Below are 144,179 nucleotides of genomic sequence, written 5' to 3' on the forward strand. Positions count from 1 at the left end.
TTTTTTAGCTCTTTGTCAGTAACGAAGGCTACAAATCCCACACAAGCCTTAGCGAAAGAAAAAATATTCTTATGATTCCGAAAAGTAAGCTGTCGAAAGCGCTTTTCTCTGGCCGCGGAAACAAAATCGAAACCACAAGCTGGCCGGCCAACCGAAGTACTCAAATTCAAAGGGTAAACCAGCCAAAGCACGTGGCAGAAAGATGCATTTGCAGATGCTCCGTCTCTGTTGCTTTGCTCCCACTACCAACGCTTCAATGAAAAAAAAAAGAAAGCCTCCGTAGCTGCGATCGCACTCACGAGAGAGCAGTCGAGCGCCGTAACCAGAGCTACGGCCACGGGAAACAAACTAAAAAGCACTGCAGAATCTGCATTGGAGTAATGCGAAAGCACGGATGCTGCTGTTCGTTCCTTCTAGTTGCTTAATTCCCTTCTTGTTTACCCATTTTAGTTTTTGGTACTTGCATATTGCGCGCCAATCCCGTCCTATGTCCTTTTTCGAGTCTACTTCCGCTTGCGTGACGTCACATCTTCTACGTCCCATTATTCGCTTCTTGTTTACCCATTTTAGATTTTCATCATCATCAGCCTCACTATACCCACTGCAGAGCGAAGGCCTCTCCCATGTTTCTCCAATTAACCCGGTTCTGTGCTAGCTACATCCATTGACCCCTACGAACTTCTTAACCTCATCCGCTCACCTAACTTTCTGCCGCCCCCTGCTACGCTTTCCTTCCCTTGGAATCCAGTTTGTTACCCTAAGCGACCATCGGTTATCCTCTCTTCACACTACATGTCCTGCCATGCCCATTTCTCCTTTTTAATTTCCACTAGAATGTCAGTAACTTGAGTTATTTCTCTGACCCACTCTGCACGCTTCCTATCTCTTAATGTTACCTCCACCATTTTTCGTTCCATAGCCCTCTGAGTTGTCCTCAACTTATGTAGAGCCCTCTTGGTTAGCCTGCACCTTTCAGCCCCATAGGTGAGTACAGGTAAGATGCAACTGTTGTACACTTTCCTCTTGAGCGAGACCGGTAAGCTGCCAGTCATAATCTGCGAGTGCTTGCCAAATGCGCTCCATCCCAATCTTATTCTTTTTGTTATTTCTTTTTCATGATGCGGATTTAGATTTTAGTACTTTCAAATTCGGCGCCAATTCCTTTCTCTGCCCTTTTTCGGCTGTACTTCCGGTTGCGTGACGTCACATTAATTCACTTCTTGTTTACCCATTTTAGTCTTTGGTACTTTCAAATTGCGCGCCAATCCCTTCCTATGCCCTTTTTCGGCTCTACTTCCGGTTGCGTGACGTCACATCCTTGACGTCACCCTAATTAACTGATTTAATTAACTATTTTAGTATTTCATACATTCAAGTGTGACGCAGAGCCATTCGCTAATGAGATCATTTTCGCCTTTACTGTTTCTTTTTTGCCTGTAATTATTTACGTAATTAATTTATTGGCCGGATTACTTTTTCGTACACATTACGTCACCCTCTATCGATTGACACCACGTATTAACCTCTACGACTTCTCAATTACTCACAACTGCTACGGACACAATTTTGCGTGTTTTGTATCTAATTAATTAGGTAATGACATTATCTTGCCTAATTTATATTTCGCACACAACATTACGTCACCCTCTATCGATTGACACCACTCATTAACTTCTACCTCTTCTCAATAACTCGCAACTGCTGCTGACACGATTTTGTGGACGCGGTCTGCGGACAGAAATCTGTGAACATAGCGAAGTAACGCTTTCGCGTTAAAAATACCAGCGTTGAGGAAATGAATGCGCGTATAGCTTCATCGCTACCTTTGTGCACGCATCCATGTGACCCGGCAGTGCGCAAAGCCGGCGTGCGTGTTCAGTTACACGCCGCTGTGGCACTGTAACTTTGATCCGACGTATACACCGGACTACCGTGCCGAGAACCGATTGATTCTGCAGAAAGGGGCAGTTTTCCCTCTCTCACCGTCCGCGCGACGCAGTGTACCCTCGCACTTTCTTTTATGTTCGCGGTGAGCTCAGATTTCTTGCCTGCTGAAGTCAAACTACTATAGCCTCAGGCCTGAACGATAGACGCAGAAAAGTCCCTCCCTCCTCCTCTTTCCCCGCAACTTACTCGTACTGCCTCCCTCGCTCAAAGCCGAGCATGCGCAGAGAGAAGCGAGCAGGAGCGTTGAAAACTACTGCCACAAACTAGAAGTCAGTGCCACCACAGCGTGGAGGACAGTTAGTCGTTCGACACAACTGTGGTCAAGCTGGCGCTCAGCCACACCTCGGGCAGCATGGCTACTGTTGTCCCTGGCGATGTCATCGCGTCCATGAACGTGCGCGAAACCATTATGAATTCGAAAGGCAAGTCCGCCCTCTTTCGCGAGCCTCGAGAGATCGGCAGCTTCTCGCTGAGAGGAGAGCAGCGCGAAAACGTCGACGGTCCCGAACAACTGAAGTACCTGCGGATGCCGAGCCGCAGGCTGGGACTTATGTGGGACCTCAACGACGGATACGAGGCGGCACTCCGCCGGGACTTCTCGGTACCGGAGAAGATAGACATGCTACTCCGCTGGATCCTTCGCAACCAAGAAAAGTTGACTGTGGACTCGGAGGCGCAATCGTCGGGCGATCCTCCGCGCACCAAACCTCAAAGGTAAGCGCTCGCTTGTGCGCAGCAGTTCAATGCGGCGGCATCACTCGAGTATTATTCCATTGGCTTAACTTGTTCGAGCAGGTCTGTGCGCAGTAGTACAGTAGTGGTGTACCAATTCCTGTGGTTCATATTCCGAGAGCTGGTGCAGTTTTATTTCATAGTATTTTTACGTGGCTCATCTCGCCCTTCGTACGCTGAGGTTGTTACTAACTTATGAGGCTGCTGTCGGTCACTTCATCCCAACGCAATTTAAAATCACAGGGATTGTTTCGTACCCTTTCAAGGCCACCGAGAGAACCTTAGGACGTCTTCGGCCACAAACGTCACTTCAACCTATCAGCCGAGGTAGGTGAGGATTACGTAAAAGGAAAACAGTGAAAGGGAGAGCGAAGCTCAAATGACCTATGCGTAGCCGCGTCATAACAGGCCCGATTAAATCGCGCGGTTTTGTCTTACGCTGTAAATTCCTTCTACTGATGTGACGGTAGCACCAAGCTTATCCGAAAATATCTGTTTTAAGTGCTTTGTTATTGTACTATCTCTTTTCATTAACACCACGTATATGCCGAACACGAGAACTATGTTCTGTCTTTATCTGTGTCAAGTTTCATCTATGTTATTATTTTCTGTGTACTGTGAGCTGCAGGTGATGAACAGTACTTTCAAAACTTCACAACTAGATGCTTTCTTCGGCAAATGCTTCATATTTTGTTTCGGTGGCAGTCCACCTATCTTCTATCTGAGCCTGTTTTTCCGAGATGGTTGGTTTATGTGGTTTAAAGTCCCCAATTTACTCCGACTATGGTAAACGACGCCGTAGTAGAGGGTTCGGGAAATTTCGTCCGCCTGGGGTTCTTTAACGTGCACTGACATCGCACAGCACACGACCGCCTTGCTTTTCGCCCCGATTGAAAAGCCGCCGCGGCCGGCATGCGATCCCGCTTCCTTGGGCACCGTAGTCGAGCGCTAACCACGGCGGGGCTGTTACAGAACGAGTTGTAGTAGTTCTGTAGCTTGACCAGGATTGGATTGTTCTTTACGGCATCACAGCACATTTAAGAGTCCCATACATGGGAGCGTCAGCATAGTTTTAAATTAAATTTCGGTCGATGATTGCAGTAACACACCTGTGAGGCAAGCAAAGCATTTTTAAGCGACATTGTCGTTGCGGTGTTGCTCCCTCGGCGTGCACCTTGCTGCTATTGCCGCCACAGAGTTGTTTAATTCTTGTGTGTATGAAAGTCAGCCCAGAAGAGAATGGTTGATTTATGGGGTTGGCCTCCCCAAAGCGAAAGAGCTACGATAGACTCCTCAATAAAGAGGTAATCTCAGAGCAACCTGTCTTTTCGCTCGTTGCCTTCGGATTATCTTCACCACTTTGCAATAGGGAACCGACATTGTCACTGTGGTGCAGCACGTCCACTCGTTATTTGTTCAAGATGAGCAGCTGCGTAGGGGTGTCGGGACTGATTGACTGCAGGGGCCCTGCCCTGGTTCAAGTACACGTAACGTGTGCATGCAGCATGACAGTGTCAGGTTACGTAAGCACACAGTCAAGTTGCACATTCCGACGAAAAAGGATAAAAAGAAGTGCCATCGTCTGTTACTAAATATTGCCGGAAAACATTCAAACTGTATTTGTTCCTTTTTTCGACAGCCGCCGGCATGCGGCTTTATCACTCTGATTCTGGCACGCGTATCAATTCTGTGTTCTTTATTTGGTCATGCTCGTTGTCTAGAGGCGCAGCTTTATCAGTTTCTTTGTCGCGCAAGATGCTCCGAGATTTTTCTCGAAGATTCAGGCCACTCGCGTATATTTCTGCATTGTTCTATAGTTGCGCTAGTCACCATTTCCGGTTTTATCTCGATCTTTCTTTGCAGCCTTTAAATCAAGGAATGATGCGTGAAACCGGCATTGTTTGTTCTACGACCGCTGAGCACGATTGTTACTATTGCCGCCGCCGAGTTGTTCAGTTCTTTTGCGGGCGCAAGTCAACCGAATAAAGAGTTTCTTAAATGAACTCCCAGGCTCTTCATTTGTTGTCATCGGTCTTGTCACCACCACCTGAAATCTGGTGGATGTGCTGAATCCTGACACCGTGACGTACCCCGAAGACGGCACCCTTGGGTTTCGTCCAATGCCCCCCTACTGCCAAGGAACACCGGACGAGGATGCAGAAGACTGGCTCGACCTGTTGGAATGCGTGGCAACGTTCAACGCCTGGAACAACGAAGCTCGGCTAAGGCAAGTCTACTTTGCTCTTGATGGATCTTCTCTATATAGTTCGAAAATCACGAGGTAGCTTTGAAGGATTGGGAGATTTTCAAGAAAGAGTTTTGACTGCCTTTGTATGTGTTGCTCGGAAAGAATTAGCCAGGCCTTCCCTCAATCAAGACTTCAACTCCCAAACAGCCTGTCCTGGTCTACGTTGAGGTGATGAGGCGCCTCTTTCGCCGCTCCGACCCTAACATGACCGAATCTGAGAGAGGGGAATTTTTAATGTGAGGCGTTAAAGAGTCTCTTTTTGCAGGGCTTGTCCGAAATCCGCTCGAAAACTGTGGACGAATTTGAAATTGAAGCGTTGACTATCGAGAAGACGATGGACACAAGAATGTGCCACCACGATCGACCACTCAAACCGGACTACGCAAGCCCCTACAGCAGCACATCTGCGAGCGGAGAGAGCCTTTGTGACCTAGGAGCTTCACCGGGTGCTGACATCTTTCCAGCAATCTCAGGTGGCGACGTTCGCGGACGTCATCCGTGGAGAAGTTCAGTAGGTACTGGGCGTCCAATGCCTCTGACGGCTCTGACGCAAGAGTCGTCTGCGATGAACTACGCTGCCGCATTAAACCGTCCTGAGCCATGACGAGACCCCCAAGCCTCCGTCGACGCGAACAAGCTGCTTTTGAACGCCGCGCCATGGCCCCCGCCCGCCAAGCCGACCAACGGCCTCCAAGCCCCAGGAAATGTGACGCCTGGAGGACGTCTAACAACCGATCATTCTGCTTCCACTGCGCTGAGGCCGGCCACATTCTTCGCAATAACCCATACAGGCGCATTGGATCGCGCGGCTTCGCCATCGACGCCCCACAGCTCCGTACTTGCGAATGACCAGAAGAAATCGAACACTAGTTGCGCAGGGCAGAGTCACCAATACGTCGATGCCACTCACCATCGCCGTACAGCGCCCGATTTGTGTCACCGAGCCGCAATTACGTCGAAGGAAAGTCTCATAGCTCCCGTAAGGGAAACTAAAGGCAGCAACCTTTGGAGGTGAATTTTCTACACGGCGAAATAGCAAATATCCTCCGCCGCCGGCGACGACTAACGACAACGCCGCTACTACGCCGACACTCCTTATGAAGACGCCCTCGACGTTCACGCGCCTAGGCTTTCAGTGACACCTCCACTGCGTACGACAAAATCGACGACAACATGATCAGAGCGCAAGCCGGCAGCACCGCCCGGCGAAGTTGCAACAGTGTGCCCCAGCCGTGACCCCAATAAACGACGAAGCCGAGATCGGAGACCAAGGCCCACGTGCAATGCGAGTACGCGAACAAGCGATATTGAAGTTGCTGTCGACGGTCGCACAAGTAACCGCCCTAGTAGACACTGAAGCTGACTTTTCAGTCACCAGTAGACCGTTCGCCTACCAGCTCAGGAAAGTAACGACCGCTTGAGATGGCCCGCTGCGCACCGTTGGATTACTTATTATGCCGCCAGGGAGATGCACCGCAAGAGTAACAGTAAATGGCCGAACGTATCCTACCAGCTTTGTGGTCTTGCAGCAGTGTTCCCGCGACGTGATTCTGAACATGGATTTTCTGAACGAGCATCGGGCAATAATCGACCTTCTCTCAAAACTGAAGCTCTCGACGCACAACGCCGTACCTTCCGTGGCGCCGTCGACGCGATATAAACGCCCTCGACGAAGATTTGACCGTGCCGACCCAATCAAGCGTCGTCGCCGACGTGGGCAACGCAGATATCGAAATCGCCGAAGGCGTCGGCGAAGAAAGCACCCAGTTGGTTTTGGAAAGAGGTCTTGGCATATCAAGAGGTGTCACTCATATCAGAGGAGGACAGACTCAGGTGTTGGTGACGAACTTCACCAAAGAATTCCGGCGTCTTAACAAGGGCACGACCATCGCTTTCCTCGAGGAGATAGCGGACAGCCGAGATGTATTCGCCCTTCCCGGCCAACCCGAAGACGGTACGCTATACATATCAAGGAGCTCACGTTCGACATCAACACAGCGCTACCTCAAGACAGGCAACGCCGGATTTGCGGTCTTCTTCAAAGCTAAGCGAGGGCTTTTCTTCAGCATCAATGGTGCGACAGACTCCGTTGTTAAAACACTGCATTATTACAGACGAACACGCTCCGCCTCTTCGTCAAAGCCCCTACCGTGTATCGCCACGCGAACGCCTCGCCATCCGAAATCACGTTGAGAAAAGGCTTCGTGGACACGTAATTCAGCCATCGAACAGCCCCTGGGCGACACCAGTCGTCCTGGTGAAGAAAGACGGCACACTTCGCTTCTCCGTTGATTACCGCCGTTTGAACTGACACAATGTCAGCTCACAAGATCATATCGTATCATTAGAGCGTATCCTCAAGACGTGCTGTCCGAGGACTTATTTTGTTTTGTGAAAACTAAGCAAATGTGAGCCTCCATGCATACTTGAACAAAGATTTATATGAAACATCTCGCATGTGGCAAGCAAACATGTGCCATGAACATGTTACGTGCATATATTACTTTATTAAAATAAGAGGTATCTGTACTTTTGCTTGCTTTTTTCATCGTGGGAAGGCCTTTAATGTCATCAACATTTAAGTGAATGCATAGTGCTAGCGAAAACCAGGCGGCTACCCTTCGCGTACTACGCAAGTGTAAACCAACCTGAGATGCAACAAAATTTTGACTCAGACACTCAGACAGCCTGACCACCCTGCTTTCTACAAAAGCATCTTGATTGAGTTGTTGTATGGAAACACTTGTGCGCCTACAATAGGACCAGGCAGCTCCTTTCAATTCGTGATCAAGTGCAGCGCAACATGCATCTTCGTAATAACGCAAGGTTTATTGCCGGGCTGTCAGGAAAGGTAACACCGGCAACAGAAAAATGCATTCACCTCCTGTTATGAAGTGTGGAAAAGAAGCAAGATAGAGGTAGAATGATGGTGGGAGGCGATGCATGCTGCAGTGAGGAAATTGCTGGGAGACAAAACACATGCTTTATTTGCATAACGCAGGTAGATGTCTGTTTTTTTAATTACGCCCGCTCATCAACTAACGCATGTAACACAGTGCTTGAAGTCAAGAGTTTCGGATGGTCGTGTACATGCAGTTTTCAGATACGGCTGAGCGGTACTAATAACGAGCTCAATGAGACCAAAAGCAGCTAAACTTAAGGGCACTACAAATAATAAAAAGGTTATTCCATTTATTTACTTCCATTCTCTAAAAGAATTTTGCAAAAAGATATGGGGGAATAGCAAAACTCGCCAGCTGCTTCGTTGAATTTAATGTAGTTAGACTAGCGTTGGAGGCAGAAACGTGATGGGAAAAGCACAAGCAAGAACAAATATATATTTAGAAAGAAAAAAAAGACAAGATATTTAAGGCTGACGTGGCCCACAGCACAATATTCGCGAGGCAGTAATGAGGACAGCAGTAGTCACCTGGAAAAGGTATTACCGGGACAGACGTCTTGGCAAACAGGCAACTCTAGTGCCACACTCTGGTTACTCACGCAACTGACGATGAGTTCAGAGAGAGCGTATATTGAAATGCTAGCATTTAAACAAATGGCAGCCAAAAGTGCACAGTGAACACGCCGTTAAGCACTGTGAATGTTTGTCAAGGTGGTGGTGACAAACTTTGTTCATGAAAGTGAGCCTTAGCTGTAACATCCTAGTGGTGGGATTGCTCTTGGATGCGTGTCGTGGCCGGAAGGTGATGCTTCTCTGCGACTTCCAAAGCCCAGTTCACCAGCTACCGTTGAGCAACCGGGTCAGAACTGGGTACCGCAGGTCCGCGAGTTGCCAAGCGGCGGGTGGTAGGAGCTCGCAGCAAGAATAAATGTACGCAAAATCCGGTTTGGGAGCGTCACAGAGAGTGCATTTCCGTCGTGAACAGTCCCGGGTGAACTAGGATTAAGTCCACCAAGCAGGCAGGGGCGAGGTAAGGGATCGCAGCTCGTGTCACCTCTTCTGTTTAAATTCAGTGAGAGATTTTCGTAGAAGGGGATACGTAAGAGGCTGCTCACAGTAGCGCACAGTGATATCGTGGTAAGCGACCATACGATCTCGAGCGTCTTGACGAAACCACCAGCTAAAAATGAGCCGCTTTGTTACCTGGGTGGCCTGCTTGGGCCGGGACCCACAGACGCTCAATAGATCGGGCAGGGGCGGGAGACTGGCTGAGAAGCCGGAACTCTGGTTGTTCGTATATGCAGCCTCTTGCGGATTCATGCGGAAATCTACAACAAGGACAAAGGAGGAAGAAGAGGTTTGGGACAGCGCGCGAGAGAGACTAGGCGCCATTATCTGAGAGCACAACAACAACAACAATGTTGTGTTATTGACGGTAGTGGGAACAGGCGGGAAATAAACGTAGTCAGAGGCGGCCTAGTGTCCGCCCTGCTTCTTGTATACGGCCCTCAGCAAAGTTTCTGACCGTTGTCTTCGAGTCGGTGAAAATGTTGGTCGCCGATGTAGTAGCGATGAATTAGGCTAGTAGGATATTGCCACCTCCTCCTCTTCCGCGGAGGTGGAGGCGAGGATAGTGCCTGCTGTGAGAGAGATGGAGGAGTCGGACGCTACTGCCAGGGCAAGGCGGAATGGCAGGTGTGAGAGTCAGCGTCGACATAGACGGTCTCCATTTGTGTGCCAGTCTCGTGTGTGGTGTGGAAGGAGATGGTGCGGTTGTAATATCCAGGGGGTTGTAAAGCAATAACGTCAAGAATGTAATTCAGTGTTTAAAACGCTAGGGTCGAGTAACCGAGCGTCTTAAACTCTGAACCACAGCGGGGGTGCTCTCGCTTGTTTGTTCTAATATTTGGTTTGCAGGGAAGGAAAAGGCGCAGTATTTCTCATACCGTTTTTCGTAACACCTGGACGAGTAATTTCGTTCTCTCAACGTTAGGGTCCCGGAACTTCTTCCTCCTCACTTCTTTTATGTCAGCGGGGTGAAGGTGATTCTGGCACAAAAGTTTCTCGTGGTGGTGGTGGTGGTAGAAACATCTTATTGCCTTTTGGAGCAAATATTGGGGGCGAAGCCCCCTGCATGGCACTTGGGTGCACCCTTACTACAGGGGAGACACCCTTATAAGGCAAAAGAAAGTGCTTGAAGAGCAATCTTCCTCATAGCACTGGAAATATCTTCCGTTGGTCTTGACTTGAAGTGCTCTTCATGAGAGACTCCCAGTAGGACTCTGCTAAGTTCGGTGATGGAGGATAAGGAAAGGTGGGGCATGTAAGAAGGATGTGTAGGAAGTGTCGTGGTTCGCCACAGAGTCTGCATGATGAGGAAAACTGGTCTGAGTATCGGGCATGTAGGGTATGGAGCAGTCCGAGTCTTCAAGTTTCGCCAGTGTACGGCCTGCGCTATGGTGAGAGAGGGGGCTGGGGGTGTATATTCCCTTCGTTTGTCCCGGTAGTACAAGAGACTATCGCGGAAGCAGAGCAGGCGCTCCTAGGCCTGTAGAGGGGGCTCTATTCCTCTAGCCCGGAACGTAAGACCACGGGCTAGAGAATTAACCTCCTCGTTGCCGGGGAGGTCAGCATGTGCTGGCGTCCATATGAGGGTTATGGTGTGCCGGGGCTGCCAGAAGCTTAATATGCGAGCAGCGGTGCGGGGTGTATAGCCGTTGGCATAATTTAGAATCGCAGATTTGGAGTCGGAGATAATTTTTGTGGCAGATGTAGAGATGAGAGCAAGCGCAATGGCTGCCTCCTCTGCCTCTGTGGTGGAATTGGTGATTATAGAGCTGGAAATAAGCAGCTTTGCTTGATTGTCGGCTACAGCCAGGACCATATGGGAGCCTGACGTATATTCCGCTGCGTCCACGTAGACCGCCTCTTGGTCGTCGCCATATTGTCTGTGAAGGGCGAAAGCCCTGGCTATTCTGCGGCCCTGGTCTCGCTCAGGGTGCATGGTTTTAGGGATGTGAGGTATGATGAGGTTAGAGCGGAGGTTAGGAGAAAGGGGGACACCGTCAATGGGTTGTGTAACTGGACTAAGGTTTACGTGGGATAATTAAGTGCGACCAGCCGCCGAGATCCATAAGCGGGATATTTGTGCCGTTAATGTAGCCTCTCTAAGTTCCTCGAAAGTGTTGTGCACACCGAGTTTAAGGAGTCGGGCATTAGATATGCTGGGGGGAAGTCGCAGAGCCGTTTTCGTGCAACCTCTAGGAGCGCGTTCACCCGGTCTCTTTCCTTTTGTTTGAGGGGGAGGTATGGGAAGTCATATGTGGCGCGGCTTATAACGTAAGCCTAGGTGAGGCGAATTGTGTTTTGCTCGCGTAAGCCCGCCCGGCGGTTGGCTATGCGGCGAATCAGTCGGGTTGTCTGTTGACACTGTGTATGGAGAGTCTTTATGACTTCTCCGTGTGCACCCTCGGAGTGAAGAACTATGCCCAGTACACAGATTTGGGATACTAGAGATTGAATGGGTCTCTAGCTTGAGGGAAATAGGCGGACTGCCTGAATCGTATTGCTTCGGGCGGTAGAAAAAGAGTTCTGATTTTAAAGGGGAACAAGTTAGGCCACGTTCCTTTATATAGGTGTCGATCGTGTTTAGTGCCAATTGTAGGTGTTCCTCTATTTCGGCATCACTGCTGCGGCTAGCCCAGACAGTGATGTCGTCGGCGTAGAGGCTGAAATGAATGTTGACGATTTGTGCTAATTTTTCGGGTAGGTGAAGAAGTGCTATGTTGAATAGTATAGGGGAGAGGACGGCGCCATGGGGCGTACCTCGTGCACCTAGCGTGAGCTCCAGAAGGCAGTGGTCGCCAAAGGTAAGTGTGGCTGTGCGCTGGCTGAGGAAGTCTCGGACGTAATTATACAACCTGGCGCCGACTCGCAGGGTTGTAAGGTTCTGAAGGATTGCTGAATGTGTAACATTATCAAATGTTTTGGTCACATTCACGCCCAGGGTGGCTTTGGTGTCATAGGTTTGACTGTCGAGAATGTGATGTTTCAGCTGTAAGAAGACATCCTGTGTAGAAAGGCCAGGACGAACTCCAAACAAGCAGGTGGACATGAGATATTTGCCTTCTAGATATTGACAAATTCTGGTCTGGATTACATGCTCCATTAGTTTCCAGACAGAAGAGGTGAGAGAAAGGGTCCTAAGGTTTGAAATTAGCAGAGGTTTCCCAGTTTTCGGTATAAACACAACTTTGTCCTCTTTTTTATTGCGGCGGGAGGGTTTCTCGTTGCCAGCACTCGTTAAAGTTTTCGGTAAGGACGGCAATAGATTGGGAATTGAGATTCCGGAGTGCCTTATGCACTCCGTCTGGACCGGGGGCTGAAGATGTGTTTAGCCTCTGAAGCTCAGCCTGCACCTCTGATACCGTGACAAGTTGGTCGAGGAAGTCGTTAGGTGGCCCTGAATAGACGGGGTGTGTTATAGAAGGGTACGTGTGGAAGTAGTGATCTCGTAGTTCTTGGAGACGTTCCGCGGGAGGTGTATCGTAAATATGTATTAGTCTAGTGAGGTTGTCTCGTTGGGTAGTCTTAGTATTACTAGAGTCTAACTTGTTGCATAGCGATTCCCAATTCTGTCGTGAAAGAGTCGCTGCGTGCGCTCTCTCTCTCTGTTAAGACGGGCTTGGCGGCGTCTAAGTGTCCGGTTCCAACGCTGCCGTTTCCAGCGTCATTCTAGGCCGCCTTTAGCCTCCCATAAATGTAGGAGGCGGGAGTCAACCGTGTCGCTTGGGTAGTCATCTGGTAGGGGACAAGATACTGATTTAACATCAATTTGTACTTGTTTGGTCCATTCGGTGATGTCATTATTGGGGGTGTAGGCGTGGGCTGCTCTACACGTTCGGAAAGAATCCCACTTAGTGAACGTCGAACCTCTGGGAGGCCTACAGGGCAGCAGAATGCTTAGAATTTCTATGATGAAATGAACACTTCCTAGAGGCGTGAGGAAGGCGATGTGCAAAAGTAAGGTCTGGTGAAGTGTCTACAGACACTGGTTCCCATGCGGGTAGGAAAGGTAGGGTCAGTGAGAAGGGAGAGACCGGTTTGTTGCGCGGCTAACCACACGCAACGTCCCTTCGATGTGTCATGCACGTAACCCCAGGCTGTATGTGGAGCGTTAAAATCTCTAACAACAAGTAATGGGCACTTATTAGCTACGCGGTTCGCAAGCGTAAATAGCCGTTCATAGTTGTTTTTATGGCACATAGGATGACTGTATACATTTAAAGCAAACAAAAGGTAACACCCACTGAAGGCGGGAGATATTTATTGAAATAATTACGGAATTATAGGTGATGGTTTGTCGGGTTTAACGTCCCAAAGCGACTCAGGCTATGAGAGACGCAGGAATTAGTGTAAGCGTGACATACCAAAGCATTTGATGTTGCCTCCTGGCTCGTACACGGCTGCTTTTACGGCTGTTTGTAATTAAAAACATCACGCAATGCAACCCAACAGGCAACATACCTCATGAAATATGTTAATACATTTTAATTATGAATGAAGGAAAACATAGAAAAATTGTCACAAGAAGGGGTTCGAACCTGTGTTTTGGCGTTCGAAAACGCAGCTTCAATCCATGCGACCGCTTGGGGCTCTATAACGTTCACTGAAATCGCACAGCACACGGACGCCTCTTTGTTTCGGCTCCATCGAAGCGCAGCTGTCGGTGGTCGGGTTTCATCCCGGGTACTCCTGAGCAGTAGTTGGACGTCATAACCACTGTGCTTTTTTTATTGAACTCAGAATGGGTGCAATTTTACACAGCAACCGTCAGCCGTATTTAACTCGACGTACCAGGGTTAGAATTCTCTTAAAGATTTCAAAACTTCAAAGTGCAGAAGCCAGTCAGGTGCTGGATCCACAAGTTTTACAGCTTCACAATACCTTGCAACACTTTACTTAAAGTATTCTCTAACAGGTCGTGCTTCAAGATCTGCATGATGCACTGCCATCCTGCTTCTCTATATACTGTGCAGGCCCAGCACCATTACAAGGTCATATGGAATACCGCCCTCGTTTTGAATAGGAAGATATCTTATTCCGTAAGGTTCAAGCGGAAAATCCTTTTTAAATCCTTTGTAGGACGTCCCAGGAGAAAACAGCGTCCTAGCAGTCCAAGAAAACATGCTCTATGATTTCATTCATTTTACATAACAAACAGCAGACTCCCCATTGGACAAAAATTCCTGTCTCTTGTAACCACGCTTTAACCGACAAAGGCACGCTATGTAGTAGAAAAAGTTTTGGCTGCAGGAGTAATGTCCATTTTTTATATCTTTTAAGGACATCTTGTCCAGGGCCTGCACTGTACATGGCCCTATACAATGGTGGAGGGAACAGTTAGTCACATGTATTGCTGAGTTTCTTCCGTTTCACATGACTAAGATAATCCGATGAAAATCGTGTATAAAGAAAATGACAAGCTTGAAGATCATTTTTTAAATACCCCGAATACTTCCTTGAATGCAGGGAGATGCAACGACAATTTCAGGCAAACCTCTGCCCAGTTTCAATTGAATAACAACACGTAAAGATGGCTCCTTAGTATCCCTAAAGAAAATAACACGGTTAACTAACAGTCGCACAAATAATTACATAAACTAAGGCCTCCAGCGTGTACTTTCCGAAACAGGTTGATTGGACTGGTTCTTTCCCAAGTGAAACCCCACGCAAACACTGCAAACACATGCAACTTTTGTACATTTAGACGGGAACAGTGCAGCACGTGCATCACGTACCACAGCTTGCTAACCAAGAAAAGATTGAAAACTGTGGCGCATCCAATCATCAAGAGGTTCAATTCACCAAATCCTGTTGTTTTTTCTTCTAATTCTGCAATCTTACTTCACAAATAAGGCTCACTGCCACCGTAAAATTCAAGAGGAACACCTAAGTACTTAGGTGGAGGTTTTGTCCACGTTACATGGGCAAATATCGCCGAAGTCCGAGGCCATTCACCAGGCCAAAGTCCCAAGCACTTTCCCCAATAGACTGCAACCACTACGGCGGGGCTCTATTCATTTGTTGTAGCCTAAGGAGAGATTAAACCGACGCCATTGGATGTGGTGGCTCCCAGATGGCGCCACATGTACATCTGAAACTGCAGCTTTCAGTGCTTTCCTACTATATTCAGTTTAACGGAGATAACCCCTGCCATTTTGTTTGTTTGTTTTTCTGCCTCAACCCGTAGGAATTTTCTGCATGAATATGTCCGAAATAATGATTTCATTTCAATGTTTTCGATTTTTTTTTTCTGTTTGTAACGATTAGCAGTTAAAATTTCTAAGCCACGTAGGCTGTACCCCCGACCGATGTGCAGCCGGAAAGCTTTGGGCCAGGTCAACCGTATCTTCTAGCGCGTCACTACACGTTGCGTTCCGATCTTCGAATTATCCTAGGCGGAGCGTGCCGCCGCGACCTTGTGCAGAAGAATGCGAAATATTTTATTTTGTTTACGGGAACAATGGTCCGTAAGCTAGTTGCGTGAAAAATATTCCTCCATTCGAGAAAGTGCTCCTGGAACTCCTGGTTGTATTGGTGGCCTTCGATTAAGAATTGTTCAAAGCGTGCCTCCACTAGCGAGGCCGCTATGGGAACACGCAGACCATCGCGCCTTGTATTGTCTGTTCTGGTTCAGTGTGCTTTGGTTTTAACAAACGAATCTCTTGCAGCCGGCACGCGGATTTCGTCTGCGGCCGAAACGTACTGGTGCGGCTGATGTGCACACCGTACGACACACGGGATGCCTGGTTAGTGGCCGCCTGCCGATTCCGAGGCAGCATCTACCTGTACGATTTCGGGACGGAGGCCCAGCGCAAGCAGAACCTAGATGACGCGGCAGACCCCCGGCGCGAGCTCATGCACTTTTGGGGGCACAGATTTGAGCAGTACATGGTCAGCAGTGAGTAATATACCATGGCACCCCTTTTTTGTCCTTATTTTCTGTTTCCTTGCAGTTCAGATGCCTTTGGTGAGGCATGGCAACCCAACCTGGCATCTGAGGTTACGCCGAGTGTGATCTCGATCGGTTATTTTCATTTTGTCGTGTAAAAATATAGGGAGGGCTCATAAAGGTGCTGCAGCTGCCAGAGAATAATGCGCGCAGTGTAAGAGCACTAATACTATATCCTGCATTTGTCAAAGAGCAACCCCTCAGAATTTTTTTGCGGATTTTATGCAGCTACTTCATTTAAAGCAAAATTAGCCTCTCGAGACTGGTATGTCTTTTTTTCTGTACAGAGCTTGGAATTCGGCCAAGCACCAAAATTTAAAAAACATGGAAAACGTTGATTCCTCCTAAAAACATCGCCTACGCTTTTTATTGAAATCTCTCATAACAATCCTCATTGCCCCACATTATTACGGTCTAAAAATGTTGCATTGCGGGGACTAAATTACGAGAAGAAAAAAATATAACTGAGCGCATATCCTGGAAAAAGTCAATTTTCAGCCCTACATTTTTACACGATACAATGAGGTAATGCCACTGAAACTGTTTTCAGTGTATTATGCACACCCTGTTCTTTATGTAAGGTAAATTATTTAGCTCAGCCCTAGTCATTGAAGTCCTTTCTCCTCATCGTTTCAGATTGGGCCAAAATTCAAGAACATAAAAAAATGAACAGCTTCTAATCGAATGGAAAAATAAACACCTTATCTCCTACTTTTGTTAAACCGTCCCGCAATACAATCCTCAGAACTGTTCACTAAAAATGTCTTGCACTATAATGCTTAAAAATATTTAAATAAATACTAAACTTAGCGAATGTTTTTCGTTGTGGGATTCCTTAGGGCTTCATAGTGGAGGGAAATCCCGTAGTAGTTTTATTCAGTACCTGACTTCACGTGAATGCTTTCTGCATGGAACAGTAATCAAGGTCATGTGTGCAACATTCAAGTTTGTTTTAGGATATAATGTGTCACGAATAGCTTAATTGTTTAACGGCTGACAGGAGCAAAACCGTGGGAGCACAGGAACTTCTTTACTGTACCATCTGAATTGCGATTCAGCGTTGGACAATTTATTTTGTTAAGACCTGTTAGTATGATCGATTAACCCGGCGCGGTGGTACAGTAGCTGGGACGCTCGACAGCAGTGCCCAAGGATGCGGGATCGAATCTCGGCCTCGGCGGCCACTTTTTGAGGGAGGCTAAAAGCTAGGCGCTCATGGGCTGTGCGATGTCAGTGTACGTTAAAGAATTCCAGATGGTAGAAATTTCTGGAGCCCTCCGCTACTGAGTCTCTCAGCCCGAGTCGCTTTGGGACGTTAGATACTAAAAAGCGAAGTAAACCAGTATCCGAAGAGTTCGAGTGTTCATTGCGTTGGCCAGCGAGCAGGAACTCGAAGGAAAATGTCTACACAAAATAACATAATGCGTACGTTATGCAACAAGAGTTCAAAACCGGAAGGACAGCAAGGAGGAATAAGCTGGACAGAAAGTAAGCTTACCCAGCGAGGTAAATACACAATTAAAGCATACTTTACATTACAAGCATTGTAGCGTTGTTAAAGTTACCAAAACGGTGACTAAATATTCGTTACGCTAAAAAAGAACGCGTTACCGCCCTACGTTAGGTACAAAAAGGTAAAGCGTTAGCATCACCGTAAAAAGTAGCGCACGTAACTTGGTCGCTACTCCATGGCTATAAATTTTTATCAGTGCTTGCGTCTTCGCTGCAAGAACTCGCGACATCATATTTATAATGCTCATATATCATATAGAAAAGGTTTTCCCCGAAATCCTGCTTTAACGAGAATATTTTGCGGAAATGTGCAGGAGCTTAGGAATGTTATAGTGGCGAAGCGTCTCGTGTGGAGTTACATGTGATGGCTTCTCTGTGCCACATGGTGAAGCCATTAAAGACAAAATGACACTTCAGCATCAATTCTAATTTCCCAAAGAAAACATCTGTTAGCTGTGAGCAATTTATGAATAATATGTCATCTTCCAAAATGCTCGGCGAGCTTCTGTTTAGAAAATAAACGGGCACATTGTGTAGCAATAAAGAAGTCCTTATTGATGCTGTTCAAGAAAAGTTAATTTGCGCAGACAAGCATTTTTTTTTTACTTGGAGCTGTATAGATAAAAACTTTCCAATTAAAAGAATTTTGCAGCAAACTGTCTGCCGCGACTGAGTTGATGTAATGAGGCGAAAGAGGCAATGTGCATGGGAAGTTCTTTGGTTTGGGATAGTTCTTTGGCAGCCATGTTTGAAAAAGAAAAACGGCGCGAATGGGAAAAGGAAATAAAGAATGTAAACCAACAGGACTGGCGCCAACTATCAACTCCGGTTTATTGCACCACACCCTGCATTTATACGCAGCACTCAGACTTATCACGGAAGTCAAATACAAGGAAAGCACTCAACAAAAAACTAACAACAATCAGCATACGATTACAGGCAACCGGCCGGATTGATTGAGTGATTGATTGATTGATTGATTGATTGATTCATTCATTCATTCATTCATTCATTCATTCAAAACTTTACTGCCACCAATATAGGAGGTTCCCCTACTCCCCCATTTAGGTACGCAGACACGAATAGGGGGCTTGGACTCCGCGACAAGAGGCGCGCAATACACTGATTTTTCGCGGACGACTTCTTTTTGAATCTCGAGGTTTTCGCTTTGAAGAAGGGGCTCCCAAGCTTTCGAATCTTGAATGTTGGTCACTGCCCCAGGCGAAAAGGGGCGTTGCCAGATTATATGGTCGTGTGTACCTCTTTGTCCGCAGTGTTTACAGTTTTTGTGTTGTGTGTCCTGTATTTTTTAGTGGTGCAGCCATACTGGGTTGGGGTAATTCCTGGCTTGTAGTCTGCTAAGACTTTTGGCCTCTTCGTTGTTTAGCTCTTTATGTTGAGTGGATAATGTTTATCTGTTGCGTTTGTAGTGTTCAAAGATCTCGTGGTGGGTGTTTAACCCCTCCTCGTGTTCTGTGTTGTCGACCTGATCGACATTCGTTCGGTAGTAGATATCTCGGGCGAACGCGTGAGCGGCTTCGTTTCCAGACCCGATTAGTGGCCTGGAGTCCATTTTATTGTGATCTTCCGTGAGATCTCCCTGGATTCGAGAATTATCTTAGCCGCTGCTGATACTCTTCCTTTTGTCAAGTTCCAGATGGCTGTTTTGCTATCACTTATAGTCAGTTTAGCCTTTGTGACGACGCAGGCTAGAGCGATTGGCACCTCTTCAGCGATGACCGCATTTCTTGTTTTTTATCGATTCTGTGATTAGAGCGGCTCAGGCTCCGTCCACCACTGCCGCAACTGCAGCTCCCGATTTCCCGGTGGCTGCGTCAGTGTACGCCACGGAGTTTGGGTCAAGCTTGCTCATCTCCTTTTCGATGGCTTTGGCTGTGTCTCCTCTTCTCTTTTTGTTGTGAATGGGGCTCATGTTGCTTGGCATGGGTGGGATGCACTGGTTGGTTCTACAATTTCGGCTCAGGCTGATTTGGGGTCCGTCCCTCAATCGTGCTGGAGCCCGATCCATTCTAGAATTTGCCTTCCCGTCTCGGACTGACCGAGTCTCTCTATTTGCGCTATTTTGAGGCTTTCATTATTTCCTCCCATTTGTTGTGTATCCCCATTCCCAGCAGTCTGGCCGTGGAGGTGCCGCTGAGAAAGCTGAGTGCGATCTTGATGCTCTTCCTTATTATGACGTCTATTTGTTCTCTTTCCATTGCTGTCAGGTTTAGATAGGGTGTTGCATATTTTACCCTACTGATAAGCCTGTACTAATCTCAGCAGGCTCTTTTCTCTTGAGTCTCCTGTTATTGAGAGCTACCCTTCTTATGATACACGTTACTTGCGCAACGGTCTGTAGTTTGACTATTATGTACCCGTTTTTGTCGTCTGCCTAGATGACGAGTCCAAGGATCCTAATCTGATTAACCTCGGGCACTTTTTGACAATGTACTGTTATTTCGAAGCTTGACTTCTCCTTTTCGTTCGTGTAGATTAGTAGCTACTCTGTGACCGTTCTAGCCTCGCGTTGGAGCTTCTCTTGTATTTCTGCTTCCGAGCCTGTGTTTAGCAAGATGTTGATATCGTCTGCGTAGACACTAAACTTGACACCTGGTATTGTTTTGAGCCGGGGCGGGAGGTTAATCATTGTTATGTTGAAGAGCAATGGGGAAAGCACCGAACCTTGTGGTGCGCCCCTGCCTGTTGTCCTGATGATTGGGGAGACTGGCCGGAAAAACACAATTAACAGAGTACAATTAACACATCAATAAAAAAATAAAAAAGCACCTAACGTGAAAGCTCCCTCACGAAGCAGAAGCGCACGTGTCGGAAGAAAACACGGCACACAATTTCTTTGTACTTTCTAAGCTTTCCTGAGTAAACAAATAAATTGACAATGGAAGCCTAAAAATTAAAACAAAAATGGCCAACAAGAAAGTGTGCCCCACCGTGGTAGTACAGTGGTTAAGATGCCAGACTACTGTGCGGAGTACCAGGGTTCTATCCTTACCGCAGGCGGCTGCGTTTCGATGGATGCGAAACGAAGTGGCGTCCGTGTGCTGTGCGATGTCAGTGCACGTTAAAGACCCCTAGTCTGAATTACTCCGGGGACCTCCAGTACGGCACCGCTTTCTCTCTTCCAGCTTTCTCTCCTACCTTTCTTCGTTCCCTTACGACGCGGTTTAGGTGTCCACAGAGCCGCGTGGCAGATACTGCTCCTTTCCTTTCCTGTAGACCAATTATTATTAACAAGAACGTGTGACAAGGTTGCCTTTTCTGCACCTTCAAAAAATTTCGAAAGTTTGGCCCCTGGACATGTGAAAGACAATTAGCGGAATTAAACATAGTACGAAGTTCGCATATTTATTTAGCTGCGGACTAGCCTATATAGGGTAAACTGGCCAGTGTTTCAACGAACGTGGCACTGGACACTTGCGGAATCTACGCAGCAAAGATTGAAGTTTCCCGCATAAACTCTGGTACAGCAGCTGCGAAAATGTTGTGCGCCTTCATTGTGGTCGTTCCTTGTGTATGATGCAGGGGAGCCTGGTGGTGAACCAGACGTGGACGCCGTGGTGAACTTGCGCGAAGGGTACTACGTGGTGGTGAGCAGTACGCTGCAATCGCATTCGCTCGTCTTTGACGCGGATGTGGACGCCGCTGACCCCGATGTCTACCACGGGTGCGGTCATGAGCCTCAGCAAGCCGGCTCTATGGCCGGCTACGTCGAGCTCAAGATCTCCCGAGTCTGCAGCTCCGAACGGCAGTACTACAACTTCCGCCGGTCTGTGCTAGCTGCATGCTCTTTTTCGCTTCACTCATTTCCCAATCAGCTGCTTGCTTACAGCTTGTTTCTGTAACGCGGTAGCGCACGACCTTCGTATCACAAATACCAAAAAATCATTTGGCGTCGTTCTTGACCAAATAATAGAAGAACGTTTAAAAAAGAGAACAGCTTAAAACTCCGGTGACAAAATTACTCCACAACCCTCCACTGCAGCACCTTTCTATCGCCGCTTCACCCCACCGTCACCCCTTCCCTTATAGAGCGGTCAGTTGTTCACAGAACAAATGCGACAGATACTGCGCCTTTACTTTCCTCTGAACCAGTTATTAAGATTCATGTAGCAGGTACAAACCAGAGGTAAATAGGGCGAGTTTAGGAGGTAGCACCTTGACTTTATGGTTGGGAGACAAACGCGCAACACTTAGGAGATGGAATCTAAGGTGTGTTAGAAGGGTTTGTGGCCCTTGACCTAATAATCCCATTATAATCCCCTTGTTTGTCCCCAGTCTATTAATGTGCAAGCATTAAGAGGCTATAATTTGGTGAGGAGGCCAAAATGTGAACGCCAAAAGTTGGCGCAAAAAATGAAAACCACAACGTTTCAGGTGTTTATAGAAAAAGTGCGACAGATACTGCGCCTTCCTTTCCTGTAAATCAATGACTATTGAATTAGTAGGCTACGTAAAAAAAAAAAAAACAAAAAAATCTGGTAACTATTCCGTGGGCTGCTTGATGTCAGCGCATGTTAAAAGGCCACTCCCGCAATGTTTCCATGCTAATAGATAGCAACGAAGTTTATGTGGGAAGTTTTCTCAACGTCACGATCATCTATGCCAAACAGCGCAGTTGAAGGACGATTAATTTTCTCGCAAAGTGATTTTAAAGATAGTCTCCCGGGACTCGCGGCTCGCGCTGCCAAACAGGGACTTTTTACAGCCAGCACTGAAATTGATGACGTCACAGTTGTGCTGGAGCGTCGAGCAGATGTCGAGCAGAATACAGCAGCCCTACTGGGTGCGGGCCGCGCGGCTTGCTCCGTGTGGGGTCGCCTTTATAGCCTTTTGTTGGTCGCATATCTTGACGTGCAGGGTCTACAGCGGTGCTTCTAGCACGGGGCAAGGGTCGGTGGCGCCACTCGTAAACAGCCAGGCATACCGCAGTTACGATCGTCAGTTAGCTTGCAACAGCATCGATCATGTAATCGCCGAATTGTTGTTTAGCTTCCACTTAATTCATGGTTGGTTTGTGGGGTTTAACGTCCCAAAGCGACCCAGGCTATGGAGACGCCGTAGTGGAGGACCGGAAATTTCGACCACCTGGGGTTCTTTAACGTACACTGACATCGCACAGTACACGGGCACCTTGCTTTTCGCCTCCATCGAGAAGCGGCCGGCGAGGCCGGGATTCGATCCCGCGTCCTTGGGAACAGTAGTCGAGCGCCGTAACCACTGCGCCACCCCGGCGGGGTCCCACTTAATGCGTTCGTTGCAGTAATGTGTGGTAGCTAGCGTTGGTGCTGTTTGATGCACGAATTAGTCAACGAAAATCAGCTCAACGATTCTCCACCTATTTCCCGAAGACAAGGCGCTGGGCGACAATTTAATCTTGCAATGCAGTGCCCCAGCTGGTTCCCGAATCTAAACGCATCTGTGCTAATACCATATCATACGGTACTAGCTGCTACCAACACAAGATGCTTGCGATGGAAGAGTTTGGCCTGGTATCAGGCGATGGTAGAAATCGGATGCGGTGCCGACGATCTCCCGCCCGCAACACGAGCTAAGCCACCTCCTTCCGCACTCTGTCTGTGCCGACGCGGCGGGTTCTTGGCGCCACTGTCAGAAAGGTATGATAAAATCTCTTTAAGTCTTAAATAATACGAGCTTGGATAAAGCAATGTCGAGAAATAACCCTTACTGACGATCGCAGATCTGTAACAAGTTTGTGGTAGGAGTGTTAACTGCGAATCAAGCAAATCTCTTCTGGAGTAGCCGGTGTGGCGCAGCTCATCCGATCTCGTACCAGCTCTGCTGCTAATTGTCGCCGAAATTGCACGTTTATTGTACTGTGAGACAGTTGGGTTCAGAGAGCTAGTTACACAATATACTTTTATTATAGCTCTGGTGAATCCCAAAGCGCAGTAGGTCCACTGCGGTTTCAATGTGAAACAGCTTAGGCTTAGCGACGACTAGGGCGTAGCGCGCGGCCAGAGCGCCGTCGTCCGCCGCCCTCGTGGGCAGCACCGTTGCGGTAAGCTCGCAGCATCCTGTGCGGCAAACGTTGTAAATTCACCGCACAATTTTTAATGCGGCTTGGGTCGGGCATTTTTTTGACTTATCACTTAAAATTACGCCCAGCAAACAATCCTGCGAAGACGGGACGGGCATAGCATAGCTTCCTCGTCTGGTGATACTATAAGAGTGTATAAAAACGCCGTCGGACGGCACACTGGACACTGCTTGGTACATGTTGCTCTTGAAAATTGTTTTAGCGTCAAAGGTGTAAGTACTGAAAATGACCAGTAATCGTCCCCTTTTTGCAACTATGCGCGGACGCGCACCTTCGTTCCCTTTCATAAACAAACGTTGACACTGCAGCTGGACTTCATCGTAATGGGTAGCCGTGATCAACAGGTTGGTTACAAGTGCCATTCAGTGGAAAATACATTAAATTTTCGTGTGTTAAAGATATTGCGGCTGTGGAACAATATTCATCACTTGCGGCGAGGCGGGCTTTTTGGGTCGGTATCGAGGCGAGAACGGATCAGCAGTACATAACCAGCGTACGTAATAATCAGTCGCCATCATATATATGCCGTCCACTTCCATCACGTTGTGTAGTGCATAAATGGCGAGTGCATAAATGGCGAGTGCATAAATGGCAGTAATTTAGCCGGGGTGGCGCAGTGGTTACGGCGCTCGACTACTGTTCCCAAGGTTGCGGGATCTAATCCCGGCCTCGGCAGCAGGTTTTCGATAGAGGTGAAAAGGAAGGCGCCCGTGTGCTGTGGGATGTCAGTGCGCGTTAAAGAACCCCAGGTGGTCGAAATTTCCGAAGTCCTCCACTACGGCGTCTATCATAGCCTGAGTTGCTTTGGGACGTTAAAAACCCCACAAACAAACAAAAGCATTTAAAATCGCACGCTCGTTCTGTCCTCATCGGGCGTGCATTCCGGCTATTGCATTTTTTTTTTCAATTGCGACTGTCCGACTAGTCCTCGCTTTCACTGCCCGATGTTATTGAGGAGAACTCAACAACAAATGGTATGTTTCATATGGTGTCATGACAACGATTGCCATCGGCCAGCCTCAAGCAAACTACTGTATATTGTTCTATAGTGTATATATTTCTTTTTATTTTTACCTACCCTTTCCTTTCTCCCTATCGCTCACTTCTTTAATTTCCTCTACTCCTTCCTCGCTGTCCCTCTATTTCCGCCGCCCCAGTTAAGGTACGTGCTTCAGATATCAGATAGCAGATACCGGGGCTGGCAAACATCTTTTCCTTCCTTTTATATATATAATAAATAACCACTACAACAACAACGATTGGCATTTGCACACCTCTACAGGACGGCAGCGCTTTTGTGCAATTCGGCTGCATGCCGTCATCATTTGACGTCACGCAAAGCTGTGCTCTACGGGACCCGTGCGGCAGTTTGAATTTCGATTAAAGTTTTTTGCTTATTTAAAACTACTGCTTGCGCGTTGTAAAAAAATTAAATCGCGCATGGGATGCCCAAGTGAACTCTTCTGCAACATAAATCAACCATCAACTCAGTATGATGAGAAAAAAATTCTAGAGGGCACTTTGGACCACTAAAGTGCGATGAGGCGAAAGCCATTACAGCGCGGTGGATCGTAGCCCTCCACTACGGCACCTCTATCTCCCTCTCTTCTTTCACTCCCACCTTCCTCCCTTCCTTTACGGCGTGGTACTTGTGTCCGCGAAGAATTGTGACAGATACTTTCTATCCTGTAAATCAATTTCAAACACCGCTGATGCCTGCAGTACTAACGCCTCCTATACATCTGCGTCTGCTTCTGTTTACTGCGTGGTGCGGCGTTCGAGGAAGCGGCAAATGAATGGCGCCGCACGGACATCCGGACAGGACGCCCAGCGGGGTCAGCTTCGTATATCCATGGTTAGATCGATGAATAACAACTTTTATTGTCCACCTTAAATGGATGGTTGGTTGGTATGTGGCGTTTAACGTCCCAAAGCGACTCAGGCTATGAGAGACGCCGTAGTGGAGGACTTCGGAAATTTCGACCACCTGGGGTTCTTTATTGTGCACTGACATCGCACAGCATACGGACGACACTCCGTTTCGCCTCCACCGAAACGCAGCCACCGAGGCCGGAATTCGATCCCGCTTCCTTGCCCCTTACTCTCCACCCATGGCACGCAGCTTGCGTTGAAACAATGGCGCAATTTGCGATTAAAGTTGCTGCGGCTGTCAGGCTTCTCCGCACTGCACTGCGACGGTGGGGGCCGCATGATGACGTCATTTACGATGCCGGTACGTTTCCTGCATAGACACATTTGGTTTCAAGAAGTAAAAACAAAACCGCTGAAAGCAAAGCCCTAGAAATGTTGGTTATCACTATCAGAAAATGCACAGCAGGTGGACGAAGGCAACTATTATAAGAAATATTACTATCATCACCGAGCTTAACCGCAAAACTGCAGTGCTTGAGAGGTGAAGCTCCAGATTTAATTGTCGATTACGGCATCAGCAAGCGCAAGCGCAAGAAAAATGCGCTTGAATGCAAGCGCAAGAAAAAAAAAAAAACAACTTGCGTGCATTAGATAGCCTGGTTTGTGGAGTACCGCTCGTCTTTGTGCCTATGATGCAGCTGCTCTTTAAGTAAACAGCCATGAAACAGCGCAGAAATCTGCACCTAAAAATTTGTGTCGGAGCATGTAGTTGACCTGGAAGACTAGCCGATGACAACAACACCGACACTTAGCTTTTTATTTAATTTTAGCAGCCCTGTTTCCGGTAAGCATTACCCCATTCTTTTTTTTTTTTTTTCAGGAACTGGAACCTTCGTCTATGGAGCGCAATATAAACATGCCTTGAATGTCGTTCTCATGAACACGTCATAATTAATTCGGAAACTTCAACTATGTCGTCCATTGTAGAGCATGTGCCGTTTTGGGGCGATATACTCGCCGTTCACAATATGCGCAGGTTCAAGCTGCTCAAGTGGTGGGCGCAGTCATTCGTGGCCGGCATCCCTCGGGTGATTTGCGGTTTTCGCGATGAAGAGGGTCTAGTACGAAGACTCGAAGAATTCCATGTGAGCAGGATGGAGGAGACAGCAGAGGTGAGGTTGGTTCGTGGAGTACCACTCGTCTTTGTGCCGCATTCTGCGCATGCTGTCAGCAGAAAAATTGTCGAGTGCACTCATTTAGTGTAGCTGCCAACATTTCGCTCCAGTTCCTAGAAATCTTCATGTGCATTCTCGCACAACATAGCGAGCCAAGTGAACCCCATGATTAGAAGGATCTTGCTTGCAAGCTATATCAAACATGATCGCTAAACTACGCTATGACTGAGAAAATTCGTGCAGGTTGGTGCATTTCTATCCCCACGAGGGCGTCCAAATTCTTCCTCCCTGTCTCCTTTCTGTCGTGGCCTTCTTCTGCAGTCTTCTCTTTCGACCACTTGAACTAACTTAAAGCGCTGTCAAAACATTTAAAAGCCATCAACTACACTATACTCAGGGAAAGCTTCCAATAATTGTGAAACACGTCAAAGTGGGATACATAAGGCTAGAACACATGTGAGACAGGCTTTGTTTTTTTTTTTTTGTTTTTTTCGCCGGGTATACAGTACTGTAAGCGAACTTTCCAGCAATCGCTCAATGGGCGCAGCCCTTTTACTTGCTGGAGAGATGTTGCGTGACCTGGTTTCACTGGTTTCCACTAGCCTGGACAGGAATTAAGGCTGTACATAGGGCAGACGGCTGTAAGTTTGGAAAGCAAATGCGAGCACTGCATGTTGGCACTGAACTACGCGAAGGAGTTAATAAAATTTCTTGCTGAAGTACGAGGTACTTGTTACGTTCTGAATCAATAACATATAGTTCCATGATATATGGATATAGGGAAACTATGCTTCCCAGGGGCCCCTTTAATTAGGACACGCAGCGCCACATAATTTTATAATGTGTAATCGTATAGTAGGACGAAGCAGAGGAGGCGGCGAGGCGGGACTGCTCCGGCCGGCGGATTGTTAGCTTTCTCTCTCGTGGGTATATTTTAGATCTATTTTCGTATCCTTAATCACTGTATTTTGTTTTATTAGGCTGTCCACTACCTATTCAGTTCTGTAAGTGAGGTGACAGTGCTTTAATTTTCATTGATCTGGGCGTGCGTTTACGGCACTCTTAGGCTGCCTCGAGTGGCTCTGTGAGTGAGTGAATGTATTGAGAATGTTGAGGCTGCCAGCTGGAAAAATCAGATAGTCTACATCACAAACTGCTGTAGGGCTGAAAAGCTATAATGAATTTTATGTGAAAATAACAGTTTATTTGTCGACGTTAAACTCCAGCTAGTGATAAAAATGCTGATGAGAGGAAAGACGCAGTAACCGTCCCTCTTCCGCTGCACACCTCAGCCGCGCCTGCACGAAAGAAATCAGTAGAGAGCCGGTGCAGAGAAGGAGGAGAAACATTTATTTACATTCAAATGAATTGGGGAGCGAGGTGTGTATAGTTGTGTAGCTGAGTGGGAGACTCTATTCCGGAACGGCATTGACCGCCGCCGCTGCCCGAGCTCTCTGGACCAGGGCACTCTGCGCCTCCAAGTCCGAACTGGACAGGGCCGCCTCCCACCCATCCCTAGTTGGCTGTTTCATAACTTTTATTTTTGTATTTTGCTGGCAGGCCCACACCATGTGGTAAAAGTCAGTATACTGCCCGCAGAATTTTCACCTCCCCGTGAATGTCGGGTCCACGTGTTTTACTACGGCGGGATTTAGGAAACACCCGGTTTGGAGCCGTCTAAGGTGGCACTCCTCATATCTGTCGTGACCTTTGGCGGGTCTCGAGAGTGCCCTGTTGCAGAGGCGTAAACAATTTGTAATGTCCGCATAAGTTATAAGCGGATCGCCGTGGGGACCACCATGTGTTCTCTAACGCGTGCAAACATCATGGAACAAATGACAGTGTTTGCATTTCTCATTCAAAAATTTTTTTATGGCTGACACGGAACCAGGCGACCCCGTGCGCTGCTATCAAGTTTCATGGTCCCATTGCTGGCCTCGGCCATTTCTGAAACCATGTGCCTCCAGTTTGCTTGAAATGAGATTAATTTAAATGTGGTTGGTTTCGAAGTTAAACCGCGATTGTGAGAAATTGGAAGCATTAGATAAATGAACTATCGGAAATGAATTTGGCATTAAGCTGCTCCTAATTTTTGAAGAATCAGTTCGCACTTTTCCTTATACTGACAGATAACGTAACTCTCGTGTCCTGACGATGGCAGTATTAGGTCAGTGATATCGGTGTTTTTATTGACACTGAAATTGCCTACTGCAGCGTTACAAACGCTGGTATCCAGCCCTCCCGTACACCTGCCCTAATTGTCGCAATGAACTGCACTTATTAAGGCACGACGTTAAGCACGATGTGATCCTTGTCTTTGTTGTATCGCGGTTGCGGCTCGGAATTTTCATTTTATTTACCTGTCCTACGCGGGTCATACTGCCAGCGTCCTTAAAGGACTAAGACACCGAATTGGGGGGGCATTTTCTAACGGTAATGATGCGTAAGTCATTCCTGTATACCGAGCTGCACTCAAGTTTCGCCTATGACCGCTAAATAATGTATAATCGAATTTTATTTTCTCGTTAGTTTCGGTTTCGACAGCCGAGAGATGGCTGCGACGTCACAATCATGTTTTGATGCATGGCATGAATAAACAGCGATATAATCGCTCATTCTTCACTTGTAGCGATTCCTGTTCTTGAGGTAGGCGGTCTTTATTATTGTAGTGAATTCAAATAACACAGCAATGATTATATAGCTGTATTGGCATCCCTCGCATGCCCTAGATTTGACTGTGACGTCACAGCCATCGCTCAGCTGTTGAAACCGAAACAGGTGGGAAAAGAAATTTGATTATAAATTATTCAGTCGTAGGCAAATGTGACGTGGTGATCCGTGTACAATAATGTTGTAGACATCATTATAAATGATAAAACACGAACCCAGAAATTAGGTGTAATAGCCATTTAATTTTACTGTGGCTTCTTCAGTAGTTTTACATTACGCCGTGCTCGTGTGGGCCGGGTGCGCGTTTTTTGCGAGGTGGAAATGTGTGAACGTGGACAGGTCTGTAATAGCCTCGATATATAAGAGGACATTTGTCTTCGCTCATTCAGAAGCGTGCACGCTCCGCTAAAATTATTTATTACTTACATCGAGCAGTCAACTATCAAAAATTCTGTTTAACAAATGAAAGTACCTTTATGCCACAGAGTGCATATTCTTTATCAATCCATCCGACATTATTGAGCATACCATTATTTAGGGCATTTTCACTAAAACAACTGGAATTGCAAACTGCAATTTTCTTTCTGCTCCCATGCAGGGCCTGTGGTCTGAAGCAGTTTGCATGACGTTCTGCGACCAGGTGCTTTCGTTCATCAAGCGACACGTCGAAGAGGACGACCCAGGGTTAGTTTTGTCTCACTGTTTTCTTCGTTCTTGCTCGCGCCTGGTCCCTGTGCAGCCTGTGTGTACAATATCTCAATACACGCATTCCTCAGATACAGGCGTTGCTCACAAGCCAGCGGCTCATGTCAGGTAGCTAATTGTGTGTAGTTAGGCCCCGAGTCGTTGGGCCAAAAAAAAAGCTAAGCTAGTTTTTCACATTTTTCATAAAATAAGATGGCGTGTATAATACATTGGAATTGTAGAGGACTACTAAATAATTACAGCGACATAAAGGACATCCTGGCTACATTCTCCCCATTGGCTTTGTGTCTCCAGGAAACCAACTTAGGTCCTCAGAACAAAAATTTCCTTAAAAATTATAAAATCATCCGCCGGGACCGAGAGCTGTCCAGCAGACTCTCGGGTGGTGTAGCCATCGTCGTGAAAACTGGAATCGCTGCTCAGGAGCTGACTCTTAATACCAGACTTGAAGCGGTAGCAGCCACATTATTAACACATAAAACCATCACAGTATGTTCAGTATACCTCCAACCACACATCAAGATAACACTAGATGATTTAGAAGACCTTTTACAACAGCTTCCCGAGCCATATCTTTTAGTTGGTGATTTTAATGCTCATTCGTGTTTTTGGGGCAGCGAGCAAACAGATACTCGTGGTCAGCTTATAGAAGATTTTATTTTATGCAGCAACGTGTGTCTCCTAAACTCTGGCAATCCAACATACTACTCCCCAGCCACAGGCAAAGCGAGTTTTTTAGATCTGTCTTTTAGTTCACCTTCTATTTTTACCGATTTTAAATGGGAAGTTTTAAATAATCCGTACGGAAGCGACCATCTTCCTGTCATGATCAGCTTATCATCCTCACCATCAGTCATCCCGACAAAACCCAGGCGGTGGAAACTGCATTTAGCTGACTGGTCTTTGTTCAGGCAAGAAGCCAGTCTAAATGAAATATATTCAGAGAAAATTGATATAGACAAAATGAATGAAATATTTACAGCATGCATTCTTGCGGCAGCACGTCTATCTATTCCCCAATCCACAGGAGTAGTGCACCAAAACCACAAAGTCTGGTGGACACAGGACTGTAAAGAAGCCAAAAAAGAACAAAATAAAGCCTGGGGTATTTTTCGGAGGTACCCAACATATGAAAATCTGACAGTTTTTAAAAAAGCAAGAGTCAAAGCTCGATATATTCGTCGTAATGCCGAAAAAAAATCATGGCAGAAGTATGTTACATCTATAAACAGCTCCACAACATCAAAAAAAAAAATGTGGGAACAAATTCATAAACTAAATGGCAGCTTCTCCCCATTCACAATTCCAATCCTCACAGCTCCTAATACACAGACAAGCATCGAAGAACAAGCTAATATATTAGGTGTGCATTTCCACGAAATTTCGAGTTCTGCACACTATACAAAAACATTCTTAAAGTACAAGGACAGGATTGAAAAATATAGGCTTCCTACGAGGGGCAGCACGAACACACCTTACAATAGGTTGATTACGCTGCAAGAACTGAAAGATGTTCTCGCTTGCGGTAAAAAAACTGCACCTGGTCCTGATGAGATTCATTATGAGATGCTCGCCCATCTATCAGAAGCATCTGTAGAAGCGCTTCTAAAGTTTTTTAACAAAATCTGGGTACTAGCTAAAATACCGGAGACTTGGAAAAGAGCCATAATTGTGCCGCTCCTAAAACCCGGCAAGCCACCGACCTGTCCTGGGAGTTACAGGCCTATAGCCCTAACTAGTTGTTTAGCAAAATCTTTTGAAAGTATTTTAAACACTAGATTAACCTTTATTTTAGAATCAAGTAAACTTCTTAATATTCATCAGTGCGGTTTTAAGAAAGGATGCTCAACTACGGACCACCTAGTACGCCTCGAAAACACTGTCCGCGAGGCGTTTATACATAGACAGCATTGTCTCGCTGTTTTCTTCGATCTAGAAAAGGCATACGATACAACTTGGAGATTCGGCATCCTACGTGATCTAGCAGCTTTGGGCATCCGGGGTCGAATGCTCAGTGTTTTAAAAGACTTTCTTTCACATCGTTCATTCCAAGTGCGCCTCGGTACCACCTTGTCAAGAAGCTTCATTCAGGAGAATGGAGTACCTCAGGGGTGCATTCTAAGCACAACGCTTTTTGTTGTAAAAATCAATTCCATTACCAATGAAATCCCAAATTCCATTATGTGTTCACTCTACGTAGATGACCTCCAGATAGCCTACACCTCTTCCAATATATCAACGTGTGAGAGACAAATACAAATAACAATAAATAAACTAGTGGCATGGGCCGACAAAAATGGGTTTCAGTTTTCCCCCCAAAAGACGGTGGCAGTTATGTTTTCACTCAAACGGGGTATTTAGAACAACCCTGTCTTGCACTTAAATAGAACCGAATTACCATTAAAAGAAGAGCACAAATTCCTAGGCATTACTTTCGATAAAAAACTCACATTTCTACCTCACATAAACACACTAAAAAAGAAAGCCTCAAAATCTCTTAACATACTGAAAGTTCTTTCGCGGAAACATTGGGGTTCCGACAGGGCATGTCTTTTACATGTATACCGTTCTGTTGTACGCTCCCGCGTGGACTATGGGAGTATAGTGTACGGTTCAGCTAGGCCTTCATATCTAAAAAAACTGGACCATGTACATAACTTAGGTCTGCGCCTTGCATGCGGTGCATACAGAACATCCCCTATAAGCAGCCTGTATGTAGAAACAAATGAGCCTTCACTGGAAGACAGGCGAATAGCCATCACATGTGCTTACATTCTAAGAATAAGGTCACAGGAAAAACACCTCTGCTATCCAGTTGTCACAACTTGCCCCTCTCGATTAATTTTCACAAATAAACACAAAGCAACAAGACCACTGATCATGCGATTCGAAGGCATGTGCAGTGAGCTGCAGATCCTGGACACCTTGCCTGATGTCGCACAAAACAACAGCCCTCTACCTCCATGGTACAGTCCTCCTGAAATCTGTGACCTCACTCTCACACAGTTTCCAAAAACCAAAACCCCACAAGAGCACATTATTCAGGAATTCCTAAACTTGCAGGAAAAGTACAAAAACTTCACAGACTTTTATACCGATGGATCTAAAACTGCTGTGTACACTGGAAGTGCAGTTGTGCAGGGAGATTCTGTGGATATCATAAGACTTCCACACTGCGCGTCTATTTTCACTGCTGAATCCTATGCCATTTCTGTTGCCGTAGAGAAAATATTAAAAGAGAATGTCATAAACAGCATTATATTTACAGACTCTCTAAGTGTTCTCACAGCTCTAAATTTCAGAAATGCAGCTGCTCCTTTACTCGGAAACATAATACACAATATAACAACAGCCATAGCTCGAGGATACAACGTAAAATTCTGCTGGGTCCCGAGTCACGTGGGCATTAAAGGCAATGACAGAGCAGACACATGTGCTGCTGAAGCCCGCGACAAGCAAATAAAGAGTATAAGCATACCTTACAAAGACTGTACGAAACTTGTACATCTCAAATTAAAAGAAAAATGGCAGTCTGCCTGGGACAGTGAAGTGGTAAATAAACTACACTTAGTAAAGCCCATTTTGGGAGAGTGGATGTCGTGCCGGCATAAGGAGCGTTTTAAAGAAGTGATCCTATGCATTGGATCCTATGCATTGGATCTCCGCGGAGAGGAACTAACTATTAACCACATTTTATTCACATGCGCAAGTCTTGAAAGAAATAAGAAAAAATTTTTTTGCAAAATTTTACAAAGAATACATTCCTTTTCACCCTAAACTGATGTTAGATGATGATGGACTTGTTGATTTATCTTGTGTTTTTAGTTTCATAAGGGAAGCAAATGTTTTACACAAACTGTAGGAAAAAATGAAACATACGTCACTAAGAGAAACTGAAACCTTGTGCTAGGCACATCATGGTGTTGGCAGCTTAAGCGCCATTGGATCTAAAACAACCCAAGTTTTTAAAAGGAGATTTTTTAAACAAATTAGTTTTTAACACACTCATTTTCCCATTTCTTGCAAAAAAAAACTTTCACCTTGCTCGTGGCGCATGATAGCCTTAGTTGCTTATGCGCCAAAAAATCCAACACAACACAACACAATTGTGTGTAGTTAGCAAACTTGTGGGAAGCAAGCACATCCACGAACACAGTGAAGGAGTAGTAGTTAACGTCATTGCTACATAACCAAATTACTAGAAAGAATCCATATACGAAGGAGCATGGACAGGAGGGATGAATGTTCACTTGAAGATTTTTACTTTATACAATTGTGTATGCTGTTTTTATTAGGATTTTTGGTATTTTACGGGAAATATCACTTGCCCTTTGTGAATTACGCTTTAGTATCCATTGCTTATTCGCAAAATGTTTTACAACACAGCGCAAAGTGAGGTTCCTTGTATTTACCCCTACTGCTTTTGTATGTAATAAATTATCATTTTTGTCTTGGATGATTGCATTACCATTTCAGTCAGTTTTGTTTCCCCCATATTAGATGTCACAAGGGCCATTTCAGGTCCTAAAAAAATAAATTTTAAAATACCAGACGCCTCATTTAGGAATAATGTGATTATAACAATAAACAAGTTTCCTGCAGTATACGAGACCTGGATGGCAAACCACGTGAAAGGAACTTGAAAATAGGCCAGTACACATACTATAATAGGGGCGAAACTGAGATTTGCTTCACACCTGTATGTGCAGCAGTGCTACTATAATGTGTAGCAGCCAATGTGTCTAACTATAATTTATTTCTCAGCGATCATGCTGCATCTCTACGAGCTCAAACGTTGACCATGGTTTGATACATTCATTGCAGTAGGCAGGTTCTGCAGCTACGCTAGTACTTTGTGTGGCCCTGCCGGTATAATGCAATATTATTCACATTGTGCACTCAGTGTTCATGGTGATGTGCTTGGAAATTACAAAATTGACATGACTTTTCGATACCTGTATACACTATTACATTTTCTTTGCTGTCACTGATCAGGTTAGCGTCCAGTAACAGTTTAACTGGCAAAAATAACCAAAATCTGCAAAACTGCATCTTGGCAATTGCTCCATATTCATTATAGACTGGTCTATGAATAAAGTGTGCTGGCACTTTATGGGGAGTGGACAATCAAGAGAGTTGTGTGGAAGTAATTCAGAGTTTTCCTAAGGTCATTTGCTTGCGAAGAGCAATGGGTTTTCGATATGTCTGAAGAGTGTTTTGCGGCCGGGCAACTCAGAAAAACATGATTACAGGCACGATGGCAACCTAGGAACTTTTGAAAGCATGCTGTTTCCAGTATTTAAAGAATCATGGGCTTTCTGAAACATACTCCCTGCCTTCTTGCTTTGATTATAAATAAGGTCCCACTTTCAAGTTATTTTGACTCCTTGGTAATTTGGCCATTCAGAAAAATCAGCCTTTTCCTTCACTATTGTTACACCTAAGAGCGATAATATTTTACAGCATTGAAAATATGAGTTCGTGCAGAACAGCCACTCTGTTAAACATAAGACTTTGTTGCAATATGTCTTTATTAGATGTAAAAGGTGTAGGTGTAAAAGATAAACTTTATACAAAAGACATTTATATTTCTAGAAGGCCGCAACAGGAGCTGTAGACACTCCAATCCGATAGAACTCTGAATGGCGTGGGTTGCCTGGTGCCAAAGTGGCGAAACTGAAACACGTGTTTTGAGCTCCTGTATGCTGCCATTTACCTACTCCTATTCAACATTATTCAGAATGGCATGGATTACCTAGTGTGAAGCCAACGTTCACGTAGTTTTTTCAACAGGGAAAGTCACTGTATCTGCTGATATGACAGGCGTTGCTTGGAGAGCGAATTTCGAATGCTTTTCCTAGCTCTACGTCTATTCTTACCAACTGTTGCCACTGATTGTGGCACTATGCAGGGTCGTATACCTGTTCCAGTACCTGCCGTCATCGCGCGAAATAGTTTGCAAACACCTGAAGGACCCTGGAATGTTCGCCTTGCTGCCAGACTGGTACCTGCAGGCTCTTGATTCTATGTGATGCACCTTTGTACCTGCTGCATCCTAGGACATTTGTTTTGATAGCGGAAGACCGCTTTAAATTAAAGCATAATAATAATAATTATAAGAGGCACTTATAAATAATTGTCTAACCTGTGAGCAAAGTGCAACATCATTTCTCTCATTTGTATATTTTCCTTTCTCTTGTATTTGGAAATAAATGCTGTAATTACAAAATCAAATTATCTGAACTGTCATTGAATGTTGAAGACATCTCTTCTTCAGCATCTTGCCTTTCCACTTCGTTTTAGTGCAGTTTACAGGGAAGAACAAGGGGTATTTTTAGTATTGTGAGGCAGAAGGAGGCACCAGCAAATTCACCTTTCTATTTCAGATAGGCCGAAGCCGCAGCTACCGACAAGCCGATGCTCATCAACACTTCGTCTTTTTCCCACGACACGATGACCGATGATGATTACGCTCAGATGAAGATGAAGTTCACTCACAGTGCTTACAACATTCCCCCTCCCGAACGAAAGCGACCAACCTGATCGCAAATTATATCTCAAGGTCGGCGATTAAAGTGTTTAAAACGCGACACGTGCACAGTCTCGGTGCCGCGACACCGAAGATCGCGAACAGGCGATGCAGGTGTGATGAGATAGTCTACAGGGAAAGTTTGTTCTAGAACCGTGTATTGGCCAATAAAATAGCTCAAAAACTTTTCACACAGGCAGGGTATGCGAGTTGGTGTCCGGAGTAGCACTTCGTCTCCAGGGCGGAAAGATACTGTGCGATGTGTCGTATCATACGTGCTTTTACTAGAAGAATGAAGCGACTAAAGTAGTGAAAGCGAAAGTCTGACTGCCGTATTCTGCTACGAAACTGGCAATAATCCGTAATTAATTGTTTAATAAATAATTCGGCAATAATGGATTAATTATAAAGCAGTGAAGTAACAAATCAAATACTCAAATAATAAGATATTAATTAACTAGGTAATTAAGCAATTATCTATTTAGTCATTAATTAGTACTTACTCAATTATTTCTTATTATTATTTAGTATATACAATTATAACTGATCATTCAGCGCTGGCAGACGAGGACTACGGGAGGATCACAAACGAAAAACGGCGCTGAACTTTCAACTTTCTTTTGGACATGCTTTGTTCCGCGCTATATATTTATTAGGAGGACATCAACGCGCAAGCACACTCACAGGACAGTTATGACAACCTCAGCAGCCACAAAAACCAGCACGAGAAAAAGAGCATTAAAAAGACAAAGGCCGGGTGCAAAGTAGCCATGCCCCGCAAAACGCTGACGAGGCTAAAAACGATGCAAAAAACCAAGTTAAAACGTCAAGGCATGATAACATGTCTTAAATCTCAAGGATGAGGCAACAATAAAAAATGCAGAATTCATGACAGGTAAGGGCGCATAAAAAAATGCAGGCCAACAAACAACACGCCAAGAAGCTTCATTGAGGCTACACATCAAAGGATGAAAAAGAAATTCATAAATGGGGCACCGATTAGGAGCCGAAAATTAAATGAGTAGCGAAAAATCATCTGAAATAATGACGTAAGTGAGGAGACAATTAACAGACCAAAATGATTCAGAGGAGCAAGGAAAGGGTCTTTTAGCATAGCTTGGAATTTAGAGTAATCTTATCGACCCGGACTAGAATGTGACTCCATTTTCCGGGTGTGCAAATGAAGGCATGATGGCGCAATCTGCTTTCAGTTTATAAATAACGGCGGTTCTTGTTTTTGCCAAGATTCTAGTGTACGCAATGTTTGGAGGGTGGATGTTGCAGGGTGAGCAGTCATGACAGTGGATGGCCAAGTGTCCCGATTTTTATTGCAAAAGCAATACTACTTTAGGTTTCGAGCATTCAACGTAGCGCGACCGGTAGCCACGTCTTACCCACGTGACTCGTGACGTAACACCTCGCGTGACACTACGGAGAGAGTTGGGGTACCAACTCAAGCGGTCGGCAGGAGCTGCCAACTTTGGTCTCTCGTTCCACATGGACAGTTATGTCAGAACCAGCCTGCTAGGACCCTGGCATTCACGTTACCCCCAGTGGCCACCAAGGCACGTTCATACGGCTTGGTTAAAGCGGGGCGCTGTATGTTGGCTGAGGAAGAAGAAATAGAGAAGAACGCTCGGTCACCCGTGGCTAATGCTTTCGCTCAATAGTTGGTTCAGCAGCGTTGAAGCCTTGTAATGTTTTGTCATTTACGTTCAATATATGCTCATGTAGTCTTTTGCTTGCACAACGACCTTTCTTCCCGAAGTAATGTTTGCCGCAGAAAAGAGGAATATTATACTAGACCACTCCCGTGGCGCATGAGACAATTTTTTTATGCTTTATTTAGCATTACTTCCTTCGTTCGGCATGTTTTTTGACGAGTTTACACAGTATGGCAGGCGGTGAGCAGCGAAAAAACTACTTCTACGTTTCTGCATTTTTTTTTGTAAATTGTGCAATAGCTGGTGAAAGAACGGAATGACGGTAAGTTTTTGTCCTGATCTCTTCCTTTCGACGCCGTAAGCTTTTTGTTTTCCATAGAACTTTGAATTTTCTCAGATATTGACGAGAGAAGTCTTGCCTGGTATCCGGACTGAAGCATTCTTTGGGCTTTATTCTGAAATCTTGCGTCTAAAGAGTGTTCACAAGACTTGGTTAACGCGTTATTGAAAGCAGCTTCAACAAAGTTTCTTTTTATTAGCTTGGAATGCGCGAAATCTTAAGGTAAGGCAGGCGTCTTGGCTCTTCATCTCAAACTACCAGCAAACGTGTTCTGGACGAAACCGCAACCTGAGCTCACGAAAACGAATGAAGCCATTGTCAGGTATTTAATCCGTTAAAGTCAGGGGTCATAAGCACCGATTAAAAATGACCAAAAAAACTTTTAACCTAGTGCAGGAAAGTATCATCATCATGGCTTTCTAAAACAAGTAGTTAAAGGGGTCGTGAAACGAAAATGTAGCTGCCCAATTGCAATTTTCCTTGCTTCAGTAAACATTAGGCATGCAGATTCCAAAATATCTCGTCGAAATATTGCTTCTGCATTTAATAATACCATTCTGAAATCACCGCATTTTTGCGTTCCTGAAGCGACCATGCGACCCTGTAGGCCGGAATTAGAAGTACTCGCCTACGTCATGTTTAGCCGTTTGGAAACGAAGATATAATTATTATTTCCCATAAAATAATAGGTTCCTGTTAAAGTTAGCAAATAAAAATACAGTATATCAATGATTCGCTCACGCAAACGCATTTCTTCAACAATCTGTACCAGGGCAATCCCTTGGTACCCTACCCTTGGCAATCCCTCGTCGGCGCGGTCGGCGGCGGCGGCGGAGGTAAAGTGAGCTAGAAGTGGGTAGTGGGTTCACTCCTCAGCCGGCGCCATACATTGCGATGACGCCGCCTATGTCAGCAGATTCTAGTTCTGCGGGCCTCCGCAGGGAGCTGCCACCGCCGCCTTCAATGTAGCAGCGCGCGGCACCGCGCGCTGCGCGCCGTTTGCCTTTGCCTGCCTTCCCCTTCGCTGCTGTATTCTTGCCATTGCGGAGGTTTTGTTTTGCGGTGGGCGATGTGACTTCTTATACGAAGAAGCCACCCCGATGACAAAACCATTGTGCTAGGCTGCCGGACATGCTTACGGGAAAGGCGCCACGAATCGAAAGATATGTGGCTCTTGGAAAATAATGGGGGCGAATATAAATACTCCCTAAAGGATATAAATACACGATGACCTGATCACATCAATGACACGTACACCAGCCTAGTTTTTCAGTTGTATTTCATTCTATGGCCTTGTGGAAACAATAAGCCAGGGGAAGGGCAAGCAGGGCCAGCTGATTGTCGACATGCTGCATCAAGGAAACACAAAGCCAGACACTAATGTGAACAAAAAGGAGAACCAGTAGTTAGGAAACAACTTTATTCAACGCATTACTAAGCGTCAAGAATACGCTGGTATATCTGTTGACCACAGCCAGCATATTATAGCCGAAGTGCGTGATTATAGGCTAATATTTCACACTACTGGATATATGTTGCTAAATCGAGTCTAATGAAATTGAATTGCGAAGCTTGTACAAGCCTGCTAACCGCTTACTCGGCGCAAACTTCCGCGACAATGGGAACTCAGCTATTGTAAGCTCAGCTTTTGCTTCTTGAGCAAGCTCGAAAAATGACGGCCTGTGGGGCGATCATTCATGACTTGAAAACCACTGTACACGGCGCAAAGACGACAACACAAGAAATAAAAGAACGCCATGTGAGCATGTGCTGTCCTTTTCTTTCTTGTGTTGTCTTCTTAAATTTGCGCCGTATACATACAGTGGTTCTCGAAAATATATGTTCACGGAGTTTCTTTTTTTTTTTCGTGCCATAACTTGCATTCAGGCAGCAAATTATTTGATGCACTCTGAGTAGTAAAAGACACGCTCCCGCGAGAAATCGGATGCTTACAACATATACGCCTCGCCTCTCTCATCAGTTATGAAATTAACACGGGTGTACTTTTTGTCAAGGAAGCTTGCTGTGGAGCCGCCGTTCATCAGCCTGAGATGCCTACTAAATGCTTGTTTTCACACTCCTAGAGCTCCTGTCAGGTCCTTCCCTATCGATCAGAACACTGTCTACACGAATATAGCTAATTCGCAATTGTGCAGTTATCTGAAAATTTTCAGATTAAACTGCTGATAATGGACGGGGGATGCTCAACTGCAAGCTTTTAAGATGTGTTCAATAATGACTTGTGGCAATTTTTATGCACCTTTCTTCCATAAACAGCGTCGACAGTAAATTAAAATTCACGATCCAGAAGGCAGGCGCGACAAAAAGGTGCTGACAGCTGCGGCCTATTAGGAATACGGATACAGCTTTACACGTTACACACGTAAACCTACGTGTCTCTGTACTCTATCATCGCGGCCGTGAATCACAAACCTTATAAAGGTGGGCAATCGAGCGCCGCAGTCATTTTCATACAAGCGCCTTAATTCACTTTTCGCCAATGACTCCGGAGAGAAATCGGACACGCGTTTGCAGTTAGAAACATCTTAGTTCATCTTATAGCACCAGTAGTAGCACAACTTGATAATATATCCAACCTCTGCATAGCTGCCACATGCAAATCTAAAAAGTGTGGACGAAGACGGTGCGTTTTTCTAAAGCGAGAAGGCTGCGGTCGCACGAACGCAACCCCTCAACCAGCAGAGCGCTACAGTGAAGTCTGCGGTGGCGCCACCTAGTGCATGTGACACAGACTGCGTCAGGGAAGGAGCCCCAGTGAGCCCACTACCCCATTCTAGGACGGGTGGTGTCTGCTTCTCGCTGTGCTCTGGAACAGAGCGAGAGATGAAACTATAAAGCTGATTTGGACTCCATCGCACACTGGCGTTCCCGGCAACGAATCCGCCCATGCCATGGCTCGAGGGCTCTACCACCGAGCCGGCGGCAGAGAGGTGGGGGCTTGAAGCGGGGACCATAGAGTGTGCCAAATCTTACACAGAAATTCTGCAGCATTATAGACTCAGTAGACGGGTGGCTGCTGCGCCAGCCCCTACCCTAAATTTCAGGCAGGCCGTCGCCTGGCGTCGCCTTCAGACTGGGACATTTCCGCACCCGCTCCTGGTGAGCCATATGCTCCCAGGAGAAAGATCTGAATTCTGTGCAAACTGTGACTCGAGAGGGACCCGCGAACACATCCTGAGGGACTGCCCCTTTTCTCCCGGGAGAGGTCTAAATCTGACGCCGCAACTCTGGGAGACCATGCTGCGCTGCTCGGACCCTGGGCTCCAGCTAGCCGTCATCCAGCTGGCCTGGGACTCCGCCGGCCAACAACGTCTGCCGGCCTGCGTCTGAGGCGGGGCACCCGCCATCCATCCCAAGCGACGGAGGGCCGGAGCCTCTTCATCCGCTGAAATGAATAAAAAGTCCTGCTCTCTCAAGTTCAGGTTTTCGGTAACGACGACTATACCTCGCTCCGCCGGGTACTCCAAATGACAATGGTTCCAATCTTATTTGTTGCCGCTTTTTTTTTTTTTTGAACATTCATGATGGAGCACAACGTTTTGATCAGTCTCATACCACCGGTACAACTTGGTTGTGCGGCCGCTGCTGTAACTTTTTTTTTTATTCTTGGCGTCATTAAAGATACGATGTAAATACGGTTTCAGGTCAAAGAAATCGACCAGTGTGTTCAATCCGAGAGTGGGTGGAGTATTTCAGGAGCGGGCGCCGCGGCGCGTACTCGTATATTAATTGCTCGCCTCCGCGCTGCATCATTGAGAATAGCGTGTCGGGCTTCGCTTCCTATATTTCGGCTGGATGACCTGAACTATGGCAATACACGGAAAGCCGGAAACAGAAAAAAAAGAAGGTTGGTACCATGTACTTGGGTGGCCCTTTCACCCAACGCGTTGTCGCAGCTTTGCTCCCCCACCTTCCCGACGCCTCTTTCATAACCTTTCTCAAAAAAAAAAAAAAAAGGAAGGAAGCATATTTCCTACAACGTCTGCAGTGCTCAGACTTCGCCTATTTTTCCTGACAACGTTAGGTTCTGGGTTTAGGCGTGCTGTGCGGGTTTGAGTGCTCGCTATGCCAACCGTGTGCATCGCGAGATTGAAGCACGGCTTCGAGTGGAAGTAACGTTCGCTTTCACAAGTTTTGGCACACCGATTGGGTTCATGTGTTCGTACTACTTTCTACTGGAAGTCCTAAATGAACCTCGGCGTCATTCGAAGCCTCGGCATGGACCGGAAACGAAGAAAGCTCACATCAAACGATGCGTCGTACCGACGCAGAACCGCTGGCCCAATGCATGCATTGGCAAAAAAAGTGTAGGTCGCGTGATTGATTGATTGATTGAAAACATCTTTATTTATTCAGTATTCTCAGAACATGTGGGTGGGCCGCCTAGTCCGGTAGTCCATTGGCTGCTGCTGCTGCGCTGGCCCTCCCCACCAGCCAGTGCTGACGGTCAGGATCATCGCTGAGCAGAATAGCCTCCCACTGCTCCTCCGAGGGGTTGGGAATGGGGTCAACTAAGGGATTAAATTGGCATGCCCACACCACATGGTAGAGGTTAGCTACCTCTCCACAGTGTGGGCACTGCGGAGAGTATAGTGTAGGGTACCACAGGTGTAATTTAGCTGGTGTTGGGTATGTGTTGGTTTGTAGTCTCCTAAGGATGTTCTCTTCTAACTTATTGAGGGATTTGTGTGGTGTTGGGTACTTCTTTCTAGATGTTCTGTGTGGCGCGAGATTGTCAGCATACACTGCTAAACCTATCAGGTCACAGCACCCTTCATGGTCATCAGGGGGAGACGCCCGGTATAGAAGAGCTCGGGCATGCCTGTGAGCGGCTTCGTTTCCTCCTGGTAGTTCCAGGTGACCGGGAAACCAGATGATTGATGCTTGGTTGGGTGGGTGCTTAGTTAGCAATGATAACCCTGACTTATGAATTAATCCGTAATTGAAGTTGCGACAGGCGTTTTGAGAATCAGTGAGCACAACGGCGTTGGGGTTAGATGCTACAGCTAATGCAATAGCTGCCTCCTCTGCGTGAGTGGGGTTAGATGTTTTCACCGAGGCGCAGTTCACCATCGACCCCGCAGGCGTTGAGACTACGATAGTCATGACTCCATTGTGTGGTCCTGCTGCGTCCACGTAAAGGGTGTTAGTCTGCTTGTCCCATTTCTTCTGCAGGGCTTCCCCTCTTGCTATCCTCCTCTCGATGTTATATGCGGGATGCATATTCCGCGGAATGGGGTACACGTTGATGCGTCTTCTCACATCGCGTGGGACCTCTTCCCTTTGGTCAATTGTATAGGGCTGATTAACATGGATCTTCTCGAGCAGTTCTCTACCGGGTGTTGTAAGTGCGAGCCTATTGAGTTGTGAGAGCCATTGTGCTTCCCACATCTCTTCGAGGGTATTATGTACTCCTAGAGCCATGAGCTTGGCCGTTGGCGTGGAGTTCGGTAGCCCCAGGGCCGTCTTGTAGGCTTTCCTGATGAGTGTCTCCAACTTTTCAATTTCCGACCTGGAGAGGTTAAGGAATGCCGTCCCGTACATTATTCGCGAGATCACGAAAGCTTGCACCAAGCGGATGGTGTCCCTTTCCTTCATGCCATGGTGTTTATTTCGGATACGATGTATCATCCGGAGGATTTGCTCGGTGAATGTTGTAAGCTTCTTCATTGTGGTGGTGTTCTGTCGCCCCTGCGGGATATACTGCCCTAGGATCTTGATCTCCGTGGGTTTCTGTACTGGGTAGCTCTCTATAAACACCGAGATGCTCTGTTCTAGGGGTGTCCTCGGGTTCTTCAGAATTAGCAACTCGGACTTTTCCGGCGCACACTGGAGGCCTCTCTCCCTGGCGTACCGGGCCACCGTGTCCGCTGCTGCTTGAAGACGCTCCTCGATCTCGGCGTCACTCCCCGAGTTGCACCAGACAGTGATATCATCCGCATACAATGTGTGTTTGATGCCGGGAATTTCGGAAAGAAGGCCTGGTAGATCTTTCATAGCTAAGTTGAACAAGAGGGGTGACAGTACCGCCCCTTGCGGAGTTCCCCTCGGGCCTAGAGTGATGAGATCTGATTTTATTCCACCGAAGTTTATAGTGGCTTGCCTGGCTGATAAGAAGTTTTTGATATAGTTGTAGGTTCTTGCGCCACAGTTGGTATCGGCGAGGCTTTGCAGGATATTTTTATGTAGAACGTTATCGAACGCTCCTTTCAAATCAAGTGCCAGGATGGCCCTTGTCTGTGACTTAGGAGGTGTCTCAAGGAGGTCTTTGTACAAGTACAACAGGGCGTCCTGTGTTGATAGGTGTGGGCGAAAGCCGAATTGAGTGTTAGGTAGGAGGTTGTTATCTTCTAAGTATCTACTCAGTCTCGTGTTGATGACCCTCTCTATGAGTTTCCCCAAACACGAGGTCAGCGATATCGGCCTTAGATTATCCAGTTTAAGGGGTTTGTTCGGCTTCGGAATGAATCGAACCTCGGCTGTCTTCCAGGATATTGGTAACGTTCCTGTAGCCCAATGCTGCTCGTTGAAGCATTCCACCAGCGAGGTGATGGTGTCATCGCTGAGGTTAAATAAGAGCTTCGCTGTTATCTGATCTGGACCTGGAGCTGCATTTTTTCTCATGGCCGCGATTTCTGCTTTGATTTCTTCTTTCGTGAGTGGGATGTCCAGCTCGGGATTCGGCAGCCCAGAATACTCCGGCTGTTCCACGACTTGGTCCGTGCACAGATACCTGGTCTTGAGCTTTTCCATCAACTCTGCGTCCGTACCCGGGGTGGCGTGTACGATCTTCGTGAGCCTGTCTTTAGTGGCCGACTTGCTGCTGCTGGGGTCGATTAGGACACGTAGGAGCTTCCAGGTCTTTGACACCCCTAGCTTCCCCTGAATACCATCACAGAGCGAATTCCAGTTCTGTCTGGCTAAGGATATGGCATAGGATTCTGCCTTTTTGTTTATCTCCTCTATTTTTTTCTTGAGTTTGCGATTAAGCCGCTGTCTGCGCCATCTCTTTGTTAATGAGTGCCTCGCTTCCCATAAATGTAGAAGGTGCGGATCGACCGCTGGGCAGTCCTCTGTCATGCAGACCTCTTTTGTAAAGGCTTTCAAAGTGTGCACCTCATCTTTAACCCATTCCTCTAGGTCGGTAATAGGGTTTGCAGGAGATGTCTGGGCCTTTCTCCATCTGTCCCAGTTCGTAACTCTTGCGATACCTATTTTGCGCTTGCACGCATTTGTGCTTATCTTCAGAGAGAGTATGAAGTGATCTTTTCCCAGGTGCTGTTCGGTATTCTTCCAAATGGCGCTTTGTATGTTCTTGGTGAACGTCAGGTCAAGACACGTATCTCTACTGACACTGTTTCCCAGCCTCGTAGGGTAAGTGGGATCGGTGAGGGTCGATAACCCTTCTTGCGTCACTACTTCTTCCAGTTTTCTGCCTTTTGGTGTCGCTGCCGGGTAGCCCCATGAAGGGTGTGGTGCGTTGAAGTCGCCCCCAATCACGCAGGGGGAATGGCCCACTAAGGTCAGAAATTTCTTTATGAGGGAACCCAATTTTGCGTGCCTGTCTTTAGGAGGGCTGTATACATTCAATACGTGCGTGCTTGCCGCTCCTCTTTGGAGAGGAAGAATAGTTATATAGCAGTGCGCAATATCCGGCTCGAAAGGGTCGTGCAATATGGCAGTGTATAATTTGTGCACTAACGTGGCAGTTAACTGGTCGTGCTGGTAAGTGACATAGTCTTGGAGTTTAATAGGTATTAGGTGGGGTTCTTGAATTAGGATAGCTGCCGGTGGGTCAGACTCCTGAGATATAAGTAGATTTAGAGCAGCCTGCTTTCTCCTGTATCCCCGGCAGTTCCACTGCCAGATCTTTACTCTAGGTTTGGCTGGCATGTTGAATCCGTATCGGATGGCTCGTCCGCTTGCATTGTACGAGCGAATTTCGACTTATGTCTTTTATACGCATGTTCCTTCCGAAGTGCAGAAATTGCCGTCGCCGTGTATCGTCGGTTGTTTGCAATCTGCTCTCGAATTTCTTGGAATTGGGCGTTCACGTAAATTGGAAAAGCTTGAAACTCCTCCTTGAAGGACCTCAGTTCTTGGATAATTTGTTGATAGACCTCGCCTAAGGCGGGCTGGGAGCTAGGTACTACCTGCTGTTTTTGGTTTTGAGGTGTCGGCTGAGTTACCGGGGTTATTGCGCTAGTAGTAGCTCGCTTAAGCTCTTGGTTTTGGATTGTTAAAGCACTGACTTGTTTTTTCAGACTTTCTATCTCTTTTTTGAGTGCTGCCAACTCCGTGTTATTCTGAGGGGAGGACGAGGGGAGGGGAGGCCACTCTGCAAAGCTCACCTTCGAATCTGAAAGCTGACCCGAGGACGTCTTCTTCGGCGCCCCGGTGGTCTTGATGAGGTTCTCCTTCCCTTGTTCTTTACCCGCCTCCACGTGACTGGCGTTCTGGGTGGAGCCTGTTGCCCGGCGTCTTGAGCTGGAACGGCCGCGGGAGGCGGAACGAGAGCGGGAGACTGATGACGACGCTCCTCTGTGTCGCTGTGCAGGCTGCTTCTTCTGCCTTGGCCTGCTCCTATCTTCATCTTCAAGTTTCGTTGTTGATGCCGCGTTTGATGACGCGGCACTAGCGTTCTTGTTCAGCGGCCTCTGGAATTTCTCCTTGCAGTCTCTTGTATAAGTCTTGTGCGGGCCCTTGCACAGCGCGCAAACGGGTGTGCACTCGTGCGTCTCATCTGGACTCGGCGTTCCACAGGTTTGGCAAGCAGCCCCCTTGGGTTTCGGGCAGACATCTGCTCGGTGACCTGGCGTTCCACAGTTGATACAAGCCGCCCTTGTTTTCCGGTAGATGTAGCAGCGGCGCTCTGACCACCCGTAGTTGACCGTGAAGGGAACCTTCTGCCCGGCGAAGACGATGACTGCCGACGTAGTCTTGCCCAGTCGGCGCGCTCCCAGGATGGTATGGCTGGGTGAGGACACGTCTTGAAAGATAGAGTCATCACTCACTTCAGGCTTGATATTATGTATGACACCCCTGCAGACATCATCTGGCAAGGCAACATAGGCGGTGACCGTTATACTCTTGCCGTCGAGGTGCAGACAATTAAGCTTGGAGAGGCGGAACGCGTCTTCCTCACAGTGAGTACACACCATTATAATGTTCTGCTGGCTAACAACGCGCAGCGTTGGCTTTTCTTGTAGAGCGGTGTTGAGGGCTGCTTGGATCCCTAATTCGAGATCGTAGGAGCGTGGAGCCACAGATTGCAGATCCACCGTGGTTTTAGGTCGGATGATGACTTTGTATGGAAAATTCCTGAGACTCGGTAGACGCGGAGGTCTCGGTGCAGGAGGCTCTCGGTGTTCTTTGTTCTCCTGCTCTTTCTTGGGAGGCGTGGATTTAGCTTGCGCCGCTCTGTCGTTGTTGCGCCGGGACCATATGTTCCAGCCATGGCTGTTGTCTTCCTTCGGGAGATCCTGCGCGGGCATCAGCTGCTGCTGGGATGTTGGTACATGAGTGAAGTCCATCTCCGTCGGGTCGTAGCCTCTTAGAGAATTCATCGTGGTCGTGGTAGTCATCAATGAAGCGGGAGCACTCACTGGCGAGCGTCGTTAGACCCGCGTTGCGCGAACGCTATGCCGCGCATCCGCGGGCGCACCGGCGTCTCCGCGGCGGTAAGGCACCCCAACCCCTTGGCCGTTAGGGTTAGCGCTCTTCACGGGGTAGCGAGAAGTCAGACAGCCGAAAATGTGGCACTCACAGGCTCACTGGTGGTATCAGGCGATGTCAGGTGTTGAAGGCAACCCGTGGATGCTAAATATATGGTGATCCAGTATTCTAATCCGCCGCAATCGAAGATTGTCAACGGAGCCCATGAATCGCACGTCCGCTCCCAGTGGTGGAGGAGTAGCGGAGTCTAGGTCGCGTGATAAAGGCAGTAAAAGTAGTTGCGATTTGTAGCCTTACAGATATGCCTATTTGAGAACTACTCGACTCGCAGAAGCCACCAGTTCTATTTGATTGTTTCCTGCCAGACTGCCCTCATAGCAGTAGTATGCGCATTTTGGATTTTTTTAAATTTTATTTTGAACGATACCGTGAGGCCAGCACAACAGGTGCCTCTACCAGCATATCATACCACCCAGAACAGGCCCCTTGGTTCCGCTTTGATCACATTCTTTCCACAGCACTCATCTAGTCCCATAGAACCTGATGAAGACTCCAAACAGGAGAATCATGTTGAGCAGAGCTCAGAATCCTTCACATCATGTAAAAGACATTTCTAGGGTAAAAATTGTTCACCTCAAGAGCTCATACGCCCCATGTCCTTGCATTACGATGGTGTGATTACCAGATCAACCATCCAGGAGAAATGCTTTCACGCAAGTGTTATTGATTGGAAAGGCGGATAGATTGGCTTAAAAGTTTAATATCTAACCTGCTACTCTGTACAGGGAAAGAGAAAGAGAAGAACATAGAGGCTCGTGACTTGATTAAAATATATACAGGAATAGTAACTTGCACCACAGTCACGAGTCAAGTCCTGTGTCATGCAAGAAGCAGCAGAAAGCCTGCACTGCCTGTAGAGCTTTCCATTTCTGGCCAACCGGCCAATAAGTCCTCTGAGAGAGGCCTGTTGCCAAAACACTTCAAAGAAGTAACTCGAGTTATTGTTTTGCACGCATATACTGGGACACACCACTAGTACACGCTCCACAGTCTCCGTAATGTCACATGTGGAACATTCTGGGCAGTCCGCCTGTCCAATTAAGTATAAATATTTGTGTGTGAAACCACATTTAGATGCAGTCTATGGAGAAAGCATGCATAATGGCATATAATTGGCAAGTGGGTATGGATCCGCTAAAGCACTACCTTGTGGCCTTGAGCACAAGTAGATATAAGGCTGGTAAGGGTGTGCTGTTGAAAACTTCCAAAAATTTGTAATGCAGGCTTTGAAACTGTGAATGCACACCACTTCTGGAGTGGTTTCCCACAGATGTGGAAAGCCTCTTACCAAGGGGCCACAAGCTCAGCAGCAGTTTGTGGAGAATTATGCCCTAAAAAAAATTAGTCATGTTCTGAACGGCATCACCACAATTGTAGGTGACGCTTGTGGTGATACAGATCTGTGTATACATGGATAGAGTTGTAATATTCTCACCAGATCTATGTCAAATTAAGTTGCTTGAATCTACTAATTGGTACCATAGATTTCTTCAGTATCCCTCATGTAATACCCCTTCAATGGGGCCTTTGAGGTCGAAATAAGTAAATAAATAAAAACAAACATGCAAATGCACCAAAGGTTGAGTCATTACACACAGAGGTTGGGTGGGGTGGTATGGGAAGTCGTAGCGTGATACCATTTGTAAGTAATTGCAGCGGAGTGTACGTGAAAAACTGCTGTTCCGCTGCTCGTCATCAGTGGGTGGCAACAGTGTTGTGCAAGTAGTCGTAAATACACACAAAGTGCTTCGTGTGACAATTATGTAGATATTGGGCAGGCATGTGACATTCTGAAGTAACAGCGCAAAACGTGGATGGGAGCACAAGACGAGAAGACGACACAATGTCTCATCGTCTTTTCGTCTTGTGCTCCCGTCCACATTTTGCGCTGTTACCTCAGGATGGAAAACCAACAAGCCCAACCTGCTATTCTGCCTAACATGCCATTGTTCGAGGTGCATTGCGGCAGCCAAGGTTTATCCCAAGCACCTGCATATTAAAGAGTACTGGGAGTGGTGCTCATATGGGTGTGTACCATTTTCCTGGCTCGGGCGATCAGATTGCAAGCGGGCTAGCACACACAGCCGAAAGCACATGTAGCAGAAGTTTGGACTGTCGAACCGCGAAGTCTTCAGTTGACTTCCTTCCCTTATATTTTTCAATTTGTATGAGTATCATACAGTCTGTGCTTGTATGATTAAATTGCGAAGGTGTACATATCACCTGCTCTCCTGACCAACCTCACTCTGCATAAGTATTCACCAAGCAGCTTTCGTTCCATCAAAAGGCTTTCACAATAATCAGCAACACAAGCAGCTACTCAGACAGCATCAGTGTAGCATTCTTGGAGCTTCGCAAATCTGTGGTTACGTTGTTTACTAGCAAAACATGCACGGTATGTAGATATGTGCACTAGGACGCATAAGATGCCGTGACAATGTGGGTTGCCCTTACGTCTACAGCTGCCCTTTAATCCTGTTACATTCTAGCCTGCAGTAAATTCAGCAGCAAAAGATTTCACAATTAAATCATCCCAACTTTATATTTCCAGACTTGACCCCAGCACCAACGAAGTTCATTGTATTACCAGCATTTTGGTGGCATATTCAACCAGCAGGCCAATTAACTCAACGTCATGCAGGTTCTAGTGCAGATGTTTCCATGCAAACTATGGGTATCATCAACGAAGGAGGCTTTACTATACATACCTTTTCAGCACGCTGTTTTATGACTGGTTAAAGTCTGGTACATTTCAAAGTATAAGGCACATATTATTGTATGCATGTCTACAGATTGCAGATTATGTTGGCTTGCTTCTGAATGAGACTGAAAAATGCTGCAAACAGTGGCCACCTTTCAAAGCAGCTTTTGCAGAAAACCGTTTGATTTTTCTATTCCTTATGAGCCACTATTTTTCGAGGCCGTGTAAAGGTGAACGCGGCAACTAGAAAATCTAGGTTTGTCAGTACCACAAGGACCACCAATTTGTAGTACATTTGGGCATTATCTAATGTTATCAAATGAGTGTTAAAGAGAGACATGTTGCTTTCAAAATAATTTATTGGTTGGCCGCAGGTTCATCAGTGCATACAAAATTTTTAGGCTAGAAGGAAGTTGACCTAGAGCAAGACATCTTTTATTCATGCTTCTTCGCTGTCTTCCTCTCTCCTAAATATACAGATGTGTATATGCAGCTTCACAATCATGATGTGTTGAGGTCAGTGCTAAATAAAAAAAAATGCATCCGACTAAGGTATAGTTAGAGATTGAGTACACAAAATTCATTCTAAGTGAGCCTATATATGTCTCGTAGATTCCAAGGGAAGTCAAGTATAGCAGGCGGCAGCAGAAACTCAGGCAGGCAGGTGAGATTAAAAATTTGGAGGACGCTTAAGCTTCGCCTTCAAGAGTGGAATGCGATAGCGTTATTGCACCTCGTCGAGAAAACATTAAACGCAAGGGTATTGGGGCATCCTCGCACCGGTACCCGCGCGCCCCGAAGGGAAGAAGCGGGTGAGCGAAGATAGTGATCTAAAGAAAGGAAAGACGCTTGATTTTATAACCCGTGAGGGTGCACGGCGGAACGTCAGGGGCGAGTGGCGCGCCACGTGTCGGGGCAGCGCCGCACATGGAAGTTGCTTTTTATTTATGAAGTGCATTCCGGGATTTATCGCTCATGGCCAACGCCGCCGACGACACCGGCTTTTCTGCGACACGAGCTCCTTAACGCTACCGCGTTAAAAGTTTGCGGGGATCAGATGGATGCAGCTGACAGAGGATCGGGTTATTTGGATAGATATGGGAGAGGCACCTATACAAGCAGGTATATAAACAACTGCACAATTATGATGCATTTGCGGTCAGTGCTAAAAAATATTCCACCCATCAAAGGTATAGGTGGGGAGTGAGTACACAAAATTCATTCTAAGTGAGCCTATATATGTCTTGTAGATTCCAAGGGAAGGCAAGCGTAGCAGGGGACGGCAGAAATTCGGGCAGACAGATGAGATTAGGAAGTCTGCGGGGATCATATGGATGCAGCTGACAGAGGATCGGGTTATTTGAATGGATATGGGAGAGGCATCTATTATGATGCCTTCGTCATTATGATGTATCTGCGGTCAGTTCCAAAAAAAGAAACATTCTACCCGTCAAAGGTAAAGGAAGGGAGTGAGTACACAAAATTCATTCTAAGTGAGCCTATATATGTCTTTTAGATTACAAGGGAAGGAAAGTGTAGCAGGGGGCGGCAGGAACTCGGGCAAGCAGATGAAATTAGGAAGTTTGCGAGAATCATGCACCTGGCACAGGATCGGGTTATTCGGATGGATATGGGAGAGGCATTTGCCCAGCAGTGGGTGCAGTCAGGCTAGTGATATCAACAAGACTAACAACAGGATGAGTTGGTACTGATTCATCTTAAAACCAGCCAGAAGACAAAACACGTGAGAGGAGCACAAGACAAAGCACAAGACATACATGCTGGATGTACGAACCACGAAACAGTAAACCATTACTTCCATTTGCATCATCTCATTCAAAGCTAGTAAAAAGAGCTGTTGTCAAGTCCTGTTATATCAATGCACTTAAAAAGTCATGCTTCCACTCCATGAAAGACAGCTTCGAGTATCAAACCCAACGTCTAGTGAATGCCGGGTATCCCAAGCAGCTGCTTGTCACAACAGCAGAATCAATTCTTTCAGGTCTAAGGTCGAAGAAAAGGAACGAGGACGAGGCTCCACCTGCGACCATTCAGAAAAAAGAAAAAGTTACAGTGGTTCCATATATTCACGGGCTTTCACACAAGTTGAAGAAAATAGGAAGCCGATTTAATATCAGAGTCGCCCTTTCGGCACCCAACAAGCTGGGGATGATTTGCAAGAAAGTTAACAACGCCGCGTTCGTTGCACAACGTTGTTCAGTTAGACACAAAAAACAATTAGTGCCCTGTCAGGAAAGTGTTGTTTATACTATTCCGCTTTCTTGCGGTAAACAATATATCGGGCAGACGGGACGTTGCCTCAATGAACGCCTCAAAGAAAATCATTACAACGTGCACGAAGCAGTGAAAGGGCACCTTGGCATTCACTGCAGGGATTGTGATAATTGCACGCCACAATTTGAACAAACGAAAGTGATAAAGAAACACTGCAATCAGCTAACCCGTGAAATTCTGGAAGCCGTTGAAATCGCGAAGATAGAGGATGATTGTGTTAGTAGCGCTTCGGTGGCTCTAACAGCGAAGGAAATGAGGTTTCTGAATGCAAGGCAATGACGCCGCTGTTGTCATCCGCAGCTGGAGATACTATGTATCTTTGATTATCAGTGTCTTCATGTTTTTTTTTTGTTGCTTGTTCCATGTATATATTTTTGCGGGACAAGCGGTAAAGCGAGTTGAAAGTCAGCACTCGTTTGTGTACTTCGTTCGTCCTCGTCTTTATTGCGCTGTTTACCCTCAATGGATTACCAACTTGCCCAAGCGTCTGTTTTAGCCATTTTGGAGAGGTTTACTGTGTGGAGGTGTTGATGATGGTATCAGTGAAGTCAGACAATTTTTTTAATTATATTTGCACACTATACAACACTCACCTAATGCAAGTGGGTAAAAAAAAAAACTAGCAAATAAAACTTTGAGTGCTGGTATGGTGATTGTTCTGGCAGCAAGTGGGGACAGGCTATAACAAGAGTTGTCGGGCTAGTTAGTGTTCGTCTCCAGAAGCCAGCCCTGCTCTGTGTGTTTTTCTCTTCTGTGTCGTTTTTTAGTGCATTTTCCCAAGGCTTCTGCAGGAGACAGGCTACTTCACTGCATGCAGTTTCACTTAGCACAGAGTCCTCCGAAATGAGATTGCTTTTGTACTTATTTACTGCATTTCTTGTGGCATTCCTTATGTATTCATGTTTTGAAGTGCTGCACTTGCTGAAGGTCATACCTGGCTAATAAAACAAGCAAATGTGTCCGGACAGCGTTTTTTTTTTTTGCCGTTACTTCACATCAATGTGCATGCCTTTTCCATTTAGCAAGTTCACACTATCAGATGATGCGTGTTTTATCATTTACTCGTGCATGGAATTAAGCAAACCAGTAATTTGCATGGTGAAACGTCATGCTCATGCGCACCTTCTACGAAAACAAGAAAAATATGAAAACCAGCGATGTTGTGTTCGCGCTAACGTGACGCAATATAGACACTGTAGACAGTGTAGATGATCGCAAGTAAGTAACATTAAAGGGGAAGCTTTCTTTTATTAACACTGCCTTCCGCAATAGACTTCATTACAGCATTTCTTGCTCGAGAAAATGAAAAACAGGTGGCCGCTTGCTCAAGTTATGTCGCCTTTCGCTCAAGGTTCTTACCTAGTGTTGTCGACTAGCAGTCCATGATCAAGAAGCATTTGGAGTAAATGCGGATGATCTGTAACACCCAGACGGCTGCTTCAACTACGTAGTGGCCGCCGGGATCTCGCCAGATGCTCTCAAGGGCAGTCGGCATCGGCACGCACCGCCCGCAGCTGCACCTGTTCGAAAGCTTCGGTTAGCGATTGCGCACTCTCGCAACGGTCAAACGTAGGCTAGGCTGCAAGACTCGGACATACATACCAATGCTTAGTTCAGAAACGGCTGGGATCGGGAGGCTGACGGTCGGGGCTTCTGCAAGCCGGAGTTGTGCCGCGGTTACCGCGGCCTCTCAACACAAGTGTTACTGTATCGGTCGCTCACAGGCTCCATCTTCGCCGACCTGGCACCCGAAAAGTTGCGTCGGCGTAAGGCTCAAAGCCCACGATGTAACCATGTTTTAACAGTAGCGACTATATTCTACTTCACTATAGTAGCACAGCGACGCTGGAACCCACGGAGAAACTACCTAGGCGTCGGCCATATTAAAAAACCGTGTGTGAGCGTAGAGTAGAGCACAATTATAACCTCTAAAATACACCGAGCTCGGCAAACTTTGACTCAGCAGGCTCCGGCAACGGGAGCTTCTCATTGGCTTAGCGCTATGACATATCTGTTGAGTTGAGGAGGACGCGCGCTAGGAAACCGAAATTCTGTTTTTGTCGCTATTAAATCAACGCGGGCGATGAAACGAATCGAGGTATATTATATGATGCAGGACAAGGATTCCATTTAACCAAGCCGTGCAAAATTTCCGGAAAACGTTTCACGACCCCTTTAATCAACGTATCTGAACATTTTCAGAACCGATGAATGTTTCAGCTTTGTACTGAGTGTTCAGCATTGCTAGGTACAAGTCGCTCAAGAAGGGGGGGGGGGGGGGGGGGGGGGCGTGTTTGCACACGTATGCTGGTCTATTGACCAAAGAGCCAAACAAGCTTGTCTTACCTTACAATTTCGCGCATTTCAAGCTAATAAAGAGAAGCGTTGTGCAAGCGGCTTTCAATACCGCTTTAACCGAGTCTTGTGAGCACTCTTTAGAGGAACGTTTTCAGAATCTAGCCTAGAGAGAGTTTAAATATGGATATCCGGAATGTCTTCTTTCTTCAATAGCCGAGAAAAGTCTGAGTGCCATGCAAAAATGAAAGCCCACTCCTTCCAACGAAAGAGATCGGAACAGCAAACGTATCGTCATTTCATATATTCACTAATATCACAAAATGTAGAATAAATTGGGAAATAAATAGGAGCTTAAAGTAGTATTTGCCGCTCATCATCGCCTGTTCAGCCTGCGTAAGTGCGTCAATAAACCAGCACGACTAAGGAAATATTGCACAATAACGTACTAAGAGCCGTTTGTAGCATGCGCCATAGGAGCCGTCTATAGTATTCCTTTTTCCTGCGGCAAAGATCCCTTTGGGAAGACAGGTCGCAGTGTAAATAGAAGTCTACAGGAGCATATATTGACCGTAAGTAACAAAAATCAGGCAACTTGGCCATCCACTGTCGTGAATCTTCACCACGCAAGATCCACCCTTCAAACTTTTCAAACACTAGAATCTTGGCAAAAAATTAAAAGGCACTGCGGAGTCAGCATTGGAGTAATGCGAAAAGCACGGATGAGTCTGTTGGTTACTTTTGGTTGCTTCTAGTTGCTAAATTCATTTTTTGTTTACTCATGTTTGACTTTGGTACTTTAAAATTCCGCGCCAATCCCTTCCTATGCCCTTTTTCGGCTCTACTTCTGGTTGCGTGACATCACATCCGCTACGCCACATTAAGTCACTTCTCATGTTTATCCATTTTACTCTTTGGTACTTTCAAATTGCACGCCAATCCCTTCCTATGCTCTTTTTCGGCTCTACTTCTAGTTACGTGACGTCACATTAAATCACTTCTTTCTTACTCATTTTAATCTTTGGTACGCCAACCCCTTCCTATGCCCTTTTTTGGCTCGACTTGAGGTTGCGTGACGTCACATCCTTGACGTTGCCTTAACTGACTGATTTCATTAACTATTTAGTAAATCGACGTCACACTAATTGACTGACTTCTTTAACTATTTTAGTATTTGACACATCAAAATGTGTCGCCAAGCCTTTGGCTAATGAGACCATTTTCGCCTTTACTTTTAATTTTTTGCCTCAAATTATTACCTATACATATTATAGGCGTACTTATCTTTTCTGAATCAACATTACGTCACCCTCTATCGATTGACACCACTCAATAACCTCTACCACTTCTCAATTCCAACTGCTGCGGACACGATTCTGCGGACGTGTTCGGCGGACGTGGTCTACGGACGCGGTCTGCGGACAGAAATCTGTGAACGTAGTGAAGTAATGCTTTCGCATTAAAAACAAAAAACAGCTCACACAGGGAATAATTGATGTGCCACCATTGATTGATAACATGAAAGCAGACTGCGTCAGCGTGCCTTCAGGTGCCCTCCTAAAGAAAGGGATCAGATTCAATTCCGGGTAAATATGATTGCTCTGCATTGAAAGCATGTTAAATGGCAATCTCTTTAATCCTCTCATTCTTTTGGCCTCTTAACTGTCGCCTCACTTGCGACATCCTTTTAGCTTATTTTAGCTACTCATTGATTTTTTGCTGTTAATCTTTGCCTCTGTTACGTCTTTTTTGTACCTGCTTTTATCTATAGCCTCAATGAAGTTTTCTGGCGTGTTATGTTTTGGCTTCTCTTGTTTTTCATACGTCTTCACATTTCTGTGGATGTTTTTACGCGTATTCATCTTTTCGTGAATATTTTCTTGTTAATTCTTATCTCATCCTTACCATTTTTGCTTGCTATCGTGCCTTGTCTTTTTACTTGCTTCTATGCCACGTTTTTAGCCTGTGGACCAGCCTCTGCCTTTTCTTCCTGCCTTTTTTGTGATACAAAAATACGTGGTTACTGAGAATGACATATCTGCCTCACAGGTGCGCTTGCGCGTTGATGCCCATCAGTAGAATATAAAACCTTTTTCCATTCATTTGATCATTCATTCATCCTTCATCTCATACACTACTGATGCCCTGAGGCAATAAATATTGACTAAAAAAAATAAAAATAAAACGCGGATCAAAACACGTCCACAATAAAGATGAAATTTCAGCGCAGTTGCGTTTGCGTGTCCTCCCTTTGTCCTCGTCTGCCAGCGCTGCGATTCAAAGATCAGAGAACCGAGATGCACAGAGACAAGCGCAGACACGCAACTATACTTTATTACTAAGCATTTACAGCTATACAGTTATAGCTGGTTACTTGAACCCTAGCTCAAGAGCACATGCGCAGGGTACCAACTCTGGAAGCCGGATCACAGCGGGATTACAGCCGGTATCCGAACAATTGTGAAACCATAAAAACTCTTTAAAAGCCAATACGAGAACATCAGCTATCGTCAAGAAATGCAATTTCTTTGCGTACAATAACCATTGACGGTTGACTGGTATATTCCTCTCTTCCTTTTTGAATATGATATGATTCACTTCACTCTTGTTGTTTTATTCTTGTGACGGAAGAGAATGCGTTTGTGTGCGAATTATGGTCCGTACTATTTTTGTATTCTTCGCTGTATCCCAGGCAGTGCTTAATTTGGTGCGATTCCAATGGTCATTTAATGTGTTTCATAAAACCAATATTTATACATCTGCCGGATTGTCCGATATAAACTTTTGAAATGGTTTTTATGGTTTCGCACCTGTCCTGTTATTTTTTGGGTAGTGTTTAGCCTTTGACGTATGATTTCGCTTTCGAGGTTGGTACCTTCAGCAGGTGGTGGAAACTTTGAGTGAAGTAAACAGTTGTGATTGTGTTTTGGCTTCCGAATTAAAATACAATTGAGTGTCAGCACTCGTCTGTGTTGGCCCTCTGTCCGTCATCGATTTCGCTGTGTTCTACCAAATATGAATCACTTCCAACTAGCCCAAATGAACAACTTACTACACCATCGTAATCGCACGACCAGAATTACTAAACTAAAATGCGAATATGCACCACTCCGTGACATTTCTGCGGTTGCTTAGAAGATTAATCACTTTTTCTGAAACGAGTTATCGAGTGACGGGCAATTATTAATTCACACATTTGACTGCCCAATTTGGAAAGCCTATGTCCATATATACGGTAGTGCTGCCTTCTCTATAGTAACGCCCTTTTGCGTAATTTCTAAATCATGCTTTACTTTCAGCTTTATTTGAAGCAATATAAAACTTTCTTTTGCTACTCCTCCATACACTTTATCCTGGTTACTTCTGCTACTCTAAAAAACTCGGCATAAATCTTCGTATGTACAAATTATCGTAAACAAGATAATAAATTATTGGTCTTTTTGTCTCTTAGTGGGTAGTTCTCATGTAGGTTGAGCAGTCCTGTCGACCATTTTTACCTATCTGCATTTGTAACAGGTTTAACATGCTCAGAATCTCTAATATAGTATTATGGCAACTGTCTTCTTTTTATTTAATAATGTTGAAAGCTCTATTTGTTCTTTGTCTATGTGACTAGAGGCTTTCACGCAGCTCCAAAAGATGTATTTTGGGCTTAAGGAGCCGCGAGAAACCCCTGTCCACCTGAGAAAGCTTTCTCCGCATTCTCCTAAGTCCATTCCCGAACACTGACCACCGGGAGAAAACTGAAACTGCTTTGAACTCCCTTAACCAGTGGACGAGCCAAACCGACCGCATGTACTTGGAGGACATGACGTGTCTCTTTAAGTGTGCTAACCCCTCCATGGAGGAGGAGAAACTTCACCACCTCATGCGTGGGCAAAACAGGAGCTGCTCGCGGGCATTGTGCACTGCCTATCACGTACTGGTGCGAAATTTCTCACCGAGGCGCTCACCACGTAAACGACGCTCCTACAACAAGCTCGGTCACACAATCGGGATGTAAGCAACCATAGACCCGTTGTTTGGTCAATGTCCCTAGGGTGCGATGAGGCCATGGTACGTTACCTGATCCAGGTAGTCGTCATTGTCGTCAGGGAGGAATTACGAGCCTTTCAGCTGCTTTCAAGCGCGCCTGCCTTAACATCACTGTGTGAAGCCAACACCGCACGAGGTGCACTTGGCTGCAAAGCAGCAGGAGGTCTCTACGGTTCCTCGCCAGATTGACGTCAGACCTACGTATGCACATATGCATCTGTCTTCTGTCAGCACCAGCACCAGGCTACGACGTGAACACCACGACTCAGGCAGTGCGGCCGCCCAGTCCTACCTTTGGGCTTACTTCGCTAGTTGTAAGCGACGACAGAAGTGTGTCGTGTACCGGACTGTCGCCTTCACCCCCCTCCCCCCTCCTCCCTATGCTACCACTGTGGTGAGGAGGGCATTTTTAAAGGCATACTCTTAGAGCCGAGTGGGTCTACGCGGTTTCGTTCCCGAAGAACCTGCACATGGAACATAAACGGCCACTTGAGATTGGAGCTCATCTCACGGCCCTGCAAAATCATGCCTCATGCGGCTGCCTTGATTCTCGATCATCGTCTCCTCAGGTGCAATAGAGGGTTTACAAAAGTACGTCTGGCAACCGTGAGCGGCACGCTGATCCCGCGCTGGCCGCCATATTTTGCTCGCTCCATCCGTTCGCTTCGTGTCCGTCCGTCAGCGCTCGCCGTTCTGTTCGCGCTTTTCACATTTTGACCTAGTGTGCTGTGCTTGGACCTCTCTTCGGTCCCTGGCGGTTTCTGTTAACGACGCCTAGAAGCGTATTTTGACAGCCGAGACCTGGCAGGGCCCACCAGCCGCGCTGCCGAGCGCAGTTACAAATTGCTCTACGAGTCGTGCATGGGCCCCTCAGCAATCCGCAGCGTCATCCCTATCCTAGAGTTCTGTAATATGGATTTCTTTTTGTCTGTGCGCCTTTGCTGTTTACTTAAACGCCTATGAGAGATGATCGCGAGTTCGTTTGCTTGGTTTGCGCAATCACGGTCGCTCATCCCACTGGAAGATACTTGGTTGGTGAAATGAGCGAGGATGCATTTTATTTTATGATAAAATGATCATGCGTAATTTGACGTAAGTCGGACTGGCGCTTAGCACTTTCCTTCCCATGCCGTCGACGCAGAAGTTAGCATTAGTCTCGGAAATAATCGGGGGCTGCGTAAAAAAAAAAAAAAAAAAAGTGCCATGGTAATTTGTGCCTCCAGTGATTGAATATTGATTGGTGTGCGATAGGCGATAACGAGTTAATAAAATATTTGTAATTGATTGATCAATTGATGAAATAAAGAAACGAAAAAAGGAAAAACAGGAAAGTAAGGGTTTAAAGGTGTCAGAATGAAACACCAGTGCTTGGTGATGCTAAGGAAGAAAATTTAGAATGTGTAATTGATTAATTGAAATAATTGAAGAATGTGTTCAAAAGTGTCAAATTTCTCAGAATGGAAAGCCGATTGTTGCTGACGCATGCGTATTGGTGTATAAAAATATAAAATGTCAAATAAAATAAAAATTAATAAAGAAATAATAGAAATATAACATAACATACATAACATAGAAATATAACATACATAACAACATATAACATACTACACTTGTGTGTAGTATGTTCATCATCATCATCATCATCATCATCATCATCATCATCATCATCATCATCATCATCATCATCATCAGCCTGATTATACCCACTGCAGGGCGAAGGCCTCTCCCATATTTCTCCACTTAACCCGGTTCTGTGCTAGCTGCATCCACTTGACCCCTGCGAACTTCTTAATCTCATCCGCCCACCTAACTTTCTGCCACCCCCTGCTACGCTTTCCTTCCCTTGGAATCCAGTTTGTTACCCTCAGCGACCATCGGTTATCCTCTCTTCGCACTACATGTCCTGCCCATGCCCATTTCTTCTCCTTAATTTCTACTAGAATGTCGGTAACTTGAGTTATTTCTCTGACCCACTCTGCACGCTTTCTATCTCTTAATGTTACCCCTACCATTTTTCGTTTCATAGCGCTCTGGGTTGTCCTCAACTTAAGTAGAACTCTCTTGGTTAGCCTCCACGTTTCAGCCCCATAGGCGAGTACAGGCAAGATGCAACTGTTGCATACTTTCCTCTTGAGCGATACCGGTAAGCTGCTAGTCATAATCTGCGAGTGCTTGCCAAATGCGCTCCATCCCAATCGTATTCTTCTTGTTATTTCCTTTTCGTGGTCAGGATCTGCGGTTACTACCTGTCCTAAGTAGACATATTCGCCTACTACATCCAGTATTTCGCTACCTAATGTAAACTGCTGTTCCTTCCCGAGGCTGTTGAACATTACCTTAGTCTTCTGCATATTGATTTTCAAGCCTACCTTTCTACTTTTCCTGTCTAGGTCATCAATCATTATTTGCAGTTCATCCCCCGAGTTGCTTAGCAAGGCAATGTCATCAGCAAATCGCAGATTACTGAGGTGCTCTCCATCTACCCTTATCCCTAACTGCTCCCATTCCAAGTCTCTGAATACTTCCTCTAAACAAGCTGTGAATAGTACTGGGGAGATTGTGTCTCCTTGCCTAACACCTTTCTTTATGGGAATTTTGTTACTTTCTTTATGCAGAACTATGGTTGCTGTGCAGCCACTATACATATATCTTCCAGCACTTTCACGTACGGCTCGTCTACCCCCTGATTTCGCAATGCCTGCATCACCGCCTAGGTTTCATCTGAGTCAAATGCTTTTTCGTAATCAACGAATGCTATGTATAAGGGCTGGTTATATTCCGAGCATTTTTCTATCACCTGATTGATGGTATGGATAGGATCGATAGTAGAGTACCGTTTCCGAAACCCTGCTTGATCCTTTGCTTGATTGCAGTCTAAGGTTGTCCTGATTCTATTAGCGATTACCTTAGTAAATACCTTATACGTAACAGACAGTAAGCTGATTGGTCTGTAATTTTTAAGGTCCTTAGAGTCCCCTTTCTTGTGAATGAGGATAATGTTTGCATTCTTCCATGGTTCCGGTACCGTCGATGACACCAGGCACTGCGTATACAGGGTGGCCAGTTTTTCTAGCACGATATCCCCCCCGTCCTTCAGCAAATCTGTAGTTATCTGATCCTCTCCAGCTGATTTCCCTCTTTTCATAGTTTCTAGTGCTTTCTTGACCTCGTCCTTCGTCACTGGTGGAACGTCTGACTGTTTTTCCCTACCGCCAATCTCATTACGGTCCTGACTACTTTGGCTACTGTAGAGATCTGTATAGAACTCCTCGGCTACTTTGACTATCTTTTCCATATTAGTGATGATGTTGCCCGCTTTGTCCCTTATCGCATACATCTGGTTTTTGCCTATGCCCAATTTCTTCTTTACCGCTTTAATGCTTCCCCCGTTCTTTACAGCATGCTCAATTTTCTCCATGTTATACTTCCTTATATCGGCCACCTTGCGCTTATTGATTAGCTTTGATATCTCGGCCAATTCGATCTGGTCTGTTGGATTGGAAGCTTTCATACTCTGGCGTTTCTTAATCAAATCTTTCGTCTCCTTAGACAGCTTGCCGGTATCTTCTCTAACTATCCTACCGCCTACTTCTACCGCGCACTCAGTAATGATATCTCTGAAATTATTGTTCCTTGCCTCTAGGGTAATGTCGCCATCCTCAGTTAGAGCTGAAAACCTATTCTGTAGCGAGATCCTGAACTCTTCTGCCCTCCCCCTCACCGCTAATTCGTTGATGGGTTTCTTTCTTACTAATCTGTTGCGTTCCTTCTTCAGATTTAGGCTAATTCGGGACCTCACCATCCTGTGGTCACTGCATCGCACTTTCCCGATTACCTCTACATCTTGCATAATGGCGGGGGTTGAACACATTATGAAGTCGATTTCATTTTTAGTCTCTCCGTTAGGACTTTTCCATGTCCATTTCCGGTTCTTCCGTTTGCTGAAGAAGTGTTACTTCTGAAGTATGCTGAAGTAGTATGTTACTTTTGATGAATTCATATTTCACTGCATTGTGTTCTTTTCGCCCCTCCTGCTAGGGCCCAGTTAGGGCCTGCAGTATTTGGTAAATAAAATAAATAAATAAATAAAAGAGCTAAAATATAACAGGTGAAGAAAGAAAACATAGTGCGAGTGTGTGTATGAGGGAGAGACACTATCGTGTTATACCTTTAACGGCGGAGGTTAAGTGACCCCCTAATTTTTCTATAACGATATGATATAATATAAATCTGATTTTATGAACACAGCCAGTTGCACAAAGCACAAACACTTCGCAGTAATGTGAGTTGGCTTTTCAAATTTCTTTTCGTTTCAGCCGAGTTCCGCCTCCGAGTTCCTCGAAGCTTCCAATGTCAGCGCTTTCATATGAGCTTACGGCTTCAAATGTTTACTTTCTGACAGAGGGAATAAACAAGAAATCGACATATTTAAAAACTCCAGTGAATTTCAGGTAGCTGTGAATTAGCGAACCATCGGGTGACTCGAAAAAACACAAACGTGAAGCGCACGCTTCGTTATTTTATCGGCCGCGCTGGCAGGTATAAAACCTGAGCTGCGCGCTCTTGACGTGGACCGGTCGAAACGGGCTGCACGCTAACATGTTACAACACACTAGTGGGATTGGGTTGGAAAACATTTATTTCATCGCTCATGTCATCTTTTCCTGCATTTTTAGACGCCGCGGGTTTGGCAGCCGCTTGCTTTTGCAGCGTGAAACACGCACCTCGGGCGCACTAGACAATCGTATTGTTCTCTGCACCAAGCACTACCATTTCGTACGACTGTGAAAAGTAGTTTCGGTATTCATGCCCGTGTCTTAAATCCAATACACAATGGTAAATGCAACCTACGTACAAAATGTTTCAAAGAACGTATTTGCCCAATAGCGTTCGTTATACATGCATTGCTCCTTCTCCCGTGTCCTTCATCGCAGCATAAGCTTATCCTTCAAGTTCACAAGGCACCATAGCGCGCAAAACAACCTTGCTGTTTTAGGTGATAGCACATTCTGTGAGCTAGCTCCGAGTCAGAGGGACGTGCAGTAATGCTTTACATGATGCAAGTGACCCTTGTAAAGCCGATTAGGACTGCAAACGAACGGTCGCATACACGCGTATACCTTGATTCCGTGCGCGTCTACGACGGTGCGCTGACTGCACAAAGGCGCGCAACAACATGCTGTCATCATTCCGAATAGAGCTTGGAGTTAACAGCGACTGCTGTGATGTTGAAAAATGAAACAATCGCTTGTGAGCATTCCAATGCACCTTTTGGTGCATGCACGGGTTCTACGAAGGCGCACGTTGACAGCGTACTCGATGGGAGGCGCGGGCGGACTGAACAAAACATGGCCGCCGCGCACAGCTTCTGTTTCTTTCACTAGATGGCGCTGAGAAAAGCCTCCATCAAAAAGCGGCCGCCGGGGCCGGGATTCGATCCCGCATCCTTGGGAACAGTAGTCGAGCGCCATAACCACTGCGCCACCCCGTCGGGGCTATAAAGTAAGGTGAAACCGCTAAACGACCTTAGCAGCAACAGCAAAGCACCACTCGCTCCAAGGCAGGGCGAAAGCTTGCTGTTGATTGCATCCTGTTGGTGGCATTTTTTGCCTACTTCGCAAATAGCGACTTTTTGTCCGGGGACGTTTTTTCTGGGATCGTTTTAACGGGAGCCGCGGCTGGTATGCGCCTGCAATTTACACGCCACGCTGCGCCATGACTTATGACAAGCGAAGGTGTGCGGAACTAGTGAATGGGGGAAGCTCCTGAGGCAATCTGGGGACGTTTTTGGCAGTGGGAGCTGCAGTGTGGACCACCGCTTTCAACTTTGGCGCAAACAAACGTCAGTGTGACATCCGTAGAGCACTAGCGTCATTTTTGCCTGTCCAAAATGTCATTCTTCTCTCTGTTGGACGAGCTACGCGACAATAACGTCTGCAAAGGGTTCGTGGCGGGCCTCACACATTCAAAGTAAAAGAGTGGTTGGGATGCTTTCTTACGTTACATGTGATGGTAGACACTACGATACGTTGACACAGAAAAGTTAACTGGACTCAATAAGCCAGCAGCCATCCGCTCTGTAACTGAGGTATTCGACGCTCTTATTGATGAAAGGGTGGAGATGCGCTGGCTCACTCACTTTATAGACTACCAGCCAAATATCTTATAAGTGAAGTTTCATTCCCTCTTCCCTACAGCATCATGTTATTTGTACGTATGATGTGGCAGTGGCATGTTCACTGGATATAAGGGCCTCTTAATTCAAACTTTTATAGAGTCGGTGCATGAATGATATTATCATGTTTGAACTGGGAACAGCTACGAAACAAGAAGCAACCAAAGTCGCGTGCTGGTTTAATTGTTCAACTAAGCATAGACGAGAAATAAAGATAGCAAACCAAATATTGCTAACCGTTTCTATTGCAAATTAGAATATACGCTGTTTAGCGCCTGCTGAGATGTCGGGTTGGTCACATTACACGAGAAAAACATGTGAAATTTGAAGGCCACGGCATTATTATATATATATATATATATATATATATATATATATGTCTTCAAGGCAACAGGGTGACCATGTCATGCGGTCTTGTTACTTCACATGTTTCGACGATAAATTAGTACATGGCTTCAAAATACTGGCCTGCTACCAGCTGGTAGCCGCTTTAGCCAGTAATTTTAGGCTCAACACCAATGACGCTGACAACGGTGGCTCCACCACAGCCAGATATTGAAAAAAGGCCTTGAATGTTTCCCATTGGAAACATTGTGGTATACCACACGCCTAAATACAAGCCATATATATATATATATATACATATATATATATATATATATATATATACATATATATATATATATATATATATATATATATATATATATATATATATATATATATATATATATATATATATATATTGCCGCATGGGTGGATGGATGGATGGATGGATGGATGAAATATAGGAGCATACCCTTTGAAACGGGGTGGTAGCAGTAGCTATCATGCTCATTTTTCTCACTATATCTTAATTATTGATTTAGATCGGTTAACTAAAGCATCATTCTATTTCTTAAATTTTTTGTTTCTACATTACTAACATTATGTTATCTTACTGGCGCCGCCATGTGGCGAGCTCGGGAGACTGGCACGCGCTCGCTCTTCTTCGCTCTCGGTGCTAATCCGCCAGTTGGCTCCGTGCCTTCCCTTGCCGGTGCCTTTGCGTAGCTGAGAGTAAATCAGCCTACTAAGTTTTGCTGGCTTCTGTTACAATATATATCTCTCAAGGTTCGTATATAGACAACATAAATACCCAAGAAAGTAGCAGGGGGGACAGCGGCCGATGTAGCTCAGTTGGAAGAGCACCGGACGCGTTATTCGGAGGTCGTGGGTTCGGATCCCACCATCGGCACGTTGTTTTTTCTTCTACTTTGTGTCTAACTATCTTTCCCCTAAACAGATTATATTACTAATTTCTGTGATAATCCAAGTTAAAATTAAAAAAAAAAAGTACCATCCCCAACGCTTTCCTTGGCCTCGCCGACTGTTGGCTTCTTTCCTTCATGTATTATAACGAGCACCCTCATTTCCCCTTGATTGATCTGCTTGTAGCTTAACGGGGTCTCGGTTCTGGCAGTCTTGAAGCCATAGGTAGCGTAAGAGGGTTCTAGCACAGCTTTCGCCCTCGCTGTTGATCACGTTCTACGTGACGCTGGCGGTAACAAAGGACGTCCCACGTCCGCCGCTATGGCTGAGGGTGGCGCTGGTGAACACTCTCAAGGTTCGTATATAGACAACATAAATACCCAAGAAAGTAGCAGGGGGGACAGCGGCCGATGTAGCTCAGTTGGAAGAGCACCGGACGCGTTATTCGGAGGTCGTGGGTTCGGATCCCACCATCGGCACGTTGTTTTTTCTTCTACTTTGTGTCTAATTATCTTTCCCCTAAACAGATTATATTACTAATTTCTGTGATTATCCAAGTTAAAATTAAAAAAAAAAAAGTACCATCCCCAACGCTTTCTTTGGCCTCGCCGACTGTTGGCTTCTTTCCTTCATATATATAATATATATATATATATATATATATATATATATATATATATATATATATATATATATATATATATATATATATATATATATATATATATATATATATATATATATTCAAACAGGATGCCACACAACTTTCCCGATTATCTATTTTATTCCAACAGTTTCGGACGGTGCACCGTCCCTCTTCAAGGTAGAGTTGAAAAAAAAATATATATATATATAAGCTCCAATCTAGGTATTTAATTACTCATACCCTCTGTGACTGATATAAGAAAGTGAAAGGAGACTGAACGTCTGCTACACGAGCGACGCTGGACGTTTGCTGTCCAAACGTTGCTCACAAATGTGGTTTGGTGCTTATAAGCACCGTAGGAAGTACACAGTTGGCGATAGATTGTTATAATATATTCAAAGTGCTTCTTGCGCTGTTAAACAGACGGCTCTTTCAGGCCTCTCCATCTTCGGGTTCCTCGTATTCATCATCATCATCTTGACACAGGTCGTGGTTATACAGGGAAACGTCCATGTCGCAGATGTCTTCGAACTGGTCAATGCAAGTTTGCGGAACGTAATCTTCCACTTCTTTTCTCACCCACATCATGCATTCTGCAAGCAGCCGTCAAAAATACTTGTCAGGAAGGAGTTTTGTCAGGAAAAAGGAATTTTGCCTGCTTGATTACCAGAAACATTAAATACGCAAGCTTCCGTTTCGACAAGCAGCGTAGGGAATAGCCCCGATTATCATTCCTGCATATCTAAGTTTAAAATAGGGCTTATGAGTAGAAGCGCACATTAACCATCGTTCCCAGAAGGCATACTCAATAGATATACGTCAATTACCTAGTAGTGCACAATTTGCAGGAGAGACACATTTCTTTATCTAAGCTGGCTCTGCCACTTTCGGACTTAATGCACGCGTATCGTGCGACCGGGCCATGTATGATTTAATTTTTTCATCTCACGACATATATTCTTCCTATTCAAGAAATTCTTTCTTTCTATTTCGTAAAAAAAAAAAAAAACGTCAGCTTACCAGCCATTGCATACTGACATCATTAAAATATTGGAGACCTATAGGCAATCATACGCTGAGCAGTACTCTGCCTTTTAAAAGGAACATTTACAACGTGAAGGAGCTAAGCTAAACAAGACATCATAAGCATTTTTTATGAAGAGTAAAAAAATCTAGTTTAACGAAAAGTTGTTTCAAGGTGCCGTACTTATTTGTAAATGTCGCTGCGCTTTGCGACAAAGGACAACAACGGGTGGCGTAGAGAGAGACCTATCGTCGTCATTATTTGCACCCACCTTATTACCTTCAAAGTCGTGTATTTATTAGCAGCCATTGGGCTATTATATTCCTCCCGCTTGAGAGAAATTACAATTAGGACAATATCACATGCCAAGAAAGAGCACCTCCTGAACCACTGGTCTCCTAAGAGAAAGCCCCAGCCTTTCCGAAGTTTACATCATGTTCTGGCCAGCATGATATCCTGCTTATGTCGAGCCTGAAGTCCTACGACCTGCCGTGCCTGGAAGTACCCAACCAATATCGGCACGGTGCTTTTTTATCTACCAGGTGGGGAGGGGACGAGGGATGGCCAGCCCCATATAAGGCAAGTGACAACGATGTTCTTGTGAATTGCTCTTTCTATAGGCCACGCTCTTTCTCAATGGGCTCGTATGTTGTACCTTGTGCCCTGGGCGACCTAGCCTCGGTCTACATACAAAGCCCCGTTTGTACCACCCTCTTCGTACACCCTTGAGTGGCTTAAGGGTCGACACCTGCAGTTGGGAGTCCACGGTTCGATTCCCATTTTGCTTTAACATTTTCGGTTAAAAAGTGGGTTGGTTGCACAGGTAGTAATTCATAGACCAACACCAATCTGTGATGTTAGCAAATTGCGGTGGCACTACTATCGCCATGACGGACAGGGCGACTGGAGGCTGAAAAGAATGCTTAGCGCCCAAAGAAATACACGGAACCAAATATTTCAAATAATTTTTCTGATTTCACCGCACGCGTATAATGCCGTCATTCGGCGCAGAGTAGGTATGAACGCCGTAGAGCACATTGTGGAAAAATGAATGCTCATTAAAAGCCGGATTATATGTAAACCTCTGCGTAACGTATAGGGACACAAGCCAGGAGCACAGTTCGTAGAAAGAGATGAAAGCAAATATTACAAAAACAATTTTAGGGTCTGAAAAGCACCTATAAACACGGCAGGTGCGTAACTGTTGCAGGCTGATATGAAGAAAAAGTGTGACGAAGATGCCACGTGTTTTTGATGCCAAATAAGTTTTGAATTACGTCGATAAATGCCCATTGAAAATTCTGACATTCCCTGAAAAACTTTAGCTATCGGCTGGTTCTTCTTGCAATCGCTACAGAAACTAGTGTTTTCCGACCTGCTACCGAGAAGGCTTCATACTCTACTAAATACTGCAGTTCAAAGGATACAAACCTTCAATTTGAAGGCCGTCATCGCATAGCCCAATGAAAGAAGCGGGCCCCGCAGATGACGACTAAATGCCCCGTCACCTCCCACAACACCGATGTCAAACGCTCAAGAAAAAACCATCATTTGCTCCCCCGTCTGTTACAGCGGGCCGGTCTCTTTCGTTCGCTTGCCATGGTATTGAGGATTACTTCTTGAATTTAGTTTTACTTAGGCTTCACACCTTGAACGACTATTATTGTTAAACGAATTCAGTGCTTATGACAGCACATCAGTCTAGAAGAGAAGCTCGCGGGATTCAGATAAACATCCAGCGCATAACGAGCCCGCCGGCATTATAAATAGCTTCACAGCACATATTTTAGGCCGAAAGCCTTTCTAGGCTTATAGGTGTGTGCTAAAAGTGTGTGGTCCCAAAACCTGTTTACTTTCTAGCAGCGGAACTAATGAAGGTGGGGAAAGTACGTGATTTCAGCATTTAGAGGAGAAATAATTAATCTTAAAACCCACGTTTATGTCTGTAGAGTAATAAGTTAATTAATTAGAGCCAAAAGGCATATTGGCGCCGGAATAGCGCGGACATTATTCTAGTCACACGGATGCTCCAGCAGCCTGGTCGTCGCAATAGCAGAAAAAAAGATAAAAATGGGTTTCCACCGCCGGGTCTGGCACAAATTAGAGTAGGAACGTGCACCTAGGACTCATTACACTTGAGATCATCAAAAAAGATATATTTAGATTAAAAAAAAATGATAAACTAGGGCTGTCACATTACATTCACTAGAATTCGTCGACGCAGTGTGAAAGTATCACAAAATGAGCTAGAAGACGCCGGATTTGTGTCAAATTAGATTAGAAAGTATGTACTTTATGCGTATATATTACTCACAAACACAAGGAATCTATATTGTTGGTGAAAATTTATCAAAAAAGCAAAATTGTGGACGATGACTTTATAACAAAGGGAAGATATTGAAGCAATTCGATTGTTCACAAGAATGATTAAAAAATGCCAAATTTGTTTCTAATTAGTAATTATTACCTAAGCAGAAAATGATAGCGAAAATTCGCAAACAGCATTTGTTTTGCAGACTTATGAGTTATCTTTGTTGCTCCAAAGTTCTTTAGCGGAGTTTTAAAAAACACAGTTCCTCCGGAATGCTGTAGCACACTTTCCCATCAATTTCTTAAAAACTATCGCCAATGTTTAACGACGGCCCACATCTTCTGGAGCTCTTCGAAACGAAAAAAAAAATGTAGCGGTAAGTTGTGTTAGGTATGTTTTTATGGGTCGCATTGCTAGCCGCAAATTTTGTGGTAATTTAAAGATACTGCCTCTCTGAAACGGCCTTTCTAGCTTTCGCAATATTTATAGGTAGTTAATGGGTGATCTGCACCTAAAACACAAACGACATCATTGGTCCACGTGAAATCAGAAAACTGGAAACTTTTTTTTTTTTTTAAGCATTCCTATGAGTACTAAGCATATTCGCTCCCAGTCTGCTGTGGCCTCGCAAGCGCCCCATTTGCCTGTTGACATGTCGTTGGTACATACGGAGCATGCACCTACTTCACAGTGCTCGCAATCATGGAGTTTCCAGATACTATTTTTATGGTCGCCATTTTGTGCTGCATGTATCATAGCGAAAGGCAGAAAGCATATCTAATCGCATTATAGCAACTTGTTAAAGCTTTCACTGCTCAAACTGTGCTCTGCACCACAAATTTCTCCTGTGACGTATCTTGAATAGCTCCTACATACCACCTCGATGAGTGCCACCCATATCGTAAACTCCCACATGACGCACTCATGTTTTCCATTTTCTGCTCGTAACGACGGCCGCTATAATTAAGACGGGCTTTGCATAGATAACGAGCCTCCTCTTTCACTTCAATGCTATGCAGAAGCCACCATAAGCTAAACGGGAAATTTTTACCAAACGCCATCTGTTCTCTGTCTTTCAGCTTACGCTTCTACAATTCCCATTAAATTGTCGCCGCATTTCTTTCTTCGACAGCTTCTCATTCCAATGCGTTTCATTCTAACCCTTCTGAGGGCTGCATTGCTGCATTACCTGTTCATGTTGTGCACTCTTCGTCCTTTGACATCATAACGTCTTTCCGTGGTCCTCAACCTACGGGTTTTTCCTGGGGCAGCCCCATTCCGTCAGCAGATTTATTCCCGCTTGCTAGAAAGCCCAAGCAGCTAAGCCACTCTTGCTCTCTCTCTGTTCACACTCCACTAAATATAAGAAATGGTTTCCCACCTCCCCACTCTGCAACTCTGCTATGATTGTGGGCCGCATGCGACAGGTGGCTGGCTACGCAAACAGCGACAAAGCGCAGTTTGGGAGTGGATGCCTTAGACAAGTACTTTAAAACTGCAAACTCCGTTTCAAATAATATGCCGTTCAAGATCCCTCTTTGTCGCTCACATTATCTTTAAACCATAGCCACTATGGAAAAGTATTTGAAATAAGACTTACGTCCTCCGTAGAAAGAGGCTCCAAATTCCACAACGAAGCAGTCCTTGTAGTCTGTATATTCTATAGTGCCAGTGTACTGCTCTGGCGAACCTGCCGATACCGAAAAAGGGCGATTAAAATTTATATTTACGTCGGTAGTGTACATAACGATACATTTGGAACCTGCACGCGTATTCACTGATCACAAATCAAATACGTCGCTACATAGCTGTTACATAGCTATTTGGCGTTAGAACTGTGCCCTTATATTGCAGTAACATTGCGACCCAGCTCTGTCAACCCTCAAGGAAGCAACGCCTAGCACCTGGTTCCGCCATGAACTCCTAGCCATGAGTTTCCCACTCCATCCACTAACATCCAAAATACACCTCACCTGCCTTGCTCATTTTAAACTTCTAAACAGCCTTCTGGAACTTTACTCCTATCTACTCGTCGCATCCAGTAGCAAATCACCTATCTTCACCTTCAACAAGGAATCCACCCAGAGGAGGTGCACGAATCAGGGGAAAAGAATAAACTATGTTACGGCATACATTTAGCGAGAGACCAGCCGCGGTTTTTTCAACCTGTAAACTTTCCTTCTTTCAATAAAGACTTTTAGTTTAGTGCTGCCGCTTACCGCGGCTGTCTACCGCTATCACCCGCGATACATTAGTGGTGCGGGAGAGATCCCGCTTAGGATCTCAATCTACTCTGTCTACCGCTACCGCGCACAGTACGCAGGACAGCACGCGCTAATAGGTCCCCGCCTGCGGCGTCCGCCAAAAGCTGACAAGAACGTGGCGCCATCTGTCGCTGTTGGGGTGATCTGCGTATGCGTACTGACGTTCGCGTGGTAGTGGTAGGCGGTAGCGGTAAGCGGTAGCGCTAAACTAAACGTTTCTATTTTCGCTCCTCACAACCAATCCCAAAAAAGTTCTGTTTTTTTTTTTTTCAATGCCTCCTGTCGTCTTCTTCCCCTCTTCCTGTTCTTTTTTTTGTTTAACTTGGCGCCGATCCAAAGCAAACGAAAAGCACCGAAGAACTCGAATTCGCAAATGTATTGTGAAATCGAGTGGCTGCTGCGCACAGGCTCCTCTGCTACGCTGCTGTAGTGTGCGCGCCACTGTGACAATGGGGGACCACGCCGCGCGCTCTCGCAACCCATATGCAATAGCCCTGCTACTCTTAGCACAGAATCCCAGGAGTGTGGGAATGCATCACCCGCGGCTTTTGTACGCTTATCCTGCTTTCCAAAAATTGATCCTTTTAGGAGCCCTTGCCAGAGTAAACATCGCGTGTTGCGGTGCGAGTCTCCTCTGGAGACACCAGAGCGTGTCAGCTGTCTGTCACTGAAAATAAACAATAAAAAAAAAAGTACGCGGGTCGCATAATTATACAACGTGAGAGCGTGCTGAGTATCGAAAGGGTGCATTCCGGTGGGGTTAAAATTGGACTTTTAACGGAATTGCGACTGTCAGCAGTCACGTAGTTTGAGGCTCCCGCAGTCGCCCGAGGACTCCGAGTATTTACGGGCAGTCGTGCACGGACGACCTGGTTATAACGGCTTGAAGCCTTGAATGTGTTGTGAGCGGCACGACCTATACGTCTTACGTATGTCTGCACCATCTTCAATGAGCTTTTTCAAAAGAGAGATAGATGGATTTATTGAAAGGAAAGACAGAGAGGTTGGCCAGAATGATTAAAATCTGGTCTGCTACTCGGCCTTCTCAAAGGCCGCTCTCATCTGCTATGGGATATCACCCAAAGGAACATTTGACCTCCTAGCATGAACAAGAGCCACGGTGGCAGTTATGTATATGCCCCCTTCGACGAAAAAGCCCTCGGCGGTCTCTGCATGCAATCGTAGGTGTGTTCCCCGACGGATACTGGCTAATTATGGTACCCCTGGGTGCCTCTGTCGTCTCAAGGTGCTTCCTCTGCAGCCTGCTCTGGCGGCAGCACTTCCGGTCAACTTCCAAATAGGCCAACTTCTTACGCATGAAAGCATAATCTCAGCTCGTTACAACAGTTCTCGCCGTAAAAGCCAAGCAGGAAATAAATAAAAGCAGTCGGAAAGATAGCAGCATAGCAACCCTCCTGAAGCAGCGTCTCCTAGCCACCTCCCCGCCTCATACCCCAGCCAACACCACCACATCTCCTCTTGACACTCGCCTACCAAACGCGCCACTCACACTTACCTTTCACGAAAATGTTTTCATGAATGTCAAGCTTTTACTTCTTGTAGAAACACTAAGCTACCGTATTAACCATCGAGAATATTTTAATTGTTATCGAAGCTTGAAATTGGTGCTGTCACAGAAGGTGACTGAAGAGGTGGGAAGGCGCTTCCAATCAGTGGCGGTTCTTGATAAGAATGAAGAATGGTATAAATTTGTGCGGCAAGATGACACTTCAACTATGCGTTGATGATCGATGCGAGATGAGATGTAACTGGATCTGGTGAAAAGATTTTCTTTCAGGAAAAGAGTGAGGTAGTATATTTTATGAAAAAGACAAAGGCGAGAGTGCTTGCGACGTAGTGAAAGGTCAGGCAGATCTAATTTTTTTTTCATGGATGTTATGCTAGAATGAGGTGAACAATTAGAGAGAATAAAGCATGATGCACGGTTCTGAATACTTTCAAGTACAATAATAACATTGGAATGAGCAGGGTCCCATATGGCACACGCATATTCTAATTTTGGAGGCACGAGCGTTTTGAACACGGTAAGCTTTAGTGAGGTGGGAGCGGATGGAAAGTTACGCCTTAGATATCCTAATGTTCAGTTAGCATTGTTAGTGATATATTCAACATGTATGTTCCATAAAAGATTGATAGTAATATGAGGGCCAAGATACTTATAAGAGTTAACAACCGACAGGACAGTACCATTAATGGAATAGGGGGGATATATTCAACATGTATGTTCCATAAAAGATTGATAGTAATATGAGGGCCAAGATACTTATAAGAGTTAACAACCGACAGGACAGTACCATTAATGGAATAGGGGGGATATATTCAACATGTATGTTCCATAAAAGATTGATAGTAATATGAGGGCCAAGATACTTATAAGAGTTAACAACCGACAGGACAGTACCATTAATGGAATAGGGGGGATATATTCAACATGTATGTTCCATAAAAGATTGATAGTAATATGAGGGCCAAGATACTTATAAGAGTTAACAACCGACAGGACAGTACCATTAATGGAATAGGGGGGATATATTCAACATGTATGTTCCATAAAAGATTGATAGTAATATGAGGGCCAAGATACTTATAAGAGTTAACAACCGACAGGACAGTACCATTAATGGAATAGGGGGGGGGGTGCGGATCAGAAGGGGTAGAGCGGCAGGAGACACGCATACATTTGGATTTATTTGTATTACGCTGCATTTGCCATTTGTTACACCAATTTGATACACTAACCAGATCGTCTTCAAGCTTGCTGGGATCATTAAGGTTTCTCTCTAATCCTTAATCCTAATGATTGAGTTAGAGATACAGTCAGGAAGGTCATTAATGTAAATGAGAAAATCTAGGGGCCCCAGTACCTATCCTTGCTGTACACCGGAGGTAACTGAACAAGGTCTAGAGGTATAATCATTAGCGGTTACATACTGGGTCCTGTTAGAAAGAAAAAAATCCTTAATCCATGCAAATACGTTCGGGTCAATATTAAGAATGGAATGATTTAGCCGATGAAGTGCTTAATTGCTCAACACTAGATAGTTTCATGTCACTGCTGGCAACTGTTCCTTGAGTATCCTATATATGTGTAGTCTGATCTCTTGACAAATAATTTGAAACATGCGTCTTCAGACGGATTTTCTTGTATAATATCCTTCGCTTGTTTTTCATTTCTTCTTGCACACTGCCATATACAATTATATAAATATTAGACAAGTGTGCATTGTCAATATTCCTGTCATTTTCTGCTTCAATTTTGTACCCAAATCTGCCGCAGCCTCCGCAAAGAGGCTAGCAGTATGTATCAAATCAGCAATTTTTTTCTTTTCTTTGGGTTCGTCGTCAGAAGCTATTGCGACTTCCTTACCGGGGAAATTATGTTGACATCAGAGCCTATTCAATGTCTCGCTATCACATTGCGCAGAATATCTCCGAATCTCTCTCTGACACATCTCGCTGGCGCGAGATATACACCATGAGCCGAAAAAACTTACTCCTTAAAAACAATACAGAAGCACTGGGAATGCACATTACGAGCACACTGGCGGTTACATTACAATGAGACTACGGCAAATGTGTGAGTAAACAACTAACTTTTGCGCAGTTTTAACGAAACTTTGTAGTGCCCAGGTCGCAAACTTGGGTCAGAGACCTCTCGCATAAAATTCTTAAACGGGGATTATTAATTGCAACACTAGCTGAATACATGAGAAAGTGGCCTAGAGACAGGCAAGCGGCGAAAAAAGTTTGTTGCGTGGACAGAAACACTAAGACAGTTGAACGTACAAAGGGGAGATAACATGGTCTTAAATCTCCTCATCAAATGCATGAAAAGCACGAATAATTTCTGTTGCGAAAGATCTTGCACCATCGCCTCTTATATACTGCGAGCATATTTTAGTAAAAGATTGCAAACGGCGAATGTCTGCCTAGATAAGGTGCGTGCATGCCAGCCCTCTATTTTTATGTTTAATTTCGATACCAAACGCATTTGAAAACCACACGAGCCTATCTGGCACAAACAAGACGTTTTTTCATATCAACGCTCTATTTAGGCTGTCAAGCTAGCGAACCGTACACTAGTTAGCTGTTTTTTTGAGTATCTTGTTGAGGGTGAAGAGCCTCTATCCGCACCACCGAAACATTTCGAGAGTGATCCAATAAAAAAATAAAACCTTTATCGGATAGGACGTGTGATTTTCCAAATCCTAATGTGGAAATATCCCGCAAGTAGGACAAAATAGAGAGAATAGCAGCAATACCGACGCAAAGCCGAAGGAGCGGCCCCGGAGGGACACCCATAACCTTCCCTAGGAAGTAGCTGGAGGGGTTCAAATGTAAGTATCGCTTTGGGTATTGGGAAATTATGAAACTGAAAAAGATGAGAAAGCATGGAATATGTTCGACTAATCAAATTAAGTCAAGCTCTCGTTTGCTCTTCCGTAGAGAGCGAGTACTCGACTTAGCCGAATGTGCGGCCCTGGGCCTCTGAGCGCTTTTCCTTGGCCACTTCGATTTTCATTGAAGTAAGTACTTACCATTTCTAATCACCATTGGCGTTTCAGAATCGTTCCCGCGCGCTTACTAGTTGCTAGGCCTGTTCGCAGTAGTACTATGTGTTTTATCACTGTTCCGTACAAGCGGTCGAGGTACCGTTCTCGCACTCTTACTGGTTGGTGGCCTTTTTAAGACATAATATTAAGTGGTTTTGCACCGTTTCGTACTAGGTGTCTGCATATTTGTCATCAGCCTGTTTCCAGATTCAGGTTTATTTACCACCATTTGGCTACTTTGCCTCCAAAGTTTTCGCTTTTTGAGTATAAGGGCTAATTCATCAGTACCCCGGCTTACCAAGATACTTTGCTTGGCGAGGTGGTAAACATTCATTGTTAATTTAAACAGCGCAAACAGGAAGACACAGGACAAGGTAAAAGGAAGCCACAGTTAGTTATTAATTAGACAGTCGTTAGGCATTATTTAATTGCTCCTAATAAATATTTAGTCATTAGATCATTCAATTGTTAATAATTCGTAATTGATTATTAGACGTTGATAATTGATAAGCAGATATTTATTAGTTGTTATTAGTCATTATCCAAATTATTTGGCCATAGATGAATAATTCATAAGTAGGTACTAATAACTGATGATTATTAATTCATTAGTAATTAACCTTTCACATATGGCCATACAAAGCAGGCATTTGCGCATACTATGGGGGTGCTCTGTGAATGGTCGTGACTTCCATGACGTCATCCCGTCTCGACCAATCAGAGCCGCCGCAAAAGGGGGCACATTTTGCTCATACAGTGTGAGCCATTAAAGGCCTTTGCCTTGATAAACCTTTGCTCCACCGGGAATCGAACCTGCATCCCTTGGATCCCCAACCGAGCGCTTTAGCAACTGAGCCACGCCCCGGATCGTGAAACGCTGTTCATAATAGGGGTTTACAAAAGTACGTCTGGCAACCATGAGCGGCACGCTTATCCCGCGCTGGCCGCCATACTTTGTTCGCTCCATCCGTTCGCTTCGTGTCCGTCCGTCAGCGCTCGCCGTTCTGTTCGTGCTTTTCACGTTTTAACCTAGTGTGCTGTGCTTGGACCTCTCTTCGGTCCCTGGCGGTTTCTGTTAGTGACGCCTAGAAGCGTATTTTGACAGCCGAGACGTGGTGGGGCCCACCGGCCGCGCTGCCGAGCGCAGTTACAAATTGCTTTACGAGTCGTGCATGGGCCCCTCGGCAATCCGCAGCGTCATCTCTATCCAGGTACAGTATCCAGAGTTCTGTGATGTGGATTTTTTTTTTGTCTGTGCGCCTTTGCTGTTTACTTAAACGCCTATGAGAGATCATCGCGAGTTTGTTTGCTTGGTTTGCGCAATCACCGTCGCTCATCCCACTGGAAGATATTTGGTTGGTGAAATGAGCGAGGATGCATTTTATTTATGATAAAAAGATCGTGCGTAATTTGACGTAAGTTGAACTGGCGCTTAACACTTTCCTTCCCATGCCGTCGACGCAGTAGTTGGCATTAGTCTCGGAAATAATCGGGCACTGCGTAAAAAAAAGTGCCATGGTAATTTGCGCTTCCAGTGATTGAATATTGATTGGTGTGCGATAGGCAATGACGAGTTAATAAAATGTTTGTAATTATTTGATCAATTTATGAAATAAAGAAACGAAAAAAAGAAAAAAATTGGAAAGTAAGGGTTTAAAGGTGTCAGAATGAAAAACCAGTGCTTGGTGATGCTAAGGAAGAAAATTTAGAATGTGTAATTGATTAATTGAAATAATTGAAGAATGTGTTCAAAAGTGTCAAATTGCTCAGAATGGAAAGCCGATTGTTGCTGACGCATGCGTATTGGTGTATAAAAATATAAAACGTCAAATAAAACAAAAATAAATAAAGAAATGATAGAAATACATAACACACATAACATAGAAATATAACATACATAACAACATATAACATACTACACTTGTGTGTAGTATGTTACTTTTAATGAATTCATATTTCACTGCATTGTATTCTTTTCGCCCCTCCTGCTAGGGCCAAATTAGGGCCTGCAGTATTTGGTAAATAAAATAAAATAAATAAATAAATAAATAAAAGAGCTAAAATATAACACGTGAAGAAAGAAAACATCGTGCGTGTGTGTGTATCAGAGAGAAACACTATCGCGTTGTACCTTTAACGGCGGAGCTTAAGTGGCCCCTAATTTTTCTATAACGATATGATGTAATATAAATCTGACTTTATGAACACAGCCCCCAGTTGCACAAAGCACAAATACTTCGCAGTAATTTGAGTTGATTTTTCAAATTTCTTTTCGTTTGAGCCGAGGTCCTCCTCCTCCGAGTTCCTCGAAGCTTTCAATGTCAGCGCTTTCATATGAGATTGCGGCTTCAAATGTTTACTTTCTGACAGAGGGAATAAACAAGAAATCGACCTATAAAAAATTGCAGTGAATTTCAGGTAGCTGTGAATTAGCGAACCATCGGGTGACTCGAAAAAACACACAAAAGTGAAGCGCACGCTTCATTATTTTATCGGCCGCTAACCTAAGCTGCGCGCTCTGGACGTGGACCGGGCTGCACGTGAGCATGTTACAACATACTAGTGGGATGCCATCTTTTCTTGCTTTTCCACACGCCGCGGGTTTGGCAGTCGCTTACTTTTGCAGCGTGAAACACGCACCTCGGGCGCACTAGACAACCATATTGCTCTCTGCACCAAGCAGTATACCATTTCGTACTACTGTGAAAAGTAGTTTCGGTAATCATGCCCGTGTCTTAAATCCATACACAATGGTAAATGCAACCTACGTACAAAATGTTTCAAAGAACGTATTTGCACAATAGCGTTCGTTATATATGCATTGCTCCTTCTCCCGTGTCCTCCATCGCAGCATAAGCTCACAAGGCTCCATAGCGCGCAAAACAACCTTGCTGTTTTAGGTTATAGCACATTCTGTGAGCTAGCTCCTAGTCAGAGGGACGCGCAGTAATGCTTTACATGATGCAAGTGACCCTTGTAAAGCCGATTAGGACTGCAAACGAACGGTCGCATACACACGTATACCTTGATTCCGTGCGCGTCTACGACGGTACGCTGGCTGCAGAAGGACACGCAACAACATGCTGGCATCATTCCGAATAGAGCTTGGTGCTAACAGCGACTGCTGTGATGTTAAAAAAGGAAACAATCGCTTGTGAGCATTCCAATGCACCTTTCGATGCATGCACGGGTTCTACGAAGGCGCACGTTGAGAGCGTACTCGATGGGAGGCGCGGGCGGACTGAACAAAACATGGCCGCCGCACACAGTTTCTGTTTCTTTCACTAGATGGCGCTAACTTTTGTAAAGCCTCTGGTATAGGTGGGTATAGTTGACAGTTGACAGCCGTGTGGTGCGGACGCGTGTTCCATCGCTCCTCCGATTGCACGTGGCTACCGGAAACGGACGGACTGGGGACAGCGGGAGCTTCCGAAGCGTCAAATAGATGAGTTCTTTCTTTTATTAACTTTATTTCGTTTTCAGCTAGGTAGGTTAGGTGCAGCCTAAAGAATAGATTTTAGCTCTTGGTCCTAGCGGCCTGGTTTTTCGTGCCGGCAGCTAGGTTTTCTTGGCTTTCATTGTTTAGCTTAGATAAATATTTTTCTTTCTAGGCTATTGGCATTCGCAGAATTGTTTTTAACGCGTGTTTGCTAGTCCTTTCTTGTGTCTTCTTTTGGCAATTTGTATATTCTAAGAATTCGTAATAGTTATAGTTCAGTCGATGAGCGCTTAAGATGTGCAATCAAAAGAAGGTAAAATGTACTCAGTGTGAGGCGCAGGTTAATCTCAAAGAAATGGGTTTTGACTCTGTAGGTGAAGCGGTAGGCAGCGACTTTTTGTGTCGGTGTTGCGCACTGAATGCACGTCTTGATAGATTTGATCAAGAAAGGGGCAGTTTAGTGTCTCGTGTGGAGGATTTAGAAAATGAAGTACGTTTGCTAAGGACGGAAAATCAGAAACTGCTTGGACAGCTTACTCAAATTGAAAAGAAAGGGGCCGACTTTGTCATTGGAATCAACAAGGACGAACATTCCAATGCCGGCTACGTGGCTGGGGCCAACACTGGCATGGAAGGCATAAGCAAAGTAGGTCAGGCGGATCCGAACCGTCAGAGTTATTTAGAAGCAGCTACTCAGGAGTCGGGAAAAAAGGAAGAAAGGAAGAATGAAAATCCCAGAGAGAAGGGGACGGATAACCTAAAGCAGGAGCCAACAGTTGGGAGAGGAAGAGAGAAGGCCCAGGTGCTTATCGCCGGAGATTCTAACATGAACGGGTGCAAGCGAGATATCTTGGAACGTGTAAGGGGTGATAAGAGAGTGTTGGTTGGAGCCTTCCCAGGGAGAACAATGAGGGCTGTGCTAAAAGAGAGTAAAAATAGGCTGTTGAAGAATTCCGCAGAGCGCAGTATGGTAATAGTAGCCGCGGGTCTAAACGATGTCCTAAATGGTGACGCTGCAGGAGTGGTGGAAAGTTTAGCTAAGGGAGTTGACGAGATCAGGGAGTAGCACAGCAGACGCAGATAGTTGTATGCACAGTACCAGAGGTGCTAGGATTGAACGGAAAGATGGAAAAGGACGTGGTGACAGTTAATCAGGACATAAGAAAGTTAAGCCTGGAGAAGCGTTTCGAAGTGGTTGAGGTAAACAGGGAGGTACATAAAGCAGGTTTTGGTAGGGCTTTTCAGCGAGATGGCATTCATTTTAACAGAAGGGTCGGAGCAGAGATCGGCTGGCGCTTGGCAGGCAGGGCTGTAGCCTTTTTAGGGGGTCCGCGAGGACTCCGTGCACAGAGGTAGTTAGAAGTGAAGCAGAAGAAAGTGTAATAATGGAGGCTGATCCCCCAAATATGGCAAAGAGTAGGTCGAGAAAGAAAAGTACAAAAAAGAAATTTAACACTAGGATTAGCTACATAAACATGCAAGGAGGTAGAAAAAGAGCGAAATGGCTAGAGATAGAACACCAGTTGAAGGATGACAAAATAGGTGTGTACGCTCTTTGCGAAACTCATCTCAGGGATCTAGAAAATCCGCCGTTTATAGAAGGCTACGTCTGGGAAGGGTGCAACAGAACGAGAACGGAAAGAAAGGGTGGAGGGGTAGGTATGTTGATACACCAGGGAACAAATTGGCAAAGAATTAAATCATCTTGTAAAGAACATATCTGGGTTTCAGGAACCATTGACGGCATAAGGACATGGCTAGGGGTAGTTTATTTAGGAACAGGACACCAATGCAGGCAAGAAAACAGGGATCTTGTTGAATGTCTCAGTGACGATATAAGCCAGTTTGGAAACAGGGCCAATATTATTCTCCTGGGGGACATGAACGGCCACATCGACGATCTGGATGGATACACGGATTGTAACGGGAAGCTAATGCTAGATTTCTGCGAGCGACACGATCTAGTTATAGTAAATAGAGAAACAAAATGTGAAGGCCAAATCACGTGGGAATTCCGCAACAGGCAGACGACCATTGACTATTGTCTAATGTTGCAGGAAGTTTATAGCAAGGTCACAAAAATGGAAATAGACGAAGAAGGGGAGTGTAGTCTGGGAAGGGATCATAAACGTATTAGTCTGCAGATGGGGCCCTTAATGAAAAGAGAAATGGAACTTAGACAAAACGTAAACGCAAAATTAAACGACGATCAAATAGCGCAGATAGCAGCAGACATAGAGGAAGAAATAGAGAAAAGCCCCATGGAAGACTGGGATTATGATCAGGTAGAACTACTCATAAGGAGTAAAATTCAGGAGGTTAAAGTAGCAAACCGCTGGAATGGAAAGAGGAAGCCACGGAGCTGGTGGAATAAGGAAATCAGGGAAGCTATTGAACAACGACGGGCTGCTTCAAGGGAACACCGAATGGCAAAGAAAGCACAGGCTTCTCAGGAGGAAACCGACCAAAAATGGGAATCATATCGATAAAAGAAACTTCAAGTGCAGGCCCTCGTCCAAAGTAAAATAAGACAGTCCACCGATCGCTGGATGGCTGATATACACGATGCCTCTAGAGGCGGAGCAAGAAAATTCTGGAACCATATAAGCTGGCTAGGGAAGAAGAATCAAAGAAAGCAAGATCGGATTCAAGATAACGAGGGAAATTGTTTAAAGGGCGATAACGCAGTGAACTACATTACATCAGTTATAGCCGAGTCTTTTAAGAGCGACGATAGGGTAATCTCCGCAAATCAGGAAGCAACACAAGGTAGCAGAATGCAAAGCACCTTAGAACTGACCAATCTAAATTGGAAAAAGGCAGAAAAAAATATTCCTAAAAACACATCTACAGGAACAGATGGAATTCCGATCAAGCTGAATAATGAACTCGGTCCAAAAATTAAGGAAACGTTGTTAAAAGCTTTGGAAACAGTCATAACGAATAAGCAAATTCCGGACAGCTGGCGGCAGAGAAAAATGAATGTGATTTATAAAGGGAAAGGAGAAAGGATGCACATAAAATCCTACAGGCCGATTACCATAACATCTGTAATGTACAGGTTAGCCATGCAGGCGGTGAAATTAAAGGTGCAAGCATGGGTTGAAAGTAACAAGATGCACGGAGAACTTCAGAACGGCTTTAGAAATGGTAGGCGCTTAGATGATAGCCTGTTCGTGCTTACCCAATGCATCGAAATATCTAGAGTGAAAAATAGACCTTTGTATTTGGCCTTCCTGGACATAAACGGGGCGTACGACAACGTAAGCAGGAAACTCCTGTGGAACATATTAAAAGAAGAAGGTATCGGTTATGAGATAATAGAGTTCCTACAGGAAATATACCGGGATAACAAAGTAGAAATTACGTGGGAAGGGATAAGAAGTACAGAGGATGTCAAAGTATGCAAAGGACTAAGACAAGACTGTCCTCTATCACCGGTGCTGTTCATGCTTTATTTGATAAACCTGGAACGGAGGATACAAGACAGTAACCTAGGTTTTAACCTGTCATATAGATTAGGTGGAAAGGCGGTATAGCAACGCCTCCCCGGTTTGATCTATGCAGACGATATTGTGCTGCTAGCTGAGAGTCTGGAAGAATTGTAAACTCTAGTTAAGTACTGCGGAGACGAAGGGGACGATCTAGGCTTCAGTTTCAGCGCAGTTAAGTCGGGTCTGATAATTTTCAACGGCTCAACTGATCAGGTTCCTAAAATAGAAGGCCATGAAATGCTCAGAGTGGCAGAATATAAATATCTCGGATTATGGGTAAACGAAGGATTGGCATACATTGGAAAGCATGAGCAATCACTTAAGGCCAAAGGGCGAAGGAATGCCGGGATAATGAAGCATAAGGCATTGTGGGGATACAATATAGTATGAGGTTTTGAGGGGTATTTGGAAAGGAATTATGGTGCCCGGACTTACTTTCGGAAATGCGGTTTTGTGCCTAAAATCAGAGGTTCAGTCGACATTAGAAATAAATCAGAGATCCGTTGGACGATTAGCACTAGGTGCCCACAGCAAAACTACAAATGAGGCGGTACAGGAAGATATGGGCTGGGCATCTTTCGAAGTACGGGAAGCTCAGAATAAAATATTATATGAGGAACGCCTGAGGAAATTGGACAGTAACAGATGGGCAGCTAAGGTATTTAAATACCTGTACCTAAAAAGCGTTGACTCACAATGGAGGAAAAGAACTAGGAAACTAACTAGTAAGTATGCTAGTCACAAGGACGGAGAAATAAAGAGCGTTAAGCAACAGGTGAAAAACACATAATGTAAAAATTGGATAAATTCGATTGAAAAGAAACAGAGTGTGGAATTATACCGAAAGTGGAAAATGCAGATCAGGAAGGAAGATTTCTTTGATAACTCAAGAGGCAGTGCCCTACGTTTTGAAGCTAGATCAGGGTGCCTTAGAACACGCAGCTACAAAAAGAAGTTTAACAATGGAGATGACGCATGTGCTGTATGTGGAAACTCCAGTGAAACAATTGACCATATTATACTCGAATCCAATGGTATCCATCCGGAAGTTGATGCAGGCGCAATCACTGTTCCTGAAGCTCTGGGGTTTAGAGATAACAGTGGCCGGGTGAATAAACCGGCGGGGGAAACTAGCAAAAAACGGCTGGAAGATTGGTGGCTTAAAAGCAGAGAAGTGACATAATGTTAGTAATGTAGGGGAACAAAATTTAATAAATAGAATGATGGTTTAGTTAACCATTCTAAATCAATAATTAAGATATAGGGAGAAAATGAGCATGATAGCTACTGCTACCACCCCGTTTCAAAGGGGACGCTCCTATATTCCATCCATCCATCCTTTATTCCCCTTGTCTGGCGTGAGGATGACAGCGGGATTCCGCGAGTGATCGATACTGCGCCTTTCCTTTCCTGTAAAAAATTATATAACGCCGGTTAACTATGATGCGTTAAACGAAATGCTGGTTGTGTTCGACAAGGAGCTCGTGATGTACCGTTAAGACAAAACATGGCGTCACCATGCATGCATGCATACACGTTTTGCATGCGATATCTATAAACGTGGTGCATGCGATATCTATATAAGTGATACCTATAAACGTTGTGCATGCGATATCTATATAAGTGATATCTATAAACGTTGTGCATGCGATACATGCATATACGAATCTGATCCTGTCGGCGTCCAACCCAGGCGTTCGTCCGGCGCCTTTCGTTTGCCGCTTCCTCGAACGCCGCCCCACACAGCAAACAGAAGCAGACCCAGATGTCTAGGATGCGTTCGTACAGCAGGCACCAGCGACGTTTTAAATTGATTTACAGTATAGAAAAGGCTAAGTATTTGTCACAATTCTCCGCGGACACATGTACGACGCCGTAAAGGCAGGGAGGAAGGTGAAACTGAAAGAAGAGAGGGAGATAGAGGTGCTGTAGTGGAGGGATACTATCCCCTGCTCTATAATGGCTTTCGCCTCTCGAACTCTAGTAGTACACAGAAGGGTGGCAGTTCCTGGCCCTACGGGGTTAGGACGGTAGGTCAACGCCGCTTGTGGCGGGGGCTAGCCAGCCACTAATTTTTATCTGTTGTAGGCCGTCATTGCATCCAGCACCGCTTCGGTTGTGGTGGACGACGGCTGTTGTTGCGGCGCGCGTATTTCTCTCCCTCTTCTTTTCTTTTTTGTCTATTTTCTCTTCTGTCGGCACGAGGCAGTGGAGGAGGTTCAGCTACGGAGCCAGTAGCAGGCCCGCGCATTTTCGTTTCTTTCGTCCTACAGCCACAACAACAACAACAACAAAATAGTCCAAAATGACAAGTTTTGTCATACCTTTTTTGGTGAAGAGGACTTGATTGGGTTCATTTCCTGTAGTTATGTCGTAACGTACGGGTTTCCTAAGTAAAGAGAAAATTACAGTGAGCTTCTAGGGGCTATTAAAAAAAACACGTGTCTAGCATCCTACAAAAAACTTTTAAATGAATCAAGAACAAAATTCTAGACTTCTACTGGCACCCAGAAACAAAACTGTTCTACCGTTCGCTGCTTCACGCCTTGAAGCTTTCTACAGAAAGGCTATGATTTCCATAGCCAGAGAATCTTCGGCAGTACAGTCGTACAATAGAAAGTGGCAACAAAGAAGAAAAAGAGGGAGTGTTCACGCTACCACAAGCGCCTATTAAATTGACACAGTGTCTGACAATATATTGATTTTGTGGCAACATGATGGCAACAATACATTTCTGAGGCAACCGATCAATATGCCGCCATACAATTGAAGTGCAAAACACTTCACCTAAGTCCAGGTGGTTCAAGAAGTGTGGGCGCAAATGAAATTATTTCTTGTATCAATGTATTTAATTGAAATGCCAGCTGCTTTTGTTCTTTTTGCCAACGAATTCAACCAACATGCTCAAAGTGAGCATCACCATCATTTCAAAATAAATGAAACGAATGAAAAAACTTAGCGGATGGAGGATACCAGAGAGTTCCTGGCTCATTATCAGATATCCGTCAAATAAACTGCCTTCCATGTAAATGCAATTATTTGTCTCGCACATGCCATGTCATTCCTTAAAATGTTAAACGTACTGCTACATAAATCCTAGAAATGCTCTTACCAGACGACAAGAAAGCGGACGGTGCGTTTACCACCACCGTTGCGTCATTTCCCGCTGTTCGTCTGCATATACAGGGAGTGAAGCTTGACGGTTGTGGTGCATGCTCGTAGATTAGGATATGTTGTTAGTGCGTGTCTTTGTTTTCTCTTTTCGTGTAATACCTATAGCCCCACTTGTGTTTGCTACATCAAAGGCTGCGTGCCGCTCTTTAAGCATTCTAATTGAACACAGAGAGCGAGGACCACCGTCCGAGCTTAGAAATGTGCCAAGAAAAAGCAGCAGCAGCTAACACAGAGTTGGGGGGTAACTCTACATTCGTGATGTGTTTAGGCGTGGAGGATGCGTGTCGAAAATAGCAAACCCGCTCAGTATCAATATAGAGAGTCATATAAATTGCAGCCACCAATAGAACGGCGTTCAAAGAATTTGGTCATAAGGTTGCAGCATTCATTAAAATTACTCGCGACAAGAACCCTGCATACGCATAGAAGCCGATAAAACAGGCAGTGGAAGAATAGTCCTAATTGGCATTTCACAGAAGTACCATCGATCGCTTACTGAACGCACGCGACTACCCTATGAAGTTAGTGACTGAAAGTCTGGTAAACAGCAAGAGAGTTTATACAAAAGCATTGATTGATTGATTGATTGATTAAAACTTTAATTTCCACCGATTTAGGAGGCCCCCTACTCCCCGCTCCTGGCACGCAGGCCTGAGGAACGGGGGCTGGAACCTCCGCGACTAAGGACTGGCGAATATACATTGGTTATTCACGGCCTCAGCCGCCAGGCGGACGACTTTCTGCTGGTCAGCGGGGACGTCGCTTCGCAGCAGGGTTACCCAGGCTTCTCTACTTTTAATGTTGTCTCTAGCGCCCGGAGACTTAGGGCATTCCCAAATTATATGGTCGAGGGTCCCCCTCGTTTAGCAGGCTTTACATATATCGTTTTTTCTCTCCTCTATCTGGGTGTGAAACAACCAGACAGGGTTCGGGAAATTTCCGGCTTGTAATCGCCGCCAGGCTATGGCCTCTTTATTATTTAAGCTAGGATCCGGTGGCGTCATCAGACGTCTTCCTAATCTATAATTTTCGATTATTTCTTTATAGGTTTGCAAACGTTCGTCCATCGCCTGGCAGTCGGGCGGCTCCGCGTTTGCCCGGAAGTAGAGATCTCGGGCTAAATCATGGGCCGCCTCGTTGCCGGGGACGGACGTGTGTGCTGGGACCCAAATTAGGGTGATTTTGCGATCGATTTTAGTTGCAGCTTTTAGAATTCGGGCGGCTTCTTGTGAGACCCTGCCTTTACCGATATTCCAGAGAGCAGTTTTACTGTCGCTAAAGATCAATCTAGCCTTCGTTCCGACGCAAGCGAGCGCTATTGCGACCTCTTCAGCCGTGTCTATGTTTCTACTTCGGATGGTGGCGGAGACGACTGGTGCGCCGCTACCATCGACTACCGCGGCGACTGCCGCCCCTGATAGGCCGCTTGCAGCGTCTACGTAGGCAACTTCTTTTACTCTGAATTCTTTTGCACTTTTAATCAGTGCTTCTGCTCTCTTCTCCCGTCTCTCCTTGTGGTAGTCTTGGGGCATATTGCGGGGGAGAGAACGGACAATGATGTTCTCGCGACATTGTGGTGGTAGGGCAACCTTGTCGGCTGTGCCCCTATCTATTTTTCGACCCACCCATTCTAAGATTGTTCGACCCGTGCTTGACCTACTTAATCTTTCATCTTCGGCGATTCTCACCGCTTCAGCAAGTTCCGTCCAGCTATTATGCACTCCCATTTCTATCAGGTGTTCCATAGAAGAGGAGATGGGTAGACCCAGCGCCCTCTTGACGCAACGCCTGATGCGTGCGTCTATCTTATCTTTTTCATTGGTCCTGATGTTGAGGAACGGTGTGGCATAGCATATTCGACTTATTATGTCCGCCTGCATCAGTCTCAAGAGGCTTCTCTCTTTGAGGCCTCTGCCTTTGAATGCAATCCTCCTAAATATTCCTGTTACTTGCGTCTCGTAGGTAGTGAGTTTTTTTATCGTTCCGTCGTTATACCCGTCCTCTTGAATAAAAAGTCCGAGGATTCTGATTTGCTAGACTCTTGGTACGGTTTTGCCGTCGACCTTAATTTCTACGTCAAAGTCGCCCTTGCACCTCATTGATTTTGGATTATATATGAAAAGTTCGGATTTTTGCGGAGAGCACGAAAGACCCCTTTCGGCCGCGTAGGACACAATGGTGTCCGCCGCCGCCTGTAGGCGTTCCTCTATGCTGCCATCGCTGCCATTGTTCATCCATGGATTAACGTCGTCCGCGTAAATGCTGAACTTCAGGTCTTTTATGATTTTAAGAGCGGCAGGAAGGTCTCTCATCACCACGTCAAAAAGGAAGGGGGAGAGCACCGAGCCTTGCGGAGTTCCTTTACTTCCCAGGTGGACAGTGGGGGATTCTAGGTCCTGAAACTTTAGTTTCAACGTCCTGTTTGTCAGGAAATCCATTACGTAATTATATGTCCTCTCGCCGACTCCTAATTCCTGTAGTCCCGCGAGAATTGCCTGGTGTTTTACGTTGTCAAATGCTAATTCCAAAACCTGGCAAGCCCCCGAAATTGGAAAACCTCAGACCTATTTCTCTAACCTCATGCATTGGAAAGCTTATGGAACGCGTAATCCAAACAAGGCTAACTAATTTCATGGAGAAAAACGACCTGTGGCCTCACGAGATGGTCGGGTTCCGACCGGGCCTGTGCACACAGGATGTAATGCTCCGATTACAACATGACATAATTGATTCGAAATCCAGAGACGCGAAGGTAATTCTAGCACTAGATCTAACAAAATACAAAAGCAGCCGCAGAGCATACGCACAATGGGTGCTGTCTGAAGGGTCACTCCTTGTCAGGTTTTACATCGATGCGACGAACTGCAACATATGGTGCTCAAAGAACATCGGCAGCGCTGTTAAGGTGGCCGCCGAATAGAGATGACGGCTGCTATCAGAGGAGCTATCGCTGGCACGTTTGAGAATGGTGCAATGCATTGGGAAGCTGTGGACAAGATTGAATGAGCTCGTTCTTAATGACTTTTTGGCTGAAACATCAGGCTGTGTGGGAAGTCAAAACGTTATTAAGGTCGAACTCAGGAGGTTGTTAATCCTACCCCTTTGCCTAATAATATCAATATGCAACGTCTCAAGAGACGGGAGGTAATTTGTCGCCTTTATATTAGGAAGCCGGTGGAGCTGGCAGTATGTGGACGCCACGGGTGGCCATAATGAATGAGCAGTAGCCGCCGCTGTCGACGGAAGTGGAAATGCCGTTAAGGCATCCTCCTAAAGGGCGCGCTCCGCTGCAGTGGCTGATGAGGTTGCGGTAGCATTGGCTTACGTCGGCACGGAAGCAAATTTTGTCCGAGCGGGACGGACGTGGCATAATTGTTCTTGGCTGTGTTTTACAGTCGCAGATGTTGCTGCGTTCTGCAGTGCTTCACACAAGAGCCGTCATCAACGCCTGCTTTCTTTTTTGGAAGACTGAACCCTGAAGTGTCGCTTCGACAACAGCAAGAACCAGCCAATTCACAGAAACTTGCGGCTGTGACAAGGGCCGCGGGAACTTGGCCATAGATGATGCACATCAGCAGGCATTTCGGCAGCACCGGCGGAGCGGACCAAGAGTGGCATAATTCTTCGCTGTGCTTTACAGGTTGCTCATACCTTTCTATGCTACGTTAGTGCATGCTCTCTAGATTTCTACCGCTGCTACCAAACTGCTAACGTGCTTTTCGTTCTGTGCATGTGCAATAGTCATCATATCGTGGTGTTGAAAATACCATGCAAAGATAAAGGTAAAAGATGACGAAAATTTCAGCCCATTCGGTGATCGTGAATTTTGTTTTTACGGCACTCTATGCTCTGGCATGAGTTAAACTAAATGCTCTTCAAAACGAGAGTCGATTAAAAAAGTTAGGAAGCTGGAGCATGTATGCGTCTGGGTGGAGAGAGAGGAGACGCCTCAAGTGATGACGGGAATGTAGACTCGTACCTGAAACTCCTAATTATAGAAAATAACAAAACATTGACGTCCCTTATTCCTCCTAACGGAAAGCTCGATGAAGTGGAGGTCTCAGTCTGGATGCTGCATGAATAGATTTCCACGGTGATTGTACGTCTTGATACGCAGGATAAAGAAATCAAAGGCAATACAAGTAGAGTTTACAAGCTTGAAAGAATTACGGACTCAAAAGATACAGCCCAGCTAAAGCTTAGTATTCATGACTTAGAGTGGGGCACCAGGCGCTTGCAAATTGAGATTTACGGCATCACTGACGTAGACGGAGAAGACCTTTTGTAAAAAGTTCGTTGGCGTCAACCATCTCGCTCAAGCGGACACTCTTGCACTTAATGGGATATCTGCTAAGCCCAGAAAGACAAAAGGCGTGATTTCTCGAATCGCGAGTCAGGAGCTACGAGATGCTTGGCTGCAGAAAATAGAGGTTCTAAAGGAAAATGTTGACTGAATTTTTATTGCTAAAAACATGGCCAGCTGCTCGAAAGCATTGTTGCGAGGAACAAGACTGTAGGCCAACCAGGCTGGCTTTGCTTGCGTGTGGCATGTGAATGGAAAGGTTTTGGTAGGTAGAAAGAGTGGCGATGGAGTAGGGTGATCAAGAGCATGAGTGACCTTCCCACCCTTGATAGCTAAGCACTTTGGCGTGCAGGCCTGCCTGAAACCCTTGTCATTAAATGAGGGACCTAGAATATGTTACTTTCGAAAAACTTTTAAAGATGTCTGACGGTAGGGCATGTGGGTGTCTTCGCTGCTTTCACTTAAATGCTCAGTCTATATTCAACATGGTTGCGGAACTAGAATCTTTGTGTAATAAACTTGAGAACTCTGTTGATGTGCTAATGATAACAGAAACATGGCAGACATGTACTTGTGACACCTTTGATCCACGCAACATGGAAACTCGTTCGGGTGGCGGTGTGCGCTCTGCTCGTAAGCTGTCTCCTCCAGCCGACATTGCTGTCCGAATTCTCTTGTGTTGCAAATGATTAGGAGATTGCTTGCCTGCAAATTAAAGAGGCTATAACTGCCACTTGCTACTGCCCTCCGGTTGGTTCTCTGAATTGTTTCTGCTTTTGGACAATCGTTTTCATTTGACAACCAAAATGTGTGTAATGTGGTTCATGCCGGAAATCGTTAATGTTGATATCAGCTGCAAACGTACGAACAAAACAGATTTTGAATATGTGTTACTATCGAATGGCTGCACAAATCACATTGTTTCTGCCACGCAACTAACCATGTCGATGTCGATACAAACAATTCTAGACTGAGTGATGACAAATTACGATGCCAGCCTTGTCAATACTGTGTTCTCACTTGTCCTGCTAGGACTACTTGCCTGCATTTTGTAGTATCATTACCGGCACTAGGGAAAAACCTAAAACCCAAAACGTTTTCTATTTACAAACCAGTTACACCAACCCTCCTAGAATCTTATTATCAAGAGTTGGAGGCAATCCGTTGGGACAACGTCCTTCAGGCAACATGTGCTAAAGTATCATATGATGCCTTCTTAAGCCAGTTTCTTTCGGCTTATAAACGCCATTTTGTTTTCAAATGGCGTACCTTCTATAAGAGATGTAGAAAACCCTGGGCAATAAAAGACCAAATGAAAAAGATTGAGAACAAAGAACGTCTTATTCGTCTTCGTGCAGAATCTGACCCCGCTGTGTTCAAGACATTGTGCAATAATTTAACTAAGTACTAAGCAATTAAAGAAAGCAATGGACATTGATCGATTGGACATTGGTAGAATATGGTCGATTCTAGTGCAAAGCGCACATACTTGTAGCGGAATAATTTAATGCACAGGTAGGTCGGAGCGAGACCAATGATGTAGTTGAAGAAATTCTTCACGAAGGCCAGGAGGTAAAAAGGGAAGGAAGGGTGAACATCTTTCATAATTACTTCGCTCACAGAGGCTTTATAATAAACCAGACATGATCATCAAAACCTGTAGGGCACGGAATCTATAATACACAGTTTTTGAACCCATAGGTGCAAATGAATTGCGTTCCGTCTTTTTCTGCTTAAATATTGCTCGCAGTGTTGATGCTGACAGCATAAAAATACTGTGAAGTATTTGATAAGTACAATCGCCCATTCCAGCGCTTGTTTTTAATCTTTCTATTTTTGCAGATTTGCTCCCTCAAAGAATAAAAGTCGTCCGCGTGATTGTTTTATATAGAAAGGTCATCAGATTGACGTATCTGACTACAGGTTTGTGCCAATCCTTCTCGCTCTTTCTAAAAGACCTGAAAAAAAATTCTACATCGAATTTTTGTATAAAACATAACTTATATTAACTACCTCACAGTATGGATTTATAACGGACAGGTCGACAGAGCTGGCGCTGTTGGAACGCTAGGAATATATTCTAAAGAATATTGAAGATAAACACATTGTTATAAAAATTTTCGTCGAATTTAGTCAGTCATTCGATTACATAGGTCATAGTATTCGAGAAACTTAACCATTATGGTACTCGTGGTCTTGTTTCGGCCTTGTTTGAGAGCTACCTATTTCATAGATTTCAATATGTTGATAACAACAGTTTTCCTTCGCGCAGGCGCGCCGAAAACAAAAAGCCTCTGGAGTTGGACAAGGCAGCATTTTATTTTCCGTCCTATTTAATTTATTCATTAATGATACTGTACAGGTCTGCTCAAACACTAAGCTTATTATATACGCTGACGGTACATGTGCTGTAGTAACGTCCCGTTCTGAAGAGGAAGGAATCACTAAAGCAAACATGTTTTGTGTAGATTACACTCGTGGACATCTAGTAATCAATAAAAACTAATACATACTAACAAAAAAAAAAGAGTTGTTTTTAGAAGAAAATAGGAACAGGTTTCTAGGAGGATATAATTTTTAAGATTGACACCTACTCATATGGTCGGCAGTGTAAAGGTACTGGGGAATATTTTAGTTCAACGTTGCAATTAGATGATCGCATGAACAGTCCAACAAGTAAATTAAGTTGAATAACCGGAACATTACGTAGTGCAGCCGAGATGTTGGAAGATGACAAGGTTGTTTATATCTTTTGGGCGCTGTGCCCGAAACAGCGACGCTGAAGGTGTTGTGTTACTGCGCACTTGTGTTTCGGAGGTTCTTTCTGACTTTGAAATGAGACTCCTGTCGCTCGCCAACACCCGGAAACAATGCAATCTGGAAATGCCACATACGCCTCCGAGAGCGCGAAATATCTATTCTGGGGAATCCTAGCAGACCCTGCTGCGTAGGTCGGACCCTGAGCTTCAGCTCCGCCTTGTGGGATTGGCTGAAGAGGCAGCCGGGATCCAAGTTCTCTCGTCCAACAATTAAGGTGGTGCCTCCTACATCCCCGGTGTAGTGACGATGGGATTGGGGAGTTGCCATTTCTATTGTATAACAAAAAATTCTTTCCTGCCCTATATGCAATAGGAACGAGGTGCGTTTGAAAGGAGAGTGATTGGCCATATTGGTTGGACTCTACAGATGTTTTCAGCATGCACTGATATCGCAAAGCAGACGGGCTTTTCTCTCCAACGAAATGCGACCGATGCAATGCGCGGCCACTGGACGCTCCCCTCAATATATGTGGCGACTTTAATGCGATTATAAACAAAGTAGGTGCTTGTGTTCGTGTGCGAACTACTCGAGGTCACAACTGCTAACTCCCCCCCCCCCCCACACACACACATTAGGTCATTACCAAATTATTCCTTTGCACTACATGGTGATGTAATCAGCATACACACTGTGTCTTCATTTATCGTGTGCTGTCGCTCGACGGGCTGTGTGACAGCGCAGGCTACTTGCGAGATTAAATGTTTCCTCAAAAACTGTTCTTAGTTGATGGGAATGGGTCAGCATGGAGGCATTGCTGCAGAGTAATAATTTAGGCATAGCATGGATCACATCGCTCGTTTTTCAACGGGCCTGGGGCTTGGCTGTTTTGGGGTGAAATCTAAAGAAGCTTCAAAACTACCATGACCGGCCTAACTGTGCTTAGCGTGGATAGCTATCAGAATTAGTTTCGAGGTGTACCGTAAATGTCTATACATTATTATAGTACTTGAGTCGTATAGGGCTCCCAACCTCAATTTCCACCGAAGCGATGACATAGTGACATCGGCGAACGCGTAACTCACGTTGCACTCTACAAAATGCAACCCTGAAGCTTCCCAAATTTTAGCAGCTCAAAACGCTCCTCTACGCAGTAAACCACGGCTATTTCGTGACCGATGCAGAGATGCCTGGGAAACAATATCTCAAGTAAGCCCGATTCTACGTCAATCAGGCAACCTGTGATGGCCGCTCTTTTTCCGCTTCCATACCCTTACCTACTGCTTTTAAACGTGATTTCCATATTTTATTTTCACAAATCCCTCACGATGCTGTACAGGTGAATGGTCTTTAGCAGATGGAATTTTCGTTGCAGTTGGTCTTTAAGGATTCGAGGCCCCATGCTGTGCTGCAGTCTTCGTTTACTCAGTCGAAACTTGCCCTGTACCCAATACTGTCCGGACCACTCAAATGCGCGGAGAACAATCCACCGCAAAATATTCCAAGATATTGACATGTTGCAGAGAGACGCACAATACTGCGTACGCATATGAATGCGTACGTCTAGTTTTGGTACCAAATGCATTCAATATGCAACACGAAAATTGTGCACCACTGGTTGGGACGCTCTGTTGCATCATATTTTGCACAAATGTCTGTGTACCTGCCGACCAGTGGCCAGTGCGTACAGATAAATGGCATGTGTCTCTTGTGCACGAACACCACTGTATCGGCTCGTAATGGGGTAGAGATTATTTGGCATTAAAATATGAGCGAATACATCTCTCCATGCAACTTAGCACATATTCCGGACCAGTGCCTTTGTCTATGAGGCTGCTATAAATGTCATCCGCTTTTACTGCTCTTTCACTTAACCGTGCTGCAAGGCGTATGCATTGCATTTTTATGTTCCGCTCGCCATACTCGAACAACCAAATCATAACTCATATGAGCTGTCGCTTCGTCTCTTGAAATATCATAGCTCACAAAAGAAGACGACTCTGGATGGATCGCTTGTATTAACGCTTACTGCACTGCCTCGGATACAACGGAAATGTCAAAAGCCGTACCACTAGTGAATATGATGGAGACATGTATTAGTTGAAAAATAGGGTGCATAAAAACTTGCATGGCATGACCATCACGCTTCTCACCTTGGGGTCTTCATAAAAGTTCTCCCATTACATGCAGAAATAAAGCTGTCATAAAAACAATTAAGTGAATTTATTATTTGCACAAAAGGCATGATTATTTCCTCCTTGCATGTTTTTGTTACGTATTTGTGAGTACGAGCATGTTTTAATTTAGAGTCAGGCAGCAGAAGCGAAGAGAAGGACCGTCGCTTATCTCATTGCCTCTCAGCAGCTTGGTATTTTGCCGCCACAACATCACGTGAAGTGCAGTTTTCCTTGCTCAAAAAGGCAGTATCAGCAGCTCCCTAGGGCCTGATTGCAATGCTCTCGTTCGCAAGGCTTGAATGCCGAAGGTGTTGAGAATAAAGCTGAGTTCTTTTCGCTTCTTCTTCCTGTTCTTCGTGCTGACATGGACTCAAGAACTGACCTTTTGCTGCCTCGCTGACCGTTCAGCATCCAGACATACGTGGCAGTGCGCGCAGCTTCGTTCACGTGGGTGAGCCTTGCGCTGAGACACTCAAGCTCGTCATTTTTGCCTGAAGCAAATATGGCCACAGGGTTACGGAAGCTTCTGGCCATCTGCAGTTGAAAATTGAAAGGAACATGTGAACTTGGCATCTGCTGCTGCTACACAGAAAGGTACGGTGAGGAACTGGTTAGTCAGATAGCTAACTGAGAAAGAGAGCAGAAGTAAAATAATATGGTACACCTAAGCTTCACCTTCCTTTACAGGTCTTATTTCTCACGCAGACACTGTTCCCACATCCTCAGACACAATGAATACGCTAAAAACCACAGGGTATGCACGTGAATGCCAAACTATAGCGCCACCGTGCTACCGGAATTGAGAAGCCTGATTTCACAACGGGCGACAGCTCTGCATCTGTATTCAATATCACCATCTGCAGCAGCCAGTCTGTACATGAAGGATGGATTATAAAAGCGCCTCCTTTGAAACGGGGTTGTGGCAGCTTCCGTCATGCTAGGCTTTTTTCGTTTTATCATCGAAAGCCCTTAAAACCGCTAACCTATTCATCCTTTCAGGTATTAAATTTTTATATCCACACTTGCGTCATCTTTCTACTTTTCAGCCGCCATCATCAGGTCGGTTTTTGCTAAATGGTTTCTGGTTTCTTTAAACCCCAGGGCTTCAGAGAGAGTGACAGCGCGAGCATCGAGATCCGGTCGGGTAACATTGCATTTGAGTATGAAATGTCCAATTGTTTCTACGAATTTACCAACCGCTTCACAAGCGTCATCTACGTATTTAAATTTATTTGTGTAGCTCCATGACGCAAGGCCCCCAGATGTAGCATCAAAATATAGGGCTCTGCCTTCTGAGTTACCAAACAAAGATTCCTTCCTGATCTGCCTCTTCCAGTTTCGATATATTGCTACACTCTGCTTCTTTTCCACAGAAATTATGCAATTTTTTCATTTGCGTCTTTTAACGCATGTTTAACTCCATTTCTCCGACTTTGTGCCCTGCACAATTACTGGTTAGTTCCCTTGTTTTCTTATACTTTTCCTCTATTTCGAGTCCGCAGGTCACCATTTCGAGTCAGCAATTGCAGGTATTTAAATATTCCAGTTGCCCACCTGTTACTGTCCATTTTCCTCAGGTGTTTCTCATACAACATTTCAACTTCAGTTTCCCTTACTCAGAGAAATGACCACCCCATTAACCACTCTGCACTGCGTCATTTATGGTTTTCTTGTGTTCCAAGTGGTAATCTTCCAACAGCTCTAGTACCTCTGCCCAAAACTGCATTCTCTAAAGCAAGCCCTGCAACCGCAACTTATTTCCGAATATCCCTCAGAACCGCATAGCTGTTGCATCTTCATAATGCCCTATGTTTCCGAATCCCAGCACGTATCCGCCCTTTTGTGATAACATATTGCTCGTGCTTTACCATGCCTGTCCGCCTTTCGTTCATTCATGCCCCGAGATGCTTATGTTCTGCCACTCAGGGTTTTTCATGGCCTTACATTATAAGCACTTGATCGGATGAACAACTGAATATCACCAGATCCCGCATAATTGCTCCTATAGTTCCCCTTCTTCTCCAGAAAATTCACCTCGAGTTGGCTGTCTTCATTGCTCTCTACTATCAGTACAATATCGTCCGCATACATTAAATCTTGGGGGAGGGCGCTGCTCTACTACCGTTCTGCCCCATCTATGCAACAGATTAAAACAAGATTACTCTCTGCAGCCTTCTTTCTATAATTACCACATTAAGCATGGACAGTATTACCGCGAAACCTTTAAAACTGCATTCGTTCTATTTTAGCAGCTGCCGGCGTGAGACCTTATCAATGTGATTCTGGCACGCATATCAATTCTGTATTATTTGTTTGTTAATGCTGGATGTCGCCAGACGCACCTTTATCAGTGTTTTTGTCGCGCAAGATGCGCCGAGATCTGTCTTGAAGATTCCAGTCACTCGCGTATATTTCTATAATGTTCCAGGCTGTGCTAGTGACAGTTTTCAACATTATCTAGATATTTCCTAGCCGCCTTTAAATTAAGAGTTCACATGTGCGACAGGCGTTCTTAGTTCGACGATCGATGAGCACGTTTGTTACTATCGCCGCCGCCGAGTTGCTCAGTTCTTTTGCGGGCGCACGTCAGCCCAATAAAGAGTTTCGTCACTGTACTCCAAGACTTTTAGTTTGTTTCATCGAACTTGTCCCCATCACTGACATCATTGCTGATAGAAGACGCCCTTGTTTGAATCATTTGCGAATCTCAATATTTTACGTTCTTACCCTGTCTCTTGTAATTTCTACTTTATTATCCTGAAATGTTTCTTGCAGGAGAACTGTTAAATCATGAAGTATACCTTAATTATTTAGCATTTTCCACAAGCATTCCATGTTTAAGTTGTCGTGTGCCCCGTTTACATCAATGAAGGCTTCATAAAAGTTTGGTTCAGCCTTAGCTATTTGTATGCACCCGGTAAGCACGAACACACTATCATTCAATAGCCGACCACTTCTGAGGCGTTCTGAAGTTTTCCTAATACTTCCTTACTTTTTTAATTTCTAATTTCACCGCTTGCGTTGCCAGCCGGCATACAACAGATCTTATCAAAATTAGCCTACAGGATTTATTTTTAAACTATCTCATTTTCTGTATAAATAGAATTGATTTACTCTGCAGCCCCATCTACGAAACTGTTTTATCATTATGACGCTTTTCAAAGCTTTTAAAATCGCCTGCTTGCTTCTTGGACCAACTGCATTATCAGATCTCGCCTTTTTCTAGTTCAGCTTGGTAAGCTCTCAGATTCTTCCTATCTCGTTGTCCTGTGTTGTTCCTTAATTGCGGAAGATGAAATTCTCGTCAATCATAAATGACTTAGGTAAAACTAATGTAATGTAGTTTACAGCGCCGTTCCTTCTATTGCCCCATTGGTGCATGGTCTTACGTCGTAATAATTTACATAAATGCAACCACAACTTCATTTTCAAGTAGTTTAATTTCTAGATTTGCAAGGGCATCTTCCGTGTAGAAAGAAAAGCTCTCATCTTTCATGGGGTGATCGGGCCTGCTAGGAATAAATAAATGTGAGCTCGCGATGACTTTTAACGATATCTTAAAAGTCCTCTTAGCTTCGCAAACACCCATCGAGAAATGCTAATCATGTTGGCATCCCTGTCCAGCCCTCCGGGCACGGATACAAAAAACAATAAAGCAAAACAACTTGTTTTGAAATTTCTGAACACTGTTTCGCATGTGTTTGCGCTGTTATATAAGCGTTCGAGTGACGTGCAGAGGTCTGTCAACACCAGGCGTAAACACTGCAGTTTCACAGCCAGTTATTTGGCCGTACAGCCTATAATGTAACAAGACAAGTCCGAAAAAGGCATGCGACCCGAAATGCATGAGACTAGCTCCTTTAGAGCTAGCTTCTCAGCCTAGCTTCCGAGAGCTTAAATGTTCCGCGGCTTCACGAAACATTCAGTGAGCGATAATTCAATGGATGGCGAGCACGTGTCGTTTAACTTTCAAGGCTTTTCAGTGGGTAGATGCCACATCTATAGTGCAATATTTCTTGCCCGCAATTTGTTTTCATTCCTGAGAGAACACGACAACTTAAACAAGAATGCCATATCAGAAATAAAGCATGTTCTTGATATTCAACAGCGCTGAAACACGACTGAATGTGTCAATTCGTAGGGCTTATACAGCGTTCGGTATTTCGAGCATATGCTTAAGATTAGAGGGCAATTATGCCACACCGTAAAGGCATGGCAGGATAGCGTTCCAAACACGGATGATGTGCTGTACTTTATCTTTAAGGTTTCTTGTATAACTGTTATATATCTGGAGCACCTTAGTGTAATTTTGTGGCATAATCGCTAAATGTTGTGTAAACACCAAATTTTCCCGTGCATTTCCTTTTGGTTTTGAGTGACGTGCGCATTGGAATAAAACGAGGTCATCCACGCAAGACATCAGATGCGTGGATGATCTCATTAGTAGTATTCTTATGTGATTATGGTATAGTTTGTCAAATATAATATAATTTTAAAAATTGACTATGTTTACTGTGTAGAGAAGTAATGCACACGCTGCGTATCATAGTTTTAATTTGCCTATAATTAGTAACTGCTTCTTTTTAAATTGTACTCTACTGTGATATGCATGGGTAATTTCTTACTTCAATTTAACTGGTGAACAATTTGCAATGGAATTCCACTTGTGATGTTTCAGCTACAAATAAGGGCTGATGCTTTTGACATTATAGGAAGCTTTAAGTATAGCATATAAGGCATGAAAAACTAATATATTCGATCATAGTTTTATCACCCCATTGCCTAAACAAGCCTTTTCGAAGAGACGAAATGAAAGTAAATATGGATGTGTTCGGGTAACAACTGTAATCGAGGTCCCACGACCATTTTTCGTTTTCAATTAAATATTTATATGTGGTGGGCCAATGTCTCGACATAAAGGGATGACTTAGTTTTGCAAGATGCGGCGCGGTTTTCTAGGAAAAAAAATCGTATATCACTACTGTTGGACAACGTGTATTTTTTTCCATTTCAAAAAGTTGCAAGTTTGGAGACCTGCTGCTTGCGTACTAAACTTTTTCGTACTTTGCTTCTTAATCACCCCGTCTAAGTAACTTACTTTTATAAGAACTATGAAAAGGATGTCTTGTTTGTGCAGTTGATTTAGTAAAAATATTTCAAAACTTTGCTTCGGGAGCAGTGCACTACAAATATGTTCATTTTTAACCTTATATACTGGCATGATGCTTTGTGTTGTTTGCAACTAAACATTTTTGTTTATTGCTCAGGTTATATAGTTAATTTAAGACAGAATTTGGAGCTCTAGACTGATGGGTGTGTTCCCCACAACTCCACCAAAACTCATGCGCCAAAGATTTTTGCTTTTGATAGTATATTTAAAGTGCACAATAAAAATTCGTCTTCAAAAATATAGTATTGTTAATTGTTGCCAAAGTCGAGAACTGGAATAATATACTTACGAAACGGGATAGAATACTACTTCACATCGCAATAAAAAAGAAAGCAGGCTAGAGAAAACAAACAGCCTTCACTTGCGTTCTGCGATGCAATTTCCACAAATAACGAATTTATACCATTTTAAGCTATATTCAACCCTTACCAAAAAGCAGAAAAAGACTTTAAAATCACTTAGAAAGCTTTGAAAATTACATAAAATAAAGCGTAACTAAATGTAACAAGTACTAAATCAAAGTTTGGATACCTACTCCATAAGTGGAAGCCATAAGCACATTTATACAATAAAATCATGCGTTTTGATATTGACATTTTTACGTTGCATAATGCAGTACCTTTAGTGACTGATAATACTAGTGTACTCAGCATTGTTTCCAGAAGTTACGATAAAGATAGAAGTCTTGGTAGTTTGTTAAACTCATATCAGCTTTCCATCTCGTGGTATTTTGGAATTTTCGCCGATTTCAAATTTATCTGCAGAAAGAGCAAACGAATCTTGAGTTTCAAACTTTTCCAAGAACAAAGAGCATAACTAGGAAAATATAGGTAAATAGTTTCACTTGCTACATTTTATTGAATCGTGCCAGGATGGGAGGCTGAATTTGGCAACTTTCAGGAGAAGCACTTAGTTTTATATTCGTGGTTATATTTTTAAACATTATAACGCAACAGCTTTTTAGACCATAATATTTCGAGTTACTGAGGATTCTTGAGAGAGATTTGAATGGAAATTGAATATTATTGTTTTAATGCGAGTAAATTTGCCCCTTTTTTTTTGCTTTCGAATTTTGGCCGATTTTGATGCTCTGCAAGATCATCATCAGCAGCAGAACCGCCGCGAGACACTTTGGGAGGATATCAGGGTCAAGGATCACAATCTCGTGACCGTGCCGCTACATATCTGATGAAAGGAAGGCAGAGGGCGCGATAAGAAAAATAGCTCACACGATGCTGAAAGCAAATCGAAAGTTACGAGCAGAGAAGGAAAAATAACCGTGAAAGTAAGTGCAACCCAATAGTTCTAATACAAAAAATGGTACAACGCTATGAAGTCACAAACGCTGAAGGAATCGAAACATAAGAACCCAGGTGTAAAATAAAGGAAATAAATTGAGCAGTGCGCGTAATAAATAATAATTGAAAACAAATATTTAGCACATGTCAATTTTACGTTGTAAAAAGTAAACAAATCATGTATACAATTAGGGCACTGTAAATGCGTAACAAAGAAACTAAGAATGTTAAGCTTTGAAAAAGTTAGTTATTCGATTTCGTCGTTCTGCCTCCAAACAGCCAGCGAGAAAAGGCCTTCCCCGAGATCTTGCAGCCATCACCTGCCTACCCACGTTCGTGGAGCTTATTGCACGTGCGATCTAATAACGAAAATCTATGCATAACTTTTCTCGTCATGTGGAATTATTAGTCCTTTCTTTGTTATTAATTCCTATGTGTCCTACACAATAGGTAACACTTTAGGTGATGCCTTGTCTTGGTCTTTACCCAGACAAAGACAAGACACAGACGCAGGCAAGTCCTCTTCTGCAAACGTTGACTCGGCTTGCGAACTGAGGCTTCCCCGTCAACCATTATTGAGTGCTCTTTTATATTCCTGTTACCTAGCCACTGTATTGAGAGTTCAGTGCCCCCTGGCATAATGGCGCCATCAGAAACTCGCTAACTGAAGTGCTGGATGCAACCTTGAATCAAAACTTCCTGCCCTTGCTGAAACCCCTGGCCGTAACAGGGTCAGATGTCAGCGCGGTTTTAGTGCACCTAGATTAAAAATTTTTCTGTAAGCACCGCTTGGAATAGAGAAGATATGGGGTTCATGTGTTTACATAAGGCCTTTCCTGTTGCCAATTATTTTTTACGAAGCAAAACATTTGTCCCAAAGCAAGTTGAGCACACTTCGTGACGACGGCAGAAAGACGGGGCACTTCGTTTCTGCGTCAATTGTAACCGTCTAAACAGCGTAACGAAGAAGGATGTGTACGCTCTCCCGTGCATCGACGACACATTGAAGCGGCTCAGTAATGCAAGGTACTTCTCATCAATGAACCTGACGAGCGGCTATTGGCGAATTGAAGTCGACGTGATAGATCGCGACAAGACCGATTTCGCCACACCGGACGCCATATTCGAGTTCAAATGACGCAATTTGGTATTTGTTTCGCATCAGGAACATTTTAACGAGTAGTGGACACTATGCTGGCGGGCTGGAAGCGGCAGATCTGTCTGGAATACTGGGATGATGTCGTTGTCTTCTCCTGAAGCTTCGAACACCCCTTGAAAAGATTACGGACAGTGCTCGAAGCAATCAAGTCATCAGGGCTTGCAGTGAAACCAGAGAAATGCCACTTCGTCTATGAGGAACTGATGTTCCTAGGTCACATTATTAGCAAGTATGGTGTTCGCCCACACCCGGAGAAAACAGTTGCGATTGCACTGCTTCCACCGCCTGTCGAGAAGAAAGCTGTGCGCAGATTCCTTGGATTGTGCACTTACTACCGCTGAGTTTTCACGTACTTCTCGCGCATCGCCGAACCTTTGACGCAACTTACAAAGTTTGACGTGGGTTTTGAATGGACAGCACTGCAAGCGGAGGCTTTCAAAGACGTTAAGTGCCACTTACAGTCCCCTCCTGTCTTCGGACACGGGCAAAAACTCCAAAAAAGAAATACCTACCGACGCAAGTAATGTTAACTTTAACGCCCTTCTCTTACAGAAAATTGGCGCACAGGAAAATGGGATCGCGTACGCTAGCCATCATCTGTCGGAAGCTGAAGCCAACTATTCGACGAAGGAGAAAGAATGTCTTGCCATCATTTGGGCCGCATCAAAAATTTGCTCTTGTTTCTACGGACGGCTGTTCAGGGTTCCGATCCCTTCGGCCGCTTTTCGCTATGGAGCCTGTGCCTTCAATAGTTCGACATCACGGTCGTATATAAGTCCGGCCACAAAGATTCCTAGGCAGACTGCTTGTCACGAGCCCCCTTTGAAGCGCCACAGAAAGCCGAAAGTGAAGACGGCTTCTTGACACCGGTGAGCGCCAGTAGTTTTGTGCAGAGGCAGTGCTCGTTGAATTAGCAGAAATATATGGCATGTTACCTGGAAGGAAAGCTCGCATCTCATTCTCCTGTGTTAAGGAACCATTTATCGTTATTCGCCCTAAATAATGACGTCGTCATGAAGAATAGTTTCGCAGCCAACAAACCACGCAGCTGCTTGTTGTGCCCAAAAACATCAGACAAGAGATTCTGCAGGCACTGCACGATGAGCCGACAGCAGTACACCTCGGGGTTGAGCGCACGTTGCACCAGATACAGGAGAAATATTACTGGCCACGGGTGGCGGCCGACGCTCCTCAGTGTATAGAAAACGTTTCAATGTATAGAAACGAAACAGAAACGCTCCCAATTAGACCAGCTGGCTTACTACACCCACTACCAGCACCATAACCATCATCAACATCATAATCAGCCTGACTATACCCCCTGCAGGGCGAAGGCCTCTCCCATATTTCTCTAATTAACCCGGTTCTGTGCTAGCTGCTTCCACTTGACCTTTACAAAAATCTTAAACCTCATCCACCCACATAACTTTCTGCCTACCCTTGCTACGCTTTCCTTCCCTTGGAATTCAGTTTGTTACCTTAGGTGATGGTCGGTTATCCTGTATTCGACTACATGGCCTGCCCATGCCCGTTTCATCTTCTTGATTCCCCCTAGACTGTCAGTAACTTTAGTTATTTCTCTCACCCACTCTGCAGGCTTCCTATCTCTTAATGTTACCCTCACCATTTTTCGTTCCATAGCCCTCTGGGTTGTCTTCGACTTAAGTAGAACCCTCCTGGTTAGCCTCCACGTTTCAGCCCCATAGGTGAGTACAGGTAAGATGCAACTGTCGTATACTTTCCTCGAGCGATACTGCTAAGCTGCTAGTCATAATCGTCGAGTGCTTGCCAAATGCGCTCGATCCCAACCTTATTCTTCTTGTTATTTCCTTTTCATGGTCAGGATCTGCGGTTACTACCTGTCCTAAGTAGACATATTCGCCTACTGTACTTCTAGTGCTTCGCTACCTAACATAAGCCGCTGTTCCTTCCCGAGGCTGTTGAACAATACATTAGTCTTCCGCATATTGATTTTCAAGCCTATACCTTTCTACGTTTCCTGTCTAGGCCATCAATCATTGTTTGCAGCTCATCCCCCGAGTTACTTAGCAGGGCAATGTCATTAGCAAATCGCAGATTACTGAGGTATTCTCCATCCACCCTCATCCCTAACTGCTCCCATTCGAAGTCTCTGAATACTTCCTCTAAAAAAGTTGTGAATAGTACTGGGAAGATCGTGTCTCCTTGCCTAACACCTTTCTTTATGACAATTTTGTTACTTTGTTTATGCAGAGCTATGGTAGCTGTGCAGCCACTATATATATCTCCCAGCCCTTTCACGTACTGCTCGTCTACCCCCTGATTTCGCAATGCCTGCATCACCGTGGAAGTTTCTACTGAGTCAAATGCTTTTTCGTAATCAGTGAATGCTATATATAAGGGCTATTTATATTCGAACATTTTTCTATCACCTGGGTAATAGTATGGATATGGTCGATAGAAGAGTACCGTTTCCGGATATCTGCTTGATCCTTTGCTTGATTGAAGTGTATGATTGTTCATTTCCGGTTCTTCCATTTGCTGAAGAAAGTATTTATGACTCTTATGGCTCTGCAAGCTGAACTAGTAACTCCTCCCCGCTATTCCTAGAACCAATGCCATAGTCACCTACTGCCTGGTCTCCTGCCTGCTTTTTCCCTACCTTCGTATTGAAGTCCCCCATTAGTACAGTATACTGCGTCTTTACTTTTCGCATTGCCAATTCTACATCTTCGTAGAAGCTTTAAACTTTCTGGTCATCATAACTACATGTAGGTGCATAGGCCTGTACAACTTTAATTTTATACCGCTTATTAGGCCTAACTACGGTGCTTGCCACCCTCTCATTAATACTGTAGAATTCATCTATATTGCCCGCTATATGTTTTTGACAAGAAAACCTACTCCTAGTTTTCTCCTCTCCGGTGCGCCTCGATAACACAGTACATGCCCATCCTTCAGTACAGTATATGCCTCATTCGGCCTCCTAACCTAAGCCCTATGACATCCTATTTCATACCCTCTAGTTCCTCTAACAGCACTAGTAAACTGGCTTCATTAGGCAGGGTTCTAGCGTTAAAAGTTGCCAGGGCCAATTTCAAATGGCTACCTGTCCAGCGGATCCAGGAATTCTTAGCACCCCCTGCTGCGTCACAGGTCTGACCGCCGCCTTGGTCAGTTATTCCGCAGCCGCTGGTGACTGAGGGCCGAGTTTTTATGGAACTTATCATGGGAGGGTGCGGCGAATTCCTGCACCCGGGTGGCCAACTCCTGTTCTGCATGGTGAGGGAGTTCGATGCCGGAGGTATTCACTGGCATCAGGTCGCACCCCAAACCTGTTAATGCAATTCCATCGACAAGCGGATTTTGTTTTCATCCGGTGGAGAATTGCGCGGCAACGGGATTCGAACCCCGGTCCTCTTGCATGCGAGGCAGATTTTCTACCGCTACGCCACCGCTGCACTGCAGTACACCCAATATCACCTCAAATTAAGCCCATTGAACAAATCTGGATTGATCTTTTCTTCGCAACTTCATCAGCGGGGAACAAATGGATCATCGTGGCAACCGTTCAAATGACCCGCTGCGCCGAAGCGAATACCCTGCCTAGCGGTGCTGCAGCAGAAGTTGATGAATGTTTTTCCGAACGAATTCTCCTGTGACGCGGCGCTCCTGAAATGCTCATCACAGACAGAGGAACCGCATTTACGGCAGAGCTCACTCAGCCCATATTTAAACAGTCAACCAGCCACTCAAGGACTACTGTCTACCATAGCCAGATCAACGGACTCACAGAACGTCTGAATAAAACTATCGCGCAAATGCTCGCCATGTACGTCGACGCCGGACACAAGACCTGTGACGCCATCCTGCCGTACGTCATCATCGCCTATAATACTGCCGTCCAGGAGACAGCGACAGAGACCCTATTCACGCTTTTGTACGGCAGGGAGCCTATGACGACACTCTACGCAATGCGGCCGCACGTAACCGGTGAGGAGGACCTGGACGCCGCCGCCCACCTTCAACGTGCAAAGGAATCCCGACGGCTTTCCCGGCTGTACATAAACACCAGCAACACACTAACGTCCGACGATAGAACTTGCAACGACGCGACGTATAGTAGAGGCCGGAAAACCAAGTGTAGTTTTGGACGCCGATTCGCCGCCGCGGACTGAATGGAAAGCTGTCGCGGCGGTGCTTCGCACTACAGATTTCGACACATCGGACAGCTTGACTACGAGGTCATCCCTGACGGCACGACCCCTACGGTGCCAGGCGCCGTTTGGATGTGGTCATGCCGTAGGACACCCAGAAGTCGTCTACGTTGTGGGCCTCCAACCTTTGTACGCTCGTTAAAGTTATCGAGTATTTCGTTTACCTTTCTGTGTTTATTGTGTAAGCTTTTTAAGGGAGGAGTAATGCTGCGAACAATTCAAATCTTTGTTTGTAGTTTTCCCACAGCTACCGGCATGCAGCCTTACTACTGTAATGCTAGCGCATGACTCGCTTCGGTATTTTTTGCTTATCATTTTTTTTTTTGTCGCGCAAGATGCGCCGAGATGTATCTAGAAGATTCCGGCCGCTCGTGTGTGTTTCTGCAATGTTCCAGGTTTAGGTAGTCATGGTCTGCGGCTTTATCTGGACGTTTCTTCGCCGCCTTTTAATTGCCGTTTATCCGCTCGACGAGCATTCGCAATCGACAACCGCTGCTATTGTCGCCGCCGAGTTCTTAGATCTTTTGCAGGCGCAACTCAGCCCAATACAGAGTTCCAGAACTGACCAAACTTTCTAATTCGTTAGCAACTACATTGTGATGCTATGTGATAGTATTTTCAGTCCTTCTGAAACTAAACATTACGTCTACAGGCTCAGGAAGCTTATGAAACACGTTGCTCTACAGAAAAGCAGAGTAGTGCGTGAAGAACCTAATGTTGTATTTATTGAAAGTTTGCGAAAAGCAGAAATTTTCACAGATAAGAAAATAGGTAAACTGGTATCTATACGTAAGTCAAGGAGCAAACTTAGTGTAATGAGCGGCCTCCTCATTGTGCTCTTGCAGCAAAGTTATGGAATATATTGTTTTCAAGCACTTATCCTTGTTTCGGAAAGCTCAGGCGAATATCACATCAGTAAGTAATTTCAGAGAAAGAAACGTCACTCAAAACTTGAAACAATGCCAATATTCATGGACTACAAAAGCTATACAACCTAATTAACAACTGAGCTAAAATAGACTAAAGCTTACATGCTGTTTAACAGAAGACAGACTGGGTGGAAACACAATAAATCAATTTTGACATCTCCGACTAGAACTAATGCCCATCGCTTTTCCTTCTTTCCCTGAAACACAACAGAATGGAAGGCACTCCAGCCACTAATTGTGAACATGTCATCGATCGATTCATTTTTGACTGCTATTAAAAGAACATGTGTTACAACAATTGTTTTCATTCCTCCTCCTTGTGTGTACTGTATCTGAACCCAACTGCTGATACCTGAATACTGAATACTGTAGGTTGCGGTATATGACACAAAGATTGTATTTTTCCGCGTCCTCTAAACTGGTATAATAATCAGACGTATACGTTTTATTTCCTCTAGTTCATAATTACTGCTGTCCTCAGAAGAGAACTAGCATGTGCTGATTGCATTTATTGTAGGCTCTTATATTTCTGTTTTTTCTTATCTTCAGGAGCATTCATCATTTCATAAATTTAAGTGGAAGACACTAGCGTTCATTTTCTGTTGCTTGTACCCACCCGTGCCTTATTCGCCAAGGGAGAATCTGCAGTATTTTGGCAAATGAATAGATTTTTTGCAATCAATAATTTGTAATTCTACTGGCTGAGCTTTACACAGGTCATACGAGCAGCAGCTACGGTGGTGAAAAAACACCCATCTTACCTGTCTTTTTATCGCCTCCAAGGTTGCTTAATAGTGGCTCCGTGTTGCCGCAATACTGCGTCTTACCACCGCTGCTAGCTGTCTCTTTCCGTCCGCCAACACTCAGTTCCGGCGAATGGCTCGCTTCTGCAGGTCCCACGCAACCCGTTTCCCTGGCCTCAAGACAATTAGCGGTGTGACATACGTCGCAAACTTTTCGGCAGAGCTCTTTTACACGCCGGGCTGTCACCAGGTCACACGAGCAGCAGCGACGGAGATGGAAGGACGGCCACCTATTCCGTTTTTATTGCAACCCTGGTTAATTGCTCTTGGCTCTCCGCTGCCACCCTGCAGTTCCTTACTACCGCTGCTGGCCGTCTGTTTCTGTCTACCAACTCTCAGTTTAAAAGCGTGAAGTTTTGGACGAGTTGAGAAGTTTTAAAATTCGTCCTATTTACCACATAAGGACAGGACAAACAGTAAAAAACACGTAGAACACAAGCGCTACTCGCAACTGCTTTACTGAAGCCTTTAATCTGAAGCCTTGAGTGCCTAAAACGCGCAGGCCGGCTGTTATAAATATGCGTGTTTTATTTCCTTTGCTTATGACCTTGAAAACATACCAGACGTTTGATTGCCTTAATTAGCTCTAATTAATAAACTGATTATCCTGGATGCACCAAATTTTCCCCAGCGAGATTTTTCCTCTATCTAGTGCAACCATTAATTTCCTTATAACTCGTTTTGTTCAAACGTAATCCTGCTTAAACTCTTTTGGTGACAGGACCTTGAAAACATATCCATTTATTGTTTACTCTATAAAAAGGCCATAAAAAAGGAAACGTTGAGGTCTTTAGATTAAATTATGCCTTGGGCTCCCCGAATTTGTGGCTAACAATGTACAGGGGGATCCACTTCTAGCTATAACAGGGTCACTGCTTTCAAAGCATCATTGCATCCGACCCGGCCATTCCATAAAGCTAGGCGGCAAGCCATGCAAACTATCACCTCCGTGTCCCACTGTGCATATATAGCTTTGCTTCGATAAGCGTCTGCATCTGACGCAATGCTGCATTGAAATCAGAGACCATGTTATAGCTAGAAGTGGATTACCCTGTACTATGTCTTGAAGATAGAATACCACCGTTGTTAGCTAGATTACAATTCTTGACTGTTCAGACGTATCTAAAAATATATGACTCACAATTCCATCGCTCCCTATCAATTTTTTGTTGTGAGCCAGCCTCCTTTTTTGGATTCAGATGGCCTCGGTTTCATACACCGCAGGGAATATTAGTTCAAAACCTGTTACAACCTTTGCAGGTAGTCCTTTCTATAACAACCTTCCAATAAATGTAGGTGGATCTTCGGTTCAAATGGTCTATGATGACATTTTTCCAAATAATGCAAAACACTTATCACCCCGAATTTTAAATGGATTATTAGAAGGACATTTACAAAGTCTTCTCATTAGCATAATGTTAGCAACTGATGCTCCTGAATTTATTGAAAAGGCCGGCGTTGGAATATACTGTCCGCTTTTAGACAGGTTCGTTTTTAACGATGGCAAAACTTCCTAATAGAATCAAAACGTATGCCTTGCTAATATACATTGCATTTTTTAATCTGTACATACAAATCTCAGTATTCTCCTACTGCGTGCGTTATTGATTACCATTTTTATTTTGGTTTTTCATATTTAAATCTCCTCCGCTATTCCCTAGCAATCATCATTTTTTTGCGATGTAAATATACATATCAAAATCAAATATCTCTGCACCCCGATTCTTGGCCGATCCCCCTGTGTGGGTATGTGCCAACAAATTAGAGGAGAACAACGACAACAATTCTCGAGTACAAACAATCCACTCTTACTGCAAACATAGCTGTTATAAGATAGTAAAGGGGAAGAAGGAGAATACAGGTATCGCCCCTACAGCCGAAACGGCCGAGACTCGGAACTACAAATCACGTGACGCGCAAGAGATCCTGGAGGCTGAAAGATGCGAATTACGTTGCCCGTTTCAAAGCGGTAGTAGGTTTTGTCTAACATGCTTTTATCATACGTAAAATACGGCGAAAAGACAACGTGAAAGTTGCAAGGCAAATACAAAAATATGCTTGAAGGCGCCACAAGGCCTCATTTCAGATTCAGTTATGTTCCGGCTCAGGCACTTCGTGCAGGTTTGGATAGTTTTGCTTTGGACCTGCGGCGCCTGAAATACGAGCTCGGAGCAGCAGATGCGCCTAGCTCGTTCACATTCGAGCATTCGGAGGCCCGAGCGAGCGAAATCCGCTGCCGCCGACAAGCTCGTTCGTTCACTCTTCTGAGCCACCTTATCGCCACCGTCGCCGCTTCGACTGCGAGCTCCCGTTAACCCTGACCTGACCGCTCGACTGCAGTTACGTACGCCACGAAAAGCATACATATGATAAATGCCGAAGGGAAAACACATTATCATTCAATTGCTCACTAAATCACATGCCGAAGGGAAACCACATTATCATTCAATTGCACACTAAATCATGGCACATCTGACCCGCACACTGTGTCAACAAGAGCTTCAACGTGCTATTTGCAGGCATCCTAAACAAAAGGGGCACACTTGCCGCTCATACCAAGGACAGCGTCGACCTTATTCCAAATGTCATTGTTCCCCTATTGCATCCTTGACTATTGCTCTGGTCGCCCGGCGAAAAAAGGGCCTCGGATAAAAAGTAAGAACTAAAAAATAACGATCCACCACAAATACATTAAAAAGCGAAAAAAAAAACTTTGTAGAAGAAAAAAACCGACACTGCCAGCTACCAACTCAGTACCTCTTGCTCAACACTGTTTCATGCTAACCCCTCGAACACGCCGAGACTTGTTTTTATATTGCATGCAAAAAAGTCCGTAAAAAATGAAAAACTCCATTTATTTAAACTCGTCCATGTCTAAAATTACCGGGCTGCTTAATACGAGCCTGCCATATTTCTAGCCCGACAATGCACCACCATCAAAACATCAAAATTCTGGGGGGCAAACACATGCATCTAGATACGGCATCCTGTTTGGAGGTTCTTCACGTGCAGCATACACACTCTTCACCAAAGCACACTTCTCCAGAAACGCGGATTTGGACGATCTTGATGGCTCTGGATGCCTGTGCATCATGCGGCTTTTCGAAAGACTGAACAGTCCCATGAATACAAATCAATCGTAAGGCACGACAGATTTTTTGTCAGGAGGCAAAATCTAACTGTATATGGTGTAATTTCAATGTCCTTTTTAAGAGTTATTTGTAGTATATACCGAAAGAACATAGCATGACGGCACAGAATAAAGGAATGATCAAGTGCCTCAGGCACGTTACAGAGACGATAATTCACCGACCAGGACACAACCATCTCCTTATCATGAAGAAATGTCTTGACAGGCAAATATTGCTGTGTGTAATTTGAAAAAGAACGCTTTTGCAGCGGCCTAAATGAACATTTGCGTAACACGCTTTAGCACAGTGGTGTCCAAAAACTCCAGATAAGGCTGCCGATACAACGGTGTAGGGATCAAAGACTCTGTGATAGCCTGGTTCATCTGCTTTCTCGAGAGGCTATTCAGGTAATATACGAAGAAAGGCACAGTGAGAAAACTGAAAGTTTCAGCAACCTCCTTAAGGAATCCCCATAAAGGCCCTTCATGAGCCTGCCCAGTCGGTCTCAATAAGTAAGGCCAATGAGGACAAAGACGCCCAATAAGCACAATTACAACAAACGAAAGGTTTTCCGATTTGAAAAAGGAGAAAACGGGAAACAAATTGATGCACAAACAAGTGAACGAGGCCCACTCCACCAAACTCTAAGTGAAGGAACAAGTTGTCACGCAGCATGGGTTCCCATTGAGAACGCCACACAAATGCTGCAAATATCGTGTGTATAACTTGTACCTTCCTCTTCGCAAAATGCACGACTTGAAGGACATGCGCAAGCTTTGCAAACAAAAATATATTGCAGATCTGTGCCCTAGCAAGCCCTGATAGTTTCCTACTAATCCAAGCCTGCGTTTGTCGCCGCATAGGTACGATTTGCGAATCCCAGCAGGTTGCCCTGTTGCGACACTTGGTGCAGCGGAACCCCTAGGTACTGAAGAGGACTGCAGTCCCAGCATATGCCTCCAAACTGGCTTGGTCAAGAGAAAATATGAAGAGCCGCCCCTGATACATCTCAGAACTGTTCAGTCAAGTGTAAAGGCTCAAGTACACTCTTTTTGTCACAACGAAATAGGGCGCTATCGTCCGCGTAGGCTAAAATCTTAACTCCACATTGAGCCCGAGAGAAACCATGGAAGGCTGCATTTGTTAATTGTACTGAGACAAGGAGTTCCAGATATAAGGCACACAACAGTGGAGACAGTGGACATCCTTGACGAACAGATAAATCCAGTGGCAATGGTTTCGTTAGCTCCTGATTAACAATCAGTCTTGTATACGTGTTCATACAGCACAGTCTTATGCCTTTCCGCAAAACGTCACCAATGTTTGCATGCTCCAAGACCGCGAACAAGAAATCCTGCCGAACTTTATCAAACGCCTTCGCCAGGTCAATTTAAATCAGAGCTACTTGGCGCGTCTCATCTGATACTGTCTCGGTTATTGAACGTGCAAAATGGATGTGTGTTTGAATACTGCGCCCTCTGATACCACATACCTGATGCGAGCCTATCAAGTCCATAATTACCAGCTGCAGACGACAACAAAGAACCTTGGCAGAAAGTTTGTAATCAACATTACAGAGGGAAATTAGACGATATCCTTCAACTGTTTTCAACTGATTAGTATCTTTGCTTTTGGGAATTAATATTGTGTGGCCTGAATAGAAAGTGGGAGGCAGGAAACCCACATCATAAGACGCTTGGAAAACTTCCAACAAAACAGGCGTTAGGCAAGGCGAAAATGTTTTATAGAAATCGCTCATAATACCAACTGGGCCAGGAGGTTTTTGGTACTGAAGGCTTGAAATGGCTGATTTAATTTCGTTCAAAGTGATGAGTCTCTCTGCTATAGCACGCTTCTCATCGTGTCGTCGAGGAAAGTTCTCAAGTAAGGAATTAAAATCGAAACCCCGATTTGGATTTTCACGACTGCCGAACAGCTTTCTATAATATTCATAGAAAGCAGCAAGAATACTAGGTGCATCGCTGTATGTGCAATCACCATACTGAATTTCCAATATTTCCTTCGTAAGAGCATTCTCTCTTTCATCACTCAGTGCCCGACGTGTAGGTTGCTCGTCAAAAAACCTTCGGGTCCTAGATGTTATCAGGTCCCCTTTGAGCGCAAATTGTTGAAACTCTGCCTTTACGTTATTAAGTTCTTCAACATAGGCACCCGGGCTAGCCCGCTCTAGCTCATGTAGCTCAGGTAGAGTGCGTCCAAGCTCACGAACGTGGTATCTCTTCAGTAACGCGATTCTTGCATAGGCTTCAATTGTCAATGTTTTGGTCTCTTGTTTGAAACGTTTCATTTTTGAAAAACTGACAGATGTTGCGTGACCATATGCCTTTCAAACAAGTAGGTATAGCGCGCTTAAAGATTTCATCTCAGAGTAGACAGATATTTATCTTCCACAGCTCCTACAGAGGGTGAAGTATGTGCCGACTGTACCTCCCTACCTGAAGCGACACCATACAATGATCACTGAAGATGGGCCGCACCCAGTAGCGAAACCCATTTGCTAACGTGTCTGCAGAAACAAATTCTGTCAAGGCGAGCATTAGAGGAAACCTGAAAATGAGTGAAATAAATACTGTCGCCCATTTTTTGCCCCAAATTCACAAGAATATATTCACAAGCCAAATCGTCAAGTAATGCAGCACTGGGGTCATACCTCTTACATGACACTGATCGGTCCTCATCCCTACAAACACGATTAAAATCTCCCAACAATGTAATTTTGCGATCTATGCACAAATGGTTGACTATTGACAGAACAAAAAGCCTTGTACCTCGCTGCTTTACGGGGGCGTAAACACAAATAATTCTCCCCTGCTACCGTGGAAGTAATTTTTGCTGAACCCGGAGCTGTAGCAGAAACCTTCAAGGAATAAAGTGCGACGAAGCTGCAAAACTGACAAGCGCAGACACTATTTTGCTGGTAACTAAATCTTATTTGTATGTAAACATTTCGAGAAGCGTTGCGATGACCAAGGGCTCGCAGTGCAAAAAGGAGCTCAAAAGCTTGAAAAACACGTAAAGTATTATGCATTAGAAACTGCCTATGTTTGTTTGTTTCTTTCATGGGCCCATCGCTCGGTAAATTACTCTATTCATCGTTTTATTTATTTTGGCTGTGGCCGTCACTTATTGTGTGCCGATGATCGATTGCGAGTACGCTGTTGCCGTGTTGGCCCCTGAGGGATGCCAACTGGTCGACACCGCGGACCGCGCCGGCTCAACATCCTCTCAGCGCGACGGCAATCACGGAGTCTCCTATTGCGTCATAGTGTGCGTCATTCTACCCTACTACGTAGTAGGAGAAAACAGTTTGAATTCGATAAGCCGGAACAAAAGAAAAAAACCTCAACTTTGTATCGCGATATCTCAGCAATAATTCCATTTCTTCCAAAGAAGCCAACAGTTGGCGAGGCCAAGGAAAGTATTGGGGTTGTACTTTGTCTTTTTTTTTAATTTTTACTTGATAATCACATAAATTATAATGTAATGTGTTTAGGGACAAGATTAATAAACACAAAGTAGAAAGAAAAACAACGTGCCGATGGTGGGAACCGAACCCACGACCTCCGAATATCGCGCCCGGTGCTCTTCCAACTGAGCTACTTCGGCCGCTGTCTCCCCTGCTACTTTCTTGGGTATTAATGTGGTCTGTATACGAACCTTGAGAGTGTTCACCAGCGCCACCCTCAACCATAGCGGCGGACGTGGAACGTCCTGTGTTACCGCCAGCGTCACGTAGAGCAGATAAATGGCTTGTATACAAACGTATTATAATGAGCACCCTCATTTCCACTTCATTTATCTGCTTGTAGCTTACGGAGGTCTCTGTTCTGGCAGTCTTGAAGCCGTAGGTAGCGTAAGAGGGTTCTAGCACAGCTTTCGCCCTCGCTGTTGGTCACGTTCTACGTTACGCTGGCGGTAACACAGGACGTTCCACGTCCACCACTATAGTTGAGGGTGGCGCTGCTGAACACTATCAAGGTTCGTATACAGACAACATTAATGCCCAAGAAAGTAGTAGGTGGGACAGCAGCCGATGTAGCTCAGTTGGAAGAGCACCGGACGCGATATTCGGAGGTCATGGGTTCGGTTCCCACCATCGGTACGTTGTTTTTCTTTCTACTTTGTGTTTATTTTTCCCCTAAAGAGATTAGGTTACTAATTTATGTGATTATCGAAGTCAAAATAAAAAAAAGACAAAGTACAATCCCCAATGCTTTCCTTGGCCTCGCCGACTGTTGACTTCTTTCTTTCACCCAAATACAGTTATTTATTACTTTTGAAGAGGCCGGCACGTGCTATACCTTGTCCGCCCAACTCTGCACTCATAGTACCCTCCAAAAAACTGCTCAACACGTTTTTCTATTCTGTCTTCGGGAGTTGGGGGGTGTGGCAAGCTTTGAATGCACCTTATGGTGTCCGCTTCGGCTTCGTGTAAACCATTCCATCCACTTTTGAGAGTGAATGCACGAGCTCCACACGCTTATGCATTTTGTCACCAAGGCGACCAGCTTCGTATCTTTGCGGTTGTAAGCATCGCAGTAAGTGAGGGAGCGGAACCGTACCTTAATGAAGTCAGGGACATCACGATGAAGCTTTCCCTTGGCCTTGGACTCTGCGAAAGAAAGTAACGAAAGGACGATGGTTTGCAGAACAGCAACACGCATGATGCGACTTGGGCGATTCGTTCTCCCTGACGAGCAGCTACCAAGATATTCTGTGCCTTTATTCGCCTCCAAACCCATCCCGACAATTTATTGAGCTCGCGCGTTTACTGTCACTCCACTTGAGTGACATGTAATCAAGGTTCATGATAACTCTAGCACATCCAACTGGGCAGTTCACTTACAAAGATACCTTTTTAGTGTGTTGACCAACCTATTTTATTATTAACGCACCTCTCGGAGAGTGCTTTCGCAGATATATAATTAGATTTTTTTTCTTGTAGAAAAACCAATTCTATACTAGGAAGGACAGAAACTGTCAAAACACAACTTTAATAATTTTTAGCAACTCTGAACACAGAAATTGAGATTTTATATATGCTTTCTGTTCCCTTTTTCAGCGTCGCAATGTGCTAGAATACAGGCTGTTTTAACTACGTTTGAGATCGAGACTCCACAAAATTTGTCGCCGGACGAGAGGGCAGTGCTATTATATATACAGCTGTTCAGAGGGGTGCCGACCTAAAGCTTTTATAAACATTGCGGCTGTGTTAAACGAGAGCTGCTCTGAACCGAATACCCTTAAGTGATATGATGCTTCTACAATTCTGTTCGACTATTAAGATTGTTTCTACCTCTCGATATAACTCTTCTAATGAAAGGCCGCGTAGCAAACAACGCAGCGATGGTCGGCGCTGGTGCTTTTTATTTATTTTTCTTCATTCCGATAATCCCCATAAGTCTAATTCTTGTCAAGTACCAACAACAACATCCGAAAACAAAAACCCAACGCTACCCTTGAACTCGTAGACTGTCAGCTCCTTTAAACTCTGTTAGAACGATCCACTCATTTCCCTTACAATAATATATATATATATATATATATATATATATATATATATATATATATATATATATATATATATATATATATATATATATATATATATATATATATATATATATATGTATATATATATTGAGGTAACCGTATGGGGATATTATTTCTGTAAAACGGCAAGTTGAGAGTTGATACATAATTTAACAAAAGTCAGCTCAACAATGAGGACCAGAGCTGGCTAGCAACTGAAGATTTTATTGGAAAGAGCAATGCTCCATTTACAACCATGCGCACGCATGACCAGTACTCACAGCACCACTACCTGATAACTCGAATCTTAACGATTAAGATACCGCAGTTTATAGACGGGAACAAGAAGAGATTGGGTGCTCACGCATGTGTCGGGTTTTTATGAAGGGAGGCTTTCACGCTTATTCATAAAAACTGTAACATCACCCCTGAGCGACGGCGTTGCCGTATCTAGCTAATAGATGATTTTTTATGCGTGCTGGTTCTGTTATATTCAGGAGACTATTTGCAGGTACAACATATAGTAGTTCATTTCAAAAATTAGTGTAAGCTAGTCCTTGAATACCTTATAAGCATTGGTCATGGAACTTCGTGACTGTATGGGAGAGCTTGGTACGCTGCCCAGAGTGGCGGCACGGCGGTGCTGGCCTCAACTGAGGGGCATGTTTTTGAGAATAGCAGAGCGGACTGCTGTAGGCATGAAAAGGGGTGTGTTGCGTGATGCTTGTTGGGTTTTCGCTTCATGGTGGTTTTAGTGGAGCTTTTTCCAAATTTGTGAAGGCGCTTGTTTTCGTAAAGCCGTTGCGTTCTGCGAATGATGCTCCTAACCTGTTGCGGGATGGGCTGGCGCAATGGCTCTGGGAGAAAAGACGAAAAGGTGCCGACCCCGTCAGGATGGCGCAGTGGTTACGGCGCTCAACTACAGTTTCAAGGGATGTGGGATCGAATGCCGGCCTCGGCGGCCGCATTTTGCAACCGGTGGAAAACAAAGCGTAAGTGTGCTGTGCGATGTCAGTGCACGGTAAAGAGCCTCAGGTGATCTAAATTTCCGGAGCCCTCAACTACGGCGTCTCTCATAGCCTGAGTCACTTTGGGACGTTAAACCCATTTTATTCGTCCTCTCGAATTGATAAAAAAACATAAAAAAAGGAGAGGGAGCACGGACCAGCAAAATCTTTGCCAGGCTTAAAACCAATTAAAAATAAATATATAAGAGCAAACGCTCGAGATAAAAAAAAACACTTTTACAACAAGCGAAAGAAGGTATTAAAAAAAAAAACGAGGTCCATGTCGCAAGGTGGTTCACGCTTGCTTAAGAAACATAAAAAGAAAACCCCAGAAGGTAGCATCCAGACCTGCAAATGAAACGAAAACAGGAACCAGAACCAGAAAAGAAGGGAACAGCAGCACAACAACAGTCATACAAAATGACAAATAACATGCAGAGAGAGAGGCAGACGTACAAAACCCAAAACATAAAAAAAGGGGGCTGAGGTAGAATAGTTAACAGTACAGTCCTCAACAAAGAAATAAAAATTGGGTGAACAATGGGGAATTGCAGTCTCCTACGGCATTGTAATCGTTGGTCCACAAATTCACAAAGAAAGAAAAAAAAAATACTGAGTTTAGGAACAGAAGAACCAAACAAAAAAAATTGAGAAAGTGCCGACACCACAGACAAGAGGGAGGGGATGAGAAAGAATTGTAAAACCTAGACAAAACATCAGGAGAAAAAAATCTATTAAATCTAGTCTGGTTGCGAAAGACGCCCTTCACTTAACCAGATCATATTAACCGCAAAATGCACGGGTAAAAGAAATGATGGAGAAAAATATATAAAAAAATCTACTGCACCACTATACCGGACTCGTGTGACAACCGCATCAGAAAAGGCAAAACAGTAATATCACAAAGGAATAATAAAAAAAAAAATAATAACTCCACTCATTTCATAGCAGTATGCATGCTGCCCATGCGGACCTGGCTCTGTAGGCAAGAGTGACTGCAGTCACGAACACATCCAGAAAAACTGAAAGGCATGCCTAAAGCACTCTGCTCAACACAGGAGCACGGAGCCCTCCCCTGTGCAGAGCGTGGTAGGAGGTCTTCAGTACCCTTCGACGAGGCCCTCGCCCCCACCACCATCAGGCTCAAGCACAGGATCAGCAAGTTATCCGCTGGTGCTTGTAAAAAGAAAGATGGAGAGTCTGTGGCATCGGAGGGCACGTCACGACGAAATACCAATGGACACGTAGAAACGTGATCCAGTAGGCATAAGTGGTCTGCGCACTACAGCCATATAGGCGCCTCCATGCAAGCAAGTGGGCGTGTCCGAATCAGACAGGTTGAAAGGAAGAGCGCTCTTTCTCCTCTGTACAGAGCGTGGTCAGGGGTCGGCAGGATACTCCGAGGAGTCCCTCATCCCCAGACTCAAGTACAGAATCTAACGGAAATCCACTGGTGCTTGTAAAGCCAAGGATGGACCGTTGGCAGCAGCAGCGTGCACGCCACAACAGGAAACAGGTCAAAAATGCACACGAGTAATAAGGCAGCCAGAAAAAAAAAGAGAAATAAAGGATACCTGAGAAGAAAAACAATGGATGCAAGGAATGTATTAGAGAGAAAGGAAAAAGGAATCTACTCTAAATGATTACGTACATAATTGGAATGCATGTTTCAAAAAAATTTGTATATATAGAATGAATTAAGACAGAAATAAAGAGAAAAAGAAAACAACATAGGTAACCTTTAAGAGGTGGTATGTAAAAAAATAAACCCTGTGGCATATAATTTAAAGAATACGAAATAGCAAGCAAATAGTTCACTTAAAAGAAGAATGTCAGCGACAATAGTCAGGCATAGTGCTGCTTATGTGTTGAGCCATTTGAATTAAAATAGCAGAAATGACAGGATTCCGAAGCAGCGTCGGGTATTGAGACGTTGTTATACCTGATCAGCAAAAAGACTTTAGGGGAGAAACAAAAGGAGCATAAGGGAGCAGTCTTGGAAGTGGCGACGGATGTCATTACACATGCTGCCACAGGAACAAAGTGAAGAGGAGGATAGACGTACTTTTTTGAAATAAAAAAGAAATCTGCCATGCTCTGTAATTAGAGTTCTAATCGCATTACGGGGCGGACAAATGCGTGGTATATTGAGGATATCAGGTATCCAATTAAATGATTCTGTGCCGCCATTATTTTCGCGCTAATATGTGCTCCACAAAACAAGGGAAGAACGATGTAAGCGTTAACGGACATAACATCTTCAAAGGGTAGAATGATGTAAACGGCCGTACTGGCCTGCGCTACCAGATGCTTGGTCGGCCAACTCATTGCCATAAATGCCGGAGTGGCCCCGGATATGGAATAACATGAATGGAGCGAGAGACGATAAGCGCGACAGGTTCTTTTTAATGGTAAGAATTGTGGGGTTAAACGAATTTATTGTGGGGTTAAACGAATTTACTGAAGAAATGGCAGAAAACAGAGACAGAGAATCTGTATAGAAATGAATGGCGTAGTGGGAGGGCTGTTAAGTGCATATTCAACTGCAGAACTAAATACTACAAGTTCCGCTTCATACGCACTGCAAGGTGGCTGCAAAGAAAGGCGATGAACACATAATATGTTTTGGGTTGAGTTAAGCACTATAAAAGCGGCGCTCGCGGAGAGAAGTGTGAACGACCCATCATAAATCGAAATTTAGAAATTTTGAGAAATTAGAAATTTAGAAATTTTGAGAAAGAGGACAGTGATACCACCATGCAGGGGCCGCAAATGTAATCGAGGGGAGAATGATTTGGTGATAAATTTGATGTAAATGAGGTGAAACGCAAAAATTTAAATTAAACCAAACAAGGAGCTTAATGGTAGAGACCAAAGTTTTAGTTTGCAAGTGATTTACATGGGAAATAAAGGTAAGGTACAAATAAAAAACAACCCCCAATAATTTGGTAGTTGGCTCGCACTTAAGGCTGTGAGATCCAAGAAGGATGGTGGGTTTACGCTTATGTAATGCTGGTACTCCATTATGAAAGTGACCATAAGAGCATTTTTGTGCGTTTAACTGAACACGATTTTCGGTGCACCGTTGCTGGACTAAAGTTAGGATGCTGGTTGCCCTTATAGACAACTCGCGACTTGTCTTGCCCAGTACAAAGATAATGGTGTCGTTGGCATATGCCTGAATGTGAATTGGGGAAGGGAGAGATATATTTAGGAGGTCATAAAGTGCAATGTTCTAAAGTAATTGGGAAAGAGGCGAACCTTGCGGGCTACCAAGAGAAGAAGGAGCCGAAATAGACCAAGAAGGAGATTAATATGTTAAATGTCGGTCATCTAAGAAGGAAGCTAAAAGGGAATATATAGTTTTTGGACGTCGACGCTGTCTTAGAAAACACAAAATTAAAGGGTTGCAAACACTATCAAATGCACCTTTAAAGTTCAGAGAAATTAAAACCACAGGGTGCTTCTGTTGTTTGTAATCCTGTAATAATTCACGTAATTTATAAATGGCCTAGACAGAATTCTGGCCGCGAGTGAAACCATACTGATTCCTGTAAAGCAAGTTTTTTTTTTGATAAAAAGTAGTACAGTTGACCATAAAGCAAGCGCTCGAGTACTTTACCAAATGAAAAATTAATACAAATCGGGCTGTATGAGCTCGGAAGGTCCGGTGGTCTGTTGGATTTGGGAATAAAAATAACTCTGCCTATTTTTCATGGTTGAGGGAAGTAATCCAAAAACAGAGAAGAATTGAAAATAGAGGAAAAGAAGAAGAGATGAGCATTAAACAAAAGATTAGGGCCAGCAGAAGACGCAAAATTAATTGAAGTTATAACAGCCCCAATTTCTTCAAGATTGAATGGTGCATCCTGTATTCAGTTATTATAAGGCTGCTTAATATCATCCCTAACGTGACTATGTAAAGGCGGATCTAAAGAAGAATCGTCCACAGCGACATGCGTATTCAGCAGAAGCTTTATAGTGTCTTGGAACGTCTCTGTATAGGTACCGTCAGGTTATCTCAGCATAGGAATTATTGAGAGAGTCCTGAGCTTTCCATTGCCAAAAAGGAATTTCCTTGTAGCATTTGAACAAAGTTTCTTTGCATAATTGTCATGTGTGCGCCTGATGCTAGCTCTATAGACAGGAAGAGCTTTAAAATAAATTGAGCGTTGGTAACTTCTCTGTGTAGGATAGGAAATACGTTGAAAACGACGTCGAAGTGCCCCAACACGTGAGCGCTCCATGCGCAAATCAACCGACCACCAAACAGATCCCTCAGAAAATGTAAATTTATTAGTACGTAAGTTTTCGTTGTAGAGTTTGATAAAGATCTGATTAAATTTTTAAAGGACGCTATCAAGGGCAGGTGCTGACTAGATCTGATGATTGTAAAAAGGCTGAAACTAATTCACAGACGCTAACTGGGAAGTTAGGCGACATGAACTGGCTCCAGTAAGCCTCTTAAACTGTGATGAAGGTTGAGAAATGAAAAAAAAAAAAAGCGAATAAATCTGTTCTCAGAAAGGGATGAATCTGGCATAACTTCCCAAAAATAAGCCTCGTTAAGTACGTTTGGGGAAGCCAATGTGATGTCAATCCAACTTGAAGCGTACAGAGTTTCATATGTTGGCAAGAAAGTTTGATTATTAATAACAACCAAGTTATTGGATGCGGCACATGCTTGAACGTGAGTTCCTCTTAGGTCCGTAACCCTTCCACCCCACAGGATGTTTTTTGCGTTAACGTCGCCGCAAATGATAATAATATTAGTAGGTGAAGTCTGTACACAAATTGCCAGCAAAGCAAGAAAGGTTTCGATATCTGCGCGAGGTGGAATATATACTGCTATGAAAAGAAATTGATAAGTCGATGACGAACACAAAATGGCAACAAGCTCAGGAGAAATGAAAGTAGGGACAACATCAAAATTAGAATTATGGAGCAATACAACGCAGCGGGAATTTTCAGTAGAATAAATTTTATGAAATGTAGGGGGAATTCTTGCAATTTCTTTTTTAGGGGCAATATATGGATCGCAGACAACCAGTTACTGTGATGTCATTATCTTGAATGCATTTAATCATCGGGGCAGTCGCGCATCGTGTGTGATCCACATTTGCTTGTAAAAACTTAAGGCTAAGGTTGGGACGAGGGTTTGCCGTGGTCCGTAAAAGCCAAAGTTGGTTCTTGCCCGTATTCAAGTCACTCGATCCTGCAAGAGAGTGCAGGAGACGTCACCAGCAGGATGGGCACAAGAACGGCCTGCCGTTGCGCATGGGGCGCATTTTACGTTTGGGTCTTTAATCGGTCTGGGACACTGCGCAAGTGGGAGCGAACCGGCGCATAAAGTACAACACGCCTTATCTGGGGAAGTATTTTGTGTACAAGATCGAAGGGCATGACCGTACTGTGCACAAAAGGTACATAAAGGTACATGTAGATCCTCCTGGACTTCAACTGAAGTCCAACCGATCGTGACCCCAAGTGCGGCGCGAAGTCGGGAGAAGGCGGGAGGGTCGACCTCAATGATGTGCACCCGCTGCCCAGATCGCTGAGTAAAAGAAAGTCTGACCTTGCATATTTCGGGATCGAGGCATAATCCGGGGTTCCTATGGTTAACGACCGCCATCAAATCATCCGGGAGGTCGTCCGGGTCAACACCTGATAGCCGAACGTGCGGGTTCCTCCTCGTGGGAACCAGGACCTTAACTGAGGCGTTGGTGGCCTCAATGCGGGTGATGGCTGCCCTCTAACGCTCTAGATCTCCTGGGTCCTTGGAAGTTACTACCAAGGCACGAGGCGGTGGGCCGGAGGTTGAAACGCGCCAATGCCCTCGGATTCTGGGTATATTGATGCCTTGAGCAGAATTGCAACTTCCTGTCCCACATTATTTGTAGCGGCCGCAGACGTTAAGACCATCTGGTGTGGCTCAAGAGTATGATGCTCGTAAGGCCTTATAAAGTCCTGAATACCATCCATGGATCTGCGAACTGCTTCTCGGGGTGCCACGGAACCTGGAGCGGCCCGCAAAGTTGCTGCGAAGGTCCGAGAAACATTACGTTCAGTCCTCAGTAGATTAACATCGCAAGCAGATGTCCTACAAGAAAGCTCTGCGTTGTGGGCCTTAAGAGCTTCTATTTCACGGTCGCGAGAAGAAATTTGGTCATGTAAAGAACGGATACGCTCCCTGTCCCGTACAGCACAGCCAAAATAGTGCATTGCCTGTGCATTCAGAGACGAAGCCAGGGAGACGAGGACAGCGCGAACTACAGGGCCAATCTTGCTTTTGCCAGCTTTGATTGTAGATATCAGCTGCTCGTGTGCCCTCAAAATGGCAGCGTCGGAACCCAGCGGAAGTTTATCAAGATCTGTGGACGGCTCAATGGCTGCAGGATGCGGGGAGAAGCCCGGTACGGTAGTCAGATGAGTCAAATTCGCCTCCGAAGGCGAATGCGAATCGGAATCAGCATTCACTTCTGGGGCAGAATCCTCCGAGAAAGGAGTAACGTCCGGAAGGTCAGCCTTACTGTCCAAACAGTCCGCTGTAGCTGGAGGGTGCGCGGTAGAACCAGCAGGGAGGTGAGCGTTGCCAATAACAGCAACCATGTCAGCCATGGTCGTTAGAGCAGCTGTCAGACCTACCCAGGCGGCCAGCTGAGCACTGAAGATTGAAAAGTATCGCTGCAGCGTAGAAGGACGCCAGTAGAAGTCCCCCGGAGGGTCCATGGAAGAAGAAAGGGGCCCTCCGAGCAAACGCACTCGCAAACGGGACCCTGGGGACTCGACAAAACCAAATATTCCGGAGCGCAAAAAGCTGCTTCCTTCTTCTTTCGTTTTCGTCTTTTAAACACATCAAATCCTACAAACAAACCAAACCGAGAAGGTGTCGCTTCCTTGTTTGATGTAAGATATCGAACTATGGTGGACCAGGATTTGCGCTATCCGTCAAAAAGAAGTTTGTGATATCCGATTCGACTCCCCAAACGTGTGTGTTTCTGGGAAATATTTAGGCACTATGGACATCACGTGGCATGAACATTCCAAGTGCGTGGGAAACTGGTGTTTTTAAAAGCTTCCACAACTCAAGCCTGTAGCAGTTCCTAAAATGTTTCAAGGCCTCACACGGTATTTCACGATGACAAAACCGCGTTCTCATCCATCTTCAAATGGCACCATATATCATTGTATCTGAAACGCCTCGTATATTTTTTCACTCGGGTAAAAATCAATGCCTTGAAAGCGAATGCGCTGGACGGACATTTTCAACGCCTTGAAAAAGCTCACCCAGCGGAGGCAGAACACCGACAGCGTATCTTTATTTATTTATCTAAATAAGCTCCGAGCCCGAAGGATGTTTTTGTTTAAGACAGTATACTAAGCGGGAATAAAGACAGACAAACACATAAACGATGCAAGACAGGCACTAACTTCCTCTGACTTCATTTGCCGACTAGCCAGCAAATAAACAGTATTCAAGGCATACGCAGAAACAACAGGGTCAATGTAGTGTGTATCAAAACGTGCAAGATAAGACATCTTGACATCTCGGTCTTCGAAATGATCACCGGCGTATAGCTAACACATTCTCCCCCCCTTTTTTATAGAATACGCTTCCAAATTCGCTCGCGCATTACTGTTTTGCTCCTTCCTAAAATCACTTCCCTCATTCGTGGGGCACACTTCTTGCACAGTAGGCAACGTTTTTTTACCTGGCGAATGTTCTACCGCTCTGCCACACAACATACATTCTGCACAATGTTAAGCTATATGTGTAGCTCCTGTTTATTTTATTGACCGCGCGTGTTCTGCGGCATGGTCATTCACAAATCGTCCTATTTGGCCCACATAGGCCTTCACACTGGGCAACGGTAACTGATATGCCACCCCAGTGCAGCACTTCAGAAACTGGGCTTCATACTTCAGTTTGCAGCAGCTCCTATCTCCTTCGATCGCTGTACACGCAGAGAGCTGCACAAGTTTCCATGAAGCTGAAGCCGCGTTCAGACTACGTGCGTAACGTACGTATCGTTCGTAATGATCGTAAGCGTAAGCGCAAAAAACGTAACGTGTCTGTTCAGACTGCTGTCGTATTGAGCGTAAAATACGCAACGTACGCAGCCAGCGTGGGCGTAAATGTCGGAGGACCCGCGACTTTTACGACTAGCACAGATACGTCTGTTACGCGCGACCAATGCGCACTGCCGTTTCGGTTTTCCCTTTCCGGTCACGGGGCTTCCGGTCCTCCCAGATTTCGCGCGCAAACCACTAGTAGGCGACATCATCCAACGCTCCTACTCTGCTGCAGTGTCTCGGCTCGCCGGTGTTATTGGTGTTGTGTCGGTGATTGTGTCTGTCCGCAGCTTGATCATGTGCAGTGCGGAATCTTCGCTGTGGAATTATCAGCCTCTCATAAAAAAAAGTTAGGCAGAGGCCGGCTCTCTACTACAAGTAGCTAAATCGCACAGAGAGAAGTGCAAAACGATGCCTGGCTGCAAATTACCAGTGCGCTGAGTCAAAGTAGTAAGTGGTTTATCAATCCGTTTTTTCATGCGCGAACAAGCTCTCAACAAGCAAATGTTTCCTCTAGTTTAGAAAAGTGAGGTTATGGAGGCGGGGGATGTCCGCTTCATCCCCGTGCATTCTCGCAGCCCATCGGCTCCGTTGACAAGTGAGGAAACAGTTGGCCTGCAGCGAAAGGCCGATGCGGGGCGACGGTGCGGTCGGGCCGCAGAACGGAGCTGGTACGGACTCGTCGAAGTTTGAAAGAAGCTCACCGTAAAAGAGAAAAAGAAAACAGCATTTTCTGAGGGGGGACGAGGTTCCGCGGACGTTTCCGTGTCTGCCGCGCGCCCCGGCTCATTGTTTGGAGTCAGTAGTATGGCTTTTCAGTCACCGCCCCGGCCCGCCTCCAAGATCGCTCCGGGGCACTGGTAAAATCGCAAGCAGGGATGTAGGCGGACCGTACGCCTGTTTTGGTGCGAGAGAGTGCGATCACGGGACACCGAGCAGGAGTGCGCGATACGTCGACAATGAGAACGGGCGCGTGAAGAAATGTGCGAAGGAGTGAGCGGTGCGTAAGCACGGTGAGCGGACGTTTGAAAACTGTGTGCGAACATGCGTGTGTGAAACGAAGTGTATTTATAATCGAGTTGTTAATTGTTAATATACCCATTGTTCTTTTTCGTATTTTACTTGTGTGTCCAGTCTTTTCTTTCACATCTCATTTTGAGCTTGAAGAGCCCAGACCTCCGCTATCAGCCGCTTGCTAACCGGCGCCATGTTGAGAGCGCTGATTGGCCGGTCGTAAAGAACGCATCTTACCGAACGGCCCAGTGTGAACATGCGCGGTCGCAAGCTACGTAAACGGGAGTTCCAGCCACTATGCGCACTGCGATAAATACGATACTTACGACGGATGCGCACGTAGTCTGAACGCGGCTTGAAGCGACGTTAAGCGACCTCCTAGGCGCTCTTCGCCGTATCCATGCCGACACGAAACACCACCATCAGCCGCACTTCGTGCTGCACTGATTGCCGCAGAGTCATCGGCAAGTCAAGTGCTCCCGGTAGTGGCGACAACAGAGCACAGCCCTGTGAACAAGAGACCACGTGAAGAACAAGCCAACGATGCGCCTTTGTGTGACCACGCAGAGGATGTGGACCAGGCATCTTGCACGGTTGTGTCCTACAAAAAAAAAAAAGAGCTACTGGTGTTCCAGTTTTCTTCAGGCCCATTGAGGTAGGAGGAAATCTATAGAAAGCCAATCCTAACATCATGGCTTCGGCAGTGGTAGCGTGGGCTCAAGAAAGCGTTACCACCATCGTCCTAACAAGGACGGGAGCTTGAGTATTGACATTACCTGCCAACCGTCTCCTCAGAGTAACTAAGCTGGCTGGAGTGGCTGTAGGGGCCCATGTACCGTACTCTTACATAGAGAGCTACGGCAAAATCCAGGACGTACCTGTGACCTACTCAAATGAAGATCTGCGGGGGTATCTACGTGACCAAGGTGTTCTTTCAGCAAGGAGGCTAACAAGTTACATTCCCGAGGACGGTGGAAAGTTCAAAGAGGTACGCCGCGATCGGTTATTTTAGAATTCTCAAAGTATGCACCAGGGCATAAAAGAGTCACGCTTGGGTTCTGTACCTGAGTATGTCGGAGTAGCGGCACAATGCTACAAATGTCAAAGGCACGACCACATATCGAAACATTGTACCGGTCCCGTGTGATGCAAAGTGTGTGCTGAAGCCCATTCACTCAAAAAGTGCACTTCGAAAGCGCAAGCTAGATGGTCCACACCCTGCTTCTTATGGAGGGTGTGTGAAAAAGAAAGCTGCTATACTTGTACCTACAGTGGAGGCACAAGAGAAACCGCCCAAGCGTCATGACCCGCCACCTAAACCCGACATGGGTATTACGAAAACGATAGATCTATCCCAAAAATCAGCCATCACAACGTGGAAAAACATCTGATGACACATACTCGGCTGCAGCCAAAAAGAAGCGAGGGAATTCTGTTGGCTGTTCTTCTCCATCAAAGGAGCAGCGGCACTGCTCACAAGGCACGACAAACAACCTCTCTAGTTCTCAGCCTAAGGCAGTGCAACGTAACAAGAAGATAAGCGAAAGCAGCAAAGCGCAAGCAGCAAACAACAAATTACATGACTACTGGTTCCTATGCTGTTTGCCGCCATCAAGGCTCTTGTCCAAGCTAACCCCTCGTAACTAGGACACCCAGAAGTAGAAGCTTTCCTAACAATGGAACATTTGCTGCCGGCCTCTTGCTCTTCGAAAGTGCGCGATATCAAATATCTGGAGTCATGATTTCCCCTGGAAGAGCTTGACCACAGTTGACCATCCACATTATATTTCTCACATGCCACATTTTCCAGGGGAACGCTGTTGGTTTATGCTCGAAACTCACTGATTTTCGGCACCTTGTGCGAGTGTCACTTCCTTTTTTTTGCGATGCTTAAAATGCTATGAAGGATAAAGGATGCGGTCAAATAAACGAAAAAAAGGTTGGCTGATGCAATGAAGTCGAAGCGGCATAAGACTGCGGATGATGGGGGGAGAGGCCAGCTGCCACCAGGTGACGGTTCCGCGTTGGCTTCAGCGCTGGACATTCCCACAGCAGGTGATGGATGTCAGCTTCTGTATTTCTTAAATTGCAGACGGGGCATCCAGGGTGTGGATACCAACGTCAAAATTGATGTCACTTTCTAATCACTGCCGGTGTTAGGGCCACCCCAACTCTAATCCTCGGAAGCGCCACCTCCTCTGCACGCGGTACACCGCGGTGGACCCTTACCGTACACGGAGGTATCAGAGCAAGTGTACAGCGACGGAGTTGTTCCTTTCTTATTAAATGGTGGGTAGATCAGGTTCGGCGATGTCGAGGTTCAGCGGGAAAGGCGGGACGTAGAATCCGCTGGCTTTGAGCACTTAAAAGGTCATGCAGAGTGCATTCAATGCAAATTGGCTGTGATATGCCTGCCGGTACGCTGTGTATGTTTTGGCAGATTTCTGTGCTACCACTAACGCGTCTAAGCAGTCTTGTCACCCTGAGGGCATCAGTACGTATGACAAGACGGGCTGTGGGAGGCATGAGAATGATGGTCACAGAGCAAATCGCCGCTTGCACTGCAAGCAGTTCCACACAAAAAGAAGATGGAAGTTCAGATAATTGAAACGTTGATGTCTTTTTCAGTGAAGACTTGCTAGGGCAGTAAACTGCAGTTGTCAATTTGCCGGCTTGGATGCTCGCGTCGACGTAAATTATAAAGGATTCTTGTGAAAAACGGGCGTCTTGTTCCATATTTCGCTCGCGACGTGGCAATGTCATTTTCTGTGTTCTGGGCCGTCGTACATCAAATCGACAAGACGGGCGACATGTGTGCTGGCACCCCTTCCCTTGCGTTGGCAGAAAAAGAAATTGCTTATTTCGTAATCACATGCCACAAAGGAAAGAAGGTCGGTGTGTGTGTTTGTGTTGGGTGGGGGGTGAGATCATGTGTGATTGACGAGGCACCTGCGTGGGCTCATTGATTGTCACACACACACACACACACACACACACACACACACACACACACACACACACACACACACACACACACACACACACACACACACACACACACACACATATATATATATATATATATATATATATATATATATATATATATATATATATATATATATATATATATATATATATATATATATATATATATATATATATATATATATATATTATGTATTTGTAGAGTAAAAACTAATTGAAATCTAGCGGATGTCCTTTGTGTTTCGTGTTCATTGTGTCCGTTTTTTTACCGCTACAAAATGATTCCAACAAGTAGCGACTATTCTGCCATCACTGGAACGTTCGCCGCACAGCTGGAGAAAGTGACAATCAATTGGCATGGCCCGCTATTTCGCACCGCTCCTGCGGATGAGTGACTCATTCGTGGCGTTGCACCGCAAGGGTGACAGTAAATGGCCCCACTTATCCTTCTTGCTTCAAGGCCTTACAGACCTACTCGCGAGACGTCATTTTTGGTATTGCGTTTATGAGCGAACATAAGGCAATCAACGACCTTCGATCAAACTTTACCAAGCTTTAAACAGCCAACGTCATGCTTACTACGACGATTCGATGCAGCATGTAGCTCTAAACATTGTGGACGGCGAATTAACCGTGCTGCCCCGGTCAAGCGTTGTAGTATGCGTGGGTAGCACATATATTGGAACTGCCAAAGGCGTCACCGAAGGAAATACCCAGTTGTTCTTGGAACGAGGTCTCGGCATCGCAAGAGGTATCGCCAATATCTAGAACGGACAATGAGGTGCTGTTAATGAACTTCTCAGAGGAGTACTGGCATCTCTATATGGATAAGGCGATAGCTTCTTTTGACGAATTAGCGAACATCCAAGAAGACATTGCCCTCCCAAACAAGCCGCAGATGCTTTTTTCACCCGAGGATATCAGCTCACGTTCGAAATAAACTCAGGAATACCCCGGAGAAGGCAAAACCAGATTCGCACTGTTCATGAAACTTACAGCGAGTACTTTTCATCAGTATCGGAGGTTTAATAAGCTCGTTTGGCAAAGCACCAAATTATCACGGACTAACACGCCCGACCTCTGCGAAAAGCCCCTATTGCGTATCGCCGTGAGAACGTCAAGCTATTAGCGAGTAATTCAATGAAATACTTCGTGACGACTTCATCCAGCCATCGAAATGCCCCTAGGCGGCATCAGTCGTTCCGGTGAAGACGAAAGACGGGACATTTCGTTTCTGTGTCGACTCGCAGCGCACTTCACGCTACAACGACGTGATAAACCTGCGACTGGTGACGCCGAGCATCAAAAACAAAGAACGCAACACCACTCCATGCGCTAGAACCGCACTAAGGCCGCATGCCGGAGGCTTTTGAAAAAAGAATTATACAGTTTGTGGACATAATAAAGGTAAAAGTTAAGCGATGTCCATCCAACGTTTATAAAAACCACTGTTGTGGAGTTGAATTCGGAGTGTGAATTTTACTCTTGCTTCCAATAACTGTTGCTAGAGAATATCTTATAATATATCTGCCAGGATCTCTATGCGTGATATAGGTCTGGTTATACCGACTTGTCGTTTAGACAGAAATGCGAGTCCCCAACAAGACGCCAACCTGCATTTTTCAATTGTAGTCTCAATCCGAAAAGCTAGTCCCACATGTTTCTGTAATGTAGAACAACACTCCAACAGAAAAGCAAAACAGAGCATGAAGGCAGTTTTAAAACGTGTGTTCGCGACCGGAAAGAATTTTTCTGATGGTGGTATGACATTTTATTTTGCAGGTAGGGTATCTGTTAATTAAAGGCAGAAAAAAAAGTTCTTTGTGAGTAGTATACGAGCTTTTTTATGACATATTTTTTTTGTGCTTTGTCGAGTTCATTGTCTTTCGTACGCTTAAAAGAATCTGAAGCTGATACGCAGAATAGTTCTGTTAAATTTGAAGAGATAGCACTGTTGGTTGATTTTGCAGTTTAATTAGGAGCGCAATATGCCAAAAGTCGCAAGTGATAGGAAAGCGAAGCTGCACGTGCACTGTGATGCATTTCAGTCTACGTATCAACTGTACGCTTGAACTTCAATTTCTGTCCCCAATGATAATAAAATAGCTGCATTGCTGACTAATTCTTAAAATTAATCAAATCTTTCGTCTCCTCAGACAGCTTACCGGTATCCTCTCTAACTATCCTACCGCCTACTTCTACCGCGCACTCAGCAATGATATCTCTGAAATTATTGTTCCTTGCCTCTAGGGTAATGTCGCCATCCTCAGTTAGAGCTGAATACCTATTCTGTATCGAGATCCTGAACTCTTCTGCCCTCCCCCTCACCGCTAATTCGTTGATAAGTTTCTTTCTTACTAATCTATTGCGTTCCTTCTTCAGATTTAGGCTAATTCGGGGCCTCACCATTCTGTGGTCACTGCATCGCACTTTCCCGATTACCTCTACATCTTGCACAATGGCGGGGGTTGAACACATTATGAAGTCGATTTCATTTTTAGTCTCTCCGTTAGGACTTTTCCATGTCCATTTCCGGTTCTTCCGTTTGCTGAAGAAGGTATTCATGATTCGTAAGTTATTGCGCTCTGCAAACTCAACTAGTAACTCCCCCCTGCTATTCCTAGAACCAATGCCATAGTCACCTACTGCCTTGTCTCCTGCCTGTTTTTTCCCTACCTTTGCATTGAAGTCGCCCATTAGTACAGTATACTGCGTCTTTACTTTTCGCATTGCCGATTCTACATCTTCATAGAAGCTTTCAACTGTCTCGTCATTATAACTACATGTAGGTGCATAGGCCTGTACAACCTTCAGTTTATACCGCTTATTAAGCCTAATTACGATGCCTGCCACCCTCTCAATAATACTATAGAATTCATCGATATTACCCGCTATATACTTATTGACAAGGAAACCTACTCCTAGTTGTCGCCTCTCTGGTAAACCTCGATAACACAGTACATGGCCATCATTCAGTACAGTATGTGCCTTATTCGGCCTCCTAACCTCACTAAGCCCTATGACATCCCATTTCCTGCCCTCTAGTTCCTCTAACCGCACTGCTAAACTAGCTTCACCAGCTAGGGTTCTAGCATTAAACGTTGCCAGGGTCAGTTTCCAATGGCGGCCTGTCCAGCGGTGCCAGGCTTTCTTAGCACCCCCTGCTGCGTCACAGGTCTGATCGCCGCCGTGGTCAGTTGTTCCGCAGCCGCTGGTGACTGAGGGCCGGGGTTTTATGGAGCTTATCATAGGAGGTTGTGGCCAATTACTGCACCAGGGTGGCCAACTCCTGTTCTGGTAAGGGAGTGCGTTGCCGGAGGTGTTCACCGGCATCAGGTCGCACCGCAAACCTGTGTATGCAATTGCATCAACACGCGGATTTTTTTTATCCGGTGGAGAATTGCGCCGCACCGGGATTTGAACCCCGGTCCTCTTGTATGCGAGACGGATGTTCTACCGCTACGCCACCGCTGCACTCTCGGGTCCTTGTACACTGGTGCAAACACGTCAACGACCTCCTAAGCGTTCTGCGCCGTATCCACGCTGACACGAAACATCACGTACTCCATGCTGTACTGATGGCAGCAAAGTCATCGGCTAGTCAAGCTGCCCCTGTAGTAGCAGCAACACACGAGGGCCCTGCGAACAAGAGACAACGCGAAGAACAAGCCAGATATGCGCCTTTCCGTGATTACACAGAGGACATATGGACCAGGCATCCTTCACAGTTATGTCCTACAAGAAAAAGAGAGCTGCTAATGTTCTAGTTGTCTTCGGGCACTCCGAGATTAGAGTCAATCTGTGGAAAGCCAACCCTAACTTTCGTGCTTGCGGCGTTAGTAGCGCCGGTTCAAGAAACGTTCACAGCCATTGTCTTAACAATTGGACAGGAGCTTAATGGTTACAGTATCGACATTGCCTGCTGCCAGCCGTTTGCTCGCGGTAGCTAAGCTAGCTGGAGTGACTGTAGAAACCCGGTGCCGTACTCTTACAAGGCCACCTGGGGAAAAACTAAAGACATACCTGTAACTTACTGAAATGAAGATCTGCAGGAGTATCTACGTAGAACAAGGCGTTCTCTCAGCAAGGAGGCTACCAACTTACATCCCTGAGGACGGTGGCAAGTTCAAAGAGGTACGCCGTCGCTCCATTATGCTATAATTCTCAAAAGATGCACCATTGCCTACAAGAGTCAGGCTTGGGCTCTATAGTCACCCTGTAACTTAGTACATCGGAGCAGCGACACAATGCTACAAACGTCAGAGGCATGGTCAAATATCGAGGCATTGTACCAGCCTCGTTGAATGCAAAGTGTGCGCTGGCCCCATTCGCAAACAAAATTGTACCTCGAGAGAGCAACCTAAATGCCCAAACTGCAATGGCCCACACTCTGCTTCATACGGAGCGTGTGTTAAAAAGAAAGCTGCTACACTTGCACGCAAAATGGGACAAGCACAAGGGAAACCACCCAAGCGTCATGATCCACCACCTAACCCAGAAGTACTTTAGGTAAATCCCGTAAATACGTTAGATGTATCCCAAAATCAGTCAACACAACGTGAAAAAACAACTGCAGACACATACGCGGTTGCAGCGAAAAAGAAGAGTGGGAAGTCCGTTTGATTTTCTCTTCCATCAAAACAGCAGCGACACTCCGGACAAGACCCGACACACCACTTCTCTAGCTCTCAGCCTAAGGCAATGCAACGTACCAAAATCAACGAAATGCAGCAAAACGGAAGCACCGAACAAAAAATCACAAGCCTGCTGAACCCGGTGTTTTTTGCCGCCATCAGTTTTCTTGTCCGCGCTAACCTCTCGTCGCGTGGACTCACAGAAGTAGAAGCTTGTCCTAGGAATGAAACCTTTGCTATCGGTCTCTTACGTTCCGCAGGGGCGTAATATCACATATCTGTAATCATGGCTTCGACAGGAAGAGCTTCACTCCAACTGACCATCCACAACATCTATCGCACATGTTCCCAGTGGAACGCTCGTGGTTTACGCTCGAAACTCTCTGCTTTTCGGCAGCTTGTGCGCTCGAAACATTTCTCTTTTAGAGTCATCTCTCAATCGCGCATGGAGGAAACTTTCAGTCTACACGGGTACTATTTTCATCCTTCACAACAACCAGATGACGCTAGCAGATTACTGATAGGCTTTTCTCAAGGATATCCTGGCCTCCTTGCTTGAAGTCTGGCTTCACAATAACAACAAATATGCGTGCGCTGTATCTTTAAGTTGCATCTTAAAACTATCTCGGCGTGCACATTTCTGATGACATTTCATGGAAAATTCACATCGACTACGCAACCAAAAATGGCATTCGCACACTAGGTTACTCAAGTAGCATTTTTTTTTTCTTGCCCCTACTAATATAAAGTTGATGCTTTATAAAACCCTGGTCCGAACGAAACTCGAGTGTGCGTCATCAATCTGGGATTGACACATAAATTCACTGATTAATAATGTTGAAGCCATCCAAAATCGTTCTGCACGTTTCATATTATCACACTATGAACGAACTGCCAGTGTCCCCATAATGAAGTCAAAACTTTATATACTTGATACGCACGGATACGCTCCCTAAGCTCCATAAACCCTATCAACTCTTTTGCTAATCGTGCTCGCAGCCATGATGCTATATCTCGCATGCTTCATGGATGGGTGAAATGGATGGAATATAGGAGCGTTCCCTTTGAAACGGGGTGATAGCAGTAGCTATCATGCCGGCATGAATTGGAGCTGTTGAAAAAGTGCTGACCCTTTCACGACATAATGTAAGATGGAGTCCAAAACCAGACTTCGCCTGCACCATTAATGTATCCCGGGTGCCCTTTCACGACAGTAAATGTGTTGCTTACGTGTTTTGCCATTACGTTTTGTTGCGAAAGCAATACTGCTCTAGGCTTCGAGTCTTCCGCGTAGCGCGGCCGGCAGCCGCGTCTTATCCAGGTGACGCTGTGACGTCACACCTCACATGGGACGAATCTTATTTCACATAAGACGGTAACGTCAGAATCAGCCTGCTAAGACCCTGGCATTCACGTTACCCCTAGAGGCCATTAAGGCACGTTCATACGGCTTGGTTAAAGAGGAGCTTTACTTGTGGGTCGACGAAGAAGAAAAAGTGAAGAACGCTCGGTCACCCGCAGCTAATTTTAGGTTCAGCTAATTAGGTTTGGCAGCGTTGAATCCGTGTAATTTTCGTACCTTTCGCATTCAAGGGTCGGTAATAAAAAAATCGGGAGTATTAGATTGGTCAGAGTGCTTGTTATCGATGCAGGAGGCCAACGTTCGATTCCTAGCGGGCGGCATTGTTTGAAAATTTTTAAATTATTTTTGTGTAATGTCGTTCATGTAGCACAGTAACGCAGACAAATAGCGCAATACTGCCACAAAAAAAAAGAATGAAGTGTAATAGGGCGTTTATTGACGCTCAGATAGAGAGCTGTGAGGAGAGGACCTTGCAACGGCGAGCCCAGCGTACTTCTTCTTTGTCTTCGTCGCACAACGCACTGGTGCATGTCGATGGCTGAAGTGCTGACTATCACAGTACATTTTCCCCCCGGGTAAAAAAAAAAGGAGCCATCCTGGCGACTTATGGCGCGGAAAGCACAGCGGGGTCATAGAATGGCTTCAATCGGTTCACGTGAACTGTTTCACGAGCACGGCGACGCAAGTCCGCAGAGGGCGTGATGGGCTCAACTACGTAGTTGACTGCAGATGTTTGCTGGAGGACCCTATATGGCCCGTGGTAGCGAGCAAGAAATTTCTTTGAAAGGCCAGGGGTTGTGGAGGGCACCCAGAGCCACACCAGAGAGTTCGGGAGATATGACGAAGCTTCGCCGGTATTACGGAGGTATTTTTTTTGCCACTGATTTTCTGTTGTGAGAGAGCGGGCGAGCTGACGGCATTCTTCTGCGTACGTGACGGCATCGGATAGCGGGGAAGATTCGGAAATGTCAGGGCGGTAGGGAAAAAGTGTGTCCATAGTACAGGGTGGCTCGCGCCCGTAAAGGAGAAAGAATGGAGAGAATCCAGTAGTGGTCTGTGCCGCGGTGTTATATGCGTAAGTTACAAACGGTAGAACTTGGTCCCAATTGGAATGGTCGCTGTTCACGTACATAGCCAGCATGTCACCGAGAGTGCGGTTGAAACGTTCTGTCAGTCCATTCGTCTGAGGGTGGTACGAGGTAGCGGTGCGGTGTATGATGCGGCATTCTTTCAGGAGAGCCTCAAGAGCGTCTGATAAGAAAACGCGTCCGCGGTCACTGAGCAGTTCGCGAGGGGCACCGTGGCGAAGAACCAGGTTTTTCAGAATAAAGGCAGCGACATCGCGTGCGGAAGCAGAGGGCAATGATGATGTCTCAGTGTAGCAGGTCAGATGATCCACTGTCACGATAATCCAGCGGTTGCCAGCTGAAGGTGTAGGAAGGGGACCGTATAGATCTATGCCGACACGATCAAACGGACGGGCAGGACAGGGAAACGGCTTCAAAGAAGCAGGAGACTTGAGAGGAGTTTTTCGGCGTTGGCAAGACTGGCAAGAGCGGACAAAATGGCGGACAAAGCGGTACATTCCACGCCAGAAGAAGCGTAGACGCAAGCGCGTGTAGGTTTTCAACACTCCGCCGTGGGCGCACTGGGGATCAGTATGGAAAGCAGCACAAATTTCGGCGCGGAGATGACGGGGGATGACTAAAAGCCACTTCCTTCCGTCGTGAAGATAATTGCGGCGATAGAGCAGCCTGTCACGAATTGAAAAATGGTGAGCTTGGCGGGCAAGCGCCCGAGACAAACGACCTGGAGAGTGACTTGAAAGAAAGTACAGAAGTGTAGATATCCGCTGTTCCATGGCCATGTCGATAGTGGCAAGCGAAGACAAATCGTAGGCGCAGATCTCATCAGACAACGAAGAGGGCGGCAGCGGGGAGCGAAAGAGCGTCCGCGTCAGTATGCTTGAGGCCTGAGCGATATATGACACGAATGTCATACTCTTGGAGGCGAAGAGCCCAGCGATCAAGGCGGCCGGACGAGTCCTTGAGGGACGCCAGCGAGCACAGAGCGTGATGATCAGTGACCACATAAAATGGTCGGCCATAGACATACGGACGGAATTTGCCGATGGCCCAAATAATGGCCAAGCATTCTCTTTCCGTAACTCAATAATTGGACTCTGCCTTGGTCAAGGTGCGGCTTGCGTACGCCACCACATAGTCTCGGATACCAGGTTTGCGTTGAGTGAGAACCGCGCCTATCCCAATACCGCTAGCGTCAGTGTGAATCTCAGTTGGCGCATTCGGGTCGAAGTGGCGGAGGATGGGAGGCGAAACTAAGAGACGGCGTTAAGTGTTGAAGGCGTCATCACAAGCAGGTGTCCATGCGCAGAGGTCGGAGCTGCCGGAGAGGAGCTGGATGAGAGGAGCAATAATAGAGGGGAAATTTAAGATAAAGCGGCGAAAGTAGGAGCACAGGCCGATGAAACTCCGTAGCTGCTTCAGTGATTTTGGGCGTGGGAATTCGACAACTGCACGAAGTTTGGTGGGATCGGGAAGAATGCCATCCTTAGAAACGACATGACCTAGAATAGTTAGTCGGCGAGCAGCAAAGCGGCACTTCTTCAGATTCAGTTGGAGGCCGGCGGTAGCCAGACAAGTGAGAACGTCCTTCAGTCGGAGCAGGTGGGATTGAAAATCGGTAGAAAAGACTACGATATCATCGAGATAGCAAAGACAGGTTCGCCACTTGAATCCACGAAGCACAGTGTCCATGAGGCGTTCAAATGTGGCCGGGGCGTTGCAAAGCCCAAAGGGCATGACGCAGTCACAATCGGCAGTCCACTTGAAAGGCACATCTTTTTGCAGAAGACAAGTAAGGGGATATGCTAGATCAGCAAACTTCGGAACAAAACGCCGAAAATAGGAGCAAAGCCCCAAAAAACTCCTGAGCTGTTTTAACGATTTCGGCGGTTTAAAACAAGTGACAGCTTCGATCTTTTTCGGATCAGGCCTGATTCCATCCTTGTCTATGAGATGTCCAAGTACCACAGTCGGGCGTTCTCCAAAACGACATTTCTTGGAATTGAGTACCAAACCAGCTTTCTCAATACACTCCAAGACAACCTCTAATCGACTGTTGTGTTCATGAAGCGTTTTCCCGAATATGACTACATCGTCCAAATAACACATACAAATGGGCCACTTCAGCCCGCGCAAAACTGTATCCATGAATCTTTCGAACGTGGCTGGAGCGTTACATAATCCAAACGGCATCACAACAAATTCATACAGCCCGTCTGGGGTGATGAATGCCGTCTTTTCTTTATCTTCCGGGTGCATGGTGATCTGCCAATAGCCTGATGGTAGGTCAACTGAGGAAAAATAGGAGGCGGAATGTAAGCAATCAATGGCGTCATCAATACGTAGCAGGGGATACACGTCCTTCTTGGTAACAGTATTCAGACGTCGATAATCAACACAAAATCACCATGTGCCATCTTTCTTTTTGACTAGAATCACAGGGGCAGCCCACGGACTAGACGATTCCTGAATGATGCCCTTATGCAGCATGTCACGAACTTGTTCTTCAATTGTTTGGCGCTCTGATGGGGATACACGATAAGGCTTCTGGCGGATTGGATCAGCAGTTCCTGTATTGATTCGGTGCTGAGTACGGGAAATGGGAATCCGTGGTGGCGAGTCCCGAGAGAAATCGAAAGCCGCAGCATGTTTCGCCAGAACTTCCACTAAACTGTGACGGTCACTTGTTGGCAGGGATTTGTTAATCATGGCAAGAAATTTTGTCTCATCTTCTTCTGAGCATGCGGTAGGCTGGGAATTGTCTATGCTGAGCACGGCCACTGATTTAAAAGTGTCTTCGTCGAAATTGGCAAGTTTTAGACCACGTGGTAATAGAACAGGTTCGTTAGAGCAGTTAGTCGTCCACAAAGAATGGCCATTCATGACTGAGATTATGCAGCGGGGAATCAGAACACTTTTCTTCGCGCAGTTGAGGGTGAATGGTTCAACCACAGCGTCGAACGCATCACTGGCACAGCTGGAACTGACAACTCGTATAAACTCTGCCGACATTGCAGGAATGACTATGTCTTCCGAAACCGAAAGCGTGCTAGGATGGGTTCGCGAATTTTCACGCAAAGCAGATTCAATTCGAGTGCTCACAGAAATGTCTCCATTGCGAAAGTCGAGAGTGGCCCCACATTGCTCCAGAAAATCGAGTCCAAGAATTACGTCATGCGTTGATCGAGTAAGTACTGCGAATTCAGTTCGGAATGTGTGGCCGGCGATAACAAGATTCACGGAACAGACTCCAAGTGGTTTAAGCGGTTCGCCACCAACACCACATAATGTTGTCGCGCTATCTCAAGCAAACATAATTTTACGACCAAGGCAGTTTTTAAAAGCGAGACTTATAATAGAAATAGTTGCACCTGTGTCCAACAACGCCATAGCACGTACACCGCCTGCAAACACTTCAATTCGGTTTTTTAACATCGAAATGGGCAGAGGCATGGGTAAGCTAGAATCTTTTGCGACCTCACCTCCATCGGCCGCACTCACTAGTTCCCCGGAGGTGGCGACCGTCATCGGGGAGAAGGGGATTGTAGTAGGCGCCGAGATGGTGGTGTCAGGCTACGGTCAGAGGCCGGTGATTCGTTTCGGTTCAGCACCATTCTGCGTTCTTGTCGGCTAGCTGTTGATCTGTACTCATTCCGGCCAGGTGTTCTTCTATATGAATCATCATTGTCAGCAGGAAGCCTTGTACGGGAGTTCACCCACTGTCGGCGATACTGCTGGTACGGACGACGGTTGCGGCAAAAGCGGGAAATGTGGCCGATCATTCCACAGGCATAACACACTGGCGGCTCACGTTCATTCGATGAATAAGGCTCATCGTCGCTTGTATTAAACGTTTCATGCTTGGGTCCACGAGGAGGACGAGAGTGCTCGCTGTTGTAGGCGTTGATGTTGAGAGGCTGGATGTTCGGCCGATGAGCAGCAGAGCATCGGGTGTCCGAAGGAGACGTAACAGAGGGAGCATAACAGGTAGAAGATGGGCTGTCTGACGAAGAGGTGCTCCTGTAGACGAATCTGACGTGGCTCCCAATATCTTGATGCCTCCGAAGCTCTTCGCGGACGATCTGGCGAATTGTATCGGCTAGGCTTGTCGTTTCAGACACATCCACACTAGCGACAGTTGTCACATTAGGCAGCCGACCAAACTTCGGAATGATACGGCGTCGCTTCAAAGATTCAAACGTGCGGCAGTGTCGTGTTACATCAGCGGTGGTATTCAAATCCTCCTTGCAGATGAGAAAGTTGTACACATCTAGCGCTATTCCTTTGAGGAGGTGGCCCACATTGTCTTCTTCTGTCATTCGATCATCAACTATTCTGCATAGCTTGAGGACTTCTTCTATATAAGTTGTGCAGGTCTCCCCCGGTACTTTGCGCTCGCTGAGCCAGAGTCTGTTCTGCGCTCTTTTTTCGAGCATCGGCATCGCCGAATCCCGCTCTCATTTCTTCCATGAAGCGATCCCAGGTGGTAAGGGATGCTTCATGATTGTCAAACCATGTTAGTGCAGTTTCTTCAATAAAGAATACCGCATTCGCCAGCTTGGTATTCGCATCCCAGCGGTTGTATTTGCTCACCCGATTGTAGTGGGTGAGCCAGTCATCCACGTCTTCCCCAGGCTTGCCATAAAAGTGTCGGGGTTCCCGATAAGGCAGTGGGATGGTCGGTTGTGCTGCTGGCATGGGCGGCGTTGAAACATC

The 144,179-nt window shown here is 45.2% G+C and overlaps 2 protein-coding genes across 2 annotated transcripts; one reads left to right on the plus strand and one right to left on the minus strand.

The window, feature by feature from the left end:
• Positions 1-2,047: 2,047 nt before the first annotated feature.
• On the plus strand, positions 2,048-36,076 carry LOC146208924 (decapping and exoribonuclease protein-like). The gene is made up of 6 exons (XM_084596504.1): positions 2,048-2,661; positions 15,563-15,792; positions 20,899-21,142; positions 26,343-26,478; positions 29,750-29,835; positions 35,768-36,076. The coding sequence occupies exons 1-6, from the start codon at positions 2,300-2,302 to the stop codon at positions 35,886-35,888; spliced, it is 1,179 nt and encodes a 392-aa protein (XP_084452630.1). The 5' UTR covers positions 2,048-2,299; the 3' UTR covers positions 35,889-36,076.
• A 31,592-nt stretch (positions 36,077-67,668) lies between these two features.
• On the minus strand, positions 67,669-118,476 carry LOC146208925 (uncharacterized). Its single transcript, XM_084587337.1, has 5 exons — positions 118,330-118,476; positions 97,443-97,594; positions 86,974-87,038; positions 72,479-72,568; positions 67,669-68,136 (listed from the first exon to the last, which is right to left on the minus strand). Exons 1-5 carry the CDS (start codon positions 118,429-118,431, stop codon positions 67,976-67,978), a joined length of 570 nt encoding a protein of 189 aa, XP_084443463.1. The 5' UTR covers positions 118,432-118,476; the 3' UTR covers positions 67,669-67,975.
• Between the last annotated feature and the right edge of the window lie 25,703 nt (positions 118,477-144,179).

The sequence above is a fragment of the Amblyomma maculatum genome, chromosome 1 (assembly GCF_055883805.1).
Source record: "Amblyomma maculatum isolate TAMU_Amacu chromosome 1, ASM5588380v1, whole genome shotgun sequence".
Taxonomy (NCBI): domain Eukaryota; kingdom Metazoa; phylum Arthropoda; class Arachnida; order Ixodida; family Ixodidae; genus Amblyomma; species Amblyomma maculatum.

Bases quoted from the DNA above. Each gene is read 5' to 3' on its own strand.
- LOC146208924 (XM_084596504.1), top strand. From the start codon at position 2,300: ATGGCTACTGTTGTCCCTGGCGATGTCATCGCGTCCATGAACGTGCGC. The intron at 15,793-20,898 runs GTGAGTAATATA...TGTATGATGCAG, and splicing joins TGAGCAGTACATGGTCAGCA to GGGAGCCTGGTGGTGAACCA. The intron at 26,479-29,749 runs GTGAGGTTGGTT...GCTCCCATGCAG, and splicing joins GGATGGAGGAGACAGCAGAG to GGCCTGTGGTCTGAAGCAGT.
- LOC146208925 (XM_084587337.1), bottom strand. From the start codon at position 118,431: ATGCGTGTTGCTGTTCTGCAAACCATCGTCCTTTCGTTACTTTCTTTC. The intron at 97,595-118,329 runs GTACGGTTCCGC...TTTCAACTGCAG, and splicing joins ATGTCCCTGACTTCATTAAG to ATGGCCAGAAGCTTCCGTAA. The intron at 87,039-97,442 runs GTCAGTTCTTGA...CTCTTTACTTAG, and splicing joins GGTCAGCGAGGCAGCAAAAG to GAAACCCGTACGTTACGACA.